The sequence below is a fragment of the Neopsephotus bourkii genome, unplaced genomic scaffold (genome assembly GCF_033783945.1).
Source record: "Neopsephotus bourkii isolate Nb327-2 ecotype Australia unplaced genomic scaffold, CSIRO-AGI_Nbou_v1 NB_196, whole genome shotgun sequence".
Lineage (NCBI taxonomy): Eukaryota > Metazoa > Chordata > Aves > Psittaciformes > Psittacidae > Neopsephotus > Neopsephotus bourkii.
Genome location: NW_026900709.1, coordinates 6,124,392 through 6,266,588, shown reverse-complemented (window position 1 = coordinate 6,266,588; position 142,197 = coordinate 6,124,392). Strand labels below are relative to the sequence as shown.

At 45.7% G+C, this 142,197-nt stretch overlaps 4 protein-coding genes and 1 long non-coding RNA gene across 8 annotated transcripts; 3 read left to right on the top strand and 2 right to left on the bottom strand.

Moving 5' to 3' along the window:
- The first annotated feature begins 28,826 nt into the window (after positions 1-28,826).
- CREB1 (cAMP responsive element binding protein 1) lies at positions 28,827-68,722 on the top strand. 2 transcript variants are annotated; one of them, XM_061378528.1, is made up of 8 exons: positions 28,827-28,964; positions 47,040-47,161; positions 50,600-50,746; positions 52,638-52,738; positions 56,060-56,202; positions 57,634-57,816; positions 59,190-59,340; positions 62,234-68,722. In XM_061378528.1, exons 2-8 carry the CDS (start codon positions 47,048-47,050, stop codon positions 62,376-62,378), a joined length of 984 nt encoding a protein of 327 aa, XP_061234512.1. In that variant the 5' UTR covers positions 28,827-28,964; positions 47,040-47,047; the 3' UTR covers positions 62,379-68,722. The 2 variants fall into 2 exon arrangements, with proteins under 2 accessions (XP_061234512.1, XP_061234522.1); XM_061378538.1 differs by lacking the exon at positions 47,040-47,161 and having other exon boundaries at positions 28,830-28,964.
- A 2,582-nt stretch (positions 68,723-71,304) lies between these two features.
- Positions 71,305-76,229, bottom strand: METTL21A (methyltransferase 21A, HSPA lysine). 2 transcript variants are annotated; one of them, XM_061378562.1, is made up of 3 exons: positions 76,122-76,229; positions 74,453-74,564; positions 71,305-73,418 (listed from the first exon to the last, which is right to left on the bottom strand). In XM_061378562.1, exons 2-3 carry the CDS (start codon positions 74,535-74,537, stop codon positions 73,021-73,023), a joined length of 483 nt encoding a protein of 160 aa, XP_061234546.1. In that variant the 5' UTR covers positions 74,538-74,564; positions 76,122-76,229; the 3' UTR covers positions 71,305-73,020. The 2 variants fall into 2 exon arrangements, with proteins under 2 accessions (XP_061234546.1, XP_061234538.1); XM_061378554.1 differs by lacking the exon at positions 76,122-76,229 and adding an exon at positions 75,796-75,977.
- A 5,307-nt stretch (positions 76,230-81,536) lies between these two features.
- LOC133225550 (uncharacterized) lies at positions 81,537-83,945 on the top strand. Its single transcript, XR_009729190.1, has 2 exons — positions 81,537-82,101; positions 82,677-83,945. It is a non-coding gene; the product is annotated as an uncharacterized LOC133225550 (long non-coding RNA).
- A 5,265-nt stretch (positions 83,946-89,210) lies between these two features.
- Positions 89,211-120,360, top strand: CCNYL1 (cyclin Y like 1). Of its 2 annotated transcripts, XM_061378513.1 has the most exons (10): positions 89,220-89,530; positions 100,811-100,885; positions 103,289-103,323; positions 105,041-105,141; positions 106,564-106,599; positions 107,288-107,339; positions 108,915-109,034; positions 111,043-111,209; positions 115,582-115,744; positions 118,613-120,360. In XM_061378513.1, exons 1-10 carry the CDS (start codon positions 89,302-89,304, stop codon positions 118,727-118,729), a joined length of 1,095 nt encoding a protein of 364 aa, XP_061234497.1. In that variant the 5' UTR covers positions 89,220-89,301; the 3' UTR covers positions 118,730-120,360. The 2 variants fall into 2 exon arrangements, with proteins under 2 accessions (XP_061234503.1, XP_061234497.1); XM_061378519.1 differs by lacking the exons at positions 105,041-105,141; positions 107,288-107,339 and having other exon boundaries at positions 89,211-89,530.
- A 5,311-nt stretch (positions 120,361-125,671) lies between these two features.
- FZD5 (frizzled class receptor 5) lies at positions 125,672-127,967 on the bottom strand. The gene has a single exon (XM_061378446.1). The coding sequence runs from the start codon at positions 127,858-127,860 to the stop codon at positions 126,136-126,138; it is 1,725 nt and encodes a 574-aa protein (XP_061234430.1). The 5' UTR covers positions 127,861-127,967; the 3' UTR covers positions 125,672-126,135.
- Between the last annotated feature and the right edge of the window lie 14,230 nt (positions 127,968-142,197).

Genomic DNA, 142,197 nt, shown 5'->3' with positions numbered 1-142,197 from the left:
ACCACTCTCGAGGCAAAACACACACAAGTGACGTGGTTTCTACATGATTTACAAAACCTGCTTTTAAACCTGCTTGCAGAAACCTTGGATTTCTGCTAGAGCACGATGCTCTGGAGGGGAGCTGCACAGCAATTAAAATGCTACCGTTGTTCTGTTTCAATTATAGGGCCTTTTAATTGCCAAGTCTTCAAGGTTTTAAAACTAGCCTCTGGTGAAAGGCTGCAGCAACATGCGGAGATAGATTGTATTCACATGTCATCTCACACACCAGCAACCATCGGAACAGCCACTCCACTGCAACCACATCAGGCTATCGCGGCTTGCTTCCTTATTTCTTTTGTCACTGTCGTTCATTACCAAAGAGCTCGGCTGCTGTTCAACAAAGCACTTAAGGCCTTGCTTCATTTGCAGTGAAGTCGGTTCTCTTTTGCAGCGCTGCAGCATGTCTACATTAAGGATTCTCATGGAAAGCACAGCAGATCGACACGTCTGTCGCTCCTCCCAACCTAGGCAAGCTGGAAGTGATGCTTTACCTCCCAAAGCACTGGAGAGAGCAGAGCTGCTTGGAAAAAAACAAGTGTATTTATTTCATACAAATCCTCTAAAATATCCCCATTTAATTGAATTTGTTCTGATTAAAAATTAAGATGAGTGTTTCCATGGAGATTCTTATGTTTATTTGACCAGTTAAGGACAGTGTGATACTATCATCCCAAAGCTTGGGTTAACTGTTCACCTTCCCTTATTGGGGCATGACCACTTTCAAAGGAAAGGTGTGCTGTGTTTCTACACCCATGCCTCCTCAGCACATTGTCTGCTGTTGCTTCTCCCAGGGTCTCCCATGGAGACAGCTGGATGCTGTGGGCTCCCTGGCCTGTGCCATGCCAGCATCACCAGATAATGCCCCCCCTGACAGACACAGCCTGTGGGAAACACTGTTTAGTGTGGACTGAACAGGAGGGTAAAGGGGAGAGGAGCCACAGATAAACTACAGTGAGGTGCAGCAGTGACACAGGGTGCCCTGCTGCAGCTCCCAGCTTCAGGGCCACCCTTGTACATCCCTTAGTGGCAAATGGGAAAGCTCTTCTTCACCAGGTCTTATCCTTCTGTAGAGCCTTTTCCTGGCCAGAGCAGCTGCCTAAAGCACAGCAGTGGTTGTACCACCAATACCAAACACCCCTACCGAAAATGAACAACTGCGGGTTTCTTCATCTCCACTGTGAAAGGGGATGGGGGAAAGCACCATCCTCTGGTGGTGCCGCTATGCCACTGCACCTCAGTACATCCTTTCTAAAGGGGTGTGCATCTCTGCGGGACACGCTTTGGGGAGGAAAAGAGCTGGACTGCTTTGGGTGACCATAGGAAAATTATTCCCACATGCTTAGAGGTTCCTGCCTGCCTGGGAAGGGGGTACAGAAAGGAACCAGTGCAGAGATCCTTGCACCTTATGGGACATGGAGTGAACTGGTGTGGGAGGAAGGGGAAGGAGGTTTTCAGAGATGAATCTGGGGAGCCGGATTTCAATAAAACCCACAGAAGGGTTTTCTCACAGACAACGTGTTTGCTGGATCATGAAGGCAATAAACAGAGCAGATGATCCTTATCGAGGCTTCTGTGCTGGGGAGGAGCAGGGCCAAAGCCAGCCATGACGATAACACGGATGACCCCCGTGTTGACCGGCTTCGAGTGGAGCGCTGAAGGTTTACACGCCTCTCAGCTGCCCTGTCATTCAGCCGCTCTCCTCCCTATAAAACAAGCTAATTGATGCAAACCACATTTTTTCCACCAGCGTGTGCCAAAGCAGCCAGCGCATTGTACGCACACAAAACAACAACCGGGCTTTCGCATGGCTTGAATTAGATGGATGACAAGAGCTACCAGGGGGAGTCAATTAAGCTGCAACCTTGGAGTCAAACTTGCAGATTTTATAACAGTGCCTAGTAAATAATGGGTACTTGCACATCTCCTTTCACTAAGAGGCAGCAGCATATGTCTTTGAATATGTTCTCCTGGTAATTGCACAGGGAGCGTACACATTTGGTCCTGTTGTCTACTATGAATAATGCATAGTGAGGAGGGGGGAGCTAAAAGTGCCGAGCTGCTCGTTTTTAGACGGACTTTTTTATCATTGCTATTTAGATGTCACAGCCGTTCTCCCATGGAATTGTTTGTCTCTTTTGTCACTGCAAAAGGGCGCTTATTCAGGAGAAGAGGGGGGGGAACAAAAAACAAACCATGGACTAAAGCTAATCTGAGATTATCCATGCAAATTGGCAGCTGAGATTCAGATGGGAAAATCTACCCCTGGTAAAATGACTAAGAGGATTTCTGCCGAATTGCATTTTTTTTCTCCTGACTGACTAATCCATGCTGGGAGGAAAATATTCCCGTCTTGTTTAGGTTAAGTAACACGAATAATCCCAAACTGAGGACACCAGGTATCGGGATCCATTTTAAGCGCGTGCTGCTGCTGACTGCCGATGCGCTGCTCACAAAGCAGAAGCTTTGCTTCTCCCCTCGGTGTTTCCCACATTCCCCTTAAATCAGGATGTTAGTCAGCACCGCCAGCTCCTCTGCTTTCAGCCTGCTGGGGTTTTCTTCTTGAAACTCCCACACTCAAAAGGCAGAGTCAATTCAGAACCCAGGAAGCCTAAAGGCTAAGCAAGCTGCCCGGGGACATACAAAGAGCGTGTGTTTGCAGGATGAGGTTGGAATACCTCGTAGGAGCCAGAGCTCCAGCTGTGTCTGGGTTGTACCTTTGCAGTGTTAGCACGCAGCGGGAGCACCTTTCAGAGGCTGCTCTGCCCGGCGCCGGCAGCCGTGGCAGTGGGGATGCAGCGATGCCTCCCAGCCACGCAGGCAGCTTGGGTTGCCCTTTCCAAGGAATATTTGATGCCAGTTTAAAACCCAGCTTGCTCGGTAGGTATTTACCATGCACTGGTTTGCATCATACATCGTGTAATGTGAGTTACCTCCAGCAGCAGTGGTTAGACTTGTGCAAATGCATTTAAAGCAGTTGTGGTAGATGTTGCACGCATCGGTGCTCATGTATCCAGCATACAATCATTTGTCCCTTGTAGCCATCTTTTAACTGCATCTTTATAGCACGTGCAGTACAAATTGCTTGCTTCAGTACAGTTAACCTAAAGTGGATTGTTACTAATTAATAGAAAGAGCTTTTCTTCTCCTGTGACAAACCTGCTTGAAGCCCTTTGGGGACTGTGAAATGTGTGATGAGCTGTGGTTGCTGGTGGGGTTTCACTTGGGGCTTAGGATAAATACACACCAACAGCTCTGGCTCTCAAAACGTTGCTTAAGGCAGCTCAGCACACAGGGGAGCTGGACCAAAACCACTGGTTCCTTCCCTGGTAAAAGGACTGAGGATGCCATGCAGCTCTTGGCGTGGGCAGAGAACAGTAATATAAATACCCCTTACCACAGGACCTGGTGGCAGGACACGGAGGAGGGGGAAGATGCTTACACCAAACACATCCCAAGCACCCAACCATGATGGCCACACGGTGCCATGGGGATGGGAGAGCTGCTCTGCAATGGTCCAGGAGCAAAAGCCAGGAGGGCAGCCAGCCCTCATCACCAGCACATCCCCTCAATGCCCATTCCAGCCATGCGGCATGGGGGATGGAGAGGAGGGAAACAGCCATTTGTGGCTTTTCTTGTATTTTTGAAAGGGGTTTGGGTCTGCTTGCATGTAATTTCATTAAAATCCCAGATACTTGGACAGGTTCCACGGCTGACTGAGAAACGAGGGGGCTGGAAAGGATTATGTGAAAAAGTTGTCAACATATTCCTCTTCCCACACTCCGCTCTTCCCCCGGAGTGCCCTGAGAACTCCAGAAACGTCAATCAATAATAATTAGCCCATCAAATACGAGCAACAAAACTCGGGCCTGGGAGCCACCATGTTCCGCGCTCCGCAAGCGGCAGCACGGCGTGCTGGTGGGTACCACTGCCAGCATCCGAGCTTGCTGGGGCCGTGGGAGGACTTGGATGCAGCAACAGCCTCCGTGCCAGCTCCGGGCACCGGCAGCCTTGGCAGAAGCCACTGTTTCTTGGGATGCTTGTGTCCCACAGGGACGCGGAGGCTGCACACAGACATGCCTCGGGACCCATGGGGGGACCCGCAGGGGTCGCCAGGGGATGCAGGGGATGTGGGTCAGCAGCCAGCATTAGCATCCAGGCAAAGAAGTGTCTTGCTTGGACAAGTCGGAAATGTCAGGGCTGCGTCTCACCTGCTCCCGTAAGCATGGCTGTTGACACAGCAGCAGCTTTTAATCCCACGAGGCAGCTAGTTCTGAGGAGAAGCTTGGAAAGAGCTGCCAAGGCTGCTGCCAAAGACATTTGGGAGGGAAAGAGCATTTCTGCCTCCCCGCTGGTGAGTGCAGACCCCACCACTTGCTATTAATCACACACTGGTGACGCCTGGCTCCTGTACAGGGCTTTTTCTCTAAAGAAATTCCCTTGATCTAATGAATGCCATTTAGCTGGGGTCTTTCAGAGGCCTCGATGCACCCGGGAAAGCATCCCTGGGCAGAGGGGCTCTGCTCTGCCAAAGAAAGCAGGGGGCACTCTGGGTTCAAAGTCTGCTTGATTTCATATTTAAATGACTGGGGGAAGTCTGTTTTCTGCAGGAAAACTGCCTTTTTAGTGTCATCACCAGATTCATGAACACACAAAATAGAGCCCAGCTCACAGGTTCAGCTGTTACAATGATCAACTTTTACCTGGCAGCAAACAGGTAAAATGCCTTTGGTCTTCTGCTGTCGTGATGGGATTTCACTGGCCTTTGGACTCTCATGGTGGCTCTCGCTTATACCTGATGGGTGCATTGCTCAGCTTCCAGTTCCTGGTGGATGTAAGCAGCTAAACCCACCCTGTTTTCCAGACAAAAGCCAGCATGCATGCTTGTGAGCTCATCCCCGCATGCAGCCACACACAAATGATGCAACCAATGCTGGAAATGCATCAGGGTCCCGGAGGGATCCGCTAGCTGTTCCTGCTCCTGGAGGCTGTAGGCTCCAGCTCTCCACAGCAGCAGATACCATGGTCAGATTACTGTGCTTAGGGACATCACAAAATCAGAGCAAGCGGTGTATCTAGTGGAGAGGCTGATGTATTTCACTTTGAGGACTGAGAGAAGGATTTAATGAGATTTTAATTACCCCATGTTTTAATTATTGACCGATCCATCCCCCAAGTGAAGCAGGATTGCCAAAAAGGGGGTTTCAGGACAGAGTAAGGCCCATCTGCATCTCTCCAGGAGTTAGTTGCTTGAGGCACATACGGTAGGGCTGTTCCCCACACACTAAAACACAGGCAGAATGGAAAGGAGCTTGGTTCATTACCAAACACACTGTGTCCCCAGTCCATCATGAGGGATGCCTTTAGCCAGCAGTACATTTCCATCTTCTAGGACCATCAGTTAATATTCAGAGGCAATGATTGCTGTGTGTAACCCGCGGTTGGCAGAGCTCGGGCTACCTGTGCCCCAGTGCTGGCGCACAGATCTTGCCCACCTCGTTGCCCTCCTGCTGCCCTCCTCACACCTCATCCCTTCCTTTGCTGCCCCTCTTTGCCACCATGGAGCCCTGTCCCCCAGCAGGCCCTCAGTTTCAGAGCTGGATCAGCCATAAGTGCTGAGGGAGGCAAAGAGTCCATCATCACACATCATCGGGTGCCATTGGTACCTGCCCCACTTGGGACACTGAGGCCATCACTGCCCCATGCCTGGGGACACTGCCAGGGCTGTGCTGGGGGCTGCTGGAGGGACTGAGCACCGTGTGCAGTAACACACCTGCACTGATGGTGCTGCCCAGAGCAGAGAGGAGCAGTTGTGCACCTGTGCCCATCACACAGTACTCAGGGCAGACAGATGGAGAGATGGACAGGTACAGCATCCCAAAACCCCCTTGTCCCACAGGAAGTAAAGGCATGGGGAAGTCTCACACTATGGCAAGGGCAGAATGACAGAACTGTCATGTAACAGCCCTTTTTGGCCTTCACATGGCAAAGTGGGAAAGACGGGATGGGGTGAAGTACTGGTTCATGTATCCCCAACTTCCGAAGCACCCCCATCCTTCCCTCAGCGAGATCTGCACCAGTGGGTCGCATCCTGCACCCTGGAGGTGCTGAGTGCCCTCACCCTGCCCTGCAGCATCCCCCTGCACACAGGCGCTTCGGTTTAGCAGCACCGGGAGTCCCACCGGGGCTAATTATAACTCCTCGGATTTTATCAACAATTAGCTCAGCCCGGATGGTCTCCTATCTGCGCAGCACAAGCTGTTATTATCGGCTGGGCTGGCAATAATGCTGGATACTGGTTTTCCCCAGCATTTCCCATTATAAAACCTTGATTTTGGTCACTGAAATTTTAAGCATTCAGACAGAAAATCTCCATCCCAAGAATGTGTCTCCAAGGCGGGGGATTTAATGTCTGGAAAGATTTAATTCAGGCTAAGAGAAAGCGATTACTCTGCCCATGGAAAGCATGCTCTGGTTGTAGGCAGCTCTGGGCTTTCCCTCCTTTGGCTTTGGCAACTGGATGCTTTGCAAATGTGTTTGTTAGCGTATGTAGCCCATGTAATTCACTGCTGAGCAGCCTCAGGGCTTGGAGGGACTTCATTTTGTTCCCTGACAGGGCAGGAAGTGGTCACAGCATCATGTCACCGTGGCTTGTGGCTTGGTGTTTCTCCCTAAAGCACTTGAGGTTTGCTGCCATTAAGTGCCATAATGTGCCATATAGCACAGTCTCTCCTGAGAGAAACCCAGCCCTGCAATTCAGTGTCCGTACCTTGCACAGGTCAGTGCACGCTGCTAATGCAGGAGGAAACACGGTCAAGGATCCTGCCTCTCAAAGAGTAATGGGGCACATGGGCACTGTGGGAGTCATGCAGCAAAGCCAACGGCAGCTCCATTCAGGGGGTCCCCAGTGGTGATGGGTGATGGGACCAGCTGGACCGCAGGGATGAGGGGAGATTGGGCAGCGAGGATGGAATGAGCATCCCTGGGGAAAACACCTCCTGTGGAAGGTGCCAGAATGAGGAGGAAGGTTTGGGCTAAGCAAAGGGCTGAGGACACAGGGAAAACTAGGAAAGAAAGGGGAAGAGCTGATGGGGGAGAGCTAGCAAGGGATGAAAGGACAGGGTGGAGACATAGGGCTGGCAGGATGATTAGCACCAGATGGCAGGTATCAATTATTTACCATTTATGTACAATAAAAAAATACACTTTAACGATGGGAAGAGCACAAAACAAGCTCGACAGCAATTCAAAAGCATATGGAAATAAAATGCAGCAATTTAAGGGGTTGTAATAAATGTGCATCGTTGGTTGTAATGCCCCTGCAAGAATTACAAATGTTCAGCCTTAGTGAATTACACTTAAAAATAAATGTAACATAAAAAAAGAAATTAGGTACACAAATAACTTCACATTTGGGCATTTATAACAGAAAATCTGTTTGCAGCATCTAATTAGAAAGAGAGCTCTAATGAGGCTCACTTTTCTTTACCTTAGAGACAAGGCTGAAGTGTTAAATGTGAATATAGGTATGGTGGGTGCCATTAAAAACTCAACTTCCCTAACTTTCAAGTGATTTCAGAAATGAGATATCTCTTTCCCAGAGATGGGAGCTGAAACTGTGGTGCAGTTATAGCTCCACTGTGTCTGGAGATGCCATCTGCACCTCTCTGCGGATTCCCGGATGCTGGCACCGCCTTCCTTTATTATTACCACTATTACTCAGTCGCTGTATCCATAAGTTAATGTTGGCTGGTGGGAAAAGAGGTGACTACCTTAGGCTTGAAATGTGCAACTGCCAGTGAAGCTCCTGCATTGTAAATGGTATTTTATGGTTTGCTGTAGTGTGGGTACCCTTCAGATTGGAACAATGATCTTAGGGCAGCGAGCAGTGCCAGTGCCACCTGAGAAACGTGCTTTGGGTAAAGCAGTGTGTCAGAAACAAGACAAGGAGGCCAAACCAGACTGCTCATTTCTAGTGGGTGAGAAACTTTCCACCAAAATATCATTAAACTGATCGCTTCCCACTGAGCATTTGGTTTGCACTCAACAGCAGCATTGTAAAATGAAGGCAAATCAGCAGTGCAAATCACTGTCTGCTCCCTCCATCCCAAACTACCAGGGATGACTTTGAAGTTCTCCACAAATGATGTTTTACTGGGCAGAGGCCTGGGAAAGATTTGGTCTTCACTTAAATTGCATTTCCCCCCTCCTTTGCTAAGGGGCGCTGGTAACCACAGGAGCAATGGCCCAAAGGGGCCTTTGTGCCCTGCAGTTTCTGCTGCGGAAACCCAGGTGGAGATGGGGGAGATGTCCCACAGAGGCTGTGGGCAGCAATGCTGATGGGCAGGGCAATGGCAGGGCAGCAGCTCTCAGCCTGGGCAAGCCTTGCCAGGTGAGGTGGCAGCAACAGGGCTGCAGGACACTGGTGTGGGCCACAACCCAGCCACGTGGATGGAGCAGGGGCAGCTCTGCTTGCCCCTGAGTCCCTGCATTGGCCTGGCATGCCAGCATCGCTTCCATGTGTTTAAATATTTAATCTTTGCAGCCCGGTTGCCATGGGAACCTTCAAGCAGGAATCTGGACTTTGGGTTAATCAGAAGGAGCCTTCCCATGGATGGGCAGGGATGGGTTTTCCTCCGGTGCGGTGCCAGCACCCCATCAAAGGCGTTAGTTCTGGCCCGCTCATGCCCAAAGGTGTTTTAGTGTCAGGCTCTAATATACTGTCACCGAAGTCTTGGGAAATCCCCTCTCTAACACTCACATAATTCCTACTGGAAGTCGTGGGCTGCCTCAGAGCACTTACTGTGGAGAAAGTTCTTTTCCAGGAGCAGCCTAGGACATGGCTGTGATTCCTGTTTGGATGCCACCGGACTTTTAGCGCATGGTGAGGGAGCGGAGGCCATGAGCTGCCTTTTGCCTATTGGCAGAAAAAGGCTCTGAATTCTCATCACAGGTTGAAGGTGATCATTTCCTTGCTCATTTCAGCACCTCTGTGACCAGCAGGGAATTGGGCTGGGAACACTGAATAAAGCACACCAGTTATCAGCAGGGCTCATCCTCTCCGATTTGGCCAGCGCACACCGGTGTGTGTGCAACGAGACAAGCCCACTTAGGAGTGTTGTAGTCCTTTCACAGACCACCTTTTCTGCTTTGTGGCTTGGTGCAGAAGGCGCTCAGGGCGCTGTGGAGCATGAGCAGCCCGACCTCATGCACGCTGGCAATGAGATGCTTCCCTGGATTTGAGCCCACTCCAGCAGACTCCCGCTCCCATAATTCATCCTCCAGCCGAGCTACTGGAAACCACAGCCCGATCAAAGTACAGACTTGCCATTCCATACAGTTAATCCCCACAAGGTTCATCAACCACAGGAGGTTGCCATTGGGAACAAGACAGTGGCCACAGCCATGCTGCCAGCAGCACAGGGGAGCAGAAACCATCATTAAACAGTGCTTTACTGCTCATAACAACTGGGGTACCAGCTAGCCAGATAGTTCTTATGGTCTCACCCCCATTGGCATGGGGGATTTTACATTGCAAAGCCCTAATTGAGAGCAAATCAAGGGCTCTTGCTCTGCTTTCCTGGCCACTCTCCCCTTGTGTCAGCCGGGGAAGGCAAGGTGTGAGTGGTAACCCCTGCTCCCGATCCCTGCTAGCAGCAGGGAGGAGAGGGCTCCCTCTGCACGGCCGGCACCGCTCCTTCCCTCTCCTATTTTTGGGTGTCTCCTCCCACTCTTGTTTAAACACATTACCTAGATCCATAACACTTGCCGGCTGGGGGTAGTAATGCCTGCTCCCGAGGTGCCTGCGGCACTTACACAAAATTAGGCAATGGAAGGAAACCGTCTCAGCAATTATGTGAGAGATGATGGCGAGCCAGGAAGAAAAATGTATGCAAAAGGTGTGCTCTCCTGCCAGCAAATTAGGGCTAAATTACAGAGTCTGGAGCCTTCCAATAAGTTAGCATTGTATCACAAATGCAGCTTCAGTTAACAAGCAGGGGAACAACCTCACTGCCCACCAGAGGCACTTCCCAGCGATGACCCAGATGGTACAGCTGAAAACAAAACCCCAAACCTAAGGGCATTTCCTCAGCTCCGAGCTGGGTGCCAGCAGCGGTGGAAGCCCCAAGCCTCTCCCAGGTCCTCGAGCCATGGCCCACGCTAGTTATTCCTCGACCTTCCTGCCTCAGGGCTAAGGACCAAGACCCCACCGTGCTCAGCTCCACTCTAGACACACCACACTGACTGCGGGGACTGGGACAGGGACACAGATCCCTGGCTAGGGCCCATGGGCTGGGTGCTGTGTCCCATGGGAGCAGGTCCTCCCCACCGTATCCCCTCCAACAGCGTTTCAGCAAACACCCCTCTGCCGACTGCCCTTTTTTATTACTTTCCAGCACAGTTTTTCCTCCAATTTTATGGCATTTCATTAGAGCCGCCAGAAGGTGATACTGCCCCCTTCCACAAGTGAAATAAATTCAAGCTTTATCGCTTCTGGAAATGCTGGAACAGCTGTCAGCACATTTGATGGATTTTCTCAATTACAGGACTTGTGGAGCATTTTATACTTACATCCGCACCAAAGTCTAATATACTGTACTAGATGTTTGTGCTTCCCCCCGCCCCTTATCTCTTTGCATCTCCCTCCCTAATAATGGTCAACTTGTTGTTTTTCTCTTAATTCCTTTTTTGACTGTAACCTTTATTCCCCCCCGATAATCATCTCGCCTTTTTCCTTCTTTATTTCCCAATAACACTTAACTTGTCTATAAATGCAGGTGGTGACCCTAGAGCTGGTGAGTTCCCTTGTGACAGCTTAACCAGAAGAGCACATACACCTCATCCTGGCAGCATTCAGGCTGGGGGCATGGGCAGACAGGCCAAGCAAGGAGGACTGACTCCATGGGCTGCCCTGTGCCTTCAGAGCACAAATTCCTTGGAAATAAATCCCGTTTTTACCTCCTCCCTGATTTCCGTATCTTCCCAGTGTAGGCAGCATCCCAAATACAGGGACCTGTCCCCCTCATCAGGGCCAGAAAGCGCAGGAGGCAGCCCACAGCCATCTCCACCTTCTCCTAAAGACATCCCTGACAGATGAACGCTCATTTCCCAGCGCTCCCAAGGGAGCCCTTCTCCTCCAGGCTGCTCCGGAGACTGTTTTCCAAGTGGTCTATATGAAATCATTTCTCAGGCTCTTCTCCGCCTCGTCGTATACCTGACAGGTTGTATCAGCTCACGCGCTGTCATGAACACATCCCGTTTTGATGGAGGTATTTCTCCACGTTGCCTCTTTCAGCGCGGGTGCTCCACCGAGGCCTCGGGATTGATGGAAACACTTCTTTTACCAGGGTGAACTTAGCTCAGCTCACCAATAAAATGCCAAATTACACCTTTCCCTTCTTTCTGGCTGTAGTCCAAAGAGGAGCAGCAGCTCAGGGCTTGCAGCTCCCCGAGGCAGCAAGCAGCACAGGGGCTCAGACAGGAGCGTCCCTTTACAAGCAGCCACATCCTCCCCACAAAGTGAGGCCGTCAGAGCTGAGCTGCTGCTTTGTGCCACTTAAAATAAGCGTTTTAAATGGGTACCTTCCTCTGAGTCACAGGGAGAGGAAATCCTGCAGAAGCAAGTGCCCCAGCACTGCATCTACCAATGGCCAGTAAAAAAGAGCATGTGCATTTTGAGGCTTTCCTCATTTAACCCAAAACTTCTCCCCTTTGAGAAGATGGGAAGGAGGAGGCACCCACCCCCTGTAGGAGCAGGAGTGAAACAGAGTGAAGATGAAGCTGTGCCCCATCCTAGAGGAGGTCCAGCGTTGGTTCCCTTGTCGCTAAGGCACTGCCTTGGTTTCCCACCTCCCCGCACACCCCACGCGTGAGAGCTGGCAGCGGGGTCTGAAGGAGCAGCTCCACGCAGAACACCGCAGATCCTCAACAGATTTCCGCAAGCCAAGGTGTGATCCCCGATTTATTCAAATCAGAACAATTAAAGCAATTAAAGGCAAAGAAGTGCTCAGGGAAGGTGGGGGGGGGACTACTACCAAACAGAATTGCTATTACAGTCTATCAAATTGACACAAAAAGATTTAAAAGCTGATTTACATAAAGGAAAAAAAAGAAAAGGGAAAAACGAAGTCTAGTATTCCCTAAAATAGATAATGCATCCTGCTGAGAAAATCACTCCACGCATAAAAGAGAAGCCAAGGTGATTATATATAACAAAACTAATCTTCTCTATTGCTTTAATCACCTCAGACCATTTCACCTGCTTATTTGGAAACTGTTAACCCGAGGAAAAAATTATTGTGAGAACAGCCTAATTTCCAGCCCTGCGCTCAAATGGGCTTGTTTTCCTAAACATCCATCCCCGGAGTCTTTAACAGCAGCCATTGCTCTGCAAGATAAATGCTTGCTTAAGACTATTCCGTAGTTAATACATATATTCATGACTTGAAAGCAATGCAGCAAGGGAAGAGGGTGCCAGGAAGGCAGGAGTGACCCACCAGGGTCATGGCAGGAGTCTGTCTGTCCTGCCATTGCTGCAGCCAGTGGTAAGTTCTGCCCAAATTTGAGGGAGCACAGCATGCGGGCCCGGTGTATGGGCAGGGCACAGGATGCACAAAGGCAATCCTGCGTGTTTCCTTCCCAAAATCCTGGCTCACAAGGTCAGGATGGAGCTTACCTGGGGCTGGGGCTGTTCACAGAGCCAGAGACATGAGCATCCAGGCAATGAGCAAGACAAGGGGTGATCATCTCTCCTTTCATAGCTCTTTGTATGCCAAAACCACCACCACTGGGACCCTGCAGCAGGTCAGCAGCTCATACCCACACCCTACAGCAGGGCAGCACCAGAGAAGGACAGCATTGCATCCCGTGAGTATTAAGAGGCTCTGTGCTGGCAGAGTGGACTTACCCGCAGTGCTGCAGCCTGGCTCATCCTGGTGCAGCAGTGCATGGGGCATGCATGTGCACATGTGTAGATGTGTGTGACTTAAAGCAGCACTCAGGTGAGCGCAGAGCCCCTGTGTGCACTCAGCTGAGCCCCTGCCCTGCACACCAGCCCAACAACCTGCAAGCAGCCATGGTATGTATGGCCAGCACTGCCCTCACAGCCCAGAACAGGGCTTGTTGGGAAGAGCTCCAGCTTTGAGGTCCCCAGGGTTTATCTGTGGCTGACACCTCTCCACTGCCAACAAGAGCAGGAGCACCTCACCAGGCTGTGAGTACCTTCACACACTGTGTCTGCAAAGATGAATGTGTTAAGCCCATGCCATATGTGCTTGGTTATCTCAATATTAATCATATTTGATACTGAGAAGCAACACCTCTTTTGCTAAATCAGACATAGTACATTAAGCACCGGTTCTTTTTCTGCCCGCATGGTAGCTTGTGAGATTTTATAGATGGTTTATTTTTATATGTCACAGCTTTGGTTCGAAGCCCACTGAAACCCACAGAAACCCACCAACGCAGGAGGCTTTGTGTCAGAGCTGTAGCAAGCAAACACACGGAGAGGAGGCTCTCAAGCAGGAGCAGCCTGGGCTGGCACCGCGTGCCAGTGCCATCAGTGGCAGCTCCATGTTGCAGCAGTAAATTCTTGCAGGTCTCCATAACTCACCCCAAGTGCCTCGCTCGTTTTTCTTACAAAGGCAGATTCACAATGATCTCCAAATTCAGGGCTGGCATGAATGATACTTGTTATCCCGGGGTGTCAGCAAGGACACACAGAAACACTCCCTCTTCCAGTCACTGGTATACAAATCAGTTCAGGCAGGACATACCTGCACTGCCCTTGCAGAGCCTAGTTACCTCCCATCCCAAACCCGGGATATTCAGAAGAGGGGAAGACATCGAGCCCAGGCGTGCAGAGTGAGCAGGACGATGGTAAGCATCGACTCCTAGACATAAATCACAGAAATCGAATTAGATCATCTCAAATTGAGGGACAAAAAGCCTGTTATAGATCCATTTTGCAACGCCAGCCGACATGGCTTCCATTTGTGACTCACTGAGTGACATTACTTACCCTGAGTGCTTCTCTGACAATATAAGCACTTAATGTGAAGACATGTGTAAAATTACAGCAAAATGAATGAAACTCAGGAAATTATGTAAAGTTTATCGGGTTGATTTTTTTTTTCCTTATTTTTTTCCCCCTTTTTGAGTCCTCTTCTCAATTTCTGCCTTCTAAATGAGGATCTGGGCAATGCATCACCTGACAGTGCCTTCCCAGAGCACGGGCTCTTCTGTGCTTGATGCATCTGAGCAACCTGAAACTAATACTGGCATGCACTGAACAGCATATAGACCTTCATGTTGATGAGGCAAATTCTGCAGCACTTAAAAGCGAGCTATGCTGAAGTGTCCCATGTATCTCCGTCTCCAAAGTGCAACACACTTATGGAAATTGCAGATGCTGTGGTGCTATTTGTCTGGAAGGAGACATTACGGATGACATATGAACCTGATTTCTCAAACAGATGAGGCTTGTGAGAGGATTAAGGAAACATCTATAAATTAAGATGCAGAATAAAGTTCCTGCTGTCTTCCTTGGCCTCTCGTGTTGGCTTGAGAGTCAAGCGCTCACGACTGCGTATTTGGCAGAACACCAACATCCTTCCCTTGCCTAATGCTATAAAATAGACAGACCTCATGCTGTGATTCCCCTTCAGTAGAGCAGGCAAAACCACAGTGCCCCGGGCTCTTGGCAGTGCCCCCTCCCCAGCCGTCCATGGACAGGTCCTCAGCCATCATCCACTGTGAGCAAGGTGTCCAGCATGCAGGACGCATCTTTATCCTGAACTTTTTCTAGCTGTGTACTGCAAACCCATGTGGTGCCCATTCCTGAAAGCCATCAGAGGCAGCATGGAGATGTCCCTCTGGATGGGAGCGCAGGTGAGCAGGCAGCTTGTGGGCCTGGGGTACAGCCCACAGTCCCCACACCAGATAGGGGATCCCTAGAAAAGGCAATCACCTCAATTCAGGACACAGATGGAGATTTCTGGGTTTCTTCAGTGTTCTTTGTGCATGAGATAGGGTTAAATTCAAGGAAAAAGAAGTTCATCTTTCCCTGCAGTGACCCCAGGAGTGATGTAATTAAACCCATACCACAGCCCCTCTCACACTCCACAGCAGCCCCTCTCACAGCTGCACTTCCCAAGGAGACAACGTACGGGCAGGGAAACCAAATTCCTGCTGCCATCTTCAGCTCTGCCCTGATAATGCATGCATGGCAGGGCTGTACCGGGGTAATGTGCAGACCCCATCCTGGCTGCAGCCAAGAACAATGGCCAGCACTGAGCGAGGAACCTGTGCTGGACAGGCTCCAGCTCAAAATCAGCGCCCAAGAAGTAAGTGTCTGAAGTGCCAAGGTGTTTGCATGACTCTTACGGATCACTCACAGGGACAGAGCAAACAGGAAAGCATCAAAACATTCTGGTTTTTCTTCAAAACAGATTTTTTGGTTGTTGCATTGGATACAGATGGATATTTTTGGAAAGGGTGAGATAACTCCAAGCCACAAGGGTCTGTGCCAGCCAAGCAATCTGGACTGATCTGAACTACATCCTTTTCCCTGACTGGGTCAGAAAACACACTGTTTGTATGACTCTGCAGCCTCTGTAAGAGAAAACACACAGTAAGAAATTACTCTTTTCTTTCTGAGCACAAATCGAGGTGGATAAGGTCAAAGGTAGGAAGGCAAGTAATGGGAACAGAGATAACCTGGTCTGACTGAGGTTAGAAGAGATGCCGTTGCCAGTACCATGGTTGGTTGAAGCAGACTGTCAGCCGGTGTCTTCCCTCGGGACAGTACTGTCCACACAAGGAGTTAGGAAGGAGTAAGTGGTGAAGGATCAAGAGGTGAAGGAACTTACCTATGTCTTTAGGGCCTCACCTTTCCTAACTGCAGTGGAAGCAGGGCAGCAGGCACACAGCTGAGACCAAGCCCCAGAAAGCAGCCCTGGAGCATTCAGGCTGCACTAGAAGCGTGAGTCACCTCGCAGAAGCCGGCTGCAAGCCATTTTCCTTTCTGCTAGCACAGCCTGCTTCACAGGAACAAGGAAAAGCTCCAAACCTGGAACATAAAAAAGGCATCAAGCAGATACAAACAAGTATTTCCATTTGTTTCATTGCAGATAATGGGTGGCAGCTACCATTTCGAAATCAAGTCTTGCTCTGCTGAAGACCTCCAGCTGACACATCACCAGTCATTTACAATCTGCCATTAAACATATACAGTCATTACAGCTCTTTTCTCTGCTAGCTGCAGCCTCAGGACTTTTTGCTTAGGCTGCACATAAGTTCTTGTTTGGAAGATTTAAAAGGAGAATAAAAATAACAATCTTGGTCTCCCAGAAGCTGTCTTGTGGTGCTGGGGAGGGACATCGTGCCAGACCCCCAGCAGGGTGGCAGCCCCATCCTGCTCAGCACTGGGCACGGCTTTCCTTCTTCCCAGGTTTAACTTCACTCCCAATTTCTCTGCCTCCTCCCCACAGCAGCACAGAGGGATGGGTAATGAGGGTTGCATCAGTTCATCACACACTGCCTCTGCTGCTCCTTCCTCCTCAGGGAAGATTCCTCACACCCTTCCTCTGCTCCAGCACAGGGTCCCTCCCACAGGAGACAGTCCTCCATAAACAGCTCCAGCGTGGGTTCTTCCCAGGCGCTGCAGTTCTTCATGAACTGCTCCAGTGTGGGTCCCGTTCACGGCTGCAGTCCTTCGGGAACAGGCTGCTCCAGTGTGGGGTCCTCCATGGACTGCAGGTGGAGATCTGCTCCCCCATTGACCTCCATGGGCTGCAGGGGCACAGCTGCCTCACCATGGGCTGCACCATGGGCTGCACGGGAATCTCTGCTCCAGTGCCTGGAGCACCTCCTCCCCTCCTTCTGCCTTGATGCTGGGGTTCTGCAGAGCTGTTGTTCTCACATACTCTTACTCCTCTCTCCAGCTGCTGTCATGCAGGAGGATTTTCCCCCTTCTTAAGTATGTTATCCCAGAGGTGCTACCACCATTGCTGATCATCTTGGCTTTGGCCAGTGGAGGGTCTGTCTTGGAGCTGGCTGGAATTGACTCTACTGGACATAGAGGAAGCTTCCAGCAGCCTCTTACAGAAGCCACTCCTGTAGCTCCCCCTGATACTGAAACACTGCCACACAAACCCACTCCTGCCCTCCCAAAAACAAGACCAGATCTGCAGGGAAAGGTCATAGCTTCCACTGGACCCGCTGCTGCAGTAAAAGCAGACAGATAAGTTTGGGGACCGCTGGTGTCACACAGGCCACTCAGCAGACGCCTCTGCCCCACACTGCATGGGGCTCAGCCCAAAGTCTGCCTGTTTTTCCAACTGCATCCTTTGTTCAGACCAGAAATACCACCGCTCCCTACAAACCTTTCATCACTTGACATACCTCCCCACAGAGGTGACATGAGAGGAACGATGGGGAAAGAAATGATCAAAGAACACTATTATCAGGATATTTGGCAGCGGAGCTATCATTCCAAATGAGGCACAGCAGACACTGCTCCGAGGCACTGACAGGCCCATGCTGGGTGAGGTGTCCTTAGCAAGCAGGAAGCCAGCACAAAGAAATCGGTGCTAGGGAAAACAAGACTTCTCCCACAAGTTGTCTGACCTTGGGGTAGTTTGTGTGAGCTACCCTAACAGAGCAGACACCATTATCCCAATTTTAATTTGGCTAAGTAACTGGCATCCAGCCTGGCTCCCTCTGTAGATGAACCTAACCCCAGGTTATCTGGACTTCACACCTGTTTAACCTGAGGTTATTCCTTTTGGACTGGGGTCAGCGTGCTCTAATGGAGCTCTGTGATTACAGAAACAGCATGTTTCTGTCAACCAGGAGTTAGTGCTGTAGCATGGTGCTTTCTCTTGCATTTTGGGGTTTCTGTGGCTCTCACACTTCTGCCTTGCTGAGCTGTGTCAGCCAACCCATGAAGATTTGGCACTGAAAAGATTCTGCATTGCACTGTTTTTCTCACTCTATAGCTCATGAGCCCTCCTGTTCCTCACAGATCAGCACAATCATAAGGGCTGCCAAGCCTTGAAGCCAACAGTGGCTTTGGGATATTTATCTCACCTTCTTGTTTGACATGTTGGAGTTGATGCTGTAGCCACATTGGAAGTGGTGGTGAAGGCAAGCCCAGAGAATGAGAGGAAGATGAAATTCACTCCTCAGAAGCACGAAAACCACTGTAACTCAGAGCCAGTCTCATGTCAACTAAGATCATCTGTTTTGGGAGAGAGGTCGGACCTGTCTATGACTTTTCAGACTTCAAAGTTCCTATTGCATTTCTATTTTATAGAAATCGAGATTTATCCAGAAATTCCAAATTTCAGCAGGAAACCTGGACAGACAGTGCCCAGTTTATCCCTTCTCTGCTGAAAGCATCCATGAATGAAACCGAAGCATTGCCATGGATCTCTAAATTGCTTTTATTTGTTTGGTTATGCTCCCGGAGAGCTAAATGCATTTGGCAGATTGAGACAGTTGTAGTGGGCAGAGTGCTAGAGATCACCCATGCCCTGGAGCTAAATAAAAGTGAGGGAATGTTCTCTGTTGAGCCATCTCAGGTGCTGCTCTCCAGCAGCATCCTTGCTGATGTCCTCCTTAATCTCTTCCTACAGACAGAAATGGGCAGAAGAGTTCCTCTCTCAGAATAACTTACTCTCCACCCAAGGCAGAGTCATTCCAACATGACACTATTCAAATTAAATCACAAATCTTCTCTTCTAGGGATAACACTGTGCCGTCTTTCCAAATCTGTTCTCATTTTCTGTTGCAGTTTTGACACCATTAGCCTTCTGCAAGTGCTAACACACACAGAGAAATAATACTGTTAATTTTATCGTGCTTGGAAAGGCACAGAATAGCCTAAACTCAGCCAAATGCTTGGCTTTGCCTTCTCCCTATCGTATAATAACCTTTTGTAGATAGCTCTGTGTGGCAACTCATTTATATCAAATCTTACCCGTTAAGGGAAGGAGAAAAGGGGAACAATCAATAGCTATCTTGCCAAAGAGATCTGAAGTCAATAGACTCCTGTTTTCCAGTGAGAAGTGCTGGTGTCAGAGCTCATGCAGGCTGCCTGCTGCCTGGCTGGGGCAAAGCATGCCATGGAGCTCACTGCTCTGCCGCACAAAAGTTGGCCAGCAGACACCAACCCATGGAGAGCACGGTGCAGCCAGCTGCCCGCAGAGCGCTCTGCAGTCACCTGCTGCATTGCTGCTCTCTGGGAACCACGACCATCTCAGCATCATATGTTGGTCATAGCCGTGGGGTGAAAACACAAAACAGCCCTTGGAGCTCTGTAGCACAGAGAGCAGGAGGAGAGTGTGCACTTCCACAGCTGTAAGAACAGGAAAACCAGGATGCTTCCTATTTAAAGCCATGGGTGAGGAGCTGCTCTTCAGACATAGATTTCTCACACAGATTTTCACCGTGGGGCTGTCTCCCCAGCCTTCAGCAGTGGCTCATTGGGAGCAGCCAACAAGGTGGGTGCACATTGCAGCATCAGAAGCCCCCGTGCAATGCTGAAAATGCTGCTGAGCATGTTCCCAGCAGTGGCATGGGGGGTCGCTTCAGTGGGACTGAGGGATATCACCAGTCCCACATCACCGCTGGGGGAGATATGGAGGGAGACAACAAACATCTGTGCCCATTCATCTGAACAAGACGTTTAAAATGAGCAGATCACTTCTCTACGCAGTTTTTGCTTCAAACATGGTGTAGAAAAAAATCAATATGTTTTTCTCGGTCCAATTCCCTTCTGTCTAATAGGTCTGTTGTAAACGCCAATTTCACTGTCATTTACACTGTGCCCATCTGAGCTCTTTTATCAATAGTTAAATAAGAATACTTTAAAGTAATTTGATTTTTTATTTGAATTCCAATTTATGTTCAGCTGGTTTGACACAAATCTAGTATAGAAGGCTCACTATTTTCATAGAACAAATGAAGTCATATAGCCACATGAGTAAATATGTTACATAATTGGATAAATAAATACTTGCGATTAGATACGGTATCTCACTCTTACCTACACATAAGAGGTAGTGTGGAATGCTAGTAGAAGAACTGTACAAACTACTGTGCTTTGTCAGCGGTCCATTAAAACCAACCTGAAAGACAATAGGCAAGAACAAGCACAAAAAAGAGTCTAAATCCAGTTATTTGAACCAAGGCCTCCTGCTTGCTGGTTTAAGTGCGATTCAAATTGGCTTAGAGTCATTTTCACTTAAGCCAGTGCATCTGGGCAAAGAGGTCAAAATGTAATTAGCTGTGCAGAAAATGGCAGAGGTGGATAAAAGGCGATGATGGACCCTGCTGGTGGGATGGAGGATGGGGATGAGGATGGGGCTGGAGGATGGGGATAAGGATGGACAACGGGGATGTTACAGGGCACAGTTAAAGTCCGCAGAGCCAAAGCCAGTACCTGGACAACTAAATGGTTGAAATTGCCCATTTGCAGGGAGTTTGAGAGAAAGCATTGATCTTGGTTCATATTGTCGCAGACAATGCTTTCCTTCTGAGTGGAGAAGAGAAAATCAGTTCTTTTTAAGCCAATAAATACAGTCCAGCTGGGACCCAATTTGTTGTTTGGATATTACAGGCAGAGAGACAGACCGGAGTTCTGGCATGTTTTAAAGAGTGGCTCCCTCATGCAGCTAAATTAGTAATAGATAGTACATGCCTGCAATGGAAACCAAAGAAGGCTAATGGCAATCATTCCTCTCTTACACCCACCCTCCTCTGCCCACATTTTGGTTCAGATCAACCTACACTACTTTTGAAGTGTTTTCACTGTTTTTTCTCTTCCAAACAACCTCCCTCTCCTTCCCACAACTTCAATCTGACTTTATAGTAAATGGACACTCTAAAATTGGAGCTGTCGAGCATACATTAGTTACACCAGGGCAGTGAGACAGCTATCCTGAAACCAAGCACCACACACAGGCTCTCCTCTCTCTGCCATCACTGAAATTATTCACCAAATGAGTGTTTGCTAGCTTCTCACATGGAGGAAAGGCAGCTAAGAGACATCAAATCTATCTTTTCAAAGTGTGAAAGTCAGCCTAAATAATATTTTCTATATGACAGGAATTGACTCAAAACCAACAGGCTGTGCTGGTTGAAATAGGGTATCTACCAGCAGAGCGATATAGAATGTACCACCCCTAGTAGCCACTTTCAAGCTAAGATGTGGGCACTCAGGGCCGAAGTTGGGGGCATTTCCAAGAATTACTCCTAACAATTTCCCCTCATCTTCCCCACTTCATTCTGACAGCAGTCACTGTGTTTCGTTTGGTTTTTCATTTCAGCTTTGACTTCTACTGTTTTTTCCTCTATGTGTGGCAGGTGAAATCTCATTCCTACTTGAAAGGAAAACCTCTCCAACTGGTGAGTTACTGGGAAGCCCAAACACCTTGTCCCTCATGTGCAGAACTTATGTGGCCTCATGACAGCAACGGGTTCATGGCATGCAGGGTCCTGTGTGCACCCATAGCACATACCTATACCAGGTCATTAAACCATTCATATTGTATTTGCCACATCTGGTACTTAAACGAGTGCTGACAATGTCATCATTTTTTGTAGGTCTGAAAGCAACAGGAAGGTGCTGAGTATATGGAGGCCCACGAGCCATGAAGTATGTGATGAAAGGGCTTAATAGACAAGAAAAAAGTCACCACTGTTTGGAGCGTAACCAAGTATTTATAGCATGGTTAAGCCCCTCTCTGGTCAGCAATTCATCTTAGTACTCCCTTCTGTGTGACAGTCTGTCATGTGAAAACACAAGATGCTCTTCAAAGCTTATGTGACCTTTAGAGGTTCAGCCCAAAGCAGTTTTGCTGACATCTGGCACACGAGGGACTTGCCATAAGATGAAATAACAACAATAACCAAGCTTCTGCAGGGCTGTCATCTGTCAATCCCAAGGCAGGGAAAGCAGCACAGAGGATGGAGGCCAAAAGGCCGTACCTGAGCTTGCACTGCAGCCCTAAGGCTTGTGACACCTACACTTACTCATGGAGGGGATGGAGAGAGGGGCAAAGGAAGCAACGTGGTGGGAAGGAGGTTTAGTGTGAACACAGTTCATGATTTATCTTTGGAGAAAGAGTGACTGCCCCCAGAAGCCATTGGGACCACATGAGCCAGGATGTCTCTGCAATGAGAAGATACTGTGTGAAGAATTTGGTCTACATTCACAGTTAACTCAGAACAAATTAACCTAAACCAAGAAATGGTTAAGCAGGGATTAAATAGGGGTCAAACAAAATGAGAAGAAAATCAGTTTACTGAGGGAGACAAAGAAAAGTGAAGCTATAGTGGCAAGAAAACAATGACTTTCAAGAGGCATTTTTCATGAAGTGAGGGGAAACCCTAGACTTTTCTTTAGCCTACATGGAGCTGTTCACACAGTGGGCCAGGCTGGGCTTGCTGCAGTGTGCTCAGGGAGCCAAAAGATGTATTTTACTGGCTGTGCTTAGAAAACACAGCACATTGTCAAAGCATCAAAAAGCTGCTTGTGCTCATCTGTTCCTGCACTCCTGCCCTTGAAACAGTCCCTCTGCTTCTAAGGGGGATGATATCGGATAATGCAGAAATGGTCTAATACATAGCACAGAATTTAACCAAAAGTGTTTGGGGTTTAGAAATTGCTCTGTCAGAGCAGGCAAATCCTGGTGCAGCAGCGTGTGAACCGAGGAAGCTGCTCTGCTCCACACAAGGTGAGGAGTGGTGGGGAACGGCGGTGTCCCTGGCTCGGGATGGAGGATTTCCATCCCCAGCTGCTCCGTCAGTGCAAGAAGCGTGATCCTGCTCCAGCAGAATGGTGCGGCAGCAGGGCTCCATATTTCAAACGGCAGGGGTTAAGCAAAGTGACCAATTTCCTTGGGCTAATTGAGCATGCAATCTGCCTGCTTGTAAAGCCTGTATTTGGCCAAGAAGATTTATTACTTTTAGCAATGATGAATGTCCAAGAGCACTGAGGGCAGACCTGAGGTGCAGTTCATTAAGTGGGATGATGCTAAAAAAACATTTCTATTTTTGGTTACTTTGTTCTGTGTTAACTGTGAATTTAGTCCTTCTTCTGTAATAAAGAGTCCAGGGAGTCCAGTGAATCTTGTTCTCTATGGCAGATTCTAAACCTGTAGGATTTTGTCCTTATCCTGATGAGTAAGCAGTTTTAGCTGGTCCTGAGAGGCTACGAAATGATAGAAGACTGCTCTGTGCAGGAGTTTGAAGTTAAGCCTCCATCCATCTCAGAAGCAGAAACAGAAATGGAGGGCTGACATGTCTTTGTCATTGGGTTTCAGAATAGCACCTCTGAGGGGGGTTAACCCCAGCTGAACACCATTTGCTCATCATTACTCCTCTTCTTCAGCTGGACAGGGCAGAGAGAATAAAATGGGTCAAGATAAGGCCAGGGAAAGACACCAGTTAGTGTCACGAACAAAACAGACCCAACTTGGAGAAATTAAGTAAATTTACTAAGAATCAAATCAGAGTAAGGTAACAAGAAATAACACAAAATCTTAAAACACCTTCCCCCACTTCTCCCTTCTCCCTGGGCTTAACTTCACTCCCAATTTCTCTACCTCCTCCCCTCCAATGACACAGGGGAACAGGAAATGAGGGCTGTGGTCAGTTCATCACACATTGTCTCTGCTGCTCCTTCCTCTGCTCCAACACAGGGTCCTTCCCACAGGAGACAGTCCCCCATAAGCATCTCCAACAGGAGTCTTTCCCAAAAGCTAACTGCTCTTCATGAACTGCTCCATGTGGGTCCCTTCCCTGGGTGCAAGTCCTTCAGAACAGCCTGCTCCAGTGTGGGTCCCCTGTGGGGTCGCAAGTCCTGCAGCAAACCTGCTTCAGCCTGGGCTCTTCTCTCTATGGGTGCTGCCAGGAGCCTATTCCAGCACAGGCTTCCTATGGGATCACAGTCTCTATTGGACATCACCCTTCTCTGAAAGGGCACAGCCTCCTTCACCATGGGGTGCACCACAGGCTGCATGGGAATCTCCGCTCCAGCACGTGGAGCACCTCCTCCCCTCCTTCTGCACTGACCCTAGGGTCTGCAGAGCCGCTGCTCTCACGTATTCTCCTCTCTTTGGCTATAATTGCTCCTGCAGTGTAACTTTTCCCCCTTGTTAAATCTGTTAATCCCAGAGGCGCTGGGGCTCTGTCAGACATAGAGGAAGCTTCCAGCAGCTTCTCTCGGAAGCCACTCCGTAGCTCCACTGCTACAGAAACCTTGCCACACAAACCAAATTCAACCTCTTTATTATCTTCATCTTCTCAGAAAGTCATCAGTTCAGTGCTCTGTCTGTGCTACTGAATCACCATGTCCATCACAGGGGTATCATGGCACCCCCTACCTTCCCCTGCATCTGCTTTAAAATCAGTTGCTCCGTTTGGATAGGGTGGAAAGTGCAATGCAATGCTCCTCGCACTGAGGTGCTGGACACTTTACTGTCTAATGTAACATCTGCCCCCTCCACATCCATTATTTGCACATACTGTCCTTTTCTCCATTTCCTTGAAGAACGCCCGTTAGTAAATGTAGCTGTGAATACCCACAGCACATCCTGCCTTCTTGTGCTTAATGTCATACTTAATACAAAACAGCCTCTCCGTGTCCCTGCAGTGCAAGACCACACTGCTGCTCTAGAAATTGCCATTGAGTGTTTGATGCTGAAAGATCATTTTGTTATAAATCATCCCCAGAGGCGGCTATGGCCTTTAAAAAGCACTTTTGTGCTGCTCCCTTTACAGCTGTGTGTAGACCTAAAACACCTCTGTGTCTGTGTTTCCACAATTACCTTGCATGCTATCAGTGTCAGCAGTGTCATCTACTCCAGATTGCACCGTGTGCACTGTGGCCCTGACACACCTTACAGCCAAATGCAAATCCTTCTTGATCTGTATGTCACCCATTAGCCTCTGCGGACCCTGGGAGAGGGACAATCAATCTGCAATGCTGTATGCAAGGAGTCCACTGGCTAGGGTAAACAACCTAGAAGCTGCAAAGCTAATGAATTTGCCTCTGAGGCCTAAATGCAAGAAAAGTAATTAATCTTGCTGCATTTCACTCATCATCAAGCAAACTTTTGCTGATGAAGAAGAAAACTGCTGAGCGTAGCAGTTCACTCCCCATGTCAGCCCCTCCCTGTTGGACTTCGTGGGTAATTGGGACATCATTAGTATCCCATCTTCTGCAGACTCCCCAAGAGGGAACAGTGAAAGAAACAGGTAGATGTCAGTGAGGGAAGTGGGCTTTGCAGCTCAGACTTTCACTTCCACTCCCACTCCCAAAGAAGTTCCAGTTTTGCTTAGTGTCTCAATTCCGCTCAGATGTGGTGTGAGGGGAAAAAAAAACAACCCAAAACCTGTCACCACCACCAAAAAAGCCCAAGCAACCAAGCCAGCAAAACCAACCAGAAAACCTGTGAGGGAAGGGGAACTGTGCGAATCAGCTGTCAGAAGGTTTCGCTGCAGTTGTGTATGAGATGTTTGCCCAGCCTTGCCACTGAGCCAGTATGAATCACGGATGAATCCAGCTCCTGCCCATCTAAGTCTCAAGGATGGGGCACAACATGAAGACACCAAAGACACACAACATCAGGTGTAATCTCAAGCCACTTCAGGCATCTGGACTATCCAAAGCGTCTGTTTTAATGCCATAAATTGCTCTCTCGAGCTGTCTGCTATATGTGGAGCCTATACCGGCTGGAAGAGAAGTAGCAACCACTGCAAGATGCCCTTTGCAAACTCATCAGTGATCTGACAGACTCTGAGAGAAGTGCTGAGGAGCTGGCCAGAGAGCTGTGAGTGAGAGCAGGGCTGGCACGAATCAGCAGGGTGCCAGAGTATTTGGCCCTAAACGGGCATCAGGATCAGAGGCACACAAGGCTGTATAATGTCTGGCTGTATAAGGGCAGTCCTGGCTGGTCTCGGGAACCAGATGTAATTCAGAATCACCAGTGGCACTCCCACGAGTGATGAGATGTTTGCTGAGATATGGTTAGTGCATTTTCACTGCCTGTGAGGACCAGAGTTCATTCCCTTCAGGCTTATTGCTGTGATTCTTCAGGCTTGCTGCAAGAGAGTGAACAATACAGTTCTCGGAAACACGCAGGGTGGAGAATGCATATGATTTTGGTCATCTGGGGAAGCAAGAAAAGATGATGCAACATAAACACAAAGGGGAAAGAGTAGGAAATCAGATGAAATCCGTGAGTCAAACAAGACATGCAGATGACTACATTTGTTCTGCTCATTAGACATATTTTCTCACAGAAAGTACTTTATTCCTACTAAGAAGAGCACAAAGGCTGAATCCTTATGCTTTGATCTCAGAATCACTCCTTGAAACGCAGGAGTTTTAGCAAACTTTAAAATCCATGCAATAAAATGTCCATGTTTTCACTGAATTAAAACATATTTTAATTACCTAGCTTGATTTACTCTGTATACAGTAACAAAATGCATAGAAGATACTTTATTATACACCCATTAAAATATTTAAACTCTATGCAATGGGGCTAGAGTTCAAACGTGAAAAAACTGTCAGAAACCAGTCCTCTACCTCAGTATCTAGTAGAGTCAAATGAGCAGGACATGATTGTGAGATAAGCCTTTCACACCTATATTGGTGATTTGGAGTGAGAAGCATTTCCATTCACTGCCAATGAACAGACCAAACAAGCACTGCTTTTAGGTTTCTCACCTGTCTCAAAAACTTTAAATGGCATAAAAATTCTGCTCAGGACAGGAGTTGTAAAAGCCTTATTTAGTGGATTGAGCTTTCATATCCCAGCAGAACGGACGGGGTATGAGCCAAAGGCACAGCATAGGTCCACACATGGAGGGGGGAGAAGCGGGCATAGGGAAGGGTCTGTGCTGTGCTGCAACCCTGGAACTCCTGTCTGCAGGCAGCACAGAGGGACAAGTGCAGCAGAAGCAAGAAATGGGGCGAGGACCGAGCCATGGTGTGTGTTGTCAATGAAATAATGTTATTGCTTTATTGTTCTGCCTGGTTTTTGGTGGGTTTTTTTTCCATATCAAAAGTGTTTTTCAGTTGCTTTTAGAATAACAGTAATCACTAAAATCAAAGCAAACCTGCAATCACTCTCTGCACCGTATCTTGTAATTTCGATTGGAGTTAGATGAAACTCAACACAAATAAACTCAGTTCAACCTTCTTGAGAAAAACAAGGCTAATTTAAACTGCACACCCGTGTCATCTGATGTGGCGCCTGCAACACTTACTGCCTTGCAGTGGGGTCTCACTGGGTGGCTGTGAGGCCACCTGCTAGAATGAACCAGATTTGGAGCTTCAAATCTTGTTATACAGTGCCATCTTGAGGTTTTGTGAAACGAAAAGGAGTTTATTCAAGGCTATGTGTATCTTCTATCAGGTTGTAGTTCAAGCAGTTAATTCTTCAGGGTGTAAAATGGGGTACATTGAACTGTGTGAACCAGAGAAGACAGGGCTGGACCCACTCGGCAGGAGCACCAGCGGCCCGTTTCCTGCTCCATGGTGGCATCAGTGCTTTGAAAGGCCCTTCCTAGGAAAAGATTGCCTATCCAGTGCTTAAAACCCCAGCAACACACATCACACTGGCACTGGAGATGAGGCAGTTGTGAGCCACAGCAGATGGATGCTCCTCTTCTCTGACAAGACACAAACCGGTATCTCTTGCCCACTGCGAAGTGGCAAAGCACAGGGCTGGCACCAGGGGTGAAAAGTGCCACCTCGGCCACAGCTGCTCTGGAAACTGTGGGGTTACTGCTTCAGTGCCTCTGCCAAAGCAGGTTTGTCCCTCCAGAACCAGTGGAGGTCAGTTGTTCGGGGCTACGGGATTCCGGGCGGGTATTTGGTGACAACGGAGCAGCAGCCACCCTGAGCCTGGTTTTTGGGCTGCCAGGGCTGGCCAGAGGGTAGGAGGCAGGATGGGAATCACAACCTGGAGAGAAAACCAGGCAGTAGAGGAAGACTTGGAGGAGCAACCAGAGCACTTCCCCCTGTGGGGAATGGACGGCGGGCACGTCAGGCAGGTGGGAGGCACCGACGATGGGCAGCGTGGCGCTGCAGCATCACCTCACCCCGCCATATTGTGCCTGTGCATACAGGGGTGGCTGGCCCTTAGGGTGAGAATCAGGAGTCTGAGGAAGGTGGGCTGCCCGGCTGCCCTGACAGTGGGGCACCCATGCAGGGGATCCCCTGGGGGTGGGAGCAGCCCTGCGGGGCCGGGAACAACAGCTCCCCCAAGAGCCGGTATGCCCGTGGGGACGCGCTGGGTGACCGGGAGTCCCGGCGCCCTCGCGGGGTCTGTGAGGATCCACGCTCACCCACCCGCCGCAGGGGCAGCTCGGCCGTTTCCGTCAGCGCTCGTCACTTTCCGGTTGCCTCGGCCCCTCGCGCGTGGGGGCGGGCATGGACGTGGGGGGGGGGGCGCGCCCCCCCCGGCACCCCCCCCCCCTGGGAACCCCACTCGGTGCTTTCCGCGCCGGCTGCCCCGAGCGGAAGCGCCGTTCGCGCCTTCCCGCGGCCGCTCGGCTCTTTCCGCCTCCGCTCCGGGGCGCTTCGTTCGTTTCCGCGGTCGCTCGGCTCTTTCCGCGGGGGCCGGCGGCGCGCTCGGCCGTTCCCGCCGCCTGCTGGGCGCTCGGCGTTTTCCGTGAGCGCTCGGCGTTTTCCGTGCGGGCCGCGGCGCGCTCGGCGCTTGCTCCCTGGCTGGCGCTCCTCAGTCGGCCGCTGCCTGCCTGTCGCCGGGCTGGGAGCGCCTGTGTGTGTGTGAGTGACGCGGCGGAGGTGTAGTTTGACGCGGTGTGTTACGTGGGGGAGAGAATAAAACTGCGGCGAGATCCTAGGCGCGAACGAAAGCAGTGACGGAGCAGCTTGGTAACCGGTAAGAGGAGGAAGGCGCCCAGCAAACAGGGGCGGGGGGGAGGGAAGGAAATGGAGCCCGGCGGGGACCAGGGGAGCCGCCGGGCGGCAGGACGCGGGGGCCCGGCCTTGCACCGCCCGCGGGAGGGGCGCCCGCTTTAAAGATGGAGCCGAGCCCTGCAACATCCCCGCCGCCGCCGCGCCGCGAACAAAGGATAATGGCGGATGGGAGCCGGCCCCGGCGGCGGCCGCCACGGCCGGGCGGCGGCGGCGACTCTGGCGGCAGCCAGCAGCGGCGCTCCCCGCGGCGGGGAAGGGGGATCGCGGCCCCCGGCCCCTGGAGGAGGCGGCGGAGGAGGAAGACGACGAGGGGGGAGCGGCCGCGCACCCACCCGCGCCCCCTCCCCGCGCCGCCCCTCCGGGTGCGCCCCGGCTTGCTTCCCCGCTGCAAACCCCGCGTCCTCCCCCCGGCGCTGCCCTCTTCGGGCGGCGGCGGCCCCGGACACGGCCTCCCGGCCGGCGCGGCCCCGCCGGGCTCCAGGGACGCAGAGCCGGCCGTGGCGGTGGCGGGCCGGGCAGGCGGGCAGCCCTCCTGCCGGGCCGGCCCCCCGCTCCGCGCCCGGAGAGTTTCACTTCCCCGGTGACCCGAGTGCGCTGTATAAATAAATAAACAAACTCTTGCCGTGATGGAAACGAGGACGTGGGGTGCTCTGCGCTCTGTAACGAAAAGTTCTTAATAAAATCTCTGCACAGAAGCTCTGGGCCAGCGCTTGGTCTGGTGGTTTGCTTTTATTTGCAGCGTGGGGCACGGCCGTCTGCAGCAGGCTGTGAAAGGGGTAATGGTGCTCGGACACCCAACACCGCGCTCCGCTCCGGGCACGGATCGGAGGGGAGAGCTTTAAGCCCGATGCGCAGATCACGTAACAGAGATACGGTTCCCTTTTGCTGCGTTATTTCTTCCCTGTTAGTATTTTTAACCCGACGTGAACTTGAGCTTGGCCGTGGCTGGTAAATCTCGGTTTGGGATTTGCTTTTGCCAGTTTCCCACAGACTTTCAGGTGCTGCACAGCGAGCAGGATTTGACCTCTATCGCTGCCTCAGTCGCAGATGTCAACTCGGCAGCCTTTTCCCACCTTACACCAGCCTTGCCGTGCTGCTGCTGTGGGGCTTTTTTCCCTGTTTTGTTGCCTAATATAGAAGACATTATTTTGACTTCATTTCAGCTTTCAAAACCCGGATATTTGCATTTTTATATACAGTAATAAGTAAAAATGATGCAGTAGTCTTTAAAAACTTATTTTAACCAAAGATTGTAACACCTTTCAAATGTATACAAGGATAACTTTATAGATCATATGACTTTTCTTCCCCCAAAGCATGCTGATTTTGGTTTAATACATTTTTCCCCTCTTAAATATTGAAATGCCTGCACATAATCTGCTTCTGGAATAACAGTTGTCATGATTTATTCTCTTCCTGGGGTTACAAACAAGTTTCCTATTAAACAAAGGATTAGAGACCTATTTAGGAATATTGCATATCTGTTTAGTCCCATTGTGACCACCAAACACAATTTCAGAATACAGGAATTTTGAGACTCTACTTGCTTCCTTTGCCTGTATCAATATGGGGTTTTCTTACAGTAAAATGTTAATTCACTGAAAGAAGCTTTTATTCAACATGGGTATTTGTGTTTCGCCTGTCCTTCCTTGTACATGAATTTCTGTCACTTGCACCATTCCTTTTGAAATGAAGGCCAAAGATGCTCTCCATCACTCTGAATAATACCAACATGAAAAGAGGGTTTCTAAAGTTGAAATTGATTAACAGACATCTGTGGGCTTAAGTAAGTAACATAGGTGTTGATAGTGATTAAAGAGAATGTAGTCATTGGTGTATTTCATTCATTCTTTGTTTGATGGAATATGCACTTAAATACTAAAGTGTAATAGTAAATCCTTGCTTGGTTTTTGTAGCTTTAGAAACACTATTCTATTTTATAATAGAGTGGAAGATTCTCAGATCCATATTTTCTAACATGGATCTCTGCATTTCCTCGCTAGCTTTGTATCCTCACAGATCAGAGAGAAAAGGGGACAGAGAGGTGGTTGTGTATTTGCTAAGCATCAATCACAAGTGACCTAAAGTGAAATAACTTGCATGCAGTATAGGAAAGTGTAATACTTTTTACTTCTTTAATCTCACTGATAGAACATCAAATGCTTAGATTAGTACTCTCAGCTTTGTGTCTGGATCTGCAGTAATGGTCTGCATCTGTTCTTTATTTTTTTCCTCCAATATTTTCAATGTGTACATATATATAAACATATATATGTATGTGTATATATATATATATAAAAGGGTCTCTGCTACCCTGGGTGGGGAAAAAAAAGCCAACCAAAAGCCAAAGGTCTAAAAGGGGGAAAATTCTCTGATACAGAGAATTCAGAAACGTCTCATTTACACTGTCACGTCATCAATCTGTCTTTCCTGGATGCCTGCACCAGCGTAGCTATTGCTGGTACTGATGTCAAAGATAAAATATTCTGTAGTAGCTGATCTTATTCTGGAAAGTAGGTGTTCTGCAGTAAGAAGCAAACAGCCTCTTGCCTGAGTACAGCTACAGCTCTGTAGGTGCAGCTTCTGGTAGCACATAAAGCCCTGACTAGGAATTTCTGTTGACACCCTTTTGAAACAAATGGGATATTCACACCTCACCTCTATTTTTGGATCTCTGGAAGCAAGTGGGGATCAGTTACTCATGCTGCGTTTCTCAAGGCTTTTGTGCAGTGAGAAGGCCATGCTAGCTGATACTAAAGTTAGTTTCATGGGACGTGACAGCAACCCTCGTCTGCAGAAACAACCTTACTGAATCTGGTTTGAGCTCTCTGGTGCCCTGCCTGCATATAGTTGAAGTTTCATGACAAGGCAGTGATTTAACTCTGAATCAAAAATTGTGTTGCTTCATCTGCAATCTGTGCAGTCCTACTTCATAGTGGTTATGAAAACCTGAGCAATCTTCAGTTAATGATCTTTGTACATCACCCAGCATGAAAACACTGATACCTGTTTTAGTCTGCAAAACTTTTAGATCACTTGGTTGTACTGCAGTTAAAAAGGTTTCATTACTTTTCAGTTGGTCTCTGACACAGGACTACACTAGCTACTTCAGACAAAGCTGCAGGAAGCCTTATAATGGCCTATTTTGGAGCCACCTTCATGCAGGAAACATAAATGTTAAGGTTCTCACACATTTTGGAGGGGGGAGTTCAAGTGATGTGTAAAAAATCTGATTCTCCAAGTGTTGTTACAGTTATAGCTTGTCAATGAGGTATCAACAAAATGGTTTTCCCCTGCATTTGGAAGAACTGGGTTGTATTTTCCTCTTTTGGCAGAAACTTTTTCGAAACTTCAGGAATTTTGAGAGTTTATCTACTGCCCAATGGAGTGAAACCATAGTTCCACATACAGGTTTTTGACAGTAATACTTGCTGAAGCATCCTCTGTCTGGTGGTTTCTTCCTGTCTTCTCCATTGCACTGGCACAAGTGTTTGGGTTACTGCGTGGTAGAGCTGACTGGGGAAATGATATATCAGGGTGAGGGGTGGGATGTCTGGTTATTTTTCACCTGGATCATCCCTCCCCTGATTGCTGCAGGCTGCATGTGATCTGTACCAGCATATGCAGGGAAGGGTGGGTCTGGAAGGAGCAGGAAGATGAGGGCAGCTCGAACAGCAGTGTTGCTAAATGAGAAAACGCAACCTACATGCGAATTTCAACTATTGCTGTGCTTGTAACTTAAGCTGGATGGCACAGATCCTGTTGTGGCTCTTCCTGCTGCAGCCCTGCATCATTTACCTAAGCTCAAGTTTTTACGTGTGCTAAATATGAGTAAATGAGCACAAGCAGCAGCCCTTCACAAACTTTAATAGCACATATACGTACTGTTTGTTGTGCTACTTATTTCCTTGGATTAAACACCTTTTGTGTGGTTTTGGGTGTTCTTTTAACAGCTATAACATTCACTTGCTCAGTGCTGTTCTCACATGTTCTGTTCTGACTTTTAAACTCCTGTTGTTCTCTGCAGCTCTTTGCTGCAGTCTCTTTAATCATCTCTCCAGCAACCCTGCAACTCCTGTGATATTTTGGCTTCAATATCACATGCATTTTTTCTGATCAATGCTGCCCTTAATCTAATTTGTTTTCCACTGCTGTTCCAGTATCAGTTGGATTTTGCTTTCCCTTGCACCTTTCCTAGGCTTAAATGTAAAATCTCCTTTCATCTAGCTTATATTTTATACCCTGTGGAGTAATGGATAGGAAGCATTATTTTCTTGCCTTTTTCTGATGACTGTTCCTCTGGCTCTATGCAGCTGGCCCAGACTCAAATTCCGCTGTGCCTGTCCATCCCTCCAAGTGACATGCAGTGTGAGCAGGGTTGTAAATTTATGTCTTTGTAGGTTGTAGAGAGCTTTCTCTTGAATAAAAGCCTAGAGCATTGCTACAGAAATAGGACCCCTGCCCCTCTTTGTGAAACTCATTCAAATTTTCTCTTTTGTGCTGATAGGAAAGTTCTGGGAAATACCAAGATGCGAAAAAGAGCGCCCTGTAGTAATGCCACAGTGTAATACCAGCAGAAGTCTTTTACTGTGGTTTCATCTGAGCTGATAAAACTGCGTGTGGCTCTCAAGAGACAGACATCTTACTCCTTCCTTCTCTCCTGCTCCTGGTTCTGTGGTGTTCAGCTATCTCTTACACTAGCTGCAGTTTTCATTGTATGTAAAATCTAATTAAGCAGTTCAAATCAGTAACCCAGGAGAAAACCATCCTTTTTTGTTAAGTTAGTTTCTTCTGTGTGAGTGAGCTGAATCAGTTGGTAATTAAGATATTGTTAGCACCAACACTGGTGCACATTCATAATGAGATGCAGGGAAGGGAAGCAGGGCCACAACTGCATCTCTTCAGCAGCAGAGAGCTGGGTCAGTAGACACGTCCTGGGGAACTGCAGCACATCCATGATTCATTGTGAAAGAAGGAAGTCAGGCTCTGTCCATGGTAATCAGAGCCTCATCAGTTTGTCTTTGCTGCTAGGAAAGCTGGGACACAGTAATGGCCTTAGTTGAAGGAAAAAAAAACCAAAAAACCAAGAGGAGAGTCCCTCTTTTGAAAGCCTCATGACACCTGTGTGGTTGAGCTAGCTTCTCCTTATCAGAGGCAAGTTTTGGTCTTCTAAGGAGATTGGATCATTGTAACTCTTTGGTCCCAGTCAGACAGGGAGAATTATACATAACTTTTCTTTAGCCAAGCCCAAGTCGAAAGGTGAAGCTCCAGAAGGGGTCCAGGGCCAACACGGTGGTGTAGATCCTGTCAGTTGGCCCAAGGCACCTCGGTGGTAAGCTCGCTTTAGTTTCACTGTTACTGCAAACTGATAGATACCTTGCCCTGTCTTCCTGATTTTAAAATAATAGTTGTGGCTGAAACCGCTAGCCTGAAAGTTGCAGTTCAAGGTTAATGTGGTATGTATAATCAGTGCACGTTATCCTGGGCTGGCTAGAGGATGAAGTACGTTACCTGCTGCAAACATCCGCTATGGCAGTGATGTGTGTGTTTGAAAAATGCCTGTCTCTGCCCAATGCTCAGTGAGCTAGTGTTGACTATATAAAAAATAATCATCCTGTTTCCAGCCTCCTACTCTTAAGCAGAGTCATCAGTAAAACAATAATATCAAATTACAGAATATAGGTGTTTTCTTCTCTTTAGCATCTGTGTTAACTTCCTGTAGTCTTATGACACTTACATCCATTACTTTACCTACTTTGCTTTCATTGGCAGGCCTGGTTGCAGCAGGGTAGACTCTGCTCCACCTTCCCTGTTCCTGCACCTGTGCCAGTAGTACTGGTACGGCTGCCTCTGGGGCACTGATGTGAACTGGATTGAACTAGTCTGCGATAAAAATGTGGTTGGTCTGTAGGGCAAATCGGTTGCCCAGTCCCATTTACTGCACAGCCCCACAGACACCTCTAAACATATAAATGAGAGAGAATCTGGAGGAAAGCAGAGCCAAATCTGACAGTGCTGCCAACAGAAGTCCTTGTCAGACTGTAGTTGCTGAAAGAAAATTGAGATATTCTTTTGTGCGAAACACACTGATGCAAAACACAGGTTCTGTTTCTCTGACCCTTTCTGGTTCATCAAGGGCTCCTGTTGCTTACTCAGGGTCAGTTCTGAATGTTGCCATTGCCAGTAGGGCACATGTCTGTTCAGTGGAGACAGCTGTGTTGCCCAGGTGGTCTTAAAACTCCAGTTAAACATTTGAGAACCAAGGTAAAGTATTCTGTTCTGGAGTTGATACTTTTGTGGAGTAGACCTGCCAGGCAGGCATGTGAGAGATCTTTCTCATTTGAGAAGCTCTCCACACCATCCAGGCAAATACAAAGATAAGCCAGAATCCACTCAGTTTATAATATTAGACTAAATTATTTTACTACAGAATTTGGTCACTGTTTAATTTCAGTTGATTTTTAGGGAGAGAGTGGGTCGTAGATGTAATTTTGGTGCTTTAAGCAAGATAATGTACCTGCTACTGCTGCAAGACTGATGCTAATTGACCAGCCAGAGGTGATTTCAATATAACTAGTAAAGCCAGAGCAATTTTAGGATTTAAAATATTTCCACGTCTGACTTGTGGTTTAAGCCCCAAATCTTCACTTTTAATGTTGCAATACATTTTGTGAATAGGGTGCATTCAGAAGGCAAGGTTTGTAAGGAAGTGATGTTTTTCTTGTGCATACCTGGGCATACTCTACTGTAGCATGCCAGCTGCAGAAATAATTCAGAGGTTTTCACTTACTTGAGAGGATTGGAGGAAAAAACAGTCTATATTGCCTGTTAAGAAAGAAACAAAGCTATTAATTTATAACAAAAAGTATGTTGCTTATACAGATACAGGTTATTTTGCATTTGTTTCAGACATTTGACTTTATATCTGGTAATTGTCCATTTTGTATAAGTAATTCTTTTAGATGACCATTTCTAAAGATGTTCTGTTAATAAAACAGTGAAAGCATTGGCCTGAAACATCCATTTTGTTGTGTTTTCTTTCTGAACTCAATAGAAGTGTGGGTTTTTTAAATAGGACTTTCCAATATTTACCGTGTTACACAGCTTCATGCTCCTACACTATGGGTGGAACTCCACAAATACCACGAACGTTCCAAGCATCAAACCGAACGAGCAGTGTTTGTTTTAGTAGTTTATGCCTGTAGAGCTTGCAGTGTAAATATACAAAGTGGTATTTTTTACACATTAATCCTTTAGCCACTGACCTTCAGAATTGGTTTAGAAACATTAGCGATGAAGCTGTCCCTTCTCGCCAACAAAGTCTGTTCTGGAATGCTACCTAAAATTCTCTTGTCAAGTTTAACCATGGTGCTGATAATACCTAAAGCTCCATGCTTGCCCTGAGTTTCTTAAGTCATTTGATAGTTCTCTGAAATAGAAGAATGATGAGAAAACGGGTGTGATTGATGTCACTTTTGGATTCCAACTTGTGACCCTTTTCAGCCTGCAGTATTGTACCGAGTTGTATTGCTGAGTATTTAAACCTCAGGCTTTTTAAATTTTTTCGTGAACTAAACAATGGATGTTGACATTCAGATACATAATTTAATGTTTTAGACCAAACAGAAGAACTTCAAATACTGACAGTTGCTCTCCCTCATTACAGGATGGGAAAGGAAACATTTGCTTTATTAATGGGAAAGTCTCCTGAATTCTGGGTCATTCCAGAAGATTAAGTTTCAGAATGTAAATTTACATTCATATTACATTAGAATGTCATCTTCAGTCAGAATCAGAACATTCCAGTCTTACAGTACACTATTCCAATAAATGTGATGTGTCTGTTAATATTTTCACACTGTAAAATTAACAGAGACTCTGGAAACAAATTACTTTGGAAAAGGAAGATTTCAGGTAATAATAAACATGCTTATATGGTTATTTGTTTTTATCACATTCCTGCATATGCTTCCATTAAGTCATACCTGGTATGTAATTTAAATTACTACAACTGAGGAAATGCCAGTATGGAGGTGATTCTCTGTGACAGACGTGAGATTACTGTATGTTGTATTCTTGGCCCTTGGGCTTGGAACGCTCAAGTTAACCAGAATGTTGTGAGTCTGTAATGCTCTGGGTTTTATTGCTGTTATTTAATGAGTTGTTCCTCATCTGCTCTGAGCACCAGAAGAGAGATGGATTTTCTAATGTATGATTTCAGAGTAGCTTTAGCTTTGTTCACTTAAGCATTTGTCATGGACCCAGTGATCAAGACTCTGTAACACATATATAGAGAGAAAAGCCTGTGCAGGAGGCACAGTTAGGAAATACCCTTGTCTTAACATCATAATCCTACTTCACTGTCTCTGGGAGAGTAGCTCTGTTGAGCAGTTAGTCTTTGCTCCTGTAGTTGTTTGCGAAGAACAAGTTTGAGTAGTTTCCTTGTCTCAGAGATAACAATTTATTTAATACAAATGTATATAGAGTCTCTCTCTATAGAGCAGCGCACTGTCACAGATTTGGGATTGCAGAAGTTCCTTCCGCTGATGCCTCTGACCTGGGGTGTTTAAAGGCTGCTTGGCATGCAGAGGTCCTTACAACATGTCAAAATGGTATCCAAAAGTAGTTCTTGCAGTATTTAGGTGGTTCTTACTCTGCCAGAATGAATGATGGGGCTGTAAAAGGCTGTAAGACACAGAAATGCATATGGAGGAAAACAAATAATGATCCATCCAAATGATTTTGGCAGGTCAAGTGGAAATCTCAAGTTCTGAGGGGTCTACCCAGTGGAAAAAAGGAACACATCCACCTTAGGTGGATCTTAACCTTGCTAACTGGGCATCATTTTCTGCTCTAAATACTCCTTTCATTGTTAGTGGGGACAGTCCTCTTTTCTAACGTCTTCTCCCATTTTCTCCCTGTCACTGGGGACGAAGGTCTCTGTCCACTTGCAGAATTAACTCTCATTTCCATCACTCTGGACTGCTTTACCTCGTCTGCTGGAACACCTTCACATGCCAATGTTAGCTATGAAAGGAGGTGGCCCAGAATGTTCTGCTTGTTGACCAGCACAACCCAATAAATTATTTATTTGGCGTATCTCGATAGCTGGGTGGTACCAGAGCACTGTTTCTGAATTGCTCATTGTGCCAACCATGTACAACCTACCTCCTTACTCAGGGGTCATGTAGGTGCTTTTGTGTGGCGCTGAGCCCAAACTAACAACCCACACTAAGAGGTAGGGTGTACCAGCTTTGGCACAGGGCCTTGTTAGCAGAACAGAGATGTTAGTTTGTTGTACCCATTGCTGTACTTGAGATTGCTTGGGCTCAGGCTGCATTAATACACCCCGTGGCTGTTAGGTGGGTGCTGGTTCATTCCAGCAAGTCTTCACCATGGATTGAGCAGGTGCCGTCCCCACCTCACCGTGTGAGGTACCTGCTGTTGGCAGAAGCGAGCACTATTGGTGCAGTATCTGGTAGCATCACAGGGGCTTCCTTCTGTAGACACACACACACAAAGGTAACCTCACTAATCATAGTACAGGTGTAATTGTATCTTCCTTTTTCTGTTAAAAACTGCCATAAGATTAGTGTGTGGTCATGGTTCAGCACTAAAGTTAGAAGTGCAAATACAGGACGTGGGTGCCTTCGTGTCACTGCAGTCAGTTGTGCTGGGAGATCAGCTTCAGATCTCATGGGGTCATTTATTCCTCAGTTCTTCACCCACTGCTGTTTCAGTCAAAGGTAGGTGAGGATTTGACTAGGGACAGAAATTAAACATCATCACGAGGAGCTATGCTGATTATTAATTTGCTGTCCTGATTGCAAAGAGCTTGTTCCCAGAGTTCAGGATTTATTCAGAGGGAGCATTAGCTACCAGATGCAGTCATAAAAAAATCATTTGATGCCCTTATTTTATGTCATACTAAAGATGTCTGGGTATAAAACGATACTGCTAGGATAATTATTAAGTAACCAACAGCTACACATTGCAGAGTGAGCCACAGTACTTCCATCAGACACATGGGCAAAAGAGGCGTGTATTTTGACAATTTCACATGGTTTTCTTTTTGTGAAAGGAAAGCTACTTTCTACACTTGGTAGCAATTGCAAGAAATCAGCATAAGTTGAAAATTAGGTGCTTTTTATGTTCTAAAAATAATGTCAGAGAACAGATGGCAAGCTGTAGTAAAGTGCGGTCAGTTTATATGTAAGTGCGCCTCATAAATATGACACTGGCATCAAATGTGGAAGAACTATAAAACATGCTGAATTCTTAGAAACGAGCAAGCTCTTATGAGGTCTCTGTGAACAGATCGTATATACTGCCCAGGACATCCTTAAAAATCTCTGTTTTGTCTTAAATTCAGTTTGCTGACATCTTTCAGGGTTTGGGGTTTTTTTGTTTGGCTTTCTTTTTTTGCTACACATAGTAAAGGTGTTTATAAGTGGTTATGACAGTTCTTTTACAAGTTAAGGATCACAGACATAAAGCATATGAATTAGTCTTTTAATGCCCTAAGTGCATTATGAGGACAGAGCATTTATAAATAGAATGTATTTATGGATTATGTTTTCAGTAATAATAATAATAGTTACCCAATGACTTTATCACCCTTCTAGGATTTGCTTTGACTTTTTGATTTGTGTAAGTGAAGTCTGACAGTATATTAGGGGAATTTTTAAATGCAAAGGGGATAAGGCAGTGGAGAGGCATTTGTTTGCCTTTCATTGTTAATGCCTTAGGAAATGCTTGCTCTCTTCTCTCCCCCCAGGCTCATTTACCCAGCTCTTTGCAGAACTGGTATATTCACATATGAACTATTCCAGCTATTAGATAAGGTTAGGAAAAAGGGTTTGGGTTTTGTGTTGTTTTGGTGGTGGTGGTTTTTTGTTTGCTTGTTTTAGTGGTGGTTTTTCTTAATACATATATTATCAGTAGAATAAAAATATGTAGGGGGTTTAAGCTTTGTAGGAAGGTTCACCTTTACTTTCAGTGCCCAGTTCAAAGGCAAAGGTGGTAACTCTTTCAGGTCCCTTGATTGTCTATTGAGCTAGTAGGATTAAATTTTGCTTGTAAGTTCACTATCAAATATTTTAACTTCAGTGAGGAATTTTCCCAGCTTTCTATTCTTCAGTTTGCCTAGCAGATTGCTGTGTATGCGTGCAAGTCATCCGAATCATAGAATGACAGAATAGTCAGTTAGGTTGGAAGGGATCTTGAGTTAGGGTTGGAAGGGATCTTGAGACCATCAAGTTCCAGCCCCTGCTGTGAAAACATTTTCAGCATTTTCAGTGGACTTAGTTCTTGAGGCCATTCTTTTACTTCCAGTTCTACCCAGTTCCCATGTGCCTTGCACTGTCTTCACCCACAAGCTGTCATGGTCGTCGAGCGGCTGTGTGGTGGCCAGAGGAGTAGGAAAAGGTGGGTTTAAGACAGAGCAACAGACATAAGTTGTGTTCACAGTATGGTGCACAGTCCTGTTACCCTGAGGAGAGGGCAGGAGAAGCACATACCCAGGGGTAGCGGCAGTGGCAGTGCCAGACTGTGGTGACAGAGAAGCTCTGGTGTGAATTGCGGTCCCTGTGCCAACCCACTGGAGTCATTAGTGACAGAGGGAGATAATTATGGGCCTGTCCTGTTGAACATTTATTACTGGTTATTTGAAGTCCCATGTGGTAGCTGTAAATAAAATTACTCTTCTCTGAATGTTTTCAGTCTGTAGCCTCTGAATGAAGTTCATAAAGCGGCTGTTGAGGCATAGCTGAAAGGGCTGCTGCACTGCAAGGTGACAGTAAAAGTGCTTACAGATTTCATGTGAATGTGCTTAGTACTTACACTGGGAAGACGAAAACAAATAATACCTTAAAAGAGTGGGTTTTTATGACCTCTTCAGTGCTTTCATGATGGATTGTAGCTTTATAAAGCCACATATAGTAAATACAGAGCAAGTTCCTGGAGCTTCGGACAGCAGTGTGGTATCTGCTTCCTGAACAATCGTACTGGCACTCCTGCTATGAATAAATCTGAGTACAGTGCTTGAGAAACAGGCATTGCCTCCATTTCCCTTTCCTCAGCCCTTGCTGCCCTGGTCCCTTACTGCATTGCTGGGAGGCTGGGTACTGAAGCGGATCAGGAGCCTAATGTGGCAGTAGAGGTGGCCTCTGCAGGTGATGGCTGGGTGAATGTCCAATGGATGGGGCACAACGCAGGTTCAAAATGAGCATAGGTTTGTTGGATCTCTGCTCTTCACTGTTTCTGGAGGCTGTGATGGCCTTCAAACTCTGGGTGTATAATAAAATAAAAGCAGAAGTCATCATCTGGCTGCGGAGGAGAGGAAGCTTTAAAGTATGTCAATTGGTAAAGCTGTGCTTGCTTCCGAGTGTGCTGTGACAGTACATCTGAGGTGTAAAGCAAACTGTGTTGCCTCAAGGTGTACTTATACTTTCTGTATGGCCAGTAACTGTCAACATAAGCATTAACTGATAACAGTGAGTTGTTAGCACAGTGTTACTGAAGACAGAAAAGAAAGGCTTCCAGGGAGGAGTAAAATGTGTTACTGTGCCAACTGTACAACTGAAAAGCACGCAAAGCTTTGAGGCATCCTAGACCTTCAGGCATGAAAGCGGATGGAAAGTTTCATTTGCTGTAACAGCCCCAGTGAGGTATTTTGGTTCTTGGATTTAGTGGTGTCTGGGGAAGGACCTCCACCTTTTTTCTCCAGTCCATCCTGGGATACAAAAATCAGCCTTTTTTTGCAAAGCACGAAACCTGTGAGCAAGGAGAAACCAAGGAGCATAGCCTTGGAGAGATGCTGAAGGAGCATTCTGGAGAGATGCTGAAGTTCATGGGGATATTTAGGACAGGAGAAAGAAGTAGTAAGAAAGCAGGAAATAGCAGGGAGGCCACAGATATATGAATGGGTGGGTACTGAAGAGTGAAGGAGATATGAAACCTGTGGAAAGACTGAATGATGTCTTGGCTCTGTCAGCAGGTGGGAGGGGCGTGATGCTCATAGTCCAGATACACAGCACTGATGCTCAATGAACAGTCTTTACAGGAGTTACCATTATCCATAGCACACCTAGTTCAACATCCTGTCTCTTAACGTACTGAAGATCAGTAGGTACCTCAAAAGACTATTGGAACTGGAAGGAATTACATGTGACATCATCTTCCCCTCTCATTAAAAACTTTATTGGATTTTTTAATAACTAGGAATTGATTTAAATCCTGACTCATTATCTTCCTCTTAGTTCTGAACTTCTTTTGGTATGAAATAACCGTATTAACTCTGGATATTCTTGGATATTCTTGTTATCCATGTGCATGTCTAGTGCCTGTTTGAATTCTGATAAATTGCTTAGCAGCAGCAGTGTTTTATTTGTGCCATACATAAAGTACCAATTTTCATATTTTTTCTCATATATATTGTTAAATATAAATTTTTATACTTTTAAATTTTCACCTTTCAGCTTTGCTGCTCTTATCATCAGGCAGTGAATGTTTCTAGCTTACTTACTTTAAATATAGTTTTTAGTGTTGGAAGCATTTCTCTCCTTTCTAGAGTGAACAGCACAGTTTTATCCAGTCTCTTCTTGCAGCGGTTTTCCATTGCCCCAAACGCTTGCTTTCTCTAAGCACCCAAATTCCACAGAACCCATTTTTAAGATAGGCTTCCAACCTCTGCACTGTAATCCCACTGATGTACAGAGCACAATCTATACAAATGTTATTTTCAGAGATCACAGTGTCTCCTATTACTGTTGCTGTCTACCACTTTAGCTTTTCTTGTCACGAATGTTGTCTGCATGCTAAGCAGAAATCCATAGTGAACTATATGCAGGACTGTCTAGGCCCCCCTTTCCAGGTTTTTGCCATTAACAAACAGGTTTGTTTGGATTTTTCTACAGTGTGTATAGTTCTGTTTCCCTGCACTCTGCAACTGTGTTTAATAGTATCTGTCTGCTGCTGTCATGGTGTTAATTCAGTTATCTTCTGCTGAACATCTTTCTTCCTGTCCTCATTTGGCTAAAACAAATTACTGGGTGTCAGCTGAATGTTTCACTCTGGCTCTTCACCTCTGGAATTCCAGATCATTAGTAAGTATGTTATTAAGAAAGTATTAGTAAGTTTAATACTAGCTCTTTTGATCTAATAAAATTGTGTATTACATAAAAGCAAGAGTTAAACCTTCTCAAACTAGGTAATCTCATCAGCTTTCTTAAGCTGTGTTCAGAGTTCATAGCTGGGGTGTTTTAGGCAAGCAGACTCTGGTTTTCCAGCTCTAGTTGTTAATAGCTGTTTTTTCAGTTATAGTCAATTGGAACACTTGGTTCAAGAAGAACTACAGCAATTACTAACTCCTTCTCCAAGGGAGGATGTGGGGGGGTGAGCCCTCTCCTGACAAGGTATAAAGTAGCTTGGAAGCAGATGGGAATGAGAAGATTCCTTCCTCTGATCTCATCTGTTTTACCCGCCCTGGACACTTGCTCCCCACCAGGACACTTTCAGACCCCCACCTCTGGCAGAGAAGTCCTGGTGTGGTAGCTGCCAGGGAAATCAGTTCCTGGGAGCAGGCTGGGCTGCTGCAAACAGGGCAGGAGGAGCAAAAAGATAGGCTGTGCCTGAGCATCCACAGGAGTAGGACACCAGGGTACTGGTCAGTAAAGCTTGTGTGGACGAGGGATGTGCAAGAGATTAGAAATGAGGTGTAAAGATTGGTGTTCATTTGTATGTGTGGGGAGCTTAAGGTTTCAAACCACACATAATTTCATTCGTTACACTGTAAATTGCAAGAATTAATAGGAATTGACTACCTTAATTTCAGCCATCATCTGTACCCGCAACTTAATAAGTATTTATGTTCTGGATGTCTGGTCTTCTGTATCTTTGCAGTCTTAATCATACCATACTGTTAAAGCAAACATCAGACAGTGTAGTAATCACTGAATGTGGGTATGTTGTGATGCTCAAAAACACAATTCCTTTTATCACAAATTACTGTAAAAGGTAGTAGCGAATATGTTCAAATACAAATACTGTAATGTGCAAGTGCAGTGTAAATTGAACCAAATTCAAAAGTACTTAGAACCTGAAAATAAGACTAGAAGCTTGTCCGAAAACCACAAGTCGTGGGAAACTCGCTTAAACTGCATGTGTCAAGATGTAAATCTTGCAGGCAGCTTCCTGCATTGCTGGGTGGTTACTGTACGTTATGAGGAGGTTCCTTTCAGGTGCTTGCGAGTCACAATAAAAATGTGATTTCTGAAATGGTGGTGGTGTAGAGGAGGGAGCACCTCAAATAGTTAATGCTTTTACTGATTACATATGCAAAAGATGATGCAAGTGTGGAAACTAAGCTTTTAAAACCAGAGGTCCTTTGCTGAATAGTAAGAGGATTGGAAATTCTTCCTAGGAAAACATTGCATTTATCAGCAGGAATTTGGCAACATCTACCTTTGTGAACATAGCTAAATACCTGATTCAAGAGACTTCTCACTTGCACATTTCATCTGTTTCTAATCCACTCGTATAGAAATTGACTCCATACTGGAGTTATGATTCCTGTCAGCAACCAAAAGCATTACTAGTTTTGCAAGACATTTTTTGTTGCGGGGAAATTGCTTTTTTTAAAGTTATTTTCAGATTCTTGGCTGGGAGATGTTGCTCATGCAAAAGATCTGCTCCTGAAATGGTTCCGATGAGGCAGTCTTTTGGCTAGAGTCACCATGATACATGCATAGGAACTGGGAAAAAGTTGCTGGTTTGCTTACATTGGACAAACAGACTGATACTCACAAAAAAGGGATAAAACTAAATGCCTCCTTTAAAATGATAGAAATCAAAGGGGAATCTACAGTACTCTGGTTTGTAGTTCACACTTCTGAAAATGCAGAATACTCAACAGGCATATAACGTGGAGGACTAAGAAATATAACTCAGGTGTTGAAGCTGGGGTAGAAAACCACATTAATGAAGTCTTTCAGAGCTAGAAATAGTAATAGTGCATGGGTTTTCTTTTGTGCTTTCTGGAAGATGAAATGCAACATGGAGAAGACTTAGTACTGTGGGGAACAGTGGGGTTATTATATTTGCATAGACACAGGCAATAAAAATGGGAATGTCTGGACTACTTAAAATGTGATGACTTTACAATTAACTTATTTCATGGCCAGTTGACAAATATATACATATAGGTAGACTGTTGTTTGTGTGTAAGCATTTGACAGACTAATTCATGGTTTATGTGGGACAAAAATTACGGCATAAAAAAATTCCAGGTGCTCAAAAGAATTTAATTTGGGTTTGTTTTTCTTAAAAAAAAACTTGTGTGTTTTCTGTCATTGTTTGTTTTTAAGGAAGATCAGGTTTAATTCTTTTCCTTCTTTTCATTTCCTAAGAGCTTCTAAACTGATGATGTAACTAAATATGCAGTGGTTAAAACATTCCCATATTCTGACACATATGAGCTTATTTACAGTCTCTTTCAATACTGAAAATACAGATTTTGATTTACGTACATTGACTTGCTTTCCTTTGATGCAAGATAAAATCACTGCTACTGTGAAATGCTGTTTTATCTTTATTGAAAGCTATCATTTACTCTAAGACAGAGTATTCGTTCACATTATGCTCGGGATTGAAGTGCGACTCTACTGCTTTGGGAAGCTCATCTCCAAAAAGTATTCTTTCCCATAATACTGAAGTATAGTATGCATTGAAATGGAAAGTTTCCCTGGCTGTGTTTAAAATGAAGCGTTTCGAATGTGGTCATGGTACCACTGCCCATACTGACACTTCTAAGTCTTTTTCACGGGGGGGGGCAATAAAGTTGAGCAAGGAGAAGGACATGTCTCCTTCTTTCCACCCTTCTTCCGATCTGATCGTCTTCTGCCTCCAGGCCCTTTCCCAAGCAGAAATGTTCTACTCTGTAGTTTTGCTCCATCTCTGAAGACAGGTGTGCTGCTTTAGGGTAACCAGAGGCCTGAGTAGATTGGGCAGCACAGGGTGGTACACAGAATTAATAGTGTGGCTGTGGAGATAACATCCATTCTTAATGCTCGGTGTTTGGAGTTCTGTATAATACAGTGATACTGCTGTCACCCTGGGGAGCATTTCCTTGTATTTTGAAGTTCTTTTAGATATATTAAATATTTTCATAATTAGTATTTAAAGAAGAGCTGAAAAGTAATTTTCAGAGATCAGTGCAGAATTTAACATTCATTGCACTCTGCCTACGTGCATGGTTTTGGAAGTTACGCAACCTCTTTTTATAGAGTTGGATGTTGTGATCTAGGCTTGCTCAGTTACTCCTTAGAAATATAAGTGTGTTAGGAGCTATATATTATACAATACTTAGGTCATGACGAACTGCTATGTACCTTTAAATGTAAAAATACTTATTTGCATTAAAGTTCAAGTAACAATGGCTTCCATCATTACGTCTACTGACTTTCAAACTACGGAGTAGAGAAGACTTACACTGCTGTGATGTAGGACCAGACAGCCTGGTTGTGGAAAGAATTTGCATGGTGATGTTGCATATTTGGTTCACACAGAAGAAGACTGAAAACTAAGTACCCAACACGGAAGCAATTGCTAATGGTTATCTGCAGACTGCAGGTGTGGGAGAGCTATGGGGCTGTGGCAGGGCATATTGTCCCCTTGTCACTGAGGGAAGTGCCCTTCCTGACAGTGGTGGTCATTATCCCAAACTCTGGAGGTGCTAGGTCATCACGGTGCATTTGCTCAAGCAATGTTTTAAGATGAGCTAACCACATTTTTTCTCATCTCATCACTGGAAGAGACTGGGCCTGTTCTTCAGAAACATGACACACAGAGAAACCAACCTGAGGCAGACACCTGGCGTGAAAGTATTTTGCCTGAATGCTGATAGCTTGGCAACATTTTAATAAGCAAATGAAAGCAGTATGTAGTAATGGGAATTCAGCTGCAGTGATTGCTGCCAGATCCACCAAGAACAATGGACTTGCATACCAACCCAGACTTACGACCAATATTGTGATTGTAGGTAACTAAATGACCATGGAATCTGGAGCAGAGAACCAGCAGAGTGGAGATGCAGCCGTTACAGAGGCAGAAACCCAACAGATGACAGTACAGGCACAACCACAGATTGCAACGTTAGCCCAGGTATAAAATCATATGGTGTAATAGTTTAACCTGTTGGCTATTTTTTAAGAGGGATAATGTCTGCTCATGGGCCTGAGAGAAGGTTCCATTGCTAAGATTCTGAAAGAGGTGCAATGTATAGTTCCTTTATTATTTGTCTTCACATTTCCAAAGCAGTAGAGATTTTTAACTTCTCATCACACTAGGGTGTGTAGCTCTGAAGAACTGTATGTGTGTAAACTGAATATACAGTTTACATTGTAATGTGTAATGATGTAGCATTCTTTGCCATAGAACGGTGTCACATTCTTTGCCATACCACTGAAAGGTATTCTTTTCAAAACTTGTAATTTACTCTGTTCTTTATATTGACTGGATTGTTTTGTTGTTACGTTTTCTTTTTAGAAACTTGTCTATAGCAGTCAGCTTAATTCTGAGGGAAAAACCTGAAAATACAGATAAATAATGCAGGGAATATGCAGATGGGATTAATATTATAATCATTATAATCAAATGGAGCAATTCAACAGCTTGTGTTATCCTGCTGCCTCCAGAATTTCACAGAATTGCTGGAGAGACAGAATTTCACAGAACTGTTTAGAGAGACTGCAGTAGATCATTTATTATCCCCAAATAATTTCAGAGAGACAAGAAATGTGAACCTAGCTACATCTCTAATTTTGGAACCTGATTTCATTCTTGGATACATTGATGGTGGCAGAAGCAACCCCATTGTGTAAATGAATACAGAATCTGTTCAGCTCTCTCCTGTAATCATTTAATTTTAAAACTATTTGCAGCCTGCAAAGAGCAGACAGGTTTTTTAAATCTCATAGTTTGGGGAATTGAGTGTCTTCTAAGTGGCACAGGTGTTAAATCACGTATTTCATAAATGATTAATGTATTTTTAAAGTCCTCACACCTTTTGGTAAGCCAGATCTAGTACACTTCCATTCAAGTGGTAGTATAGGGTTTGGAGCTGTTAAAATGCACAGGGTGATTTTGTTCTGTGAAGCTGTAGTGTGAATTTACAGGCCACCAGCTGCCCTGCACCAGCTTGCCTCTTTGGGCAGTTTTCTCACTGTCTAACTTAGGCACAGGATGTAGGTGGTGTGACTAACACTTCAGTGTGAACTGAGTGGAAGTAGTTTATTTCTCTTGCAAAACCAGTAAGCTGCTTCTCACTTAGTATGCATTACCATTTAGTCCAGAAAAGCAAGAATGCTTTAAATTCATGTGCTAACACACTGACCTCCAGGTAGCTGAACTTGCAACTATGTGGTGGGTTGAATGCATTTCACTCAGTCAAAATTACCCCAGTACTTGAATGAGATTTCTTTCCAAGTAGGGAAAAGCTACACAGCTATGGTTAAAATCCATATGAACCACAAAGAAATACGTTATATTTTTCCTAATTTGCTGTTGCCTTTCACTGTATTAGTTGCACCTTAGCTATTCCCCAGGCTTTATATTCCTTGTGGAGGTGATATAACAGTCTAAACCTTGTCTTGTTCACATCATGTTACGTTATTATGGTATTTTAAATACCAACAGAGACTTAGGCAAATCTAAATAATTATGCCAATTTATTTCTTTCATTATCTCTTGTAAGGTCACCCCTCCTGTAAGCTTAGTTTAATTGCTGCATTTTAGTGAGTTCAGGGTAGTTTTGAGAGTCAAAAGGAAACTCGTTCCAGTTCCACAAGGTATGAGTCAGAGACATCTGCAGAAGTTACACTCTGCTGTTGGCTTAATCCAGTTGCAGAGTGGCCTCCAGTTGATCAGCTTTGCCGTGATTGCCAAGGACTGTTGGCAATGTCACACGTGCACTATTAAAAAACACTGCTTGGTAAAGCAATATGATTTGCTAGAGGAAAGTGTGCTCATGTTAATCTCAGCCCCGGTTCCTCTCAGATGGAGTTAAGTACCACCATGTAATGCTGCAGCTGTTTTCCTGCAAAAGGAAGGTAGAAGCAAACACAAGTTTATGGATTAGGGAGAGACAGCTGTGGAAGAGAGAGGTCTATATGTCGTTCCCTTTAATTTTGTTGTTAAGCAAGATTTCCTTGTAGGTGGTGGATGTTTATGGAAATGCAGAGATGAGCTACTGCACCTTTTTGAGAACCACATGTTCATGGGGACAGCAGAGGATTTACTTCTGCATCCGGTACATAGCAGCTGTTTGAGATTAGGTAGGACAGCAGTGCAGCCCCTTCTCACATTGTAGGGACATGGGTCGAATTCCTTGAAAATGCTGTTGAACACTGGAGGATTGTTACATTTTCCAAACCTGGGTGTCTAGTAAAAGGCTGGCCAGTCAGTGACCCGTAGCCTGGCTGAGGTCTGCCAGAGCAGCTCTCACATCATAGTCCTTCCCTGAGGGCTGTGATGGTGTGAGTCAGGTGCAAACTGAGGGCAATGTATGCTGGTACAGCAGCACTGGCACCCTCCTGCCTTTCAGGAGCCTCCCCCCAGCCATGAACACATATATCATGTCACCAGACAGTTGCTGAATACTGGATGTGCACCAGGGCATCTGCCCAGCCACGTAGCAGCCTTGGTGCATGGCCCTTCAGCCACCCATAATAGTTCCTGTGACCTGCCAGAGTCAGACTTCCCTATGTGATGTGAACAGCTTTGTGTGGGTATCACTGCCATCAGAGCCTGAGCCACTGCACAGGACATGGGTGGCTGTGCACACAGTGCTAATGTACACTGCTGTAGTCATTGGTGTATCCCTGCTGGCATAGCTGCTGTGCCTCCAGGTCTGTGCTGGACAGACAAAATTGGGCTTAGGAGCTGACTATTTAAAATGTCAGCAATTTTTCCTCTCAGAAATTAAGACTGTGTTGACCTGTTACGCTGAATCACAGCAACAGCCTACAAACCATTTGTTTCCCACTGCAAATCCATGTCTGACCACATGATCGGTTTTCTTCATTTGAATGGGCTTTGCCAGCTACTCAGTATGGTTTAGTCTCTGGGAAGTCCAGCAGATACAGCTCCCTAAAAATTTTAACTTCATACAGCTGGCAAGCACTTTGCATTTTCTTGAGTGGGAACAAAAATAGCTCCACTCCCATATGTTTCTGCCTTTGACTCAGCAGTGTCTGTAGGAGTACACCCAAGTCCTAGCAGTATCTAACTGAAGTAAGCGAAAGGTAATAATGTGCTTTTATTAGGTCACCTCAGAATAGGGGCAGTTGTGTTTTTCTCATTTTATCAGTGGTTTTACAAGTGATGTTTTGAGCCTGCAGAAATTCTGCATTAGATTAATTCGTAAAGTAGGTCAGATGTTGGGTTTAGACAGTTCAGGGGAGTTTATATTACACTGAAACATTTGGGCCATGTAAACGGGGTCTAGAAGACACATAATTCTTTGACCACAGTGTGTTCTTGGTAGTAAAATATGAAGGTTTTATAATAACCTAATCTGTGCTCACTGTCTCTTTTTTGCAGGTATCTATGCCAGCAGCTCATGCAACGTCTTCTGCACCCACGGTGACCTTAGTTCAGCTGCCCAATGGGCAGACGGTTCAAGTGCATGGCGTAATTCAGGCTGCCCAGCCATCAGTTATTCAGTCTCCACAGGTCCAGACAGTTCAGGTACTGATGGAAGAAATTCCTAATACGTGAATTGGGCCTTTCAAGTACTCCTGCCAGTTCACGGGTTTCTAATGTGTTTGTGTCCTAGATTGTGGGTTTGCTTATATAAAATTTAAGAGCATATTGAAGGCAAAATCTGTACAGTATGTGCCGCTCTGTGTCTTGTTTTCTGTTCTGGTTTAACCACTTTTCACTTTCAAACATTGCTGAGTTTCATTTCTCTGTAGAACTTGGTAAGTGAGTTTAACAGCTTCATGTTTTTTCTTACAGTATTACTCTACTTTTTGTCTCCATTGTATTTTCATACAGTTTTGTTCAGTAAGAGTTCATACTATTCTGAGGTGAACAAAACATTGTGGGTTTTTTTAATAATCTTTAATCATTACTGAGGCTGATATTCTGGAATGAGAGCCTTTGCTACCTCAAAAATACTTGCATTGGTTTACAAAATAGGTGTCTGTTAATGGTCCTTAAAATAAACATATCAGTCCTCTCATAAAAATGGGTTTAAAATTCACTATTGAACTTTGTTTGCCTTGTAAAGCCTTAGCTTCTCTTCTATAAAGCAAGCCAGATAATACAATATGATGAGGTAGCTTGAACATGTAAGAGATGAGTAGTCCGAGATCTTTAAAACCTGTAATTTATTTGTTTATTTGTTCACTACTTTAAACACAGTGGTACTGAATGCAGAAAGAGAAGTTGCTTGGCATTCAGCAGCTACACAGGGCAAGGGTTTGTACATCATTCCTTTGTTATTAGTACAGCGAGCACAAAAAATGTTTCATTTTCAAATCAGGTCATTCTGATCATAATCTCTTGTTTACCCCTTGTCAGCTTTAGTGATGAGCTTCTGGCAGGCTCTACCCCCCTCAGCCATTGGAGTCAAAAGTTTAGAGTTTTAGTGTATTGGTGGTAAGCAGTGTTCAGATAAGTTACTAGCCCAGAGGTGGAAGATAAGAGACTGACAATGAAACCATGCTTGGAATTCACCTAGCTCAGTGTGAAGCCAGCATGTTTGAGTATTTAAAGCCTGGTGGCTCACTGTCAGCCTTGGACCTGTTCTGGCCCTCTATCTGATAACTGAGATGTGGGCGCCAGCAACCTTTTTGAGCCTTTGGGAATATTCTCTACAGTGCATAAAATGACAGGCTGTGAAGTAGGTTTCTCACACAGGCACTTCTCTATCCACTCACTATCATTAGCTTTTGTATATTTGTCATGTGAGTGTAGTCTTCTGTAAAACAGTCTCTGCTTTTATGTATCAAAGATGCTTTTACATTCTTGGCACACTTAGAATTTAAAGTTATTGAAAGGCGATTGATACAAACATTTTAGCTTCGCTTCATAAACCTTTGTCTTTTTTAGCACAGATGTTCGGAATTGCAGCACTGGATTATTTTTTAGCGTCTTTGTGTTTGACATTTTCCTGACAATTTCCCCTCAACATCAGTCTCTAAGACATTATCTACCCACTGATTTATAAATTGGTGTTTCTCAACTTCAGGTGTATTTTGTTCTTTTGTTTCCAAATGTTTCTGCTCTCTTAATTTGGTTGTAGTTATTCTCTCCCTAAACTTTACTAAAAAATCTTTCTTAGTTTCCTTAAAATGGATGGAAACAAGGAATCATGGAAGACAAAAAGTGCATGGAATTACTGTTTATACTTTCTTGTTAGAGTATTTAAATTATAAAGAACATTCTCATGGGTAGATAATTGTCAGGTCATCAATCACTGGATCTGTTACTGAACAGCCTGTCCTTTCTGTTCATTGACTAGGTAGAAGCACTACAGAATACTTGTAGTGTTTTTCAGAGGATGTCAACATTTCCTTAAAATAAAAGATACTGGAAGTGTCTTGTTAAGTGTGTTTGCTGTTCTTATTTACAGATCTCCACTATAGCAGAAAGTGAAGATTCACAGGAATCAGTAGACAGTGTCACAGACTCACAGAAGCGAAGAGAAATCCTTTCCAGACGACCCTCCTACAGGTATGGAGCTTAAAAGCAGAAGCATTTTGCTTGATGGATGTGTTCTTCATGTGGCAAGACCAGCAGTGTGCTTGTATAGTTATTTCTGAGTTTACCGTTAATGGTGCCTCTCTTCCTCAGTGTGTTTTCCATGAATAGGATGTAAAGAGATAATAGGAGGAGGAGGAGGAGGAGGAAGACATCTCAGCTGTTACATTCATAGAATCACAGAATAGTTAGGGTTGGAAAGGACCTTAAGATCATCAAGTCCCAACCCCCCCACCATGGGCAGGGACAACTCACACTAAACCATATCACCCAAGGCTCTGTCCAACCTGGCCTTGAACACTGCCAGGGATGGAGCATTCACAACTTCCCTGGGCAACCCATTCCAGTGCCTCACCACCCTTACAGTAAAGAATTTCCTCCTTATATCCAACCTAAACTTCCCCTGTTTCAGTTTTAACCTGTTACCCCTTGTCCTATCACTACAGTCCCTAATGAAGAGTCCATCCCCAGCATCCCTGTTTGGCCCCTTCAGATACTGGAAGGCTGCTATGAGGTCCCCACACAGCCTTCTCTTCTCCAGGCTGAACAGCCCCAACTTTCTCAGCCTCTCTTCATACGGGAGGTGCTCCAGTCCCCTGATCACCCTCGTGGCCCTCCTCTGGACTTGTTCCAACAGTTCCATGTCCTTTTTATATTGAGGACACCAGAACTGCACACAATACTCCAAGTGAGGTCTCACGAGAGCAGAGGGGCAGGATCACCTCCTTGGACCTGCTGGTCACGCTCCTTTTGATGCAGCCCAGGATACAGTTGGCTTTCTGGGCTGCAAGCGCACACTGAAGCCGGCTCATGTTCATTTTCTCATCGACCAGCACCCCCAAGTCCTTCTCCGCAGGGCTGCTCTGAATCTCTTCTCTGCCCAGCCTGTAGCTGTGCCTGGGATTGCTCCGACCCAGGTGGTTAAGACAGAAATGAGCTGAGGATAAGCTAATTGCCACATTTGTGAAATGCTGAGGTACCGTTGTGCTGGGTCCCCCAGAGGTAGCTTTAATGGATAGTTAATACATAAAATACACTGAAGCTTTGCAAGCAGGTGGTTTCTGTATAATCTGTAGTCTGCAAAAAATCAACTCTGTTCTTTTTCATCAGTGTTGAAATGCTAGCAGCAGTCAAACTTAATTCCTTTCTCCCAGGAGACTTTCGATGAACATGTGGTATTCTGAGGCTCAGAGAAAAATTCGGCTTGAGCAAAATTGGTTGTGTTTAAAGTTTAAGAAGCCAGGGTATGAGCTGAATGTAGTGGTAGGCATCTGGTGTCTTTAGTTGTCATGGCAAATACTTCTGTGGTAAGAACAATTGATGTGCTCCTTCACATGGTGTTAGTCATGTTAGTTTATTAATTAAGCCCTTGTACAGCTTTTTCTGGCTGTACTAAATCTCATTTTTCATTCTTAAAACATGCTAAATAGCGTTAAGGAATAGCTCTGAAGTTCTGGTTTTAAGTGACTCGTGCATTCCTGCTGCTTCAGAAAATTCACATGCTCTTTTTTCCTTCGTGAACATAACCTTAGAAATATAAGCTAGACTGTAGGCCTGAGCGTATCTCAAACATTTATTAGCATTTACAGATTGTTTTCTTCCACCAGCCTTCAAGGCTGTTGCGGTGCAGATAATGAAGGTCGTTGCTGAAGACCCCTAGCCTTAATAGATTTGTGAGGAGCAGTGTTGCTAACTTAAAGGCTTCCACAGACTTCCTTGCAGCCTGCTTCTGCAGTGAGACTCTGGCTGTTACTATATATGGGGGAATGGCTGTGTATCGTGAGACAACAGAGCTAAGCAAACATGGAGCAAAGCTGAGAAGAAGGTACTTGTTCATGCTCACTTCTCATTGAGATGGGCTCCTTTGCACGCACTGACGCCACACCACAGCCTCTGTCCTCAAACCACGTCCTGGTGACTCAGCAGAACTTTGTAACTGTCAAACATAGACTCTAGGCCAATGTAGGAGTCACATCAGAAAAGCTGAGCCAGACTGGTGCTGTGTTGGCAAGATCCGGTTGGCATTCTTCAAGCTGCTGTGACTGGCCCCAGAGGCAAGATGGATTTACAGAATAGAAGGCTGTTTTGTCCATCTGTTTTGTCCACTGTTTTTTCTGGTCTAACACATAGTTGCAAACACTCTGGATGGAAGTTTTTCATTTGTCCAGGTGGTGCTTGGCACAGTGGAGTGCTTGTGCAGCGCTGGGGTTCTTGCATGCACACCATCAAAACAGCATCAGCAAAGCTCTGTTTTGTCAAGTTGTTTAGCAGAGTCACTGCTCTTCCCAGATAGCTCCGTACAGATGTTCTGGCTCCCAAAGCCTTAGAGCCTTATTTAGGAAGTGAGTGTTGCTTTGGAGCTTGGGGTCTACAGCTGTGTTTGCTTCATCACACTTTGAGTTCTAGTGACAGTCCACAGGAAGACATATGAGGAGAATTACAGAAGATGTTTCTCTTTACCTGAGTAGTATTTTGCAGTGACATAATAGAATATGCCAGCAGTGAAAAGGTCTTGACAGTTCTCTAAGGGACAGTGTTTGGTCTAAATGATGCATATTGCAGTAACCGCTCTGGTCAGTCCTACAGTTATGTTCAGTGGGACCTGTAGCAGTGATGTTTTAAGCAGTTTTTAGTTTGGATAATTACCCTGTGAAAGTAATTAAACCATGTGTTCTCTTCTTTACCCATGCTACTGTCACAGCTTTCTCAGGCAGGGCACCTGTAAACATAACTGTGTGACTTGACTCGAACACACTCAGTATTGCCTCCCAGGCAGGCATTACACTATAAACTGATTGCTTAAAGAGCAAGCATTTCTGCTGACTTCCTTTGTACTCAGCTCTCTGGCTGAAGTGTTTATGGTCTCTGAAACGGAGCAGTTCTTCTAATGTAAGGGAGGAGACAGGGTTTTACATAATTTTGCTTTCCTCAAATCCTTCTGTGGCTGAAAGCAGGAAACAAGTAAAAATGCATGAGAGAGAAACATGCTTTTAAGAAAAAGGGAAGGTTGTGACAGCTGATGCTTGGGTTGAGAAGAACCTCCTTGAGAGGCATCTTTGTCTGGTGTACTAAAACACAGCTGTTCTGTGCTGGCTCCCTTGCTCATCTATGAATGGCACTTGGAACAGTCCTCTCCATACGAGTTTGAAGATGGTGCAGGTTTTCCATTCTGCACCCGTACTTTCCTTGCTGGCATACTGCACTTTTCAGTTTCCCGCAGCATTATGTATCAAATAGGCTATTTTTTTTCCTCATATTTTTATTAAAATCTCAACAACACACTGTCTTTGCCAGAAAAATCTTGAATGACTTGTCCTCAGACGCCCCAGGAGTGCCAAGGATCGAAGAAGAGAAGTCTGAAGAGGAAACAGCAGCACCTGCCATCGCCACTGTTACGGTGCCAACTCCCATTTACCAAACCAGCAGTGGGCAGTACAGTATGTAGTCTGAATTTCTCAGTGGTGCTAGTAAGTGGGGATGAGAAGATGAAGAACTATTATTTCTATAAGTGTTTGGACTAGGACAAAGCAGGAGGTGAAAATAAGGTTATTCTAATTTGACTGTTTGATAACCGTACCCTTCCTTTAAACACATTCCTGTTGTAGGTATTTGAAGTTATCAGTTAGCATTCTGGGACTGCTTGCCAGTTAGTGCAGCTAATGCATCCTGAGGCAAAGTACGAACTAACCATAATGTTTTTATGAACTTCACTTCAGGAACCAGATGAGGTAATTCAGAAGTTTCTTTTTTTCCTGGCAGATGATGAATACTGGTTCACAAAATTGTAACCTCATTAATAGGAAAAGCACTGCAGTCTGCAATTACATCTTAAGAAAGTCCTGGAAAAATAAGAACTTCAGCAACCTTATTTCAAATATGTAATAAATATATGATTCTGTGTTTATTCACTGTATTTCACGGATAGAGTGCTTTAACTTAAAGGTTTGAGAACACAGCAGTAAAGCTGAAATTCACGTGCTGTCTCAAACAAACAGAGTATTAAATGTACAAAAGGGAGAAAGAATTTGCTTGTTTGTATTTTTCTCTTAAAATCTCTTTAGGGTTTTGTATTTCTGTTTATTCCTTAGCCACTTTGCCTACTGAAACTGATGTGGTTAACTCTGCTTTTCTAGCGTAACTGTAAAATACCTGCTTGTGCAGATGCTTGAGATTTTGGTGTGTCTGTGTATAGGAGCACAGTGAAATTCTGTGGAATCACAAATGAGGTGTGGTGTTTCAGCACACCTGCGTGACAGGGTTGAGGGAAAGAAAGGAAAAAAACTCACCCAAGTAAGGTTGCTTGAAGGAAAAAATGTGTGAAAATGGACATTCATCAACAAAAACACTGCTAGGAAGGCTCTGAGGAAGTTGTAGAAAGGGGGGATACAGTCAGAGGGAAAAAAAAGCAAAAGCAAGAAGAAAGTGAAACACAAGATGGATAGCAATAGCAGCAGAGGAAAGTGAAAGGCATAAAGCATGGAAAAGGAGAGGAATTACAGATGAGAAGAAAGGACTATGGAAAAGACCTAAACCAACCAAGAAGAACATCTTAACTAAGAAATTAAAAAGTATTTCCTGGGGGAGGATTGTAACTCCTCAATGTGATGCTGTTTTATCAGAGAAACTAATCTGTGGTTTAGGCTGTGGGTTTTGCCCCCCCCCCCAAAAATAGGTCTCATGAATAACTCCCAACTTACTTTCAAAGCATGGTTTCTTTAAGGTACATGAAAGCCATGTGTCTTGATTTGAGGGTGTGTAAGATTTCAAGGGATTTAACTCAGATCATTATTCTGCCATATCTAGGTTTAGAACTGTGAGTTAATGAGTAAGTTAGTGTCTTAAATGCTGTGTTGATGGTTTTTCTTCAGTTGCTATTACCCAAGGAGGAGCAATACAGTTGTCTAACAATGGCACAGACGGAGTACAAGGTCTCCAGACGTTGACTATGACCAATGCAGCTGCAACCCAACCTGGCACCACCATTTTACAATATGCACAGACCACAGATGGACAACAGATCCTTGTACCCAGTAACCAAGTTGTTGTACAAGGTGAGAAACTTCACAGGCAGTCATTCTGTGTAACATGTTCTCCGTGCAGACACAAGTTGCCAGCCTAACTCCTTAAAACGTCAGGAAACAGAATTAACAGCTTTGGCACAGATTAAGTCTCTAAAGTTATTAAAGGAAATTCTGGACAAAACTATCTGTCACATTTTCTTGGAGCCTTTCCCTTCAGCTTATAAAATTGTGGATATTTTAGGTTTACTTCTTAAAAATACGTATTATTTTCGGTTTTCCATGCTGTATTTCCTGTATTTTGTCCACACTATTTTAACATCTCTGCAAAAACTGATACCACTTCAGAATTCTTAGTTCTCCCATACAGTCATCTGCAGCAATAGTAAATTTAAAGCAAAGCATTAAAGTGAGTAAAGAAGGTTGTTTGATTCTTTCTATAAGGACACTTTAACTTAGAAGTACTCTTTTCCCTTTTTCAATTGCAGGTCATCATTTCTTCCTACTGTGGCTTTTGTGACTAGTCACAAAGTACTTAGAACCATAGAGTAATTTAGGAAAGTGCCTTAAAAGATCATTTGGTCTAGTCTTCCACTTAGAGCAAGCGGGGCTACTTCAACTTAGAATGTGCTGGGGGTTTTTATTGTATTAAGTTACATGGTTTGGTTTATTAAAAATTGGGGAGGTATAAAAAAACCCTGTCTATTAAAAATAGCAGCATTGTGCACCCCTGCTTTTATAATTCTAAAGTAGTTGATCTGAAAGTTGTCCAGTGAAGAGGCCTCCAGGCATCATTGAAAATACGTAGCTGAGAAAAATACTGTAGTTGTATTGATGATCTGTTTTTTTGGGTTCTTAAGAAGATGTGATTTCTTTAGGTGATGCTGTTGTTTTCTTACAAGCTCAGGCAAATGTAACACACTCCTAGATAAATAACCGAAAGAAACCCAAGACCTTGTTCATTTTAGAGAAGTAGCTCAGTGCCTAGTTTGCACAGTCTCTTTCTTGTTGGGGTAAATGCTACATTTCTACACCCTTTTTTCTGTGCCAAGTACTTACACATGCAGCGTGTGTAAGCACATAGGCGTTTGGAGCATATCTAGAAATACTGTTTGTCCCATCCTTCATCTTCTTGAAACTGCTAAAACTGCCCAGAAACTAGAGAAGTAAAGAGAAATATACTAGGGAAAAAAAGCAGCACAGCAATACAGCAAGACAACTGAAGTTACCAAGCACAAGTGAAGACTTCTTCAGCAGGAATGCCCAAAACCTAAGACTGAGATAGCAGTGATGACCCAGATGAGGGTCATTCCTCCTGTACGTAGCACCACAAGACTAGGTGCTCTTGGCACAGTGTTTAACAGCACTCTCACCACACTGACATTATGTTCCCTTATGCCTTTCAGCTGCCTCAGGAGATGTGCAGACTTACCAGATTCGCACCGCCCCTACCAGCACCATTGCACCAGGCGTAGTCATGGCATCCTCACCAGCACTTCCAACCCAGCCAGCAGAAGAGGCCGCACGGAAGAGAGAAGTGCGTCTAATGAAGAACAGGCATGTATATTTAGATCACTTCTTATCCAGTCAGCTCTGCATAGAACTGGAGTGTTAAGTGCTAAGAATCCCAATCTTTCTTTTTTTCAAAGTCTTTCTAAAGACTCTGCCTTTATTTAAAGGTGCAAAACAAAGCAGCACATCTGCTATTGCCATGTATTGTGACTATGAAACCTCAAGTAAAGGTGTCAGATTAATTCTGTGAGGTGTATGCATTTTTTGCCATAAGGAGTATACTCACTGGTGGGGGACTTATATAACCTCAGTTATGTATTTACAAACACTGAGCTGAGTTGATTTTTTCTTAACTACATTCGTGTAGTTTCTTTTCCTGGATTCTCTGCTTTAGCCTTCTGCATGCATTCTCCTTGCTGCTGACCTACCCGCACTCTTCATTGTCTCGCTTGTTCTGTGTAGCTGTTTGCCCTTTGGGTTTTATCCTTCAGAGGCAGAAAGATTCAAGAGAACGCTGAATGAGCAGCTTTGAAGTCTTTTGGAGCCAATGGTAGCAGCAGGGGGACTGAAAGAGAGAGAGGAGATATGACCCTGTAGGATTTAGTGTGTGAGGAGGAAAAGCCAAGCCTACTGAGGTGGGACTTGGTGGAGGCTGGGAAGAAAAGAAGCAGCAGGGAGAAGTTGGGCATGATGCTCCTGAAGCTGCTGTTGCAGGAGAGGGAAGGGATGGGCCTGAGCTGACCCATCACGCCAGGCTTGAACTCCCATCTGCAAGCCACAGATTTGAGCCTGTATGTTGCAGTGATTCCCTCCCCTCTAAGCAGGGAAGCCCCGTGAAATCAGCTTTACTTCATCTGTCAGTCTGAAAAAACTGTTGTACAGGTACATTATCTTCTGTAGATCGCTGAGCTGCGAACACAATAGAAAGTTACATGAACAGACCCAGGGCTCATCTGAGGGCCTTTAATGAGGTAAATAATGCTGACCAGCAGAGTTCACTTTAAAAAGGTTCTTATATAGAATGTCACCCATGTCCCCTTTTAATATATTTTTCTGATACCAGTGAGTAGTAGATGTCACCCTTTCAGGCCCTGCACTTGAGAATAATTTAATGAGCATTCTGAATCCCCTCATGTAATCAGCAGTCTTCCTCCAGTAAAAGAAAGCTTTTGTGTTTAGGAAAGCCAAGAAAAACAATGGGGAATTACCCCCACTTCAGTTAAATTGAGAGCTTTTGCAACAGTATCATGTTGCATGTGGTGCTTTTAGCCTGCCTGCTTAATAGATACTTGCAAATCTAGGCTCCGTAGCAAAGCAGGGGAAAGGGGGAGAGAGAGGCAGATGGCGAAGTGGTTCTTACTGGAGGATTATAGCGTAAATATTCATAGATATTATTGTGCAAATTTTCTGTGTAAATCTTACATTTTAAAAGCTCTCTTGTAATTCAGTATAACTCTAGCTGTTCCTTATGAATAACTAAAGCAAACAGACTTGAGGTGGCTTCATATGCAGCCCAAGCTGGCACAGAAATCACAGAAAGAAAAAGTTGTCACCCAGGAAGACAGGTTAGTAGTGTGCACTTCCTGGTCCAATAATACTTAATCATTTGGTGGCACAAGCACCAGGCCAAAATTACTACGAGTTGCACAAGGCCTATGTGCTGCAAGCTTGTGAAATTGTACTTGTAGGAGTGACTAATGGATCCCTGAGTTCTTTCAGGGCTTCTAAATGAGGTTTTCTTCATGATGTCTCACTTGTAGGGCTGAATTTCAGAAGTTACTTTTAGAGCCTTTTTCCCCCTTAGGTCCTGGAACAGACATGCTTTGTACCTAGTACTATGGCTGTTATTTATCTCATAAGCAGAAGAACTGGGTTCAGTTTTGTCTCTTACTTCCCATAACACTGACTGTATCACCAATCTGTGTAGTATGTGCAGTGAAGGGACCCTTAGACTCTCCTTCTGAAGCTGCTCTGCTTCACTAGCTAAAAGTTCAGGGCAAAGAAGTAGGTACACTTAGTATCTATCTGCAGTGTGCTGCTTTGACAGGAGGAGAGCCCTCTGCCTGGACTCCCATCCACCTTAGCACATGCTTGTGCTTACTTTGCCCATTGGTACCATTACTGTAGCTGTGCAGGGTAACTTCTGCCTTGGTGTTACTGTCTTCAGCATGCTCAGCAGCACATTAGGACCTTCCAGGTTGTTGGTGTTCTTAGTATGTTAGTTACCAACTTACCTACAGGCAGCTCAGTCTTTACAAGCAAGACCTAAAAGTTTGACTGTCTCAAGATCTGCTTTAGCACGTTAATGCTGCCATGTTCTTGGCACAGCAGGCAAGGACAAAGAATTATATGGCTGCCAGTGAATGGTTATTTTTTGAGTTGTTTTTGTATTATCGTTGCAGTGATGCAGGCATGATTAATAAAACTGAAGTATTGCTCAAGACCAAATACGTGAAAGCTCTAAATACAGCTTTTTTTGGAACTGTTGAGCATCCTGTAAGACAGCAGCAAAGGGAATAGTTAAGACTATAAGGAGATTAATAGATGGTCTTATCCATGTTTTTATTATTCATTTATTTATTGCAGTAAAATCACTGAAGTTATTGCAGCAGCATTCAACTCAGCCTGAAGGCTGTAACATAAATCCTGCATGCAGAATTTTGTCATCGAGCAGTATCCTTTTCTCACAGAAGCAGAATTTTATTGGTACTAACTTACTGGCATTTGCATATTGGAGTGATTTGTGGATCTTGAGTGTGTGTGATTTGTGAAGGACCAAGTGCTAAGAACTCAGTGTCTTTTTCCTGACCTGCATTTCTTAAGAATACCTCTGTGGTCTAAAAATGGCAGTACTGGGTAAAGGTTTGACCTGAACAGTTAAGTAGCCCATGTCTGCAAGTGATCATCCTGGGTCTGAATTGCCTTTTTTGCTTTGCAGAGAGGCAGCACGTGAATGTCGCAGGAAGAAAAAGGAGTACGTGAAATGTCTAGAAAATCGAGTGGCTGTGCTTGAAAACCAAAACAAGACACTGATCGAGGAGTTGAAAGCACTTAAGGACCTTTACTGCCACAAATCAGATTAATTGTGGATTCCCATTTGTCCAGGTGGGATAGAGACTGGTTCTGGCTATATCCAGAAAGACAAAGTAAACTTTTTATTTTCTAAACATTTCTTTTTTTCTATGCGCAAAACTGCCTGAAGCAACTACAGAATATATTTCATCTGTGCTTTGCATCAAACTGTGAATGTTCAAGTACTTGCCTCCACTCCCCCCCCCCAAGATTATTTTCATCATCAATCTCTGCGTGAAGAACAGGCTTCTTTCTCGTCTCCCCATCCTCTTCAAGGAGTCACAGTGTTCACTTGGAAAGTTACTGTGGGGAGAGTCCTTTTGTAATGATGTCAAGAATTTGTGCTGAGCTCTTTCCATTGCCTTAGAGACAGAACCACCCCAGCCTCTTGGTTCAGAGAACTGTGGGCCACATACATGGAGCGTGCATGATGCAGTGAAGAAGCATTGGTTGCCAAATTGGTTTCCCGTATTCATTATGAACTGTAAAAATACACGGCTAAGTGGCATGCCAAATGAAAGGCGCTTCAGAGTCATGTTCTTGGTATGGAGACAGCATACCTTTTTCAACTAGCCCAGGAGGGATTTTGATCTGTAATCTCTATTAAGCCCTCCTGGACTAGTAAAAACTTCTCCATACCTCAGAAAAAGACTGCGTTGAAATGAGCTTCACTGGTCAGTTGTTGCTTCTCAAAGCTTATGTGTGTGCAAGTGTATTCAGCATTCTGAATGCACAAAAAGCAAACACCAGCTTCATAGGATATTGTCTGGGAAATGGTATTTGGATAGGAAAGTTATCCAGAATAAAAAAGGTACAAGAGTGATGTTACAAAAACAGTTGTGTAGTAACCAAATGGTAAGACATGAAAGCACTACCTGTTTGTGTGCAGAGCAACTAAGCAGTTGAAGCATGGCCAACTCCACATACATACTCCCTGGTGACAGTAAAGTCTGTGTCCCAAGTCCTCTCAAACGCTGAGGTTATTTCTGTTGCCCTGCCACTGTCTTACGTAATGGAAATTACTGTACTCAATGGAAACATCAGCCTGGTTTGCTGGATCCTTTTTCAAACTTTGAGGCTGCCTTTCATACATAAATCAAACTGTAGTGTAACAACTACCAGGACAACCTCAAACACTGAAGAGAACTTCAGGCACAAATATTCCAACTCCTGCTTTGCAAGGGACAATGTTAGTTATCTGAACCTGGCCAGGCTACCTAAATTTATTTATTCAGAGGATTTTTTTTGATGTAAAAGGTCAGATTTACCAAGTAATTTATTCCTGTGAGTAAAGTTACTCCTGCGCCTCAGACGTCTGCAAGGTGATTTGTTTTGTGTGTGCACTGAGGAAATGCGATCTTTCCCAGATTGACATTGTTAAAAAGTAGTTCATGTTCAAAATCAACTCTGTACTAAGCATTAGGACTTGGAAGGAATCATGCTCAAAAAGAACCACAGAAGAATGTTAAGAAGTCATCATAAGAATGTGTCCAGAAGAATCATGTGCATTTTGTTTACTGGACCTCTGATGCTTGTCTCTTGAGAAGTCAACCTGGGTAATTCGATGGAGTAAGTTTACTTTGGGCTTCTGGTCAAACTTTTATGTATAGGGATAAATGAATAAGACTGTGGTATGTACTAATGCATTGCCTAGCAAAGTATTAGCTAATACCTTTTTTCCCATTCACTCTATCTGGTTTTCAGACAGACTTCAAACATGAACTTCTAAAAGGTTATACAATCAATGTGACATTATAGGAAGAACATTTGGAAGACTGTGGGTCTCAAACAGTTAAGCAGTATTAAAAGTTCTAGTTTTCTCATTTGAGAGGGCATTCAGTTTCCAAGAGACTTTAAAAGGAGTTTAAAAGGTTAAACTTACAGCATTAGTGTTAAATCTAGAGTTATCAGTGATTTCAAATTACGTTTGTATTTCAGGAAGAGAACTTGAATATCAGAATGATTGAAGAATTTGTTTTCATGAGTTTTGAGGGGATTTATAAATTGTCTGTTTTTATCTGCCATAGAGAATTGATTTTCATGTTTTTATTTAATGGAAGATGAAATTTATTAGTTTTAACAATGCAGATTTGAAGACGACCCTAAATTTTTAGCAATGCTGTTGTAACAACTGTCAGAGAATGCAAATACGTACAGCGGTTACCAGAACTGGTGCTGAAGTAGGAATGTGGATAATGCAGGAGTTGTTCTTGTAAAACGAAGCTCATGGCCTAGTTTGCACAGGTATATGGAATGGTTCCTCCAGCTTTGAGAAACACGGAAAAGGCTGTACGTGCGTACATTAAGGCTATTTCTTACGCAGAACCTTCTCTTTGCAAAAACTTGAGGTTTTGCAGAGAACCTCAATGAGGCTAGCTGTGATCTGAGAGCTCTTCTAGTGGGTAATGAGCACCGGCTAGTGCTTGCTGATGGTCACTTGGCACAGAGCCTCAGAGCTGGATGGACCAGGGAACCTAAAATGGTACCTGGACAGGGTTCTTCTAATACAGGGTTGATGCAAATTCATTCAGCAGTGAGAAGAGAGCTGTAACTGGTTTGGCTGTGCATGGTCTGCAAGTAGTCTGTAGTGTTCCTAGTCTAGACCTCATTAGCAACCAGTGTTTCATTAAGGAAAAAAAAGAACGTTATTTTAAAATGCATAGGGATCTGCAAGAATCTTAACTTTTATTTATGCTGCACTGAGGATTTAGGGACTTGAATTTATTTAAAGGAAGTCTGAAATGACAATAATAAAAGACCGAGCATAGGGTTGTCCATACATGCTTTACTATTCACGTTGACTCAAAAAGGGAAAGAACGTGACACAGGGATCCAGTCATACTTTATTTACTGAGTAGTGAGGTTGGGGTAATCAGCTCCTATACACTAAGGCCATTGGAAGTAGGACAGAATTTATGCTGGCAGGGGGGAGGGTTAGTTTTCTATCTCACAGTTGTGAGTTTTCAAGAACTGATAGCCTGTTTTACCTGAAGAGAGGGTTAGAAAGGGCTAGATCCATTATGTTCATAATAAACAAGAATTGATTTGAAATATAATTTTTGTAATGTCATTATTTTGCAAAACAGCAGCACCAGTCAGGCAGTTAAGATATTGTCAGAGGTGCTCTTTTAATTTAGATATTCTTGGAAAATACATATGTATAATATATGTACATATATATATATACACACAGTATATAATCTACAGCTCTGAGAGCTTTTAAGTCAGGAATGCTGAGTATTATAGTTATATGGAGGTCAGAAAAGATTTTTACTTCTGTGTGTGTCTGGGTGCGTGTGGATGTGTGCGTGTGGATGTGAAAGCTTCCCCCACCCCAGTCCTTCTGGGCTGCATTATTCGAGCGCTTATTGCTGATTTGTTTTGTGCTGTTCCTCAGTTACTCCTTTTCAAGAACTTTATTTCACCTTTCATGGCTTTTGTGAGGTTTGTTTTCGTTTTTCATTGATGGAGGTTTTTAAAGTTACGTAAACCAACCACCACCACCCCCAGAATAATTCACTTTTGTGCTTTTTTCCTCTTTGGCAGCTATATATCAAAGGCAAAAACAATTGGAAAGGTTGTTAAGGTGTTTGTTTTCTAAAGGAACCACTGGTAAAGAGTTCTGGTTTTCCTCCTGGGGTAGTGGCGATGCATTTTAATTTAAGCAGCGATTTCACCAGCATCAGGTAGTTACCAGCATCATTGCTTGTATCTGAAAGCACAATTGTAGCCTGTCATGCTCGTCAGGACTGTACAGGCACCTGTAGGTTCTGACTCCTGTAGTTGGCGTTTGCGTTTAGACCAGGCTTCTCTGGTACTTGTACACTGATCAGAAAATTGGTGGGGTGTTTGGAATCATAAGAGGCTCAGGAAAAAAAATATAAAAATATAAAGAAAAACAGCCCTGAGAGTTTCTGATCTAAATTTGTACTATGTTTTTCTTTCACATTTGGGCTTCCAGTAGCCTGCAGCTGCAAGTAGTCCTCTGTTAGCAAAAACTGGCCTCTGCTTCTCTGTTTTATGCCTTTTTCATTTAAGACAGCCAGTGCTTTTTGTGGGTCAAAGACAAGTCTCCCCATGAAAGCAAGTTCAGTATCAGTGCAAATCTATGGCAATTCATCAAGGATTTCATTGGTTTTCAAAGACCCTGTTTTTATTGTCATTTATCCACCCGGAAGCTGGTTAGTGATGTGACATTTGCCAATGATCTAACCAAAAGGTCATGTATTTATTTTTGTTACGCTATATTCTTTGTAAATGTTTAATTAAAATGTGCACTTTTTAAAAAAAAAAAAAGAATTCTAAAAAATAAAAATAAAAACACACACAGAGCAAAAGAAAAGATCAGTTGGGTTTGCTTGAGAAGCTTCTCCCTGGCACGGTTGTTTTAATCCTGCTGCCTGCACACAATGCACTCCTCTCCCCACAGCAGATTTAACTTGCTGATTAGCACCTGGCATCCAGCAGGCATTACTTCAGAATGGCAGGAGATCTGCACTGGCAGCATGGAGGACTGGGAAGTATTAAGTGTGTGGTGGCTCAGAGCAGTAGGTACAGGATGGATGCGGAACTATTTTTAGAGTAGAACTAGTTCAGGGATCCCAAGTGGGAAAGAGTGGTTAATCTGGAAGGAAAGCTGAACTGGTTTTCAGCCACTTTATTCCCCTTCTCTTAATTTGAGATTTGGCTGCTGATTTTACAAGCTGCATTCCAAAACAATAAACCAAAAGGCTTTCCAATCCTTTGACACCAGGAAGTAAAGGTACGTTGTCAGTGAGTCACCCTGCTTTAAAAAACGAGAAAAGCACAACCACCTTTCTTTTGCAGGAACAGTGATAGTTTAGCTGTAACCCTGAAACCTGTCACTGTGAGCAGCTTTTAAAAGCATACAGTACACTGATGGCTCTCTTTGCTGTGCTTGGGAACTCATTTCCCTGAGCTTTTGAATTTGCTAGCTGTAGAAGACGCTGATTTTGCAGAAACCTGAAGGTATCACGAAGCTCAGTTGGTGTGGAAGGAGCCAGACTGATGACGAGAAACAGGGTGCTTTCAATCCTACTTACTGTGTGCTTGTGGCAGGTTCAGGTCAGTGGATGGATATGGCATAAACCTGTACATCTTTGGAGGAAAGGGACCAGATCCAATTGGTAAAGAGTCCACATTTCAAGAGTTTTGCCTTGCAGTGTGTTTTCTAAATGTATGTAAGCTCTGGCCCGCAAAGAGAGTAGCTTGGGCTAGTTAGAGTAGCACAGATTGAATACAGTGACCTGTTTGTGTTCTGGCAGTGGAGGTGCAGTTTGTGGCTTGCTGTGTAAGTGGTGAGTTCAGGTCTCACTTTCATCAGTGAGAGGCGGCAGAAGACAGCCGGCCTCAGGAGCTGTGTGCTGGCAGTGAAGGGGCCAGGGGCAGGCTGTAATGATCCATGGTTGGCACACTTTGTACGCTGACCACGTACTGTACTCATGGCTTGGGAGCAGCCGCTTCACCCAGTCTCAGCCTCAGTTATGTATTTCTCTAAATTAGGGGATAGCTGAGCCAGAGCAGGGGGAAGGAAAGGCTTGAGGCAGCTAGTTACCTGGAAATGGCCGCTCAAGGATTAAGGATGTTCAGGTGCTCTCCACAAGTTGTGTTTTATCCAGGTGCCACTCCATGTTTTTTGTCTGTGTAATGACATTTATTTATGTTAAAACATGAATTTTACAAAGTTCTAGAACTTCAAGTTTTGTAGGAGGTTTGAAACTGTGCTGCTTATAAGGACTTCTAGGAATGGGAAGGGGAACAGGGCAAGAAAAGGTGCTAGATGGCAGCCAACCCCTCCATAGACCTGTCCACAGCTTGGTTGTTCACATGAAAAGTCAGTTGTTTCTACTCTAGGTTTCTAATTTGGAATTGTTTTGGAACAACAATTTTCAGGGAAGCCTTCAGAGCGAGGGTTATTATTCTCCCTTTGTAATGTAAGCTGGTAAGAGTAAGTTCACCTCATCTGCATTTCTGATTCTTTACCCCCACCATGTCAGCACAGAACAGGGTATTTGAGCTCGACTCCCACATACTTGTGGAAGTTAAAAGACTAAATGAAAATCCATTATTTGGGGGGAAATAAATTCTTATTTACATGTCCCCAAAAATCTAGAAACATCCCTGTTGTGTTTTGGGTTTTTGGTTGTTTTGGTTTTTTGTTTTTTGGTTTTTTTTTTACTTTTTTTTTTCTTTGTGCTTTATCTGTGTTTTTTTAAAACAAAATTGTACTGGGTTATAATGCATTTTATTAACACTATGTACATATTAGCTGCTTTGTGTTTCAGGATGGTAGTAATTGCTTTGTATATTAAAGTGATTCTTGTGAATTTGTGAATTATTGTCATAAAGAAGTGCTTTTTCTTACTGTAACCTTTGTGGTATAAACTGTCATAACTCCCTTTTTACACAAACATTTATGTGCAGTCACATAAACATGCTTTAAAAAACTCTACAAAGTCTCTTTTTTGAGCAGGATGTTCCATTTACACTAATTTAGTGTAAATTAGACAGGAATACGGGAAAAAGCGTATCTTGAGCAGACTATGGTGGCCTCTCACAATCTGTGGCCTGCTGTAAGTATTCATGAGGCTTTCCCCAAGGGGAAGGCTTTTATAATTGTAATTAAATGGAATTAGATTGAGTGAGAGGTTAAATCCTGAAGTGAGGGGTTAAGTCCCGAAAAACAAAGTTTCTCTTCCACTCCTGGTATTTGTAAACCTGCTTTCCAGTATCCATTCTGGCGGCAATTAGCCCTGTTGTTTAATAACACATAGAAGACTTTCCCCTCTCACAGTTTAAATATGCTGTCTTTCTCGCTTTTAAGCATTCCTGTAAACCCTGTACTACTGATGTTAATAAACAGAGCAGAACAGAAGGCAGCAAACACTGTAAGGATCATGACCTGATTATGCAATCTACAAGGCTGGATCCAAACACTGGGATGAAAGCCAGAGGAACAAATTCAGCACCGAGGTAAACACACCTCCAGTGAAATCAAGGGGATGCAATAAGGTTGGCTCATTAGAGCTAGGAATTTTGTGGTTTTCACAAGTAAGTGTTTTCATAATGCCATTCACGTACTACATCAAGTCTACATCTTGGTAATGAGGGAGAATCCCAAACAGGGGTTAGTCCATGAGGTAAAAATGCAGTTTGGCTTGAATTTCACACTGAAAAGAATTGGGTAACGCAGCTCCCTGTGCAGTCAGTAGGTCAGCAGTTAAGCATCATTCTTCTGACACTGCTGTACCCTGAAGCTCTTAATCCATAAAATACAGAGCTGAAATTCATATTCCGTGTCTTCCTATTAATCAAACATAAGTTTGGTTGCAATGACATTTTAGAAGAGTTTGTTTCCTTGCCACATGGTGTGTTTCAGGGATAGTTTCACAATCTCACAGCATGTTCATGTCTTATCTGGTCACTTCCCTATGACTTGGATCCTCTCCCTAGGGTATTTATTTCTCAAGAGACTATGCATTGCCCCACGACTCAGGGACCCGTGCCCAAACACATCCTCCCTACACATGAGTTCACTGTGTGTTACAAAACAGGGCTGATACAATGGAACCACCGAAAGGGGAATCACACTGACTTTAGCACTGGGATGAACAGGGTGACAGACAGTGCTTGGGCAGGGTGTTTATATCATTGCCAAACAGCCACTGAAGCATTACCGTGTGTCATACTAGAGCAGGAGCTCACCAGGGACCAATGGATTAGGACAGCAGTCTGCACAGGTATCGTCCATAGCAGAGGGCTGCTGTCTTGTGTGCTCACTCATTGGGCAATTACTTCTGTCCTCCATGTCTGGCATGGTTTGCTCCTGACATCTCCCTGAAGCTAAGTGTCATGGGAATATAAAGAAGCTGCAAAGCCCACCCTGGGACACAGAAGGCACTGCTCTCTGGCTGGTGTGGAAGCAGTGCTTTCAGTGGGAATGGGCTGTAGGTTTCAGCTGAGCCATGTTCTCACAGGTGCTGCCTGCCCCTGAAGTGTAGGTTATAAAACAACCAGAACTCACGTGCTTGTGGTGGTGGCCTAAATGTAATTCCTGGGTCTGGTGTCCTGAATGTAATGAGCGCCCGCACCCCTGTAGCAGTCAGAGGAGAGGGTATCCCCTTCTCCCCAAAGTGCCACTTGCTGAGATGCAGAGGGGCCACCAAGAGCCCAGTTTGCAGGCAAGGCACTCACCTGAGGTGCCTTTTCTCCAGTATTTCCTTATGAGCAGTAGCATTGCTTCAGCCTTCAAACATGTTCCCTCGGATTTGCATACAGCTGCTCTGCAACAACACAGCAAAAGAAGCCAAGCGTGGTCTCTTCTGGCACATCCCTGCTGTCGCAGGAAGGCTATGGGGTGTAACAGCAGCAGTGGGAAAACAAGACACTGAAAGCTGCTGAACAATTGGAAGGAGACACAATTAAACTGATTTGTTTTAAAAGTGCAACACTTCTCCTGTTAAAGCAAGGCCTGGAGCAAAGCCCCCTTTGTAAAAGTGTGTAGGTCGCGCACTAGGCTTTATTCTGTACTTCACAGGGCTATTTAAGCAGGATTTCAAGCATGTTCCTGCTATGGCTGTGGCTCTCAGTACTGCAAGCTGCAGCCTCTTGAGAAGGCTCCGCACAGCCAAATAGCAAGCTTTCCCACAGGCAAGTCACATGCACTCACAAGCCCAAGCACCAGCACGCTGCTTTCTGCCATCTCCAGCCTGGGGATGCCTAATACACAGTGACCACAGGGGAGCTCTGACCCAAGTAAACACCAGTGGGGAGGAAAAGAAAGAGGGGTGGTGAGAACTTACAGCCACACTCCAAAACCTAGAGCCAGAGAAGAGACTGGGGAGAGCTGGTAATGTTTTTCTACCGTTGCTCAAGCAGTAGATAGGGCAGAAAGAGTCAAGTCTGGCGCACTAAAGCTCATACCATGTTCTGGTTTTAATTAAAGCTGCTGTCTTCCTTCCCTCATAGGGACTTCAACGCTAGTTTCAGACTGCAAAGCCCCAGCCTGCTGCGTAAGTACTGTTCTAGTGACACCATGTGGCTTCTAAGGATACTGTTGTAAGCGTTAAGAGCAGCAACTCTCTGCAGGCCAAGCCTAGAGCCAAGCAAGAAACAGCTGCACACACGGGAGACACAGCAGGGATGAAGCACAAGACCTTCGGGCCTTATTCATAAGCTGTGATGATGAATGTGTCATTTCCATATTACAGTCTGCACATCACTTCTGGACCACAGACCCTCTGCATCTTTGCCAGCTGGAAGTTTGATGGAAGCAGAAGGGATAAAGAGCTTCTAATGTCTGTGGCCCACAGCAACTGCTGGTGTTTGCTGTTGCCGCTGACAAAGACAGGCAGATCCTTAAAGCCTGAACCTAACCTGGGGCTTTGGAAAAAATAAGTTCCACATCCACCAAAAGAAAAAGGTCCTATAGCAATTCCTGCATTTAGAAGCGTAGCCACCTTCTGTTGGCCCATTGTTTTCACCAGATCCCTTCTTCCACCACTAGAAAGAAGGAAGTCTGCTGCTGATGTGAGCCAGATTCCAGGTTGCAGCATTTCTCACATGAAAGCTTGTGGAATAAACACAGAGGTGTTTTTACACGCTCAAGGTATGAGATCGTTTACTTAGAACACTGTGCCCAGAAAGCACACAGACATCTACACTGCTCCCAAGTAATACAAGTAAGTACTCCCCAGTTACAAAATCTTTACAGCAGCACCCTATGCTCCTAAGTAACAGCTCTTGGAGACAGTGTGCCACAAACAGAGGCAGACAGAACATGATTTAACAGTACTTTGTGAATCAATGATTGATTTGATATTTGAAGAACAGTTTGAGTCTCCTTGTTTCACTTTATGTTCTGGCAGATGCACATGTGTATATGCTTAAAGGAGCCTTGAGCTGTATGAAAGCAAGGTTTCTTGTTAGGCACAACTCAAGACCTACGACTGCTTTGGTACTGCAGGCATGGCCTCCATGCGTACAAGTCAGGTAAAAACACCAAGCTGGTTTACTCTGCAATATTGATTCACACACACACACACCAATCCTGTTCTTTGTTTCCCTGTGCCTCTTCAATTCAGCAGTGACAGCAACAGAACCACTTTATAGCAGCTGCCTTTGTTGCTTTTTCCCTTAAGTAGCTTCTTTTACCACAACCTTCAAGTTGCAGAATAGCTGAAGTGTTAGAGCATTTAGAGCTGGTGTCTTAGTTTATATATTTTATCCACTTCTATTTTCAAGAGTTAAGGAAGTGGTATGGGGAAAAACCCCTACTCTAATTTCTTTTTAGGCTTCCCACAGAAATTGAGTGTGGTTTGATTTTTAAACAAATCTTTTTATGACTTTTTTTGATGTGTGGAGATTTCTGCAACTTACATCAGTTTCAAACATTACATTTGATAAAAAGTCAGTGGAAGACCTATACAACTCTACTGAGAAATGAATCAGAGATTCTATATGCAGAACAGTAGTACAATCCTTGCTGTATCAGATCAAATGATCAGACAAGACCATCAGAACAAGAAGCCGGTGAAATAACACAACTGCAATTACATGCTCAGGAACAAGTATATCAAGTAGAAATAAGGGGAGGATTCAACAGCATTAATGGGTTACTAACAAAGCACAGAGTCAAAAGTCATCCTTGCGACTACCCCTCTGTGCTCTGTAGATATGAACCTCCTTATTGGAATCATAGTGGACCTCAGATACAGAGAAACGGCCTCTCAGCATCCTCAAGAATCTGTGATCCCGTTCATAGCGGATGCGGCAGGAAAGAAGAATCACAGTTTGCTCTGAGCACAAGTGCTCCAGGGTCTGCAGCAGCTCTGCAAAAGTTTCCTCCAGATAAACGATGTCCGCACCCAGGATGAAGTCAAACGCTCCTGAGGGGAAGTTATCCAGGTCTCTTCCCCAAGTCAGTTCCTTCACCACAGCTCTCGGACGTAGTTCAGAAGGTAAGTTAGCCTCAACATTCGACTCCAGGAACTCCAGTGCTGCCGCCCTGTCTGTGATGGTGACATGAGCACCTAAAGTGGTACAGAAGTATAAATCTCAAAGACAGTCCATGTCCATAAACACAGCATTTGAACTACAGTGCTCTAAGTCAAGCAGGCTCTTACTTCCTGTTAAACATTAACAACTCCCCTGAGTTGCCTGATTAAAACCAAACAAACAAAAGAACAAAATAAGCAAAAAGATCTACGTACATCCTACCCTTCATCAGTCACTTAAGAATGTAAGGTGTACTGCACATGAAGATCAAGTTTTCAGGAACAAAAAGTATTTTCTGGAGCTTTTTCTTAGTGCATGAAAGTACAGGAGTTACTTTCTGCCTTTCCATAGGTGACAACAGAGTAAATTACAGGGATTGTTAAGATTAACCAGCTCCAATTCTGTATTTGTTCAGTAGGAAAGAGGCATCTAGAGAGCCTGTTTCACAGGTCAGACAAAAGTTATGCCTGTGTGATATTTGCACGGCATCACTGTATTTTGTCAAACTGCTTTGCTTTTTTTTATTTCAGTAGGCACCTTCCACAGCCACTAGAGCTTGGAATTACAAAGTCAGCCTGGGACAGTTAGCACAAGATAGTGCCCAGTCCCTGCTTCAGCCACAGGCAGATTACAGGCAGATCACTTTATTTCTCCAGACTTTGGGTTTCCTGTCTGCAAGATAGGCTAACAAGGCTTACACAAGCTCAGAGAGTGGTTTCTGTCTGTAGCTTTATCTGTGCTGCATACAAGGACAAGTGGAAGACAAGCACAGCATTTGCTCCCTAGGGGAGAATGGCTGCAGAACTGAATGCTGCTGAGCCGAGTACCATGGTAACAGGCATCGGCCCCAACAGGGTCCCACCATAAAGTAAACTACGGTGGCACCATCTCTACAATAAACAACACAGCAGGCTCTGAAGTCTAACAAGAAAGGAAGATGACTCAGGAAACATCACAGTTCACATATGTAGCTTTGGTGCTAACTTCTGCCCCATGCATGTAGATGTAAAAGTGTCAGTTTGAGTACAGTGGTAAATTGCTTTAAGCAAGCAAACATTAAAGCCCTTACCTAATAAGGTGGCCACTATTCCCAGCAATCCAGTTCCAGCTCCCAGCTCAATCACAGACCGATCCCTGAGATCAATGCCTCCCATCTCCAGATAAGCACTCAGGACAACAGCCTAAGCCAAGAGACAAAGGCAATTAAGCACAGAGCTCATTTCAGTCACACTAAACACAGCATTTCTGATTTATACTGAGAGAGAAGGTTATGGGAAGGGTCAGGCACTTCAGGTCTGCAGCAAGACTGTTCAGCCCCTCTCTGCCTCCTGTGTGCATGTGCAGCCTTTTTATGAGCTTTATGGAAGACTCTTATAGGCAAAACGAAAAAAGAGCCACAGAGGCTACAACCTGGATGTGGCAGCACTGCTTTATGAATCCCCAAATGTAACAGGAGTAAGAGAGAGTTGTATTTGGAAAGGAAAAGTTGTGGGGTGTCAAACGCTCTCTCTAACCCCCTTGTACAACCCCTTTATAAAACCCCCCTGTACATTGGTCAACCTCTTCATCAGGTCAATGAATGCAGAATTGCAAAAGTCCAGGAGGTTTCATAGTATCTTGCATTGTATTTCAAGAGGTTTCTGCACAATACGGGCACAACGTCAGGAAGGACACAGGGAAAGTAAAGTATGACAACTTCTGTTTGTAAGGAAGCAAACAGAACAAACAAAGAAGTAAACTTCTATGTTTGCATCTAATGTGTTGTGTTTTACTTGATAGGGAGCTCTCTCCATAGCAAGTTCTGTCAAAGCCAACATTAGGAAACACCACCAGTCCTGCGCACCAATTCATACCAGAAGGTTGCTAAAATTATGCTTGTTCTTTAAAACCAGAGGTAAAAGGGCAGCCTGTGTGTGGACAGAGACCAAACTGATGGGAGCCCACGATTCCTACTGCGGTACCACGATGGACTGCCCCGCAACCCCGGACCAGCCACAAACCCCTCTGTTCTGGAAGGCTCTTATACCCAAGATAACGTCTATGAGCAGTCCTTGACACTACAAGCAGCAGTGCTGTGCTCTGAAGGGCATTAAGCGAACACTATGGGCCGCTGTTGATTGACGGGTGAGAGTTCTGTGAGCTACCAAGAGTATTTCCTGTATCGGGCACTGGGCATGCAGGGGTTTGGGTGTCCTGTTTCCCTTAAAGTCCTCCAGGATCTCTTATGAGGGGAAAAAAGGTAAAAATACCAACTTTTGGTGGGAAAAAAAGGGGGGAAAGAGGAGAAAGGTGGGGGAAGCCTTCCCTTAGCAATACAACATTGAATAGTTTTATACGGTGATTCTGAAAGCTGGGGCAAGCGCTACGGGAAGCCATCACTACAGAACCGCTTGTCTCGGTGCGAACACCTACCGCATCCCAGACCACGGCCGCCACCCCGAGCCGCCGCCAGTCCTGCTTGATGCGGATGGTGCGGCTGACGAAGCGGTAGGTGGCCGAAGGGCTGTGCAGCTGCCGCGCTACCCAGCCCGCGCCCTCCTGGTAGGGGACCAAGGCCATCCCGCGGCCCAGCGGCGGGGCCCGGCGGCCGCAGCCCCGGCGGGCAGCGCCCACGCTGTTCCTCAGCCGGTCTGGGCCGGTTGCACTCCGCGCTGGCTCCCGAGGCCGAGCCGAGAGCAGGAAAGGCCCGGCTCCGCGCTGGGCCCGGCCCCTCGCCGCCCGGCCCGCCCGCTACTCACGCGTGGCAGCCCCGCAGGCCCCGCGGAGCTCCCGAGCCGGCCCCCAGCGTCTTGGCCTGGGGCGGGTGCGGCCTCCCCGGGCCGCCTCCCGGCTGCGGAGCGGCGGCGCTGGCGATCAGATCACGGGTAAAGAGGGACGAGCCCCGGGGTGGGAGGGCTCCTGCCCTCAGCCGCGGCGGGAGAGGGAGCGAGGAGAGGGGAGAACGCAAGCCGTGGCTGCCCGCATGGGCCGGGGCAGGTGCGGGACAGCACAGCCTCAGCAGCATGCAGTATGGCACCACGCAGCCTCTGGCTCGGCAAGGGCTGCAGCATCCCAGAGGGAAAAAGCACGGCACTATTTCCTGCAGGAGGCCGGGGCTGCATTTTGAGAGCTACGTGCCATGCAGAAAGGTATGAGATGCGAAACACCCTGCGGGACATTGTCTGCTGTCCCCACTGCCTCTCTGTGGTTCCAGCCCATGGCCTTTGTTTCAGGGGTTTCTGGAAGTCAGTGCACGGGAAAGGGGGTTGTCCAGCCCACCGGCCTCATCCGGTATTGCCAGCATGGTGAATGTTGTGTCTGCAAGTGTGCATAGCCAGACTGGAAGCGGTCCCTCAATAGCTGGGTAACCGTTGCAGAAGCACAACACTACTTACAGAATCATAGACTCATAGAATAGTCAGGGTTGGAAAGGACCTTAAGATCATCAAGTTCCAACCCCCCCTGCCATGGACAGGGACACCTCACACTAAACCATGTCACCCAAGGCTCTGTCCAGACTGGCCTTGAACACTGCCAGGGATGGAGCATTCACAACTTCCCTGGGCAACCCAGTCCCTGCCTCACCACCCTTACAGTAAAGAATTTCCTCCTTATATCGAATCTAAACTTCCCGTGTTTAAGTTTTAACCCATTACCCCTTGTCCTATCACTACAGTCCCTAATGAAGAGTCCCTCCCCAGCATCTCTACAGGCCCCTTTCGAATACTGGAAGGCTGCTATGAGGTCTCCATGCAGCCTTCTCTTCTCCAGGCTGAACAGCCCCAACTTTCTCAGCTTGTCTTCATATGGGAGGTGCTCCAGTCCCCTGAACATCCTTGTGGCCTCCTCTGGACTTGTTCTAACAGTCCCGTGTCCTTTTTATGTTGAGGACACCAGAACTGCACACAATACTCCAAGTGAGGTCTCACGAGAGCAGAGTAGAGGGGCAGGATCACCTCCTTGGACCTGCTGGTCACACTCCTTTTGATGCAGCCCAGGATACAGTTGGCTTTCTGGGCTGCAAGCGCACACTGAAGCCGGCTCATGTTCATTTTCTCATCGACCACACCCCCAAGTCCTTCTCCAGGGCTGCTCTGAATCTCTTCTCTGCCCAGCCTGTAGCTGTGCCTGGGATTGCTCCGACCCAGGTAGGACCTTGCACTTGGCATGGTTAAACTTCATGAGGTTGGCATCAGCCCACCTCACAAGTGTGTCAAGGTCCCTCTGGATGGCATTCCTTCCCTCCAGCGTATCAACCGAACCACACAGCTTGGTGTCATCGGCAAACTTGCTGAGGGCGCACTCAATCCCGCTGTCCATGGGATACTGATACTTGTGCACTGACCACGTCAGTAAAGCTGAAGTTGTTCTTGGCGCGTGGTGTGGCGGCAGTGCTCCTGCAGCGTTGTTTGCGCATGGGCTTTTCTTCACCTTTGGCTCCATTTAATCTCTTGTTTGGCAGAACAACACAGTGCACCTCTCCTTTGTATGTCTTCATCTCCAGTTACTTGAACTTGCTCCAAAGGTGGCTAAAGGCCACGGGAGGGCCGGGGAAGTGTCCTGGCAGCGCCTTGGCTGCCTGGAGGCGTTGCTGCAGGTACTCCACAGAAAGGCACAGGACTCTCAGCCATGCTCCTCAGCCCCTGATTGGAGCTAGGCTTCATTTGTGGGGGGCCACACAGAGGGGAGCGCGGCAGGGGAGCAGCATGCCTTCCCTGCATCCATCTCCAGTGGCTGTGTGGCTTGGCAGCTCCCAGTGGCATCACCAATGAGGCAAGACCAGCCAGCCCTCAGTGCTGGGGAGCATGAACAGCTCCAGAAATCCTCCCCACTCTTTCCCACAGGGAGCAGCAAATCTGGCTGGCACACAAATGCAAATGTGGCTACATCTAAAGGCTGTTGATTTCAACAGAGTGGCTCATGATGCATGAAAGACTTTGTGGAGGAGCATTACAGGCTGCACAGGGGTAGCAGGAACTGAAGCTTGTTTTTAGGGTTCTGCTACTGTAAGGGAACGGAAACCAGAATTTCACTTGCCCCAAACCAGTTCATACTTGTCTAATGGCAACTCAGATTTCTCCAAATAAACATGCCAGAGCGGGTATGATGATTCAGCTTACTGTGGGTTTATGTCCTAAAGTGCTGCTCCCTTGCCACTAGTACTGCTTTGGAGAGTTTGAAACTGCTTGTGCTATTATCTCAATGGTTTTTTTAATTAGTTATATGGGCAGTGGGAAAAGCAATGGGAATGATTATATCTGACATGAGAGCTCTGCTTGGATGAGTTTTGAGTCTCTTACACTGTGCCTAAACTGCAACCACCACATAAATGAAGGGAAACTCCCAAATGGCACAAAGCTTTCGCCCACATCTCCTGTACTGTGTGCCAGGCCTGAGATCTCCCAGTGAGATGTGGAGTGTAGCAGGGCTCCCGTGCTCCCAACTGCCCCCCACTTCCCCTACTCATTCCCCCCATCAGGTGTCTTCCCTACATTATTTCATAAGAGCAAGGGTCTGGCTGAATAGCAGCTAGAGTGAAAAAAGGCTGCATGTGAAAAGGTGTACATTTGTTCCCAAAGGTGATACTGCAGGGAGTGCTTTTATCCCAAGAGCATGTTTTTCTAAGTCAGAGATCCCTGAGTATCTTTGGAGCCCAGCAAGTTCCCTACCAATCCTGTCCTGATTCCCAGAAGTATTTTCCCTGTCTTCCCTGCTAATGTTACTTTAGCGCTGACTTCCACGAGCCTTAGACAAGAGATCAGAAATTACTTTCCAGGTCATAACTGAGTAGTGAAGCTATTAGAAATAAAGCAGTTCCACTAGAAGTTCAGTAAGGGCCCTGATTCCCTGTATTCATTCCAAGCCTATATTTACCTGCTTTTGCTATTTCCATATCCATTTTCTAAGAAGACACAGTACCTGGGTATTATTGTGGTAGAGAAAGACACTTGGTTTCTTCCACCCATCCTGACAGTAAAAGGATAAGGAAAATGCAACAACAAAGAATTATGGCTAAAACAGTTGCCCAAAACTGAAATGCTTTTTCTCGCAGCAGCGCTAGAGCGTAGCACAACAGTAAAGGTGCAAGAACATAGCCTGATTCAGCTTTTAAACACTGCAGAAGGCTGTAAGGACACCTAAGCTGCAGATAAACTTGTAAAGTAGGAACAGCTGATTATAAGGTAAGCAAGAAAAGCGTAAGGAAACACCAATTCAAGTCTGTTCTTACCTCATTCAGCTATTTGATAGGGCCAGCATAATGTGTCCAATTATAAGTAAATCCTGCTACTTCAGATGCAGGTAAGCTGCTTGGGATAGTTAAGTGTTTAAGAGCAATGGTCCTTGTATTAGAAGATCAAAGAATCGAGTAGATAAGACAGAAATGAGAACAGATTATTGTGAAGCTGTACTAATATACCTTCCTTTCTGAAATCTTCTCTGTCCTGCTTAATATTTAAAATCCTGTGTTAGAAATGAACGTGACAGTTCTTGCGATAGTTGTGCAGCCAATGCATGTAACACTGCACGGCTGCGCATGGATTTTGGAGCCATCTATGATGTGGGGAAGATGCTGCATCCCTCACGCAGTCTCTGGTTACCAAGGCAAAGGCAGGTATAAATAGAAACAATCTGATTCTTATCTTTTTTTAAAACTACATCTAGAAACTTGTGTTGTTGATAACCCTCTGTCAGCAACACCTCATTCCAAATGGTTCTGTTCTACATTGGTGTAGAAACTTCTGGTCGTACACATTCAATCCTTTCCTCTCTAAATAAATAGCAGCTACTTCTGGTTGTCATTCCAGTGAAATATGAAAAACGTCTCTTTGAAGTAAAGTTTAGACAAACATCTATTTTGCTAAGAGCTTTCATCAACCAAACCAACACCAGCTAACACAAAGCTTGGCAGGAAACCCAGAAAGGAAAGCAGTCTTTCTCCCGAAGTGTCACCATTAAGTGGCCATTCAAATGACTAGCAGTGAAATGATGAAACAATTCTCACAGTTTTGTCTTCAGCAGTAGCTTCCAAGATTGTCCACACCATGGGGATGGATGGGGCGGTAAATCACGCGCTGTTAAATACAAAGGGAATAAACCAGAGATTAATTTGGCTGATGATGGCTTGCAGTTGCAGAGTGAAGACAGCCTCATCTTGAAGTGATCTGGATCAGCTTTAAAAACAATGGGGTGAACTACAAATAAAACCTTCAGTGCAGAAAGTGACGGGTTATCAGTAGACCTTTTATACTTGCTGCTTCAGCAAGATCCTTGCAAGAAATGCTCAGTGTGGTCTGATCTAGCATGTCATTTCCTTTACACGCAGAGTTACATTAAGCAGTTGAAGTAATGATCAGAAGTACAAAGATGTATAATTTTGTAAGTGCTTGAGCTGAAATGCAGGAAGTTTCTGGACCCTCTGAAGAGGGAGAAATTCGTATCAGTAACATTCAACCTCGCCTCTTGATAATCTGTCAACCATAATCACCACGTTTATTAAGATGTCTTGTTACAGAAAGATCACTTTGCTTTTAGTGGAATTCCGTGACTGATCTCTCAAAGGCCTTGCAGGTCTGAAAGCTGACATTATTCTGAAGCTTCAGTTAACGAACAAAAAGCAAAATGAGTAAGCTCTTCTTTGCAGACCTGCAGCCTTACCCATGTCTCCAGCTGCTGGAGTTCTAGGCCATGAGGTACGGCTTGCCAGGTCTTGTGACAGGAGAGTCCTGAACCCCCTGCAGGGAGACAGATGCATGAACAGGCATCACTGCACACTGGGGCAGGGCTGCTCCAGCGTTCCTGCTGTGGGAACTGTGGGCACAGGGCAGAGGTGTGGAAATGGCAGCAGGGTGCTCTGACCGCCCTCCTCTCCCAGCAGCTTCTGGCTCCTTGCAGGTGGTTGCATTCCAGGGTAACGTGTGTCTGGCATGTGGGATACTGGGGAGGGGAAAAATGTTGCAAAACACTGAGTGTGGTTGGGGTCTGATTGTGGCTCTAGAGGCTTAATGCTAGGTGGCCAGATTTCTGATGTGCTTTATAGGTGCCATGTTAGATAACTGGAGGGGAAATTACAGTGCAAGCAATGCACTGTATTAATGTAAAACTTGTTAACAACAGCTAAATTAAAACAAAAGCAATTATAAAGACAGGCAAACAACAGCTATAGCATGAGATCCAAATTTAGGAAGAACATGAAGGTTTTAGTGTTATTTGCAATGGTATTGGCAGTGTTTCTCTTCTCCGCTCCTTAGAAAGAAAGACAATGGAGAAGGAGGAAGAGTCAAGCCTAAGCAATTTCAAAGCTAACAAAAAGGGCTCCTCAGGATCCGCCTTGCAGGCTTTGGTGGCCCAGGGTTGGAATGAAACCTTTAGAAGTTTACCCTAAACAAACTTACTGCAGGGCTTATGCATGCAATTTGGTGCTTCTGAATGAAGTCACACACTCGTGTTAATGTTTGTGTTAAAATACTGGAAAGTATTTTCCTTTTCCTCATAGGAAATCTGTACCCATGACCTGCAGTTTCTAACAGTTGGTACATCAGAACAGTAGTTCTGCCAGCCCTCTGTCCAAGAGCATACAAAGTATATCTTTGCAGGCCTCTATCTTGGCTTCAGCCCATCTCAAATTCTCTCCTCAGGTACTAAGTCTCCATTAACTCTTCCTTAGCCTTTGATGACTGTGAAGCTGGTTTTATTTTGCCTTAAGACAAAATGAAGTTGGATCAGAAAAGAAAAGCTAAGGTAAGGAAACATTAACTCCCATATGTCTGTGCTGTTGGTATCCCTGCAGTGATCCAGATGCTCGCATGCTAGCCAAGAAGCCTCTGCATTGCCTGTGATGACATCTTAGATTGCTGCAGAGGCGAAGGACGGATTTAATCAATGACACGAGCACTGCAGTCTCCTTATGCTATGAAACAGAGGCTCCTGGCCCTGATTTGCATGAGTCACTACTAGCCAAGGGTAGTACAGAAGATTTTAAATCATTAAAATGTAGGGCTACTAAAACTCCATCTTGTGTGTTGTGAACAACCTCACTGGTTACTCTGTTTCCCCAGAAACATTGGGATTTACTATTTCCCTAACTATTGTTTTGCTTCAAGCTTTTTCCCTTAAATGGCCATAGTCTTACGTTACTTATCAGCTTCAAAAGACGATCAGGCACGCAGTATTTTTGTCCTGTCAGCTGGTGGTGGATTTCAAAACAGGATGCCTATTTTTTCCCCCCATTATTTGTAACAGTGAGACACAGAAGTCTGAGCTTTTGTTTGCAGCTGGTTATACAGGTTCAACCTAGTGATTCATTCTTCCTGCAGCTACATTTCCAGGAAAAGACAAAGTCCTGGCTCTTCTCCAAGTTATCCATAGGCTGCTTCAGAGTAAGATCAGAAAGCAGTCCCTCTCCGACAGCTGGGACACTTTCTAAGAAGAGAGGAATTGAACGCAACACATCACAGAGCTGGTGTTATCGCCCTGCAGACAAGCAAGGAGGCACATGGCCTTGGAGAGGCATGTGCAGTCCTAAGTCAAGGTGCAGATAACAGCAGAATTCACAGGATTTAAGACTCTTGCTCTAGTGAAGCACAACTGAACATTTGCGAGGAGCCACTCTCCATTTCTGGGACTGATGGTGACTGTGAAGCTGGATGGTTGTGGAAAACCCTGCAATTTCATCCCTAGCATGTTAGGAGACTCTGCTTCATGTTGCAGTTGGTGTAGTCAAGAAGAAAAATTCCCTTGGATTTGGGAATTTTTCAAGAGTTGTTATTCAGTTAGGAGCTGGTAACTATGGTTTCAGACGTTTCCTCTCAGGGATACTGCTCACGGATGAAGGGAGGCCTGGTTTTGCATCATGAAGCAAGAGACTACAGGGTTGTGTGTTTATGAATGTAAACTCTAAGATTTCAGGGAGGGGGTTAAATAAAAACATGCACAAATCTACCTGTAAGTAACCATCACAGGAAATGTAAGGACTTGTCTGAGAAGTGGAGCTTCTTTGAACATAGGCAGACAGCAGCTCACACGCACAGGGCAAACAGGCCAAGGAAAGAGAGAATTATCTTCCCCTGTAAGCCCACAAGCCAAAACACAGCTGGTAGCACTAACATTAGTCCTGTCAAGCCTGGCAGTCTTCAGTTATTATGCACCCTGCAAATAATTATACATATACTTAAGCTTACAGCCCAGAAGCTGCAGTCAGTAGCTGGCAGGGATACAGTTCCTTGCTGGTATAGATCCTTTGACCTCATTAGACTCACATCAGGACTTAATCTGGTCCTTTGTATTTCAGAATAAATCATGGGTCTTTTCCATCTCTGCATCTCAGACATAAAGGTTGCTCCTCCTTCAGCTGTCATCACGACCTGACTTTGGTTTTGTTTCATGCTCCTGCCTGGCTTTCCTTACAGTCTGTGTGGAGTTCTCCTTACAATTACAGCAACTTCCCCAGAGGGCTTAAATTGTGACTCGTTTCCCACAGTTTGAAAAGCTGCTTTCCGTGTTGTGAGAATTCAAGCAAACGCACCCTCTCCCCACCATGCATTATTAGACGTTAAACATGAGCCATCCCATGGTGGAGGAATGAAGGCTGTATGACAAACTTGCTCTCTTTAGGGAATAGTGACACTAAGTACCGAATTTATAAACTCCCATCTGCTCTAGTGTTAACACATGCTGGAATCCATTCGGCAGTCAGTACCTTTGAGCTATTACTTTGTAGGTTACATGTAGGTCACATTTTCTTTGAGAATTACTTTTTATCTTCATAACAGCAAGATTCAGGTTGAAATCAAAAAGAAAGCAAACCCACAACGCCAGAACAAGCCAAAGCTGCTCTGCTCCTCTCTGCTCCCTGGGACAAAGATGCAGGATGCTTGTGAGGAACAGACGTAAGGACTGATCCTTCTTTCCCTTAAGTGACTGAAACCTGTTAGGTGTCACCTGCAACTGAAACAGGAAAAGAGAGAAAACTAAAAATTCCTAGAATGCTTTCATTCGAGGCTCACACCTGCCTAAAATCCAGGACTTTGGTCTGTGCCTTCGTTGCCTGATTTATCCTAGTCTAATGCAGCGGTGTTCAAATAAAACTAAACATAGTCCCTATCAGGTTAATTGAGCATGAATGCTCAGCACTAATCCAAAGTACAAATACTGCATGCATTTAAAGCTGAGCGATAAACTGTGTTCTCATCCCATAGTAAAAAGCTTTCACCATCTTAAGAAGTGTTTGCCCAGTGCAGAGGATGACATGAGTTCTTTCTGATTTGTTTGAATTTTGTCTGCAAACATGCAGATTCAAGCCCCATTCCAAAGAGGCCGTAGCTTGTGATGAGGCCTCTTCCCAAGTGCCTGCCATTGGCTCAAAGAGAACAAGCAAATACACACATGAAACACACTTCCATCAATTGCAAAGTCTCTTTTGTGGCGTTCACCCATTACAACTTGAAGCTGGAGTGTCCTTCCCAAGCAAGTTGCAGAAACAACGTGTTGCCATCAGTGGGACTGTCGCTTCCCAGTGTAACCCTCTGCTCCTCCCTGGGAATAGCACTAGTTCTCCCCTGTTACCTGGGACAATCTTATTGCTCCTCCGCAGCTGGACTTAGTAATCTTTATGGGACAGCCCTGTAATCAGGAGAGCTCAATAAAACTGACCCACCTCCCTTGCACCATCATCTGCATTGGGAATTGCCCTTCCCTGGCCGCAGCCCTGGTGAACCAGGACAGCCCTGGAACCAGGAGGGGGGTGAATGCTGCAACTAATGGGAAACACATCCGGAAGAGTGGAAAGCAGTTCAGTGCAACAGGTTATGTAAAAGCACAGTATTTGGTATCTGTGAGAGGGCGTGCTGCCCAGTGGGTGCCCTGCTCTGAGAGAAGGGCAGCAACTGAGAGTCCCGTGGCACAGACCTCTCTTCCTGGAGCAGCAGGAAAAAGGGGCTGGATCCCAATGGTCTGTAGTAAGCTATTCTCAGCTTATGTATTTGATATTGCCAAGATCTGACATCCGAAACCCCTGCTTATGGAAAATGTGGAACTAGGTGTGTGCTGCCCATTGTACATCAAAGTAATTGATTCCTTTATAATGGAAGCTGTCTGATGATTCACTAGGGTAAATCAAGCAAAATAGGAAGACAAGATGGAAAACAGGAAGAGAAACAGGACTAGTAGTAAATCATGATAGATGGTATTCAGGATATTGCTGGAGCAGTAAGTCAATAGAGTGCTAAGCTACATGAATAAAAGATAATGTGTTTCATCTCTGCAGGGTGTTGCTCAGGCTGTTCCTATTAACAGGATCACCTGGTTCTGCAGCAAATATGCACAGCAACAGGTTTTGTCATATCATCCTGATAAATCAGACCAGTATTAAGATTTTACGAGTTCATTTGCCAAAATGGAGGGGGGGAATGAATATTCCTCATTGCTGCAGCTACAGGCAAACATGCACGGTTGTGGAAAAATACTCTTCAGTGGTGTACTGAGGTATGTGGAAGCGGAAGCTTAAATTCTTCTGGAATGACGGGGAGGTGGGACAGTTTGCTGTTTCTGTGATTTCCAGGGATTAAAGTCAGCTTCCTCTTGCTTAAGACCTACAAGAATAAGGCTACGCACGGAAGCAGACTGACTTCTTTCCTCCCTCTGCATGTTTGTATAAACCCTGATGCTGCACAACAGCGCTAGCGTGGGGGAAGAGCAGCCCTTCTCTCTTCCCCTTTGCAGCATTACACACTGAGAACAAGTATGAGACCCATGGGAAACTTCAGCCTGTGGGATGCAGAGGAGCTAAAACCTTCATGCCCACATAGCAATGAGCCACGTCACATACTCCAGCCACTCCAAGTTCCCAGCATTTTTCATCTATCGGGACAGTTATGTGGGGTTTTGGCTGCTGCCCTCAGTGGCTGGGCCCTGGCCCTCGGCTGCCTGGTAAGCCACTCGTGCTCACTGCTTCTGCATCCCTGAACAAGGATTTTCCACTTCCCAAACCCACAGCTTTGGCAATGGGCTCCAAAGTACAGGCTTAGCAGAGGTCCCAGCTCCACCGCAGACAGGCAGCACCAACGTATGTATGTGCTGGTGCAGCTGCAGGGAACAGGGTGGACACGGTTTATGGAATGGGATGCTCAGCGTCACAGCTGTGTGGCTGAGATGTGTGGATTTGCCTGTGATTCCTGCCACTGCTCCACATGGAGCAGGATCTCCTCTCCCAGCGTTGAGCCGCTGGACAAGGTCAGAGTACAGCGGGAGTGCAGCTTGCTCAGGCACTGCCACTCTTAACACAGAGCCAGCCATGTGAAACAAGAGAACTGCTTTTCTGGGGTAAGAGGGTGAATTACCCCAGTTTGTATTAAATAGTGCCGTGCAAGCCAGCTCTTATTCCTGCTTGAGAATTAATTACTTCACTAAACCACACTGACTCTTCACCTTTCTTCTCTTCCCCACCATCCTCACCAAACATCAGTGTATGCGGTGCCCGAGGGAAGAAAACACCGGCTTCTGCATGGCTGTTTGGCATGAAGCCCCTTTTCTCCCTCCCTGACTCAAGTGACTCTGCTGTCCTGATCAATGGTTAAGTCCAGTCCTTCCTACACCTGGGAGTAGGACCCCGCTGTCCTACAGCTTTGTTCCACGCAGAGTACAGAGGCTGTGGAGGCATGCTGCGCTGAAGTGGTTCAAAAAGCACTGAAAGCAAATCTCCTCTGAGGCCCTCGTGTAATCCACAGCGAGGTCAGATTTCTCTGGAGTAACAAGGCTTTACAGACTGTCAGCAGCGTGTAGAGAGGCTTAGCTAACGCAGTTCAGAGAACTTGCCAGAAGTGGGAAAGTATAATTCACCAGTCTGAAGGAGTAATCCTCATAGAAGATTATAAATCATTTAGTTCCTCCCTATATTATTCCTCCTTTATTCCTCCCTGGGATTAAGCTGTACAGATTCTAGAAATGCAGCACCTATGACTGCCTCCCTTCAAAGAAACCACCCATGGTTTTGTCTGAAAACTGCGTCCATGATCACATGAGAGAGCCAATGTTAGGATTTGTTCTACAAAATGGGGCAAAACCCCGAGCCCACCTATCTCTGGAATAGCTGCCAGCATGATAGCAGCGTTTTGTAATACTTTGTGTGCTCTGAAGTCTTCTGCTGAGCCATTCTTCTTATCAGGGGCCAGAGTTAAATTTCTGTAGCAATAGTGAGGTGATCCATTGCAGAATGACCTATGTTCATGTTTATCAGGGCCTGTGGGTATCTTGCCCTCTAATCCATCTTCCCTGGAGTGTATTTGAGCATTCCAGTCCTCTGAGGAGTTCTCAGGTAGCCAAGACTCACCAAGCAAAAACGCAGCAGTGCTGGAGGCTCTCTATACAGTCCCAGGAATCCCAGCGGCCACATGTAGTGTTTCATCCCCAGGCTGCACGCAGGTAATGCACAGAGCAGCAAATGTAAGCTGTAAGTGAGCAGCATTGCTTATGCTCAACCGCTTTGAGGGACATTGAAGTCATGGAATCAGAGAATCATAGGACAGTTTGGAAGGGACCTTCAAAGCTCACCTAGTGCAACCCCCCTGCAATGAGCAGCCACATCCTCAACTGCATCAGGCTGCCCAGAACCACATCCAGCCTGGCCTTGAATGTCCCCAGGGATGTCACATCCACCGCATCTCTGGGCAACTTGTGCCAGGGTTTTAACACCCTCATTGTAAAGAATTTCTTCCTCACGTCCAGATGGAATCTGCCCTCTTTTAGTTTAAAACCATCACCCCTCATCTGTCACAACAGGCCCTGCTAAAACGTCTCGCCCCAACTTTCTTACAGGCCCCTTTTAGGTACTGAAGGGCTGCAATAAGTCATCAGAGTTGATCACAGAGCTCCCAGGTGGCTGCTGCAGCCCCCAGCTCCGTCTGGCACGTGGAAGCACGGGCTGCCCACTTAGGATGCATGGGGACAGGTGGGCAAAACACCCCAGAGCAACCCAGGAGCTCTTGAAAACCTTTGCTAGGTGGTATAAAGAGACAGTGTGATCACAAACAGCCTTTTAAACTAACAAGTGCAGCACCGCGGCTGCCTACATCCTGCACTGAGCCTCCCTGGACTGCTGTACATAAGCACTGTGGAGGCAGCACACAGCATGCAGGCAGGGTATTGCTAGTATTATTATTTATTTATACATGTGTCTGGTTTATTATACCATATTATTGCTTTTTATTATTGTTTCTTAATGACTTCATAGAGTGACATGGTTTAGTGTGAGGTGTCCGTGCCCATGGCAGGGGGTTGGAGCTGGATGATCTTAGGGTCCTTTCCAACCCAAACCATTCTGTGATTCCATTCTCTTGTTATTATAGCGTTACTATACTTCAACGCTGCAGCTCCAGCTGCACCACGTGGACGCCGACCAGCCCGACCCAGACGCACGGAGACTGGGAGAGGGGGCGTGGTCAGGGGGGCGTGGTCACGCCAGGGAGCGTGCCGGGGGGGCGTGGCCTAAACGGGACTGCAGCCGGCGCGCTGCGTGTGCGTGCGCGCGTGGGGCAGGAGCGGGGCAGGCCGGGCAGGGCGAGGCGACGGCGGCGGCGTGACGAGCGCCGCGCCCATTGGCGAAGCGGCGTCACGCGGCGTCTCGGAGGGAGGTGATTGGGTGGGAGCGAGGCGGGGCTGGGCCGGGCCTCACCCCCGGTCTCCTCCCTGCTCCCCCCCCCCTCCGGCCTCCCCCCCCCCGCCCGGGGGAAGGTGGCCGGTCGCGCGAGGTCCGTCGGTCGCCGCGCGCAGGAGGCGGCGGGGGGCTCGCGCGGCCGTCGGGGCGGGCGGAGGCGGCGGTGATGCGGAGCTGAGCCCGCCCCGCCCTCGGCCCTCCCAACCTCCGCCCTCCCGGCGCCTCGGCTCCCCCTCCCCCGCCACAGCCCGGGAGCCGCGCAGCCGGGGCCCGGCGGGGGAGCTCCGAGCTCCATGGGCAACACCGTCACCTGCTGCGTATCCCCGGACGCCAGCCCCAAGCTCAGCCGGGCCCGCGGCGGAGGGGCAGCGCCTGGGCCCGAGCGCTGGGCGGACGTTTATCAGGCTGCGGCGGCTGCGGGCGGCGGCGGCTCGGGATCGGCGGAGGCCGAGTCCGGCGACTCGGATCCCGGCGGCGGAGGCCCCCACCTCCAGCACATCAGCGACCGGGAGTTCCCGGATGGTGAGCGGTGGGGCCCGGCGGGCGGGCGGGCGGCGCAGGGCACTGCATCCCTGTCCCGCCGGCGGCTGTCCCCGTGGCGCCCCGGGGCAGCGGCAGTTCCCGGCCCGGGGCGCGCCCCCTTTGTCCCGGTGGCGGGGGGGAGCGAGCGATCCGGCGGGCCTCCCGTGGGGGAGCGGCCCTGCCGCCGGCCGGCCCGCGCCGCGCCCCAAGCAAAGTTCCCCGCGGCTGTCACCGCGCTGACAGCGCCGGGGTTTCCTGCGGGCGCGCCGCCGAGTGCCGCCGACGGTGTAAACAGGCCCCGCGTCCGGGACCTCTGCCCGAAGTGCGCGACGCGGCCGCTGAACCGAGTAACCCGGCGGAGGAGCGGCCGGTTCCCCCTGCCCGGTGCTGCACTGCCGGGTCCCTGGCTGCCCCGCTGGTCCCCGCGGGGAACCCGAAAGAGCCGTGGCAGAGCCCCTTGTGCTCCCGTCTGAGGTGGAAGTCTGGCTGCTTGTTACTCCTTAACTATGCAGCCGTGACTTAGTCGTAACGCTCAGGCAGTTAGCAAAAGCTGCTGCATTTCCAGGCTCTGTTGAACAGGAGGAAGGAAGAGGGTGTGTGGGGAGTAAGGGAATTAAGAATTACAGAGATTGTGTTCATATGACATCATTGTGGCTGGACGTGGGTAATTTGTAACCTAGCTATGCAGGGTGCTCAGTTATAGCTGTGGACTCATTACACCGACATTCCTTGTGGTGCAGCTCTCGGTGTTCCCAGTTTGCTTTTTCCTTGAGCTCATGGGAAAGTCTGTGTTCAGATTGCTTCCAGTTCTACCTGGAGCAGTGGTGTCACACGGACTTGCTATGTAACGCATCTCCTTTTGAGACATGCCTCTGAAGAACTGGCAGGGCTGTGCTGCAGTGATAGTTACAGGGACAGCATGTAACAGGTTTGTGGTGCTCCCGTCTGTCTGTATGCACGCATGATACCGTAAGCACGCAGGGCAGTGTAATAGCTTATGATATTCGAAACTTGGTTTAATTAACAAGCTTCTTGTTATTCGTTTTCATAATTATAACCACACCTATATGAAATGTATTCAGTTGAAAAAAGATAGCCTGTCTGACATCTTTAATGTACAAGGTATACAGTAAGAATTCATGGGCCCTCCATACTCATCGTGAACTTAGGAAAAAGATTTTTCTTATCAGGAGAAACTGGCTGCCAAAGAATGAGGAACCCTTCAGAAACGGAGTTATTAAACTTCCAAGGTTCTGCACATCACCATATGGTGCAGCTGTTACAGAAACGAGACGGAATGCTCAGCCCCTTGGATCTGCTTTGAGACAGCTGTGCAGTACAGCAGTAGGAGAAATTGTATTTGCCGTCTAGGAGAAATAAAACTGTATTTTTGTGAGATGTTGCAGAAACCTCTCAGCTCTCCCATGCTTGTTAAGGGAGGAGGAGCTGAGCTCTGAAAATCCTGGTAACTCAAGCAAAAATGCCCAAGCTAAATACATCTGCTCAGGAGTAAGGGTTGTATTTGTTTGAATCTTTCGTATGTGGTCATGTCGGTAGCGCTGAGTAGCCAGGCTTAACTGTGAGTTTATCCAGATTTCAGGACTGGCCTTGAAGTAGGGAAGTATTCCATACTTTGAATTTGCAGGCGTGAATAATGGTGCATAGTCCAAGAGTAAGGTAGTAGCTGTCTGTCACAGGTTTTACTTTTGTGGCTATGGAAACTTTAGTCTTGAGGCAGGAGGTAATCCTAAAATTAGAACTGCGTAAGTAGTACGTGTTTTAGATGATGTTAAAGATTACTTTTACAGTGGTACGTGGTTCACTGTTGCATGGCTCAGAAGGAGATCTGCTACAGATGGTTGATGCTATTTGTCTACAGTTTTCCAATTGATATGACTGTTTAGGGCTGCAGAAAGTATCCAAACTTTATATCTTTATGGAAATCCAACTCCATATGGTTAATATTAGGAGTAAAACTTCTTGTGTTCATTTTTGAATGTTACAAAGCTCTACTTCGGTAGGATGGAAGCAGTTAACTTCAATTTGCAAAGCCTGAAATCGAATGTTATGAAACAGACATTGTGATGAGTTTTTAGGTGATACTGCTATCTGTTTAATTTAAGACCTTCTATGAAAATAATAAAGCTGTAAATGCAGTGCTTGCATATACCAGATAGCTAAACTTATCCCTCTTAACTCTGGGATGTAAAAGCTGTCAGCATAGCCAAACTGTGCAAGCTGTCTGCATTAGTGTTAAGTAGTCCACCAGTTTCATTTGAGGGATAACTATTACTTCTGTAACTTACTAGTGTATAATATTAGCTAAGATGCCAATCTTAGTATATAGTGTCTAATATTAGCTAAGATGCCAATCTTGTCCATAGTGTAAGGCTGGGAACCTACTTACAGGCCTTTTCTTGAGTGCTTTGGCAGGGGGAAAAGAGAGAAATCTACAGGGAAAAAAAGTCAAAATCATCTTGGCTATTTTTGTTCAATGCTGCTCGCTCAGTTCTGGGAGTTTCTAAGAACACAGCTAAATATATCAGAAAGCTAGCATCCAAATGTGATGGAGATGCTTCATGCCTCAAATTTTTATCTTTGTTTGTTGTTCTTAAATCAGTCTTAATGCTTTTGCACTTGTTTTGCTAAAATTGAGTGTTTTGGTTGAGTCAGGAATGTAGAAGTTACCAACTGAGCCTTGGACTTTTTGTTTTGTAATGTTTTGCCTTGCTTTTTCTTAGCAAGTGGAATGTAGTCCTTGCGGGTCTGCACTCTTAAATGAGGATTATGCTGTACCTTCTCCAGCACACTACTTAACAGGCACTGCTTTCCAGTCAGCACCACTTACATTGTCTGTATCAGATCAGAATTAAACAAGAAAAATCTCACTGTCTTAAAATGGGGAGGTTATGAAGTGGTATTTACGTATGACAAAAAAGGAGTGGTAAGTGGAATGGAGATAAAACACACTGTGAAAGTGTAATGTTTCAACACAAGTTAATTCAAATGGGAAAGAATTGCCAGATCCACTGCTAAGACAGAATTTAAAGGATGACTTTGTATTTTATGGTTCTCAGGATCCTGAGCCATAGCCTGTTCAATGCACGCACTTCCAGAATGAGAAATAAGCCTGTATTTGTGGTACGATGTGCTAAGCCAGGCTGTATTATGTAAATGGGAATAAATATAACTTTGAAAATTATAGTTTTTCCCCACGTAGGTTCATGCACAGTGCTAATGTTAAAAGCTGAAATGAACCTGAATCTGATGGTTGGCTATTCAGCTATGCAGTAACTGTTCCTTCTTCCAGTGGGCAAGCTACAGTCTGTAGCAGTTTGAACTGACCAAAAGGCTTTCTTATCTAGTTTTAGAAATGGCAGCTCTTTGATCTTAATGTGCTGTTTGGGGTGTGCTAGTTGCTGGTGTGGGTTCTTTTTTGTTGTTTTGGTGTACCCCCTTAAATGTGTCTGCTAATCTTTATTTGGCCTTGTTTTTTTCGTGTGATATTCTGTTCCTGGTTGTTTGGGGGAGAGCTTCTTTTGGCTGACACTTTCTTGTCTGTCCCTATGTTTAAACATAGATTTAACTTTTCATAAATGCTTTGATCCTTGGATAAAACTAGAACATGGCCTTGCTTGGCAGACTTTTCTCACTTGTACTTGAAAACATCCCTCCACCACTGTTATTTACTGAGTTCACAGTTTTAAGCAGGGCTTTGCCTGGTTTACATGAACCAAGGGGAAGATTGTCAGCTTACTGAACTGGTGGGACAGAATTAATTTGTACCTTCACCTGGAGAACTAGAGGGTGGGCAGGGGAGTGGAGAACAAGGGAAAAGACAGTCAGGAATAAGAGGGAATGGCAAATGGGATCAGGAGAGGTGCTGAGTGGGATGTGGTCATCACAGAGGTTAGATGTGAAAACAAGTGGAAGGAGGCTTTGAAGAGCAAGGTTAACAGAGACTGAAATAAGTGAGGTTTACCTGAACAGGCTCAAACTAGGGCCTAGAATAACTTCAAGAAGCTTTTTGCACCTTTTCTTTTTCCAGTCCCTTCTCTAGAGGCTGTGCCGTGCTGAAAGGGGCAAGCTTCAAGTTGCCTGTGTACTGCAGTTATTAAGCAGTGTTGAATGCAGAGTTTTGATGAAACCTATGGAACTAAGGAAACTGAATTAATTTCCATCCTGAGTTTTTCGTATTAAACTGTTGCCATGTAATTAACCTCTAGGATCCTTTCTTTGTCAGGCTTTCTTTAGGACACTTTCTCTTTTCCCTCCAACCAGCCAGGGTAGCTGTAAAGCAACAGCAGCTTTGTGGCTCAGAGTGTCTGTTGTCTCAAGTGTGATCAGTGTGGTGAGGTCATACTGAAAAGCTGACTAACAGGGGAATGAGCTCTTATACGAGCCAGCAAAACACAAAAACCTGCTCCTCCCAGATTCACATCACACATTAAAGTGAGGTTTCTGACAATGTTTCTTCCGCGGATATAGGAAGAAGTGACTCTGGGAGGCAGGAGGAAGATTCGACTTAACATTAAGAATCCATACGCTGGATCTGTAGATCCTTGCCCACAAGCTTGTGTTGAGATTTCCAAATCTGTTTGTTTTTTCCTCATTACAGCTGAAGTTTGAATGTGCACTTTTATTTCACTCACCAGAAAATAGTGTTTTCAGGAGAAAGTCTGGATGTTTCGACTTGAAGGGACAGACGAGGATGCAGCTTGCTTTAAAAGCTCGGTGCTGTTTGTTTAAATGTGTAGTAAAGCCAGATGGATAAAATTGAAGATCATACTTGCAGGTCATGCAAATATCAGGTTTACCTCAATAGCTTATGCAAAAATCCCACTGTCAAGCAGGTAGTGTTCTGCAGTGTTTGATGAGCTGTGTGCATAGCACAGCTTTGCTTCTGTGTGGAGTTTTGCAAGGATCTCGAGTCATTGGAGTAAGCTGGGATTCCTCAAAGCCACTGTGAAGAGTTACTGAGCTTGTGCCTAAATGGGTACAAAACTTGATGGCACTGTTACTTTCCTAAAAGCCCAAACTTCATTTGAAGTTTGCATTAACATGAGCAGTCGGAAGGGGAGAAAAAACACGTGCCAGTCCTACCAGGTGGCATATAACACTTAGCACACAGTACAGTGCATCTTGTTCTGGTTACCTGGTTACTAGATGCAAAGAGCGTGTGAAGAGTTGTTATGGGGATAACTTGCAATTAAGCATGAATCTAGGATTATAAAACTTGTTTGATCTTTCGTGTGTACAGTTAGAAACTTTTGGTTTGGCATATCAATTAAAAAATGAGAGCAGTGGTGTTCTACTTTTAGCTTCTGATGTGGTAGTGAATTGTGTTATGTGTTAAGGTCTGTATGGGGAATAAAAAGCAGACAGTATATAACAAATTCTTTCTCCTTGTCTTTTTGGATGGGCCTACATTAAATGCAGTACAGAAATGCATTTTTAGCAAAATATCAGTAACTTCTAAGATCTACCTTGTGAACTACTGTTTTCCTTCCAGTTCAGAGATAAAATCCCAGGAGCATCTAGTTTTCCTCCCTTTTAACTGGTTCTGCTTTCACTGTGAAATTTGGGGCACTCCTGACATCCTGCTGTTCTGCCTGGCTAAAATGTGTAGAAGTAAGTGGTTATAACCCTGGTGGGTACATCGTGAAACACATGTAAGCCTACCCAACTTCCTTCAGACCCAGGGAGACTAGGTACTGTGTATGGTGGAACAGATTTCTCCATCATGTTTACCCAACAGGGGCTGTGAAGTGAGGGATCTGCTGTGGAGGCCGGTGATAGTGGTGTGGATCCTCCTTGGCTTTAAGAAATGCAGGATCCTGTATTGATCTTTTTAAACCACATAACTTAATAGATAACTGAAACCCTGGCTAGCCCACACTATTTAATAGATGTTCTGTGCTTTTGTTTTCTAAATTTTTCTGATTTTAATAGCGAATTTGAAATGCTTATTGTGTCAGCTTCTTGTTGAAGCACTCCAACTAAGGAGTGTGGTGTAAAAGGAAAATACGCCCTTCTTAATTAAGAAAGCTTGTTGTATACTGAAGTAAGTTCTGCACCCTTCTAAAACATCACAGTGCACATAGATACATGCTGGGTATTGATAATGGTACTGCTGTTATCACAGTAGTGCCATAAAGAACAACTGTCAGATTTTAAATGGCTTAACCAAATTATTCTGTGTATTGTGTGAAGTCAGGATCTTTAAAAGTAATCATTTAACAACGAGGGAGGTCAAACACTGGCACAGGTTGCCCAGGGAGGTTGTGAAGTCTCTCTGTGTGGAGATGTTCAAAACCTGACTGACACAGTTCTGGACAGACCTCTCTGGAGCAGGGGGTTGGACTTAGCTGATCTCAAGAGGTCTCTTCCAGGCTCAACAGTTCTGCCTTTCTGTGAACAAAGGCCAACTGTGCAGGTTGGTTTTCGTTGTTTTCTTTTTAAATAGACTTGATTTCCTCCGGGGAGCTGGGGAGGAGCGTTTTTAAGGGACCTGTGCACATGCAAGTGTTGGTTGAAGTTGTTTTCACCAAAGTTTTTCCTTAAAATAGAGTTCCTTTCTGAGAACCAGTTGTGTTTGAAAGCACTTTGTTATGCAACAGATCTAAGTCCTTTATGTATTCAGATTTGCTTGTATTAGTTATGAAAACAGAGCAAGTTTTGTATCTTTTGAGTCCATCCCATTCCGGAAGAGAGATGTGGTTTGTTGAATAATCGGGAGATCAGGGTGCTTTCATTCTGTCCAAATCTGGGGAAGGAGCCACCAGTGGAACATTTAAAGGACAGACTAACCTGTGTGTAGCTGAGGACATAACAGGAGAAGGCAAATGGAAAACAACCTGTGCATGCTGGGCTCTGTGGTGAGTTCAAGGTGGCTGGTGAGGAGTAAACACAGGTTGAATTCAGAAACCGGAATTGTAACTTTTGGGAATGTTTAGGGGGGTAGAAATAGAATAACAATTTAAAGGACAAATAATTTTATAAGAAGGTGTTGTTAGGAATAACAGACTTTTTGAAATGTGTTGGCAAATTTGTTAGTCTCATTTGTTTCATTATTTTTTTTAATCTTTATTGGGAGTGTTAAGTAACTCGCATCTTTCACACTGTAAGGTAATGAAATATGAGGGAAGCTCAGACATTAATGAAAGCTAGTATCCCACTGAGCAAGGGAACTCTGCTTACAGGAAGAGATGATATTGTGATTTAATGCTTTAAATATATGCTGTATCAAAACGTTACTGCTGGCTGGTAAAGCAGAGGATGGAGCTAAACCTGTTAAAGAAGTGCAGTATTTTAGTGTTCTAAAGTAGTGAAATCGTCAAAGGGGTGCTGCTTAATAACAGTGACGTCTTTGACTGTCAGCTTTATTAATGAGACAATGTATGTAGCACAATGCAGTGTGTTAACAGTTAGAAATCACCCGTGGAGATGTGCAAAACATTAGGTAAGTAGTTAGCAGCATGAATTCCTAAAAGCCACACATGTCAGACATAGCATAGATGAGTAAAGGTAGAGTCTTTATGCAGATCGTGTGTTGAGGAAAGGACATAAAATCTTGAGCTGGGGGCATAGGTCTGCTTTTCAAAGTAATATGATCTGCCCCGTGGGGAACTGTGTGCTCTCATCAGCACATGGAGCGCACAGCAGCAGCAGAGGTAGCTGAGATTGTCTGAAGGGCAAGCAAGCTGCAAGGCATTCTTGAGAATCAGAGTGTCTAGAGAGGGAAGTAACATCAGGCTTCTCTGTGCTCCAGCTGGAGACAGGGTTGATCGCACAAGCTTGGTAGTACCGTGGCACTGAGAGATGCAGGGAAATAAGAGGGAAAGCTGGTGTTAATACACACCTCCCAGAGCAAGCAGGAAGGCCATTGTAGCACAGCAACACTAGTGTGCTGCTCCCATAGACCCAATTTCTGGTGGGAATCTTCCTTTCTCACCTCTTTATCACTGAGTCTCTGATAGAAAATGTGTTTTGACTTCTTTTGAGTTGATAGGCCCTGAAAAGAAATTGTTTTGGTCTTGTTTTTTTTTTGCTTTTTGTATCATCCTGCTGCTTCTCTCATTCCTGATTCTTCATGTTTTAATTCCCATTACTTCTGTTCATCCTGGGGCATACCATGCTGCTTTCTTTCTCTGCTCACTTTATGTGTATCTTGAGCTTTCTGTCATGTATCTTCTGATGTGGCTCCTAATCAAGGCTTACCATTATTTTCAGGGCTAGATATCTTGGGTTTGGGTTGTAAGTGCTACAACAGTGAAGTATTAGGAGTTATGCTTGGTTGTGAGTCAGATTGTTTGCAGACAGATTTATCTCTTCCTCTGGGTTTTCTTTTGCCAAGTTTCCCATTACATTTTGCCTCTTCTCATGTTCTTATCAGCCTCTTCCTTTATGCTTCCTTCATCAGCTGTATTGCTGTTGCTTTTTGGTATTCCATGGGCAGCATTGACAGTTTAGGAAGAGCAAATCGTCCGACTGATTTCCCCACCACTTGGAAAAAAAGCATTGTCCAGTGAGAAGAAGGCAGAAAGGATGGCTAAAATCCTCTGGCTGCTTAGAAGGTGAAAGCTACAGGGAGGTGCTCTGCTAAATGCATCTTTCTTTTCTTCAGTCTCTTGCAAGAAAAAAGCAGATGTACTGCTTCTGCTAATGCTACATTATTCTGGGATAAGAAATGTACAGTTGGTCTTGATCACTTCTTGTTGGATTTTGTATGGGGGGCTGTGCAGCGTCTTGGAGGAGCATGAAGTCCTGTGTTAAGAGTTACTGAATTCAGTAGTCCTTCTTCCTGTGTTCTGTGCCTCTTCCTTCCTAATCTTCCTTGCTGCCTTCCCCTGAATATCACACAAGTCTCATACAATCCTGCTTGCTCTTCCGCATCATTCCATAGCGAGTCCCATAGCTCTGTAGGTGTTAGTACCCATTGGTGGGAAAGGGTTAGGGCTGTGTGGACCCTCATTGGGGGCTTACAAAACTCAACTGGGTAAAGCCTTGAGCAGCCTAGTTCTACTTCGTAGCTGACCCTGTTTTCAGCAAGAGGTTGAACTGGAGACCACCTGAGGTCCTTTCTGACCTAACATCCAGTTATTCTCAAAGTAGCTGCTGAACTATAAATACATTCTGAATTGTTCGCTCTGTTTGCATATAAACGTGCTAATAATCATCTGTATTTGAAATCTGCATACTGCAGCCTTGTTCTGCCTGCTGATGATGCTGAAGCTCTTTGGTAGATGAGCAAAATGCTTCAGTTTCTGAATCACTCCTTTCTCAGATCTAGAAAGTTGATTAATATTTGCCTTTATTAGTGATTGCCTGGTCTGTGCCAAAGTTTGTTGGGGTTTCTTTATTTGTTTTAAATAGAGTGTTCACATTAGGAACTAGAGTTGGTCTCTGTAGTGTCTTAAAAGTGATTTTGTTAAATCGGTGTAAGAAACTTGTCAACACTGTGGACAGATTTTAAACAACGGTTACACTATGTTGTTGAGACATTGCAAGCAGTGGTTAAATGTGCCACTATGACGTACTATTGTGTGCTGGATGTCTTTATTTTTTTCTCTCCAGAGAATCAAATACGTATTAGTGGTACTTCAGGTATTAGCTGTGAGGCAGATTCTGTTCTTGGGCTTCTAAACCAGGACTTCTTACATTCTAACTACGCAATTAAATTCAAGAATCTGTTTGCTTTGTGCAGTGAATGAGCACATTATGGTGAAAATAGGACTACTGGTTTTGTAAGTTAGCTTCTAAAAACTGCTTGAGGTGGTCTGCTTTTAGAGGAAATTCCTGGTTGAACAATATTTGTGTTCCTAAATAGACATTGGCTACCTTACTTACACAGTAGAGATTCAAAATCACGCTGGTCTGCATTTTGGACCAGTGTCAGGGCAATACTGCTGCGCTAAGATCAGTGATGTTGTAAGTACTTGGAAAACGTCCAGGTCTGGATATCAGTGTTTTGCTCTGGTGGGAATCTGGAATGAGAAGTCTTGGGGACACATGTACTTTCGCATTTACATTCACCTGCTGATGCACAAGGGCTGTGGCTGTGCTGTGTGTTAGGTGCAGTACCACATAACTCACATGGTTAAGACTTCCAGCACCAAGAGTTTCTGCATGCTATGGCTACTATTTAACTGCTTCTGTTGGTTGAGTGCATAAAAACCTCTTTAAGATTATTTTTTATTATTATTATTAAAAGTTGATGGTGATTCTGAGATGATTTTTGAGCGTTTGGCAACAGCACTGGCATACCAGTGACCTTGATACACTAATGTGCAAGTTTGTGAGCTTGCATGCTTTTATGGTCAGCATGGCATCAGTAGCACACAGGAAGATGAGTGACAAATCATAGAATGGTTAGGGTTGGGAAGGACCTTAAGGTCATCTGGTTCCAACATAAATGGATGTGAATTTGCCCTTTCCAGGATGCGCAGTATCACAGTACTTGATTATTCTGTTGATGTGTTCACATAAGTCAGTGCGTCTATAGCATGATTTTCTCAGAACAGCCCTTTCTTCTGTAAAAATGCAGCTCAAGATTTCATCATGATGTTTACAGTTTCATCAACAAACTTTTTAGTGATCACTCCCATCTCAACCTAAGAGAGTAACATATCCTCATCTAATGTCATCACTGGTTAATTGTGGCAAAGGATTAAAGCAATCATTTTGTTCTTCAGAGTGATATATTAGCTGTACAGGGTTTTACATGAAATTCCAGAAGAACAGAATAGTGCAAGATCCATGTTTTGATATTTATCAGTGCTGTAAAAGTTAACTTATTAGGCTCTTTTATAAGACCACAGAGATTGTTGGGTACTTAAAGCGCAGAGTGAAAGGTCAGCAGTGTCTTCTTTTTCCCTCCCCCTAAAATGATGCTCTTGATCAAGTTCTCGCTTTCTGCCCTCTAGTGAGCACAGGCTCCACACTCAATCACCCTAACATAGAGGGGTGCATACTGACTTTTGAAGATACATGTTGTTTTCTGCAGTCTTTCTTTACGGATTTTGTTATGATGGAAACCATGGGGTGCTTCACAGCTTCATGGCAGTAGGACTAAGTCCGCAGGGTTTTTTATTCAGAGGAGGAAATGTCAGGTTTTTATTTATCGTGACAAAAGTAAGGTTTCTCTTTAGAGAGACAGTCCGTTCTGAGTGTTTCTGGTCTTGTCTCCGACACTGTGCTTGAGCATTTTAAGGCTGGGTGGGAAACGTTGCTGTAATCATCTTCTGTTAAAGGTCTCTCTGTTCTTTTGTCCTGTTTCAGATTTAGCCTTGGAATCTAATCCATCTGATCATCCCAGAGCAAGCACAATTTTCCTGAGCAAGTCTCAAACAGATGGTAAGCTTTTTCCAATTTTAAAAAAGGCAGGAGAAAACCTGGAAAAATAACTGTTTATTTTAATTAGACAGCTCCAACACTTACATTACTTAAGTTCTTTCAAGGCATAGGGATTAATAATTTGTGTGTTTACACAGCAATATGTTTGTAGGCAGCTTTACTCAACAGTCACAATCACTTGTTCTTCTGAACGCTTAAATATCAGGAGATTTCAGAGTGTGGATCCTAGCAGTCTGAAGGAGCAAGGCTTTCTTCACCAGTGTAACTCAAGCTTCAAGCTTTAAATTAAATATATATATATATAAAAATCAAAGGACAGTTTTCTATAAGGAATAGTAAGCCTAAGCCATCACTCTGTATCAGTTGCTTTTGACTGTGTTATTTTGAACCGTTTGAACAGTTCCAGTTAGCATAATTATTCTTGAATCTTGGTTTTAATGACATGGATGTGTTGGGATTTTCAGTTTCTTTGTAGTTCCTTTGTTTACTTGATAAAAGTAAATGTTGAACAATCACTGTAGCTTGCATGTTCCCAAGTGCTGTTAAAAAGTGGAGGCATTTCTGTATTGCACAAGTAAAAAAGAGTTGTCACAATAGTAAATTTTGAAGTTGCAGTTGAAAAGGAGTTTAAGATTATTATTTAAAATGCTTCTGGTCCTTTTACAGTTGGTTCTTGGAGAAGTTTTTTCTGAGCTGTTTTTCTAAGACAGTGCTGCATTTGAGATTGGGCACGTTGTGGAAAGCTGCAGAGCATCTTCCACCTTGGCACAGCTTTGCCCCAGAAAAACAGAATCATTTTGACAGGTCTGTCAGTTGCAGTCCTGCTCTTCAGTCTTACGGCAAGTAGTAAAACTGTCAGGGGTATCAAGATCACAATGCTCACATAATCTGTGAGCAGTGGAAATAAGCACTAGCATGATTCTCCAGAAGAGGTGATATCAAAGAAATTTTAGGCCTCTTTCCTTGAGGCCTCTAAGGTCCATCTTCAAACAGGCAGAGAATCTGATGTGCACATTTCAAGCACCTCCTAGATGAGTGTTGTTTAAGTTGAAGTTAGCAAGTTGACATGGTTGTTGAGTTTGTAGTGCAGCTTTACAGTGCAGCCTGTCAGCCTTGCTGCAAATAACATTCAGACTACATGAATATCTTTCTTGGGGGTAGTATTGCTTTTAAACATGAATCAAGTTCTTCAGATGTAGTGCATTGGAACATATGCACTTGTGTTCATGTAGAAAAATAGTCTGCTAGGTGAGATGTTACCTATTAAACCATTCTCTGAAGCTTGTATTAGTTAGATGAATTGATTTTTACAGGATATGTTTATGAACAAGTCAGAAGAATTTATTTTCAAATTTCACTGAATCTTCTCTAGTTAACCTTCCATAGAAGTAGTAGAATTAAGATAGCTAAGTTCCCTCTCACTGAGATGTTACCAGGATTATGAGTTTCATTTATGCAAAAAGAAGAATTTTGGATACTCTGTTCCAATAGTTAATTTTCCTAAGTATGTAAGAGAACATGATCAAAACTTCAGAGCAGTCACCTGTCCAGGCTGGTCACATTTGTATAGCTTTCTGCATGTGTGCAACTTTCAGCTCTCCTTTAACAGCTCTGTTTTACTTCTACTGTTAGAATCATAGAATAGTTAGGGTTGGAAAGGACCTTAAGATCATCAAGTTCCAACCCCCCTGCCATGGGCAGGGACACCTCGCTCTAAACCATCTCACCCAAGGCTTCGTCCAACCTGGCCTTGAACACTGCCAGGGATGGAGCATCCACAACCTCCCTGGGCAAACCTCCCTGTTACAGCTGGAAGCTACACCTTGCAGTCTTTTTGAAAAGCTGACACAGTTTACAATTGCCAGATAACATGGTTGTGTTTATATGATTAATAGGCATAGCTTGGGCCAGCATCTTCTGTAGAATGAAATAGGTTTTTTACCCTTTGCTGTGTAATAGGAGGAGTGAGAATACGTGTATATAATGCTGGGCACTTCACTTCCCCCTTGTGTCTCTTTGGTAGATTCAGTGTGTGATGTTTTTACTTCTGATTGATAACTGTTTGCTGTTGGATGTTGAACAGTGTCTATTTGAACTACCTGAAATCATCCAGTTTTTCATGATGCAGAGCATCTCTTCAAACCTGATGTTTTTCCCTTAGTGGGATGGGTAGATGTAGTTCTTAAATGTACACGTAAATAGTTGGAGGTAGCATGTAGTTAACTAGCTTGATAAAACTTAGGGTTTTTTCCTCAAAATGCTTTTCCAGACACCTGGAGTCAAATTTGAAACTTCTGATCCTCATGTACTTCAGAAGACTAGATTAATAGAATGGCTTTATGGAATGTAAATTGGCGTTGTATTTAAAAAACCTTTCAGTTCACATTCTTTCTCTCTTTCTAGTGCGAGAGAAGAGGAAGAGTAACCACATCAATCATGTAAGTAAAACAGATTCTTTGTGTGCTATATAGATGATGTTAGCATACTGGGACAAAGATAAATTCAAGAAACAACTGTGGTAGTGCTGCATATATAGTCCTACACATGTTCCAAATTCTCCATAGCAAGATAAAACTGAATTATCTTTGTCTGTAAGAACTAAACAGGCACAGTATCACAGAGCACAGAACAAATGACATCAGAAGAGTAAGACTGCATTTTTTTTTGTTGTGTCAGTTTTGAGCATTTCATAACAGTAAAGGAGAAATACAAGTCAGACTGCCTACTTAAAGCAAATGAAACTGGATTAATTTCTCACCTAAGGTGATAAGTCTCAAATGACTTGCTGCTTGAGCATCACTGTAGGACTTACTGTGAGGAATGTATCCAGCATGAAGCGAGGATGATGAACAAACATCACCATCGGCATGATAAACAAAAGAGAATCTGTCAGTTTTAAAATCTGAAACATGCTCTAAGCTCTCTCTGCAAATATTAGCTGGTTTCGACACTTCATTTGCAAAAGAAATCCCCCAAAAATACCCACCAAAAAAGAAAACCAACCCATAAAAAAGGTGCAATGTCATTAATAAGTGCATAAAAAAATTACTGACTAGTAAAGTTAAAAATGGAAGTTATTAACACAAAGCTTAAAAAATACTGCCTAGCAAAAGTACCTACTGATGAGTTACTGGTAAGATAATGATATTTCAAGTCTGTTATGTTTAATATGATTATATAGGTGGATCCTATTTTTTATTCCTTTTCTTTCTATTTCAGTTCCAGCTTTAGTCTGCCAGCACCCAGTGAAATGTGATTGTATTGTTTTTGCTGGCAAACTTTAGCTGGAATGGGAAATATTCCCAGGCAGCCGTTGCTGGATAAAGGGTGCCAACATTTTCATTTGGAAGACTTGCAAGGTTTTGGACAAGGGATTTAAAAAAGATTCTGGCAAAAACTAACAAACCATGAACTGCTTGATTAAAATCCTCCCTCAATTATGACATCCTAGCTCTAGTGCAAGGCATTCACTAAAAATGCTCAGGGAAGCCTGACTTAGTGTTCTACAGGAAGCTTTCTTACAGTATGAAATTTACAGGATTGGGGTAGATGATGGCACATACTGCTAGCTCTGAACAGTGAAAGTAAGAGTCACAGTATTACTGTATTTCCAGATTGCAGACACTAAACAAGACACGAGTAAAGAAATTTGGTAGCTTGGGTTTTTTTTACTGAAATATAACAAGACAAAACCCCAAATGCAAAATTACCTTTACATGGAACGATACTGGATAACCAGAAAATGTAAAGATATAGGATATAAAACAGGGAAATTGATGATAAAGGAGTCACAGGGAAATCTAATAAAGTACATCATGGGAGGGAAAACAGACTTGAACTGCAAGAATGGCATGGAGGAGAACTGAGAAGATTGACAGACTTACTTCTTTAGCCACAGCTATTCTTTCTGAAAACTACTTATCTAAACCCATCATGTTGTATATTTATTACAAGGGATATTTATAAACCCATCTTGCACAAAGGGTATCCCTCAGGAACTTGATGGCTATAGAGTAGCTTACATAGCGGGAGCAGTCACCTACAGAGACCTCCTGTGCGGTAACTATTTGAGGTGTAAAGCCAGTATTCAGTGTGGTAAGCCAAAGCTTACAGAATCCCTGTCCTTGAATGTGTTTCTGTTCTCTTTCTCCGAAGGTTTCTCCTGGGCAGCTTACAAAAAAGTACAGCTCATGCTCAACAATATTTATAGATGACAGCACCGTCAGTCAACCTAACCTTAGAAGCACAATAAAGTGGTAAGAGCCATTTGTCATCAAGAAAGGGCTGAGTAGCATTGCAAGGTTTATTTGGGATTTTGTGATGGTCTTATCTGTTCTCAAGCCAGTTGCATATGTGAATCAGAGGAGCACAGCACTGGTTATTCAGGTTGGTCATGGAAGGGGTATAGAGGTCTGGTTAATGATGACTGCTTATTTTAGTTACAGAGCTAACCTACTGTTGTATTTAAAAGTAGTAATTGTGCACTGGAGAATCTGAGGCAGTGCAGAAGTGTCAGCGTTTTGGGGTTTAAAAGTGTATGTTGGGGTGGGGAGCCCGAGGGCTTTGCACTGAAAGCCAAATCCAGAAACTCTCAATCTGGGAAAACTTTGAATGGATTTTGTATAGAGATGCCAGGAAAGTTTGCCGGCCTGTATTTGCTACTTGCCAGTGGTATTAGCCTGCCCTCTAGTTGTGGATAACGGTGTGTTGCTGGGTTTAGTTGTAGCCGTTCTACTTGGTCTCTATTAGTTATTTTACGTGAGTTTGGTAATTGATTAGTCTTCTTGGTTCTCCAATGGAAATGGCTGTTTGCCCTGTTGTTCTGGGTACTACAGAGTCAGTTCTTTGTGCACAGACAATAACAGCCAAGAACCGAGAAGAGAATTTTACTGTGCTTGAAGGAAAAGAAAGAAAAGTAGCTTCAGGGCCAGAAAGCTTTACTGTTGTAACAGGTTAGTAAAGTTTGGAAAGTCTGAGTTGATTTGTAGCTTTAAAATTTGATTTCAGACAAAGGTGTCTAGCATGTCACTCCTGTTCTAGAGAAGAAAGTGCTTAAAAGATGGTGCTTGTGCCATTTTAAAGTGGTCTACAGCTGGTAATAGATCAGAGCTTGCCTATGATGGATTCCTGTGATATCCGTGTTCCTGTTGTTACTGCCAGTAAAGAATCTGAAATTTGGCCACATTAGATAAGCATCAATATAAAATCTGTTGCCTTACGTGACTCAGCAGAGACTGAGATCTGTTGTTCTTTCCTTCTTGGATTATGTTGGCATAGTATCATTTTTATTATTTGCCTTATTTTTTAGACAGTGACTAAAATAACCAGGATGCAGAGTTAAAACATTAGCAGAATCTCTACAATCATGCATGTAACACCAAACAGAACTTGTATTTTAGTTGTGAATAGTCCACATTTCCAATAAATGTTGCCTTTTACGTTTCATCAGGCAATGAAGGTACATGTTTAAAATGCGGCATAACATTTATTTTGTGGCACAAGTATCTGTACAATGAATGTAGGAGCAGTTTGGCTAGCAAATTTAATTTGGCCAGCTTCCCTTCAGGCAGGTAAATGAATGTGAGAGTAAGCCAATATGTAATGGATTCTGAACATTCAGTAAAATAACGTGCACAGAATATGCTTTAAGTCTTTTTTTTCTCTTTCTCCTTTTTTAGTGTAACTTTAGCAATATTCTACCATATAAAGAACAGGTGAGAGAACTCTTTTTTCTCTGAAATACAACTTTCTTTTTGAGCCAGGGATGATATGGTCTTGGGGACTTCAGTAACAGCCAGTTGAAAAATCTTGCACTTCATGTTGTATCTGCTTCCTCTTTGTACCCCCTCTTCAGCTGATATAGAAGGGTCAGTAATACACCCATCCAATGGCACAACGCTGCATTGATAATGAAGCCTAAAAAGACAAAACAGGGGGAGCCCAGAAAACAGACTTAATTCACCACAAATCAGAGTTTGGACTTTGTTTAGTTTTTCCTGAATGCAGAGGTATACATCAGTATTGATGGGTGAATGAACACTCAGTCCCATGCACAAATAACCCTTGCCATTATAGCTTTTTTCAGTGTATGCTTCAAAATTACAGCTGCCTTTTTGAAGTAAATGCTATTGTTGAGGCAGTTTCACATTTTAAGTGAGAACTGTACCAAGCATAATCTGAGAACATGGATAGCTATTCATTGTTTAGCTTCTTACATATTCAGCTCGAAGAGCTCATCATTAAATGCTTTGCAAAAATACAAGTTAACTTCATACCATATTACAGGAAAAGTTGAACTATGAAGTATATCTCTTTATCTACTTTAATGAATAATACTTTGTAGTAGAGCATAGCATTACCAAATAATTCCTGTTGCTAAACCAGAGATTTTTTACTTCGTAGAGATTCTGACAGATCATTGGATATTTTTGATGAAAAGTCTCATCCTCTCACAGTAAGTAACTTTTTGATCCTCTGAATGTGTATCAACACACGTAGTTTTTAACATCTTGGATTTGTATTGTTTAAGTAAGTCGAAAATGTCTTGGCACTAGGTCACAATCAAATAGATCTTAAATTGCATCTGTGTATGTAATACACAGTGCAAACAGTGTTGTCTGGACTGTTGATACCAGCTAGATCATGAGCAGGTTGCAAAGTAAATTTGGTTTTCTATGCTTTGGAATATAAGTAGAAAGCAAGCACCTGACGAGTCTTGCATATTTTGTATCCAGACTTTCTTGTCTAAGTACTTTCTTCCCCTCTTCAACACTACTTTTAATTAAAGTCTTTCCTATTTATTTAGGAATACATGGTTAATGTGCCTAACCTTTTAAATAACTGCAAGCAGGAGAACATGGTCCATGAAGCATCTTGCAAAGTAGGAGACAGTGGGTTTGGCCTTTAAAAAGGCTGAAAGCAAAGTGTTAAAGCTGGTACAATTCTAATGTGACTGGTACTGGTACACCTTTTAAGGCAGTCTTTAAGATGCAAAACCTCATAACACAGGCAAGCTTAAGAGTAAAGTGTCCAGTTTGAGCACTACCAGCTTAATGACTGTCCTGCAGAACCATTTCCTTTGTTTTTCATTTGGAATTAATTTAGCAAAGCTCTAGTGGCTTTAAAAATTCAGTTTGCTCAGGGACTTACGTGAGTGAATGCAGCTTGGTGTATCTCACAGATACATTATTTAGCTGTTATTCCAAGTTTGTCAGAGTGTCATCCCTAAATGTGACCCATTGTGCTAGGAATTGTACATTGAATAAATACAACTCTTCACTCAATGAAAATAATGATCAACTTTGAAGAGCTGTATGGAAGAGTTCTTGTATGGACTGTGGTGCTTCAGGAGAGAAGTCTGATCCAAAACTGTTTTGACTACCTGAATCTGTTGTTTCACATGGAAATATCTAATGTAAGATGAACTCCACTTTGTCAGACAATTTCACTGCTTTATTTACCAACCTGACATCTTTTGATCCTGTGGTACAGTCTACCTCCCATTTAATGAGTATGGATAGAGGAAAATCCTTGTGTCCTTTAGGAAACACTTAAAGGTCTCTTTGATCTTACTGCAGTATACAGACAGAAATATAGTAAGGGCTGTATGTCATACTTATGAGGGGAAAGATAAAATGGTTTTTTAGTTTCTATAGGAGTGGGGTTTTGGCTGAGTACCTACAGTTCCTTCAGAAGGATTAATTACATGGAAGACATCTTTAAACACCCTTAAAGATTCAGTCACAAGGAGTCCAAATCTCTATTGACCCTAATACTAGAAATAACAAACCCCAAGTTACCAGCATCACAGAGCTCAGTTGCAAATACCAGCCCTTTCCTCCTCAGTTCCAGCCAGGAAAAACATATTTCCAGCTTTTGTACTGGTCATAGTGCAGGAATTATGCAACAGGGATCCTGCTCATGCTGTTCCTGCTTCTACTCAGTGAGAAGGACCATGCATGTGTGGCTCTTGTTTAAAGTCAGTGTTAAGTAAGCTAGATTCTCAGTAATTGAGAGAACTTTCTTTCAGCGGGAAGAAGTTCCAGATGACTACTACAAGCATGACCCTGACCACAAGCACATCTACCGGTTTGTTCGGACGCTTTTCAGTGCTGCACAGCTGACAGCTGAATGTGCAATAGTGACACTGGTAAGAGATGCCTGATTACTGAAATGGAGCTTTTGGAAGACTTTTTTGCTCTTCCCATCAATGAGTGAACTGGGCCAAACTGACATTTAAACTGTTGCAGTATCTCATGAAACGTTCTTAATGAAGGCACTGTACAAGTGAGTTCATTAGAGAAGATTTCTAAGTAGTCATGGAAGTGGTTAATTAAAAAGGAACTTCCTTTTCTATATATGAATATGTACGGCTTAATTACTTGCCCAGTCACACTGTTTCATAATGTGTAACTTGTTGAAGAACCTCAAGAAAAGCAGAACAGTGAGACACCATAAATAGCGGGTTGTAATGAGATCAGACACAAAGACATCTTTTATTTCGGTTGTGTGGAAGGGAAAACAGGAGTTTGAGTTTCATATTAACCAGAACAGTGCAAGTAGGAGTGCTGAAGAAGGGGTTGAGGATCAGTAGAGTAGGAACTCCAGGAGGCAAATGTTCTCATTATTAAGGTCTTCAACTATTTTAACCTTTCTATCAAACCTTTTTTTTATTCAACCAAAGAGGCTACGATTTTTTTTCCCCATGGAGGTACTTGGGACTTGAGAACAATTGTAAGAAAATAATCTCACTGCAGTTTGTTTGATTTTTAGAAAGCAAGATGGATATAAAAGATTGCAATACTGACTGTGTATATACACACCAATATATGCATGCATATACAAATACTGTGTATGAAGGGAAAGAAACACAACCTGTATAATTGTTGCATTAGACATCTCTTAAACTGCACTATGTTGCATACTGTCCTTCAGTCTCCATTGTGGCTTCTTTCTGAAGAACAGTCTGAAAGGAGAGCAGAACTGTGACCAAAAGACAATATGGAAATTAAGCAAACTCAGCTTGAAGGACTCTCTTTAATAAGGAAATAAGTAATTGAAAGGGCCGAATAGTTAGAAACGCTAAAAGTACTTAGAGATTTTTGCTTTTTCAAAGACGTGGATGCAATTTTAACAGAACAAGATGACAGCTAACACTGCGCAATCTAGCCAGCTCTTTACAGAGTTAAAGTGGATTTCACCGCTAGATGGCTCTGTTACTATAGGAACACCTTTAGTCCACTTGAAGGCTACAAGTAGAGGATGGAAAGAAAAGTGGGAAGACCCTAGTAATAGATTGATCCTGCCGTTAGACCTGCACCTACTAGTTTATCTGGACTTAATTGAGGGAATAGAACACTAAATTCAGCTATCCAGATTTGAAAGTGCAGATTACTGTGGTGTTCATTATGAAGGTGTGAAATAGTGGAAGACTTTTAAGGATGGGACTGATTCCATGTCTGTGGGCTGATCTGAGATTACATGGGAGGAATAAATAAAAGACCAAGATATATCTTTAGCCTTGGGTATCTTTCACTATCTATCTAAGCAGTTGGTGATGTAGATGAAAGCAGAGGGTGATGCTGTTGGAGGTGAAGGATTGAAGTCTGTTCTTTTCCAAATGAAGTAGGAATAGCACTATAACACCCTTCATTGTGGAAAGATAGCAATTAATGCATCTTTGTCCCATGACTACAGATCACAGTGCAGGTTTTAGCACTTCCTGTTAAGCTACAAGTGCTGAACCTTAAAGGTGATGAAAGGCGAGTGTGATCTTGAGTGATTTACTATCCTAGATAGGCCCTAATGAAAACTTGTCAATGACTGCATGACTCGGTGATGCAAAGAACTCTGTCAGTGTCTTCCTGAAACAACAGTGCTCACTGCTTGCTCAGAACTTATTCTCCAGTACCTTTATTGTATACCTTGGTGGTCCAGTTCTTATGTCACAATAAAAAAAATGGAATCTGTAAATCCTGAAAGTTTGGATTCTAAAGTGGAAGTAGTAATCACTTATACTTACTTTGACATACTTAATGGTAATGGGATGAAATAGTAGTATTGGACTGTCATGCTTGCTGCTCAGAACTCCATTCTAATTGCACACATAAAACCGTTTGTTTGTTGTTTATTTGGGTTTTTTTCCTCCCTTTCTACAGGTGTATTTGGAAAGGCTTTTAACCTATGCAGAGATAGACATATGCCCTAGTAACTGGAAGAGGATAGTCCTAGGAGCTATTCTTCTGGCTTCTAAAGTGTGGGATGATCAAGCTGTGTGGAATGTGGATTATTGCCAAATACTGAAGGACATCACTGTTGAGGACATGTAAGTTGCAAGGTTTGGCTAATCTGCAGTGGTGGGGATTTTTGGTTTTGGGTTTGTTTGTTTTGGTGGGTTGGGTGGTTTTTTTTAATGGCAATTTTTTGGATCATGCAATAAAAATGTTTGGTGCTATGATACAGGTACATGATGTATATCTGGTGTCTGGCCTCCTTCCCTTTTTTAACCTTGGAAACTTTGCATAACCCTACTTTGAGACAAATCTGTATTAATATTTCTAATGACTTGGGTGAGTAACTTTGCAGTTAGTTTTCTGTACTTTCTTTCCCCAAGCGATGAGCCATGGGCTGGCTGCTTGTTTCCAGTTTGGTTTTCCTGCACTGGTGTAACTGTGAAGTGCCCAGTTCATAGCCTGATCAGCATTCTTTTGTGGGAGAAAAACACAAAGTGAACTCAGTTTGTTCCCTGCCTTGTCTGGTGTAGAATTTGAAAAACTGCAGGGTAAGCCATGACTAGTGGCTGCTCTTGTATCCAGCTAAGGCCTAAATATCTCAGTGTCTGAGTTCCTAGCTGCTGCCGCTGGCAGGCAGGTGTCATTTGTGTTGGGATCTGTCATTGCATGTGTTACATCCAGCTGCTGCTACAGCTCATCCTCTTTGGATGAGTTCTTGGACATGTGTACAGTGCTGAGAACAAAATCCTCAGTCTTACTACTGCTTGTTTATGTAAGGCTGATCCTTGTATATATTCCTGTCTCAGGTGTAGATTTCAGCTTTTTAGGAATTTTGAATCTGCTGTCTTGCCTTGGTGCCTTAAGCCCTACGATTTCTGCAGTTTCAGGGGATGTTCATCCTTGTGGCTTCAGGCTCATACTACAGGCTGGAGGCATGCTTACGTTGTGTGGATTTGGCCATTAGATTTTGTGTTAAATTCCTTCTTGCAAAGTTCTGTGTCTGAGAGCTTTGAGATGTCAGTATTACTGTTTTAATTCTATTTGCCAGCTTCTCCCCCTATTTGTGTTGTTACCTCAGTGGTAGAACTGCTAGAAGGCTAGCTTAGTCTCAGGCTCTCTGGCCTTAATAATCTTCATGATATGTTTTATGTAGGGTTGAGTTTAATCATGCTGCTGTGCTGTAACTGAGCATGTGTCCAGGCCTACGTAGTAACAGCCAGTTCTAGTACAGGAGCAGTCTGAGGTGGCAGAGGTTTGCACACAGTGCCGGAAGGCTGCCTGTGTGAGAGAGTCTCTTCTTGCCCCAGGCTTTCTTCCTTGGATTCAGCCTAAAGCTAATGTTTAAAGTATAGTAAGTAATTATTTATCTGGGACTCTCTAGGAGGAGGAGTATCCAGTTTTCTTCCCTTTGGGGGTGGGACAGCATTTCTAATAATGGGGGAGTTAGTTACCTGCACCAAAACACTTTTTGTTATTCAAGTTATTTCATATCACAGACCGCAAAAACAGTATCTTGTTTCATACATACCCCTTGCCTGGGAGTTCTTTGTCTCCAAATGCAGGGCTGTGCCAACCCTGCTTCCAGGAAAGCATAATTAGTGTTTTTATACAATGTGCATCTTCACTCAACCTGGCTCAGAGTGCTCATCTGTCTGAGGAACATACTTGAAGCGTTGCTGCAAATTACTCTGAGATGGCTGAAGTGGGGTCAGTGATGCTAGGAGTGCTGGAGTATACATCTTGCTCTTTTTGATGTCTCCTCTTCTAGCCCTATTTGGGACAAATCAAATTGATAGCACTGAAAATATCTGTAACAAGCAGGATGTTTATTCTCTATTGCCTATGCCTGGTCTCCTGAAATTGTCAGTACTTACATTTTCAAAGCAGTGATGGTGGTAAAGAAAATAGATAGAATTTAGGCATATTTTTTCCTCCACTCTGAAGATGGGATTTTTGTAATCCCATCTCATTTGAAATTATTTAGACCTTTGAATTTAGGTATGGGCAGAAACTCTACAACCCCTGTCTGACAGGGGACACGTGGTGTCCATCTCAGGCCCCACACTGCTGCAGCTTGGCAGACTCCACTGCTCCTGGGTTGGATAACATCATCATAACTGGAACATTGGAAAACTGCTTAAAATACTCAGCAAGATTAAGTCTGTAAGTCTGCTTTCAGTTAATAGCCGGTACTATAGTTAATTGTCAGCTTTAGTACTTCCAGTATGTTTTAAACTAGTCACTTGATGGTGAGCATTCCATATTCTGAATGCAAGTGTTACTGAGAGAAAACAATTGGCAAAGGAGTTCCTTCTAACGCTGGAGATGGTTGGTGATGCTGCAGAAAAATCCACCCAAAACACTAGCAGCTCCCAGCTTAAAGGTTGCTTGGCAGGACTCAACCTGGTATCACTCCCTGGGTGGGCCATTCCTGTGCAGTAAAGGACTGGTGGCAAGTTTCGTTTGTGAACTGTCTGTGAATCTCCCTCTTGGCGCTGTGTATCTATAACGATCTCACTAACCTGATGGGTACTCTTGTTGAGCCACTGCAAGCCAAGCATGGGAGTAATACCCCTCTGGAGTTGCTGAAAGGGTTAAGGTCTGGTTTAGTTCATGCATTTTGCAAATCTATGTGTGAATGTGTCCAAGCCAGGCACCTCTTCTGCAGGCAGCATTGGTGCACCTTGTTCTCAGAAAACTGTTAGTGGGTTAAAGTCTAGTAAAGGATACGTGATCCGTACCTCACAACCAGCAGATGAGTTCATTTGCCTTTGCCTCTTCCTACTCGACATAGGTAAAATGTTCATCTGCCTTTTTTCTATCACAAGCCTTTTCTTAGGTGTTTTGTTTTGTTTTGTTTTTTTACTGAAATGGGGTGGGGGTGTTTGGTTGGGTTTTTTTTTTTTGGGGGGGGTCTCTGTTTTTATTTGTTTTGCTTATTTCTAATGGGGAAAAAATCAAAGGGAATTAAATAAATAGCATTTTGGAAGTCATCCTTTGTCAAAACTTGCTTGCTTTGATGAGGGTGAATTCATAATCACTGAAAAATTAACCGTGCAGCTGCTAATCTTGCTATGATTGCCTGTAAGGAGACACTCGCTGTTCATTCTTTTGGCTACATGTATTTGTAAATAAGGCACAGAAAACACACGGGCGTTATCCTCTGCCAGGTTTTAAACTACTGTTAATAGACTTGTTAATCCAATGAAGAATTGTATTTTTAAAGAATTAAAATGTATTAGCCTAGCGAGTACAAAAGGGGCAGTGAAGAGCATTTATTCATAGGGTAAATCAGCTGATCATCAAAACATTATCTGATTTACATTTCTATAGGCTTATGACCATATGAACAGGAAATTAATTTTGGCACTAGGTTCAATGCTACTCGAGTCCACTATGCTAGAAACAAGCACAAAGCTGCTATTCATGTTGAGACCCGCCAGCCAATGCAGGACACAACCCGTATTTAATAATAATGTTATAATTTCCTTGATTTATCTCCCCTCCTCTGATAGGTAAAACATCTATTCTAAAAGCTCCCTAAAAGCAAGAACAACCTTGGCACTGAATTTGTGCCGCTTACCTTCTGCTGTATTCCCAGTTGGCCTGTACAGCTAAATTCTGCTGAGTTAGCGTTGAACTGAACTGCTTGGTTTGGGTGCCACCTGTTTCTTCTGGGTTAACCTGTAAACCATTGGGTTTTTGCTCTGTGGAGCACCTCTGATGTAGCTAACCGCAGTACAGTAGCTGAAGCAGCCTTTTGCATGTCATGGCGCTCTCCCCACTTTCCCCCAAATATTTAGCCCACTGAAAACAGACGAGTGAGTAAAAACTGGACAGTGCCCTTTGCCATAGTACTTTGTTATCCTGCCTAATGCTATTGAGGAGAAAATTCCTTCTCCCACCTAATGCTGCTTATTTATTTATTTATTGGAGATGAATCCATGTTGCTTCAAGAGGCTTTTTTCTGTGAGATAATAGCAGCAGCTCTTCATAGATCCATTTGTTGCCGTGGTGATCTGCCTACTCCTTTTGTTAGTCCGCCTCTACTTCAATAAACCCCCTTCCTGTTATCAGCCTGGTGAAAATGTCTGCAAGTTCTTCAGAGCTAATAAACAGCATACATCATTCCTTTCATCTGATCACTATAGTGTGGGGCCGTGCGAGAGTGAGAATGGCACATGAATTGTACAGCTGCACTAATGGAACTCCGAAGAATGAACCTCCCCGGTCAGCCGAGCGAGTGCACGACAGGGCACTACCTTTCTCTCTGAGCCGGAGGTGCCAGGACTCAAAAAGCTGCACCTTGTTTTGAGCACTGCTCTCTCAAAACGAACAAGGCAGAGCTCTCGATGACTGTTTCAGAGTTGCTGGGTTTAAAACCAAGCTTGAGGTCTCTTCAGTGTTTTCAGCCAGCTAAAACAATCTTTCTTCCCTTTGTCTCCTGTCCCTTACACCTCCTAGGAACGAGATGGAAAGACACTTCTTGGAGCTACTGCAGTTCAATATCAATGTTCCTGCCAGTGTTTACGCCAAATATTACTTTGATCTTCGCTCTCTAGCCGATGACAATAACCTGAGCTTTCTGCTGGAGCCTCTCAGTAAAGAGAGAGCACAGAAACTGGAGGTAATGGTCTGAGATTGCCTGAGCAGGGGACTCTGTATGTGTAGTAAGAGCATCTGTTGCTAATCATGTTAAGTGGCAGTTAGAAAAACTAAAAAGCTTTTAAATTAGTGTATTACAGGCTAATTTAACCCCTTTATAACTGCAGTTAGCATTTCTAAAACCGTGCCTAGGCTAAGCTAGTATTCTGAGGAAAGGAAGGGACAGAGGTTACGGAAGTCTAACAGATCACAAAGTAAAATGGATGTTATTTTGGGAACTGTAGCTCAGCTAGGCTACTTCAGATTGAAAGGATTAGTGTCACATGTAATGGATTGTCTGTCCTTCCCTGGCCACAGTCTGTATTCCAAGCACCTAGAGACAGTCACACTCAGACCTTTCTAAATACTACCAGCTGAAGGTTTCCCACTGCATCCCACTGCACAGCTGCTTTTAGATTTAGAGGGAGCAGTCTTAACTGCTCTCATGGTTTAATAAACCATTTGTCTGGGGACAGCTGCAGAAATAATACGTTTCTTTCCACAACTTTCAGAACCTCACCTTTGCAAAGAAATGTTGCTTTAAGATAAACTTTTGAAATAGCCCCTTCTTAGGAGTCCTTCAGAATGCCCAGAGGAGTGTAAATACACATTACTGGCCCTTTCTGCTCCATGGGAAAGGCTGCCTTGTGTGCGTCCCCACAGCCTTCTTTGGTACGAAGGCTCATGTTAAAGTGTCTCGTACTCTTGCAGAGTCATTTTCCATATTGCTGGAGATGTATCAGACGTTTTGGAAATAGCTAAATTACCTGTGTTCCCAGGCAAAATTCCGTGTTCGATCAGTGCAACCTTTCATCTGTCCAGGTTTAATGGATGACTCTGCGTGTTGTTTTGTTGACCTTTCAGCAAAGGCATTACCGCAGGCCCTGTGTACACTGATACCATAGCCCCTTTCAAAGAGGGGTGTGCTACGGTATTCTTGGCTTACATTGTTCCATTGTCCACCCCCAATGATTCTGCCAAGTGCCAGGTTTTATTTCATCAGAAGTGGCTGAACTTTGGGAGTAAGTGTGATCCCTCCTGGTCCTTTGGAATGATAGGTATGATATGCCTACAAATTCCTCTATTTAAAGTTAAGCAGTGAAACTCTTCTGCTTTGTCTCACCCGTGTTACTTGCACTTTAAGCTAACACTGTCACTAATTGTAAATGTGGTTGTAGGGCAGTTCATATTCCACAGGAAATTGTTTACTGAACTGCTCAGTGCCCAGGCATAAGTGGATGATTTACAGATTGTGAGCCTGTTTTGTTTCTTCTTTGCTAGCATTTGGGGGCTTGGTATTTAAAACCAGAGTAGTTTTCAGTACAGTGTGTGAATTGCCATAATGTATTTACTAATGCATGCACATAGGAGATTTGGGGAGGTTAATTCTAAACGTGCTAAATGTTTAAACTATTTGCTAAAATTTTGAATTCTGCCTTTTGGCTAGAAGCACACGAGCAGTCGATAGGAGCCTGTATGAAGCAGTAAATTAGTATTCCAGGGATTGAAAAGTGATTTACACCATATGGGCGACTGGGGCTAAATATGTCAACACAGGTTGCTTTATGATTGATGTCCTAGCATTAAAACAGGATGGAGAGTCTGTCTGGTCTTGCACCGGGAGCTCATGCAGCCAGTGTCTTAAAGAATGCCCCTCTCGAGCCAAATGCATGCCTCCAGAAGGTCGGCAGAAATAAATGTAAATAATTATTTTAAACCACACTTAGAAGTTTATTCATGCTCAGAGTGCTTTTCACCTTTTGAACTTCCAGAACACTGGGCTGTGCTGAATGGGTGCTGTCTTAAAGGGAAGGTGTAGGCTTGTAGCTGATGGCAGGACTCTGAAAGTTCATCTGGTGATAGGTGGTAAATTATTAATGAAAGTAAATGTTCAGGACTGAAATTCGGTTCAGCCTGTTATTACAGGTATCCTTATTTATTTATTTGCATTGGTAATGCCTGAAGGCTCCTATCAGAAATAGGCCTTGCAGGGGAGGACACACGGTGTTTTCTGGTCAACCATGTGTTATTAGGATTTAAATAATGAGGCTTGTTGCTAGAACAGCTGCACCAGAATAAAGGCTACTTGACTAGCTAGGTAAGCAGAGCAGAAGCAAGCTAGTAAATGGTGGAAAAGCAGTTAAATACTAAGTAAGTTGTCCACATGTGCTGGTATTTAATAGCTGTATCAAAGTGCCATGGCCATTGCCATGACATTGAGCAGTGAGCTGCCCTCCCTTCTCAGACCTCTTCAGGAACGTGATCATGTGAGTGACCCCAAGAAGAGCAGACTGGGGACAAGGTATAGAGAAGGTAAAGGGAAAAGGGAGACCTGATTAGAGCTTCATTTGCTAGGCTCGTGTGCACTGAAAGGCCAAGGACACAGTGCCCGAGGGAGTGCAGAAACCTTTCCAGTTTCACCCTTTTCTCTTACAGAAATGGCTGTGTGTGCAGTATTGTACTGTTAAAATGTCTGTGCTGCTGCGTGCGCCAGACCTAGCTGCTAGGTGTAGTTTTGAACATAACTTCCACAGACCCTTGAGTGTGAAATGGATTCAAGTTTTCCATTAGACAGTGAGACTGGTAAAAGAATGAAGATACTTGGATATGGAAAGCACTCACCTTCTTTATGTCTTGCTTCCTGATGGATAGGGTTCTGTTAGCATGGGGACAGACCCCTTTAGTGTTTTCCCTCCAAAGTAGTTCTTACTGACTCTCATTCTAGGTAACAAAGTAGTGTGACTGCTATAGAGTGCCTGCTTCGTTGGCACTGCACTTGCAAAAGCTCCCTTGAAATGACCAAACTTTTCTAATGTATACTTTTCCTTTTGTATCTGTGCGTGATATCCAGGCTATCTCCCGGCTGTGTGAAGACAAATACAAAGACTTGTCAAAAGCTGCTATGAGACGATCTTTCAGTGCTGATAACTTAGTTGGTATCCGCCGTTCTAATGCCATCCTCTCCTGAGGAGAGAGAAAGGTGCAGCACCATGAACCAGCATCCGTGTGAATCAAAGGAATACCACCACTCCATGCACACAAGCCAGTGGTGATGGTGTCTTCCAGCAAGAGGAGGAGAGGAGAGTAAACTAGCCAAGGGAGCCCAGAGCTCGAGGCGCATACTTGGTGCAAAAGACAAGACCTTTGTCAAATCGACTCTCTCCTCCTTCTTATGTATCCAGAGGTGCAAAAAGAAACTTCTCTCCTTCTATCCCCCACAGATGTTTGCTTACTATGTAGGCCTATAGCTGTGAACTCTTGAGGTTTTTAATAATAAGTAGTTTTAAATTTTAGAATTTAAACATTAACCACATGACTATAGTTACAATGTTCTGCCCTCCTCTCCCTGGCATCCAGAGTCTCACTGCATTTGTATCTCAGGTCGATGCAGTGTTAACAAAAACAAAACATGGGACTCAGAGAGTATAAAGCCACTCTGGAGCTGAAAAGAGTAGCATAGACACGTGTTGATGGTTTTTCCCTGGTTTGGCTACTAAAAGCTGCTATTGTTGGTGATCTGTTCATAACCAAGAAGCTGCCCAGAAGGAAGGAATTCCAGCTCTCTGCACCCACAACTTCACTCCAGTAGGGATTGTCAAAAGACTTTGAATGTTTTGACTGGGAGCAGAGATATGGGTTTATGTATTGTTAAAGTATATAGGGTCCATGCTGCATTTCTTGTGAATTATGGTGCTTCTCTCATTTTCTAATACTTGTATTGCTTTGAAAGAGGCGCAATCTGTACATTTTACTGAGGCATTGAATGAGAAAGTTGGTCTAGAAACATCGTCACCATCCCAACTGTGTAGCAATCCAGTGGTGAATGGCGTGTGTGCAGCACTGCTTCTCTGAGTTCTACTGCAGGTCTCTTGTGCTATATACAGTGGAGTTCCTAAAGCTGATAGTGTGCATCCATCTGGATCTCCTTGGGTTTGTGTTTCTTGGGAGGGATTTACATTCATAATGAGGCAGTGATCAGTTTGCGAATCCTGGACTACCTGACCAGGTAGATGATTGATTGGAAAATATTGTGCTCAGTTGAGAATTATGAAAAGCTTTCTATAAACCCTGTTTTTTATTTTTGTTTCCAAAGTGAATTTTATCTTGTGCAGCTGCTCTAGAGGCTTGGGTTTTGCTCTTTCTGAGACTTTGGAATGGAGCTTACTTTCAGGCTCTGAAACTGAACTCTAAGACTCTTCCTGTCACAGGTCTTTGTAGTATCTTCCCTTCTTGGATACAAATAGATTCTAGGCAGTTAGTCCTAGGAGCAGATCTCCCTCCGACTGGCACGGGTTTTGTGCACTTCCTCTTCCAGCCAAGGCCCAGAAACTTACACTGAACAGCAGCAAGTCCATTTGCCTTTGAGAGTGGGGCTGCAGGAGTGCGGTCAGCGGTTTGGCTGCACCCAGCTGTTCAAATGATGCATACAGCCTTTTGCGGTGTGCAAACAGGCCAGCCCCTGGCTCCCAAATCCATGGAACTTGGCACTTCAGGTATTGATCACAGTTCAATTTTGAAAATAACGCTACATCTTCAGGTGGTTTTTCCTTTCTCATGTTTGTATTAAAAGAAAAGCTAATAAACTCTATTTTAATTAAAGTCAAAGGTGAAGTGTGCCTTCTGTAGAGCGTCTGGTTTCAGGCCCCTCACGAGCAGCTGGTGCTGGGCAGCTTCTCTCCAGTATGAAAGAAGGAGCCCCAGTGGTATGAGATAAGGACTCTCCATTCCCTGGACCAGTCCCTGGCCTTCATTTTGTGACAGTGACTCATGAATGTGTGGGGAGCCAGTGCCAGAGCTCATTTGGTGTCCTTGGGAATTAGACCTGACTAGGGCTGCTCAAATAACCACTCTATGACAGTTCCTTTGCATTCAAATGGCCTTTAAGTAGGACCATTCTTGCTGGAGGTGGTTTGATGGTAACTCCTCCCTTGAGGAACACTAAATGGGATGCTACAAGTGACCTAATTGCTAATGAGCTTTCCTTCCCATGGCACCACCAGGTGCTTCAACTTTGTGGGATCAGCCTGATGCACTTTCCTGTGGGCTGGTACATGGTTTCTGCAAACACAGCCATGCAGCAGTGGGGTGTGTAGCAGCGCTTGGGGTTGTCACTGACCTTTTTTGCCAAGTGGGATGGAGGCTATTCCCGCTGATCCAATGGCAGGTGAATGACAGCTCGAGCTGACAGCTGCCTCTGCACTATATCCTGCAGGAGACTGCTGAGCTCAGTTCTGCCTGGCTTTAGTTGTACTGCAGCATAGCCCAGAGCATGTTGTCAATAGCATTGTGATCTGTTCAGCAGACACTAAGCAGGGCTCCGCTACACCTCAGTTTCTTGAGAGGGAAAAGAGCAATTCCATTTAACACTCTGGTTCCCCCTCCCAAAAGAGTCAGACCCTGGAAAACACAGCTCATGGGTTTCTTGGGTAAACAATGAAAAGTAAACCACATGGCTCCCTTTCGCAGGGATGAGCAGTGATGGTGTTTCAGGAGGAATTACATTTAAGGGGTTCTTCTGGAAGGTGAGCTGGGGAGGGAGATGCCCTCTTAACTTTCTCTGTTCTTTATATGGTGGCAGCACTGTTCTCAAAAAGGCAAAAGGAAACCTGCCGTCACAGTTAGAATACTGGAATTGCAGAGGTAGGCACCTAGCTCTGCTCCCAGGGAAGAGCAGCCAGCTACAGGATCAATGTGCCTTGTTGCTCTTAATCCAACGTTTTTAATCTGTTGAGGTGACCTCTGCCTGCACTTGGTTCAGGGCAGCACCCCCCATCCAGCAGTGAATGCTGTTTGCAGAGACAACAGCTATGTTAGGGACCAACAGGAATCCTGTGAGCACCAGTAAGACTCAACACAAGCACCATGTGTCCGCAGGGGCAGGAACCCAGGGATGGATCTGTGGGCTACGTGATGCCTTCAGCCCTCAGCAGCCCTTTCCCTCTGTGTACAGGAACTGTGTATGCTGTTTCCAAGGGGATCTCATGAGAACCTCTCCAGTGTGGGTTTGGCAGGTAAGAGGACAGGTACTTCAGGGGCAGAATGAACGTCAATACCAGGGCTTCTGGCCCTAAGAGTGTAGGCATTGAGCATAACCTGAGTGAGCAGAAAGGGATAGAAGAGCAATAGAGCCAAGGGCTTGTACAGGGGTTGGCAGGCGTGCGTGGGGCAGGGTGCACTGGTGGGGTCAGTGCTTGGCATCGGGCAGGCTGCTGCCTCCCTCCTGTGCTGGTGTTTCCCACAGCACAACAGCGTTACGTAGGAATGAGTTTCCATAGTGTTATTTGGGAAAACTCCACTTGCACCCAGTGAGGTGTTTGACAATATACAATGAATGACATAGTGCTGCCAGAGGGCCTATAGTGCGCTTACTAACACCACCACCCCACAACTGACTGCCTCACCTGCCTGAACACGGGATTGTTTGTCATAGGATTAGCAAAGTCTCAGGCTGCCTTTGTGGACAAGGCATGTTTTAGGTGGAACAACCACTTTGGCTTTGCCCTATGCTATTAAAACCTATTTGAGAAGCCACACGGTCCCTGTGCTATCAGTGACACTCTCCATGCTTCCCAGCCTGAAACCGTGCTGCATTTGCGCTGGTCAACCCGAGGGAAGCCAGTGATTGCCTTGAGGATGGCCTAAGTTGACCAAATGGGCCATGGAGATCACAGGAGTGACACAGCAGCACAGCATCAAGCTGTGCACAGCCACGTGTGCTCATAGGAGCAGAGTCCTACAGGTGCTTTGTAATCGGCTCCCTGCAGTAATGGCCCTTCCCTTCCCATGGAAAGGTGGCTTAAATGGATACAGCGCTGCCAAACTGCTGTTTGCTGAGGAGCTGAGGACACGGCAGCTCCCTGGGAGGCAAGGGTGATAACATGGCCCCCAGCAAGGTGCTGGAGTTTATCGCAAGGCAGCAGGAGCATCCACAGCTCCTCAGCAACAGCATGAGACCCTGCATGTCCCCACACACCCCAGAACAGGTGCCCTGCATGCCATAGGATCAGTCCCTCCCCGTGTGGTTTGCCTCTACTTGAGCAGTGGGCGCAGATCACCCGGCACTGTGGAATCAGGTGAGTCAGTCTGTGTGGCTGTCAGGTTTATCGCTGGATGCTGGAATGCTGCTTCCAGGTAAGCGATCCTATCTAGTGGGACCTGGTGTGTGCCTACACACCTAACTAGATAGCAGAGTCCTACACCATTAGTCACCATTAGAGCCAGCCTTAACCCCTTGCTGTCCTTCCTGAAGCGCTCCTCCCAACACAGAGCGCACAGCAGATGGCAACACGGACACTCACATCGGCAGCAGCGTCCTGCTCCACTGGGAGCTGTCACCTGCTTGGCCTGAGGAGTATCAAAGGGCACCTCCTCGGGGCAGGAGCTGATCCTGTGCAAACTGCAGAGCGCCAATAGAAGTTGATGGTTAACCCTCTTCTACAGGCGAGCTGTGACCTTGGCCCGTCAAGGAAACTGGCTGTCAGCGAGGCCACGGGCACCAGCTGGAAGCACAGCAGCCCCTGAGGATTAAACCCGGCTCAGAGACAGGCTCCTCACCCAGGCTGCAACACGCAGCATCCATGCACACCAAACGCACTACTGCTGCCCCACAGCAGTGCATCTGCCTCACCAGCCCCCCCAATCCCTGGTGACACCAGCCCTGCACAGCCCTCCAGCACATGCTGCCCTGTTGTGTACCCCCCAGTTGAGTTTTTATGGCAATTCATATCCCAGCAGAAGCAAAGAAAACCACACACACGCTTGCTTTTGGTCCTCATAAATAACTAATCTCCATACTTCTCTTTGAATAAAACTTCTTCAGCTTTTCACAAAATATAGTACAGGTATTTAAACAACAGGGAACAGCATCGGGAACGGAAGAGGCAAAACCCAATGCATGAATTGGCCACAGCATACAGGGCACACGGCAAACGCTCCTTTCCCCCCTCCAGCCACTTGTTGCTGAGAAGCCAGGCTTGCACACACATTGATTGCATTAACCTGCCATCAGATCGAAGCTGAAAACGCTCGTGCATTTTTCAATAGGCAACGGTTTGTAGCTAAGCCTGGATTTCTTTTTAACCTTAAAAAAAGAGCTTTACAGTCAGTTGCACTTTGGAAATAAAACAAAAACAACAAAACACCACCTTTGACATGGTTTTGTTCATTGTATTGCATGATGTGTGTTTAGCTGTATCTACAAAAGGCACTATAGAAAGAGAGGAGTCCAGCCAGGCGTGGATTGGAGCAGGTTGGAGTCATTTAATGCCCTGGATTACAACACAAGACTACCCACAGCACCTCTGCACCTGACCTGCCTTGCTGCCGAGAACACACCTGCCCCAAACCCGTATCAAAGGTCACTACAGCTTGTGTATGTACAATCCAGGCTATAATACAGCTATTTACAGTTCCTAACACACCGTGCTGCAGGTCTGTCCACGGGGAAGTACTGCAACACGCTGCAGGGAGAGAGACCTGCCGCAAGAGCGCTGATCGGAGCACCTGAGCAGCCCCTGCGCCGCTGCCCCTGCACCGCTGGCTGCTCTGGCCACAGCGCCCCAGACACGCACACGGTACCTGGTGCCACTGGAGCATCCCCTCACTTCCAGGCTTTGGCTTTAAAACAAGGTGGAAACCGTCTTGACTGAAGTGGCCCAAGGGTGCTGAGCACAACCCCGGGTCCTTGCAGTCCCGCGGGAGCAAAGCCAGCGGTTGTTCCCCAATGCTCAGGCAGCCAGGTCAGGGTGCCACGCTTGAAGAAGGGCAGAAAGGACTTGAGTAACGGCTGGGTGGTTACATACAACATCACCACTGAGGGCAGCAGGGAGGGAAAAGAAGCAAACCAGCCTGAAAACCAGAGCAAAACACAGCAAAAAAACCCACCCCCTATTCCCCCCCAAAAACCAAAGGGGTGTTTGAGCACCCAGCCCTGCCCCATCCCGCGCTGCAGCGGGAGCCCCTCGCCCTTCCTGTGCTCGGTGAAGCTGACAGCAGCGTTCCCCCCACCCTGCCATCACTCTGCTTATCAAAGCCCTGCTGCCACCAGCGCTTAACACCAGGCTCCGTGTCTGCCAGTGCTCTGCTGCTGCCGGACCTGGGGGAGCGGCAGGGAAGGGAGTGCGAGCGCTCTGCTGAGTTTTCCCCAAACTCACCGCTCGCTCCCGAAGCCGGCACTGCCTGCGACAGCGGAAAAAGCAGCACCGAGTGTTGAAGCCGCAAGAAGTGGCAAACCCAGCGGCTCCCCAGCCCTGCGCCCGGCTGGGAACCCCCATGCACACAGCACCCGGTGCGCTGGGCAGGCCAGGGGCAGGGGGTGCTGGTGCTGCCGCACCCCGCGTAACCTGCACAGCACGAGTGGGGAGCGAGAAACTCACCCCGCTGCAGAGCAGAGGCGCGGGGCAGCACCGGACGCTTCCCAGGCACACGGCGGCTCAGGAGGAAGCTGCTCTTGGTGCTAAGGCCAGCGGTGCCCAGGGCTCCCTGTGACCCCGGTGCTGGGACAGCCGCCTCGTCACCCGCACAGCCCCTGGAGCTGCTCCAGGGTGGTGGAGCCGGCTGCCCAGTGCACAGCACTGGCTGAACCTGGGATTCGGTGCCATGAGCTGAGCCCCACCAGCACCATCCCCTGCCCGGGGCGAGCCAGCATGTACGGCCCGAGGGGGAGAAGGGACCTTGGGGTTGCCTGGTTCCCACCTGCACTGCAGGCAGTTGGGACCCCATCCCTGCCCCACCACTGCCCGCGAAGTCCCTGGTCACACAGCTCCCTCCATCCTGCCCCTCCACAACACGGAGCTGTACCGGGGCTCCGGGGGCTGTAGGGGCACCGTTCTGCTGCTGCCCAGCCGGAAGGCAGCCCCCACTACCAGCTCTCCCCGGATCCTCCTCACCCCCCCCCCCCCCCCAAGATCTAGTGAGCTGCTCGGTGCCAGTGCCAGCACCAGCATCACCTGGGGTTGGGGACACCACCTGCCCTGCCTGCTGCAGCTCTCCCCTTCACCCAGCACCAGCAAAACCTGCCCAGAGGCTCCCGGTGGGAAACAAATCAGTGCTCAAGGGCTACCTGCCACCTGACCGGCCCATAGGCAGCAGCACCCTTGGACCCCAGGCTGGACATGGGACCCCAAATGGGGCATACACCATGATGCCGGGCCCGAGGCTTCCCTGCCCCTCTGCCCCTACATTGCTGGGAACACCTCTCCCTGCCCTGCCTGGGGCTGCTCCATGCCCTGCGGGCACACACACTTGGTCCCAGGCAGCACTACCATACAGGGGGCTGAGTATGCCAGGGTAGCCCAGCTGCCAGCCCCTCTTCTGTGGCCCAGGGTCTTTGTAACCCTCTCCTCCCTGTGGCTGGGGTCATCGAGGCTCCCTCGGTCACACGTGGGACAGCGGGACCTGTTTGTGGTAGGAGGCCATGCTGGGCAGCACCGTCCTGCCGGCCAGTGCCGGACTGGCCTCACCATACACCGAGGCTCCCGCAGGCTTCCTGGCCCGGCAGCAGCGGGCTGTGAAGCGCCTCCAGGACTCTAGCGTCTTGCCAGACCAAATCCAGACACCGGAGGTGATGCCCACCACAAGGCACATGAAGTACTTGAGCATGAAGACAGCATAGTCGGGCTTGGGGCGGTGGGGATCCCCTGGGCAGGAGCAGTTCTGCGCCTGCTCCCACGCCTCCCGGTTGTGCTGCTCGTAGATGTAGCAGGCGATGACGATGGTGGCAGGCACGGTGTAGAGCATGGTGAAGATGCCGATGCGGATCATCAGCTTCTCCAGCTTGTCAGTCTTGGTGCCGCCCTGCTTGATCACGCTGCGGATGCGAAAGAGTGAGACGAAGCCAGCCAGCAGGAAGAGGCTGCCAGTGAAGAGATAAACCACCAGCGGTGCCAGCACAAAGCCCCGCAGGTTCTCCAGGCTCTGGTTGCCCACGTAGCAAACCCCAGCCACCGGGTCACCATCCACGGAGCTGAGCGCCAGCACAGCAATGGATTTGGCACTGGGGATGAGCCAGGCAGCCAGGTGGAAGTACTGTGCGTAGCTGGCGATGGCTTCGTTGCCCCACTTCATGCCAGCAGCCAGGAACCAGGTGAGGGACAGGATGACCCACCAGATGGAGCTGGCCATGCCAAAGAAGTAGAGGAGAAGGAAAACCACGGTGCAGAGGGCAGGGCCTGTGGTCTCATAGTGGATGTGGTGGTGCTCCGGGTTGCAAGCCACGTTGGCATGCCCTGCCACCAGCCGCACGATGTAGCCCACAGAGACGAAGAGGTAGCAAGCAGAGAGGAAAATGATGGGGCGCTCGGGGTACTTGAAGCGCTCCATGTCAATGAGGAAGGTGGCCACAGTGGTGGAGGTGGAGAGGAAGCAGAGGATGGACCAGAGACCGATCCAGAAGGTGGCGAAAGTCTTCTCGTCCTGGGTAAAGTAGGGCTGGTAGCAGGGGATGGCGCAGTTGGGTACCTGCCCCGTCCTGATACGGTTGTACAGCGGATGGGACTCCTTGTTGATGGGAATCAGAGGCGCTTTGCACTTGCACGTCCGGCCACAGTCCAGACCCGAGGGGCGCTGCCCATCAAGAGGAACCAGGTTTTTGGTTGCATCCTTGGCCGGGCGCGTGGGCTTCCCGAAGAAAGGCGGCAGGGTGGTGGCTTCCGTGCGGTTGTAGCCCATGCAGAGCACCTCGGTGTCCCCCAGCACCGGCAGGCTGTCGCAGCTCATCCTCTCGGGCCAGGCGAAGCCGTACTGCTGCATGATGGGCGAGCAGCCCGCCTTGGCCCGCTCGCAGACGGAGCGGCAGGGGGGCAGCGGCTTGGTGTAGTCGGGCAGGCAGATGGGGGTGTACATGCTGCAGAGGAAGAAGCGCAGGTCCGGGGAGCACTGGATCTCCACCAGCGGCCAGAACTGGTGCACCTCCAGCCCGGCCTCGTCCTGCGTGTCGTGGTTGAACTGGTTGGGCATGTAGGTGAGGTTGTAGCCGATGCCCTTGCACATCGGCACCGTGATCTCCTGGCACACCAGCGCCTTGGAGGCGGCGCGCCCCGCCGCCGGCAGCCCCAGCAGCAGCGGCAGCCCCAGCAGCAGCGGCAGCCCCCGGCCGCCCATGGCCGCCGCGCGTCCTACCGCAGCCGCATGCCCCGGCCACCTGCAGCCGCCGCGCCGGGACCGGGGCTCCGCCAGCACCGGCACCGGGACCGGCACCTCCACCGCCGCCGCCGCCACCTGCGCTCTGGGGCGGCCGGGCGGCCCCGCGCCGCGCCGCGCCCGCGCCCCGCCCCGCGGCACGCCCCCCTCCGCGGCCCCGCCCCGGGAGCGCCCGTGGGCCCGCCCCGCACGGGGCTCCGCGTCCTGCCGCGCTCCGGACCGGCGGCGGCGCTGCCTGAGCGCCGAGAGCTCCGACCCGCGCCCTGTCCGTGCAGGGCCCCGCTCGCCCCTGTCGGCGCGAAGGGCAGAGCGGGACGGGGGCAGCGGCTGCAGGAGGAGGAGGCGGTGCCTGCGGTGGTGCCGCTTCACCGCTGCTTGTCGGAGCCTTCAGCCCCTCTCCGCGCGAAAGGGGCCTCACCCCGCCGTAACGGACGGGGCAAAAGGGGAGCCCTGGGCCGGCGGAGCCGCGCACGGGTCCTGCCCCGCCTTTCCCTTCCTCCGGTAACCGTACTGAAGCCCCAGTACAAGGGTCGCGGCAGCATCTCCCGCTGGCTCCCCCTGCCGCTGCCCGCGCCCCGGCGCCCGCCCCCCGCAACGCGGGGGCTCCGCGGGAAGGAGGGGACCCGGGACACGCGGGCTCCTGCCAGAGCGACCGCATGGATCGCGCTCGGCTGCCTCATGTGAGGAACCTGAGCTCCCGCACGAGCAAACACCGAAGTTACAGCCCGGTCTTCAGAGCCTTCCGCGGCACATGCAGGGCATGCAGGGGAGCACTTGCTTCAGAACCCAGCTGTGGGAGTCGCAGGCTGCACCCGCTATGGCAGCACGCTTATTCTGGCCAAGCAGAAAGGCTGCCCCCAAGCCCTTGCACAGGGGCTCGTCACTCCTCAGCAGATGGGGATGGAAGGACAACTGAGACCAGAGTACTCACATACAGCACTGGATTTGCTAGTCAAGACAGACCCACGGCACATCATGTACAGGGACAGCTCACATTCAGCCCTGGTGCTGCAGAACACCAACACCCCAAATATCCCCAGTGCCCAGAAAGCAAAGACTCAGGGCAGGACTTAGCCCCTGTCTTCCACACAGACGTAAAACCTGGCTTGACTACTGCCCTGTGGCCAGTGGCCCTTGCGTCTGTGGGCACTGACTGCTGCTACCACACACCAAAGTCCCCAGTGATATTAAGGCCAGAGATCTCATTCCCTCCTCCAAAATCCTGTGTGTCTACAAGTCCACCCAGTCTAGATGTGCATATCATGTGGCACTGCTGACCTTGATGCTGAACAACTTCTTTTTGTTTGAAAGAAAAAGGCAAAAAAAAAAGGCTCAAGTCCCTACACCTCTTTGCTTTATGCTGCAAGTTTTGCCTGTAATAAAACTGCAGAGAAGAGAATTACCAGTCACATGTTCCTTTGGAGCACAGTGGCATACCCCTGTAGCAGGATCTATAACTTTTAATTCTCCCCAATAACGAGTTTCTGTGGACTAGCAGCCCAGCAGAAAGCAATCACAGTTTCATTATGGCTTTCAGTTGATTATCTAAATTATAGCTGAAAGCAGAGGGCAGCCTTTTTATTATCATCATTGCTGTACAATTAGAAAATGCTGATGAAGCTCCATGAGAGCAGAAATTCTCTTTTTCTGCTGGTAGTTTTCATTTTTCAAGCATTCCCTTGGGCAGTATCTTGGTTTGATTTGACACACAATGAGGAACAGGTATAGAGGTGGCAAGGGGGAAGATAAGAAGGGGAAATGGGGGTGCTCTTCATTTCAGCTAGTCCATCAACTCTTGTAGCCTGGTTCAGGTTTCACCACTCCTCCAGATGTACCTAATTCTTAGAGCCTGGCTGTAAATAATGCTATATTGCCTACACTGGAGACACATAAAACCCAATTAAAAACCAGGTAGACATCTGTTGGCTTGCTCTGTGCTTCTGCTTCCTTTTTGTTTCCATGAATACACAGCAGAGCAGCCAGAACAGGACTGAATATGGTGCAAGTGCAAGTACAGTTGATAGGCTTGTTATTAACCTCTACAGTGCAGTATGAGAGTACAGTGCTTTAAGCACATCCAGCGCTACTGGTGACACAAGCTGTGCCTGCACAGAACCTGTCGTACCCAACCAACAAAACAGAAACTGTTTTGTGCTCCTAAAACCATACTGTTGTTATTAAGAACTCTACAAATTATTAGGAAATGGCTTTACCTTTAATCCATGTGTGGAGGAGTTCATGAAGCTCCACCACACTAGACAGGTCTGCTCGGAAGTCCAGCTAGTTCCTGCTCATGGCTCCAACCCACAGGATGTAGGCTGACAATGTATGTGCCCTCACAGATGTAAGTTCCACCTGTTGAGGCATTTCCAGCTGCGGGGCAGTGGTTCCTGGTAGAAGCAGAAAGTGAGGAAGTGGTAAGTATTTCTGTATTTGGTTCTTTCAGTGCTATGTTGTCAGCCTACTCTGTTCACCTGCACAAACAGCCTTTGTGAGGACACTGTGACTTCTGACAGACTTCAGAAAAGGACAAGGCGAGCTCCCTTTGTAAAGACTAGCTATTGCCCTTGCTCTTGTTAGAGAACTCCATGGACTTTTGCAAAGAGCTTTTCAGCCCAGGCTCTGGGCAGGGATAAAGACAGGGCACACTGATCTTGCCTATACCAAAGCAGGGCAGGAACCTCCTGCCCTTCCTGCTGTAGGACCAGCACACTGCCCCTGGACCTTGACTGTTCCTGCTTGGAACAGCAAATCCCAGTTCTGTTTGTACTGCTGAGCAGTGGCTCCAGAGAAGGGAGCAGTGGGGGCCCAGTGCAGGTGACTGTGGGCTCCTGGCGCTGGTGCCCATCACCCCCGCTGGAGGCTGTGGTAGCTCAGGTGCTGCTTGAATCAGTAGTGAGCCCTCATAATGAACTGCTCGAGTGAGGGGTGCTGGGGGCCACAGGGGTGTTTGCAGCAGCACAAGACCTGCACCAGGCCTTACTGCCTGCCGGGGTGCAGGGATGGACAACCAGCACGTCTGGCATTATGGTGCAGCCCCCAGCCAGCTCCAGCACAGCTGACCCACCAGATACTAGTACAAAAGGAGACTGACACTACCCTTACACCCAGGATATGGCTGCATGCTGCACCAAGACAGCTGTGCCTCTATTCCCACCTGTGGCAAGTGGCTGCATTCCCACCTGCAAGTCAGCACTGCAAACCTCAGCACTGAGACTGACCTCCCATAACTGGACCTGGAGCAGGACTCCTGAATAAGAGACCAAAGTCCTTGCTGCCCTGCGGGCAGGAGGGACCTGGAAGGTAGGGAGATGGGGCAACTCTTAGACCTTTGTGAGCACAGCACAATAAGAATCATTGATGGCATCTGCAGAGGGACCCTGGGCATCTGGATCCTACCTAAGAGCAACAGCAGCAAGGGAAAGCATTTTCTCATGTGCCCAAATGACTTAAAACGTGGGCTGGGGACAGGAATCCAGATTTAAATCACTTCAATGCTTTTCACCTTGGATAGCTTGTTGAAATTTCCTAGAAATTCCTAACCTATACCAATACTGTTTGGTTTTATATATACCTCTATAATTACACACCTTACTATAGGAAAACCAAACCATGCCGAACTATAGTCATATTCAAAAAGCTACATGGAACTAGACAGCTTCTGAGTGAATGAATGCAAAATACCAACCCTAATTTCCAACAGCAACACAGACTTTAGCCGTGCCTGACACAAGTGCTGCAGCTTGTAAATGTAAACTTCAGATAAATAAGACTGAAGTAAAATCAGAAAGAGTGACTGCATTTGAAACTCACCTTTCTGGACTTGTCAATTATTACTTAACAACAGCTGTACATACAAGTGCACATAAAATGTACATTATGTGTTTCTGTTGGTCTCCCTGGGTACCAGGACCCCTTTCTGTGAGGCTGGTACACCAAAGTGGTGTTCCTGCCCCAAGGTGCCACCACCACAGCACGCACAAGGCAGAGGCAGGAGCATGGCCCTGGTCTAAAGGCACAGGAGGGCTGGTTGAGGATGAGGAAGGGACCAGCACTGAGACTGGGAGGAGGCAGTGAACTTTACATTTGATTTTCTTGGGGGGCACACTGCAGCCTGACCCTTTTCAGATCTGCAGGTTTTGAAACACATCGCGTTGTGCTTCTTTTTCCTTTTCTTTCTTTTTTGCTTTTTTACACGGGCCCTTGAAAAGAAAACAGCCCCATAGTGAAGCTTGACATGATAAATTAGCATGGCCCTGGCAAAGCCCTCACTCTTCATTGGGCAAATACTTATTTATGGACTTTCGAATTGTGGCTTATGTAACAACAGGGTGAGTGACTTTCAACAAAACTCTGCCATGTATTGACCCGATAGAGCCTAATGGGTCCTTCAGAGCAATTAGGATTTATTGTGTTAGCGGCTATTGTGTATAGAGACCATTTTAAAAACATGTGTTATTTACCCAGAAGGCAGTAATGACTGCTTAAATACACAGTCAGATTGTTCCTGAAATGCTTGCTGCTCTATACATTGCAAAGAAGTTACTCCAAGTATTTTCCAGCATTAAAGACTTTGCTCCACTGGGATTTGCAAGCAGGGTAATTGTAGGGTGCATACATTTGTATGCTTATAGCTGTCAGTGAATTGTGCTCTCGGGAAAGCTGCCAAATGAGCAACCTTGAAGCATGAAATCTGAGATTTTTTCTTGACCAAGGGGCCAGTGCTTGCCCTTCTCGTGGTCTGAGCAGCTCAGGCCATTTCCCAGCTCTGAGGGCAGAGCATCTCCCACGAACCACTCAAGTTTTGCTCTGTCTGATCTGAATGTCCACCAAAAGTGACCTGAACAGCCATGGCTTCCACCATGGCCCATTTAACCCTCTGTGTGCACATGAGGTGGGACCATCAACACTTCCCTGCAACCTCCTGGGGACTGGCATGCAAAAACACAAGTGCTGGCTTCTGAACATGGGTGCAGATTTGAGAAGCCCAACCTCTGGCCAGGCTCCTCAGCAGGCATGAAGGAGCTCAGCTTCACGGCCTGGCAAAGATTGGTGCTGGCTCACACCAGCTTTGACATTCAATGCAAGTAAAACAAAACCCCAACTCACAGGCGGGAGCAATCAAATGCCCCTATGAAATAACAACAACAGGAATAATAACAACAACAAAGACTAATTACTGCTTGCTTTATCTTCAGACCAACACTGCTTTGATCAATGTTGTCTCTAAATAGGTATTGCCTTTTTCAGCCCCCTTTGCCATGAGACACCTTTGGGGTGAAACTGCTCAAAGCAGTTCAGTTCTGACACAGTGCTTTCCCTGCCCTGCCTCAGGTCACAACCTTTGGAAACTTGTTTCTATTTGCTTGCTTTACACCAATGTTAAATCAACATCTGTTACAGTAGCAGTACTTTATCTGCCCCATCCCTGGCAGTGTTCAAGGCCAGGTTGAACGAGGCTTGGAGCAACCTGCCCTAGTAAAAGCTGTCTCTGCCCATGGCAGGGCAGTTGGAACTTGATCTTAAGGTCCTTTCCAACCGTAACTGTTCTGTGATGCTGTAATTCTATTGTGAACACAGACCAAAGTCACTCACTAAACCATATCACCCAAGGCTCTGTCCAACCTGGCCTTGAACACCACCAGGGATGGAGCATTCACAACTTTCTTGGGCAACCCCTTCCAGCGCCTCACCACTCTCACAGTAAAGAATTTCTTCTTATATCCAGTGTAAACTTCCCCTGTTTAAGTTTGAACCCATTACCTCCTGTCCTATCACTACAGTCCCTAATGAAGAGTCCATCCCCAGCATCCCTATAGGCCCCCTTCAGATACTGGAAGGCTGCTATGAGGTCTCCACGCAGCCTTCTCTTCTCCAGGCTGAACAGCCCCAACTTTCTCAGCCGATCTTCATATGGGAGGTGCTCCAGTCCCCTGATCATCCTCGTGGCCCTCCTCTGGACTTGTGCCAACAGATCCATGTCCTTTTTATGTTGAGGACACCAGAACTGCACACAGTACTCCAAGTGAAGTCTCACGAGAGCAGAGTAGCTCAAGTTCAGTCTGTCTTAACCTCTTAAGCTGCTATAATCAAGATTTCCCAGGTGCAGTGATTCTGGACCATCTTCAAACAACCTTAAGGAATCTTTATTTCCAGAACTTGTTACAGACCTATCCCCTGGGAAATGCACTCCTTTACAATATGCCACATTTCCCACTCAAGATCAGAGGCAATTAAAAATCACACAGTATCTGAAAGCTTCATCCTGCATGCACACTCATCTGTAGTACCCCAGAAGAAGGAAGTCCATATGCAATACACACGTGCTGTGTTTTCAGGCTTTCATGAACCAGTAAGTATCAAGGGCAGAGACCTGCTGAAACAATGTCCTCTCCCTGACCTTTCAGGCATTCGTGCTAAGACCAGGCACTTCAGATTCTCCATATCTGCTTTTGACATCCTTGAAGTGCTTGACATAGGGCTGGAGGAATATCTGGAGCTAAGGCTTAGTGAGGCATGTCATTCACATCAAATGAACCAAATTATGTTGAAATACAGATTTAAATCCCTGCATAATCAACATTTATTGAACACAAGTAAAAAGAGGCAGAAACAGATGAAAAGGTAATTAGCACTTGCTGGAATTATACATGTTTTGATTACTTCCTCCTGCAAGTCATGGGATAATGTAATATACAGGTCAAAGGATGTTGCTAGAAACCTTCACATTCAGATATTAGATGTGAAGAATTAACACATGCAAGTGATCCACAGAGCTCAATCTTAAACTGCAACAGCTTTAGCTGTCACAGAATTGGAGCACAGCAAGAGATTTGTTGGGCAAAAGAAGGAGCCCATTCTAAATCCTGTACTTCACTGCCATGTGCAGCACCATCAAGTGCACAGCGATGTTACCCTGCTTGGGATATGTCTTGGTGATGCAAGAAAGTGCTACCACAGGGGTGCCAAAATCCTTGATGTGAGGCTGTGTAGTCCTCTTACAGGCTGTTTTCACCAGACTGATACAACCAAACTGTATGTAAGCAACAAGCTGGCAAAAAAGGTAGCACAACCGCTGCAGAGATGGGGTTGACACAGGCCAGCTCCTTCCTCATGGCATGACAACAGTGGTGTAGCCCTTCTCCATGCCTCCCAGAGGCTGGCACTGCCAGACCCCAGCCCTCACTACACTGTCACGACACAGACAGGACCCACTGAGTGCGCTTGGAAAAACTACCATGCGAGCTTCTGCCACACCACCTTGTTGTTTGCCTCTCACTGCGCTGGGTGCTGAACGCACCTGCGGTACAAGCAGCTCTCAGGTTGAGCAGCCAAGGAACATAAAATACAGATGAAATAACAGGCAATTCTGCCTGCTTTTGCAGATAGAAAAGTTCTGTGATTTGCCCTTATGGCCAGACAGAGCTGGGAAATCAACCCTCCAGTCCTGAGCTGGAAAAAGACCATTCTGGCTCCTGCTGCAGACGCTGCCCTGTTTCCATTCCACTAGAGCACATTAGGCTGACAACCTCCAGCGCTACGCTGCAGGGATGTGAGGCTGCACGTCCGTTCAGTCAGGGCCAGGCTGACTGTCCTGGAGACAAAACCCCTTTCTGGTAGAGGTGCAATCTAGAGGGGAAGAAGGCTGATTCCTTACCTGTGCCAGCCAGGCTGCATCCCAATAGGACTAATCATCTCTCTTTGGGGAAGGAAGGGAGAGGGCAAGGTGAGAAGACAGTGTAATCCTTTCAGCTGAGACTCTGCCAGGGATGCTGCTAATTAGCAGAGAGCGGACGTGTTGTGGCTGGTGAGAGACAGGCACGTTCTGTGTTGCGAGACAGTGCCTTCAACCAACTCTTATCTGTGAGACACGTACACTGTGAGCTCCCTGATCCTGTTTGCTTTGTGGGAGCCGTCCCAGCAATGCCAGCCAAGTCCTTGATGCCCGCTGTGCTGTCCTCAGCCTCGTGTGAAACCCGTGATGGGATTTTGGACAGACCAAAAGTCTTGGTTGTGAATCTTATTTTCACTGTTCTAATACAATCAAACCCATTTTGTATAGACATACAGAGTGGCTGCCACTTCCAGGTCATGGGAAAAGGCTGGTACTGGAGAAGCAGCTGCATCTCTTACATTTCTCAGGTATCTTAGAGAGGCGAGAGTGTTGTACCCGTAGCTAACAGAGGCAATGACGAGGCATTTTCAGTCTCTACCAGAAGAGAGGCAGTGGTCCAAAACTGTACCTCTGTGTGTGTATCGTTTTCATGTGCTGCACTTTGGAAGTATTTCCAGTGCAGACTACCAAATTTGATCAGTTGGTGTCTGGTCTAATTTCTACTGAGCTGAATCTGTGAGAGTCCAGTTTAAGTTGTGGGATTGTGTCTGGTCTACTTGGAATCAGCACCTGTTCCAGAACCCCTGTATCCAGGGATAGCCAAAACGCACATCCATCAGCTGAGAAGAGCCAACAAACACATCACCAGGCCTTGCAGCATCCTTCCATAGATTTTATTTAGACTCCCTAACAACATAATGAGACCAAGCCATTAGTCCTTAGTTGAAATAACTTTACTTTTCAGCGTGAGTATGGCTTAGCACCTAAACATGAATGCTCACTCAATAGGGGGCCTCTCTGGGGGTGGGAACCTGTCCTTCTGGTGAGGCATGATAAACAATGCATTAGAATTCGGGCCTGTAGACAGCTTGCATCTGCTTCTGTAAATTGCTTCTGAGCAGGGACATCCCTAATGGTAAGGTATGATAACAATTTGAACAAAGAACTAAGCACGTAGCTCTCAGGTATTAGCAGTTGATCAATACTACTGAAGCTAAAAGGTAACCAATAGACTGTCATTGCCAGTAGACACATAGAACCAAGTGTGCAGTAGGATAAGAGGACTACAGCTTTATAACTTACTGAATTGTATGTGTGGATGCTTTAGATTGAATTGTATCAAGATGACAATGTAAAGTATAAAACCCCCTGAAATTTACTGTGCTTGGGAGACGTGTACGGAGGTTTGAACTCCACGCGCTCCCGGAGCCAACAAGGGTCTGTGCTTTACTTTACAGTGCGTACTGTGAAGTGATTCATTTGAATCACTGTCTTATGGATCTTTCAATTTGGCATATTCCTGAGACACAGCTAACTGCTGGGCATGTAGGCGCCTGACTAAACCTAGTATGAGCAGCTCAAGAGATGAGCTGAGATGGACGAAAGCAACTAGCTGATCTCTACAGAAGCAGAGATTAAACATACTCAGCTGCACACTAATGCAGCTACCCAAGACAAACCCAAGCCGTGCTGGGCCAAAATGTGCCTTAGGAAATACCAGTGAAGGCCTTAGCATGACTGAGAGCTGGCACAAAAACAAGGGGAAAAGAGTGAGTGTAAGTGCTGTTTGCACTGTGCAGACTTCTGTGGAGAAGGAAGGACTGGTCTTCAGCCTGAGCAGATTCCTCACACCTATTAAGTTGACGGGGCTGCTATCAGGCTTTTCCTATATAGATCCTACACGTCCGTACAGGTGATTATTTTATGAGCAAAGAGGGGAACACCTGAAGCAGAAGAGAACAGCAGCAGGGACCTCCAAGGCTCTGTTGGGAGAAGCGGTACGGGTCATGGTCAAACACAGCCCAGTGCATTGTGCCAGGCTCCAAAAAGCGACTGGACTGCTGTAAAGGTCCTTGGCAGAGGCACAGTGCTGATCCCAAAACCATACCCCTGCTCCCTGGCTGCAGAGCGCCTCCTGTAATCGGCTACGAGCTTTAGGGAACAAACTCCAATTTACCTGCCACAAAGAAGAGCTAGACGAGGCCTCCCCAGAGCGTGCTGAGCATAGCAGGGCTGCCGGCTCCCATCCCTGCGCTGCTCCCCTCCGGCCGCATCTGGAGGGAAGGGGGAAGGGGCAGCGGCGGCAGCAAGCGCAGGAACAATTCACTGGAGAGCCACGGCGCTCTTTGCAGTTTGCCCACTAATTACTATTAAGCCCTGGTTCCTTTTTGTGTTCCAAGGCGCGTCTTCAATGTGGCACTGCTTCTTGGGCCTTTCATGCGGCTGGGCTAACCCCTGAATAGCAGGCTTCGCCCCCCTTCCCTTCCCCGCTACCTCTCTCTCGCTCCCTTTTTCTTTCCTCCTTTTGCTTTTCTGATAGTATTTTCTGTCCATGTTGTGTAAGGCCCTAAATGAATCTTGACTGCCCCTACAGCCGACTGGAGACACACAAAAGCGTCCCATTCCAGTGGCCACAGCGCCATTGTGTGCCCTAACAATGCACTAATTGGCGGTGACAATTGTGCGGCCAGGGAGGAAGAGGGGGCCGGGGGGGAGGGAGGGGGTGCGGACGGATGGACATGGGGCTTTTCCAATGAGTGAGGAGGGTCACTAAAAAGGAGCGTGAGGAGCCAGAAACACTCTCTCATCCGCACCTCCTGCGTGCATGTCCCTGCCAGTCCCAACCAGTTTGCTCCAAGTTCCCCCCAGATTCCCGCGTAGAAAGGTAAAGCGAGTGATTTTAACGGGTGTCTATGCAGAGCAAGAGATGTGTAAAGTAAATGCGTCATCCCACAGACTGTCTCACCATCCCACAGGCTCAGGAGCCCATGTGATGAGGACACCACTGAGATATTCATGAGAAAAGATCACACACAAAGCCAAGGGGATGCTGGTGCTGCAGCACTCTGCTCTGGGTACACGTGTGAGAGACAGCTCACCTCTTACTGAACCGAAATCCCCTTTCTTTGCATAAGGACAGTGGGATGCAAAGACAGGGTGTCCTACAGTGCTCTGCTGGGGTAGGCTGTCCTGTAACACAGGAGCTTGCAGAGCTGTTGAGAGTAAGGAAACACATCTGGGCCACATCTTCAGCACCGGCTGAGCTGAGGATGGCAGGAATGAAAGGGACATGGTGCCACAGACCGAGGCTTTTTACTGGCACTGTGACACCTCCCAGGACTCAGAGGGAGGGACCAACACAGTCTCATACTGAGATTCAGCTTGAGTGAGCCCACGGTCTCTCAGAGCTGTCCCAACGCAAATTTAGCCCTGGTGTTTGGGGGACTCATGAGCAAGGGACAGGCTTCAGCTCTACTCATAAGCTTTCAAGATCAAACCTGGGACAGGAAATGGCATAGACAATGTTTCTGAGGAATAAATATAGAAGATTTATCCAGTTGCCCTGGCTAAAAATCAATTCAGTTAAGAGATGTGGGGTTAGATGCTGAAGCGCTCAACATCTACCCACTGTTTTCCAAACAGCCTGTATCAGCTCCCTCAGGAATTCTGGTTCCTGACAGAGAAAACAAGGCAAGCTAGGCTGGTGGCCACACTCAGGTTTAGGAAGGGCTCTGAAATGTCCCTTCTCAAAGGAGATGATTCTCTGTTTTGAAACAGGCTGATTTTTGAGCAGCACTGCCCAGAGTAGGGTCAGGAAGCAGGTAACTCTCCCACCGCTTGTAGGATAGCTACAGGACAACTGTGGGAGTGCTGTGCTGGAGAGCACTGCTGCTACATGCATTGATTGAAAAGAACTGATTCCTGCATCTGAAAAGAAAAAAGAGAACACCTTCCCATGCAGTGGCATCTAACCAGGGAACAACTACACAGGAACCACCTCTAGTGGAAGAGCAATACACGGTTTGGAGAAGAAATCTTGCCATAACCTCATGAAGAGCAGCGAGGACAAACTGGAGCCGCAGATCCATGGCCATGCAGGCACTGTGCCTGGATCTAAATTCCCTGGTGCTCTGACTGATCGGGACTGGCATTTCAGTTTGGTCCACTACATATAAACACTGAGCTCAGCTGCAAAGTCTGGTCCTGCAGCCAAGAGGGGAAGCCTACTGTGAGCCCAGTGTGAGAGGTGGAGCTGCAACAGCCTAGAGCTGAAAGAGTGCCGAGGCCAGGGCACGCTGTGTAGGAATGCTGGGACCCTGGACTCTTGCCCTTTTCACCTCCTGGCCGCCCTGACCACAGTATTTTTCTTAATGTCATCTTAGCTTTTATGGGTCCTTGTCAGCATTCCTATGAAACACCAGGGGACAATTCAGGTCAGATACATCTCTGGTCCTGGTAGGAACCCTCAGCTCTCTCCGCTGGTTGCAAGGTGGACTTGTCAGCTGTGTTAGGCTCCTAAAACTTGGTGGTGCCAATATCGTCTCTGAGTCAAAGCCACTAGTTACCTGCTCTAAACATAGTAGACGTGCCGCTTGTGCTCGCCCTCCCCTAGCTGGCCTCCACACAGCTCCTGCCAACAGCTATGGAAACATTCCCATGGATTACCACGGGTGCTGGAGGAGGGCCTTATATAGTGAGACTTCTCTGCCTCCCCTTTGCCCTAAGCCCTTCACAGAAGTACTTTATTGTTTTATGACAGCGCAGTAGCACTTGACGTAAATCTCTAAGCACGGCTAACAATGTCAATACTGTGTAAATGCCTACAGTAGAGACCCTTATTTTATTAGACTTTTGCCCTCTTTTACCTGTTATCAGCCAGGGTTAACTCTGTGCTAGATGTATATGCATTTTACAAGGAATCTGCCAATTTTATACACTGCTAGAGCTCATGTCTCTGAACACCGAGAGCCCAGCTCTGGTTCTTCACGAACTACAGTTTTAATTGGAGTCAACAGAGCCCGTACCTGCTTAAAGGATCAGTCATGCTGTCTGTTAAATCAGATGCAAGTGCCCTTCAGAAGTGCAGAGTCCAAGCTAGAACAGGACATTTTGCAGTATGTACACAACAAACAACATCCACCAGTGTCACTAGCAATTGCGTGCTGATGTCTGAGGACAGAATGTGCTGGGGTCTCAGTTCTTCCACCCTAACCTTGCTCCTGCCAGAAGCAGTACACCTTGCTCTCAGAAATCAGTGGGAATACTTACAGGGCAAGGCACAAGTCAGTGGAGAGACACTCATCATGTTCCATGATTTAGTTATTGCACTTTAGGTACCGGCCTGCAGTGTCAGTCACAAATGAGATTCATTTATAATCTTTAGTGCTATGAAAGCACTTTGGATTGAAGTGCTCCATGCACACTGATTACAGTTATAGATTCAGTAACTTAGAATCACAGAATCATTTAGGTTAGAAAAGATCATTGAATCTAACTGCTAACCTAATATTGCCAAGTCTACCACTAAACTGTCCCTAAGCATGCTTTTAAATACCTCCAGGGAAAGTGACTCAACCACTTCCCTGTGCAATCTGTTCCAGTGACTGACATTTCAACTTGTACCATCTTATTTTTAAACAATACTTAACTTTACTAACAACTCCTTGTTATTCACCTCTAAGCACATCATATTGTACCTACATAATGAACACCTGGGAACTTCTAAGTCAATGGAAGTTCAGCCCTTAACACAAGCTCTTATCTGCCTTCTCTTGCTTACCCAGATGAGCCTTACAACTTCATTTTTAATATCTGAGGCTAATGCCTCTAACTCAGTTATAGAAAATCAAGTCACTTGCTATAAAGAGAAGTCTGACTTTTTAGCATGTTTACAACTGCAATGCCAAGTTTTGTATTAGTCTATGCTTAAAACGGTTGGAATTTACTCCTGCTTGCCTTGGAGACTTTGTCTGGTTTTACTTGTGACACCTGATTATCTGAGATGCTTTTCACCACCTTCTCATAGTAGTAATACTCAGGCCTCTAGATGGGACCTCTATTTTGGAGATCATTTAGTTAAACAAGAACTCTAAAAAAGACAGTCCAGTGCTATGTACACACATACAGAATGCTTTCATTTGCCCTCAGCATGCTTTTCACTGAAAAAGGTATGGTAAGCCCCAAATCTGAAGGTCTCTCTCCATCCCTAAAGAAGGATCCCATTTGGGTTAATCTGTTACCGTACTGTAATCTGGACTGTCTCATATACAATATGGAAAATTTGAAAGGAAAAAAAGTCTTGTTTCCTTGAGCCTGGAGCACAGTTCTGGACAAGGAGCTTGTACCATTTTGACAGTGTCCTCAGGACTTCATAGACCTGTGGACACTCTCCCTCCCTGAAGAAGAGCTGGATTGCAGTTCTGCCACCTTTCAGAAAACCACTCAACTTCCTATATTAAACCAAATGCTGTTAATTCTGGTCTAAGAGCTAGAGGGGTAACTTTAACAAATGAACTGCCCTCAACTTTAAGAGAAGAGCTAGAGCTTGACTTGTCATGCTCAGGTGATACAAACCATAATATCACTCATGGGACTTGGCCATAGGAGATGATCAACCCTCCTGGCTCAACCTATTGTAAAGCATTTAACATGCAATAGGAATATGAAAGTACAAAACCCAAAAG

Coding starts and splice junctions, on each gene's coding strand:
- CREB1 (XM_061378528.1), top strand. CDS start 47,048: ATGACCATGGAATCTGGAGCAGAGAACCAGCAGAGTGGAGATGCAGCC. Junction 52,739..56,059: donor TCCAGACGACCCTCCTACAG/GTATGGAGCTTA, acceptor TGTCTTTGCCAG/AAAAATCTTGAATGACTTGT. Junction 56,203..57,633: donor AACCAGCAGTGGGCAGTACA/GTATGTAGTCTG, acceptor GTTTTTCTTCAG/TTGCTATTACCCAAGGAGGA.
- METTL21A (XM_061378554.1), bottom strand. CDS start 75,942: ATGGCCTTGGTCCCCTACCAGGAGGGCGCGGGCTGGGTAGCGCGGCAG. Junction 74,565..75,795: donor CGGCCGTGGTCTGGGATGCG/GTAGGTGTTCGC, acceptor CTCTTGGCTTAG/GCTGTTGTCCTGAGTGCTTA. Junction 73,419..74,452: donor AATAGTGGCCACCTTATTAG/GTAAGGGCTTTA, acceptor GTACCACTTTAG/GTGCTCATGTCACCATCACA.
- CCNYL1 (XM_061378513.1), top strand. CDS start 89,302: ATGGGCAACACCGTCACCTGCTGCGTATCCCCGGACGCCAGCCCCAAG. Junction 109,035..111,042: donor AATGTGCAATAGTGACACTG/GTAAGAGATGCC, acceptor CCCTTTCTACAG/GTGTATTTGGAAAGGCTTTT. Junction 115,745..118,612: donor AGAGAGCACAGAAACTGGAG/GTAATGGTCTGA, acceptor CGTGATATCCAG/GCTATCTCCCGGCTGTGTGA.
- FZD5 (XM_061378446.1), bottom strand. CDS start 127,860: ATGGGCGGCCGGGGGCTGCCGCTGCTGCTGGGGCTGCCGCTGCTGCTG.